Raw genomic sequence first — 144,179 nt, forward strand, 5'->3', positions numbered from 1 at the left:
GACAGCGGTTGGAACCAAAAATCTCAAATTTGGATTCATCAGACCAAATGTCAAATTTCCACCGGTCTAATGTCCATTGCTCGTGTTTCTTAGCCCAAGCAAGTCTCTTCACCTTTTGGTGTCCTTTAGTAGTGGTTTCTTTGCAGCAATTCGACCATGAAGGCCTGATTCACAGTCTTCTCTGGCTGCATTTTCTGAGGCTGGTAACTCTAAGGAATCTATCCTCTGCAGCAGGTCTTCCATTCCTGTGGCAGTCCTCATCATAGCACTTGATGTATTTTGCGACTGCACTGAACTTGATATTTTCCGTATTGACTGACCTTCATGTCTTAAAGTAATGATAGACTATAATTTTTCTTTGCTTATTTGAGCTGTTCTTGCCATAATTTGGACTTGGTCTTTTACCAAATAGGGCTGTCTTCTGTATACCACCCCTACCTTGTCCCAACACAACTGATTGGCTCAAATGCTTTAAGAAGGAAAGAAATTTAACAAGGCACACCTGTTAATTGAAATGCATTCCAGGTGACTAACTCATGAAGCTGGTTGAGAGAATGCCAAGAGTGTGAAAAGCTGTCATCAAGGCAAAGGGTGGCTACTTTGAAGAATCTAAAATATATTTTTATTTGTTTAGTATGCACAGCTGTCATCAAGGCAAAGGGTGGCTACTTTGAAGAATCTAAAATCTAAAACAAATATTTTGATTTGTTTATCACTTTTTTGGTTACTACATGATTCCATATGTGTTATTTCATAGTTTTGATGTGTTCACTATTATTCTATAATGTAGAAAATAGCACAAATAGAGAAAAACCCTGGAATGAGGTGTGTAGGTGAGTCCAAACTTTGGTTCTGTACTTTACACCCTTTCTGCCTCACCCTATGAAGAACCATCAACATATCTATTATCAGGTCTGGGTGTGCCTTTAACTTCCCTTCTTTCAGTGCAACCAGGCTGGCAGCAGAGTCTGAACACAAAATTACTCTTTTAGGCCCCACTTCTTCCACCCATCCCAATGTCCACACTAGTGCTAGCATTTCAGCAGAGAAGACTGAAACTCCATCAGACAGCCACCTCCCCTAGTATATCTGAAACAAATCCTGCTCTCCCACTGCCTGGATCCTTTGATCCATCTGTGAAGATACCCAAGTAAGGATCCCAGGCCCACCGCAGATGGGCCACAACCTCACGGAGACCAAATGCATTCCAGGTGACTACCTCATGAAGCTGGTTGAGAGAATGCCTAGTGTGCAAGGCTGTCATCAAGGCAAAGGGTGGTTACTTTGTAGAATCTCAAATATATTTGGGTTTGTTTAACACTTTTTTGGTTACTACATGATTCCATATGTGTTATTTCATAGTTTTGACGTCTATTATTCTACAATGTAGAAATTAGTAAAAATAAAGAAACACCCTTGAATGAGTAGGTGTGTCCAAACTTTTGACTAGTACAGTACACACACACGCACACACACACAAATACAGAGAGAGACACACAGACACACATACAGTTTTCTGTCGACAGGTTGGCATTTCACTGACATTTTCATTGGATAATGACGTGGAATCGCATCTGCCCTTTAAATATTTGAATCCCAGCTGCGATAGATGATGGTTATTTTAGCTTTCAGTGAAGTGCAACACTCGCTACTAGGGAATTCCTGCCAGAGTCGATCAGAGGTAGTGGTGTGTCCGTGTGTGAGAGTGTTCAGGAGAATGGACGAGGCTGAAGTGGAGACAGGTCAGCAGTAGGCTTTATTCACTGCATGGGAAAGATCTTGCAGCATGGGACATAGCTTCCAAAACAAACAACATAACTCACGCACCCCACCGTATCCCATGTACAGAACAGAAACAATTTGACCTGACTGCTTCTACGTGTCCTATATGGCCTTCACAAATACCGCTGTTGTCTGTGTTATCGTGTGTCTGTGTGTGTGTGTGTGTGTGTGTGTGTGTGTGTGTGTGTGTGTGTGTGTGTGTGTGTGTGTGTCTGTGTCTGTGTCTGTGTCTGTGTCTGTGTGTGTGTGTGTGTGTGTGTGTGTGTGTGTGTGTGTGTGTGTGTGTGTGTGTGTGTGTGTGTGTGTGTCTATGTGTGTGTGTGTGTGTGTGTGTGTGTGTGTGTGTGTGTGTGTGTGTGTGTCTGTCTATCGCGTCTATCGCGTTAGAAAAATATATAATTTCAGTCTACCAGTGTGAGCACTTATAAGGACAGGAGAGTTCCACACAGTCAAGTCAAGGCACAAACTTGAAGCGGCACAGCAGAGTACAACAGTGAACAGAACAGTATGACAACACAGAGAAAAGCACTGTACAGGACTACTGATGGTAGAGAAACCACCTGACTTCATAGAGAGGGGGGGAGCGAGAAAAACCAAGAGAGAGACATTAAAAACATAATTTAAACCTTAAATATTTACCAACACGTAAAACAGACTGACCAAGGTCCATTCACAGGGCCAGTGTTTCAGACTAACCAAGGTCCATCCACAGGGCCAGTGTTTCAGACTAACCAAGGTCCATCCACAGGGCCAGTGTTTCAGACTAACCAAGGTCCATCCACAGGGCCAGTGTTTCAGACTAACCAAGGTCCATCCACAGGGCCAGTGTAACAGACTAACCAAGGTCCATCCACAGGGCCAGTGTTTCAGACTAGCCAAGGTCCATACACAGGGCCAGTGTTTCAGACTAACCAAGGTCCATCCACAGGGCCAGTGTAACAGACTAACCAAGGTCCATCCACAGGGCCAGTGTAACAGACTAACCAAGGTCCATCCACAGGGCCAGTGTTTCAGACTAACCAAGGTCCATCCACAGGGCCAGTGTAACAGACTAACCAAGGTCCATCCACAGGGCCAGTGTTTCAGACTAACCAAGGTCCATCCATAGGGCCAGTGTGTCAGACTAACCAAGGTCCATCCACAGGGCCATTGTTTCAGACTAACCAAGGTCCATCCACAGGGCCAGTGTAACAGACTAACCAAGGTCCATCCACAGGGCCAGTGTAATAGACTAACCAAGATCCATCCACAGGGCCAGTGTAATAGGAACACAGTGTTTTAGTACAAAGTTTTTAAGCTACTCGTTGCATCATATCGTACTGTGTGTGTTATCATTGTTATCCAGTGTGTTAAATGGCTAATGAACTGCTTCCGATGTTATTAAACTGTACCCCGACATTTCAAATGCTCTGAGAGTGGTTTATTTCACAGGTGATGCATATTATTTGTTTCTCCATGTTTCTTTCAGAAAACAATGCATATATTTAGTGTAAAAATCCTCTGAAAATATTAGACTGCCATCCACACACCTTCAAGGTTATCTTCCTAGCATCTGGGAGCGTCTTACTTTTGTCATTATAAAAGCCTCCATTGTCTAAATAGCACACATGCCCTCCTATTCACCAGGAAAGCTTGTCAAAGATTTTATGAAGAAATCACTGTGAAAAACACATCTACTCAAGTATGTGGGTGTGGTGAAAATGTCTTGTTCCTGTACATAACATTAGACGCTTTAACCATTGTTTGTCCACTTCAGAAGATGTGTTTTCTCCCTACTCGTCTGGTCGCCTCATTTTCTATGTAAAAATCAATCAAATGATCACAGTGCTCTTTTCTTTAGCCCCCTCTCTCTTCTCCCCTGAGCGAGCTGCATGTGTTATGTTCTGGTAAATAAGTGCTTTCAAATCCAGCATGTAGTTAATAGTCAGAGCACATGTAGCACTGCATAGTGAAGGCTGTTTTACAGACCGAAAATTATAAATTTTACCAAAAATGACCATCACTTGTTTTGAATACAGTGCAATCTGTAGTTTCATTTCTGACCAAAAATTCAAGAAAAGGAAAACAAGTTTTGAGTGTATGCTTGGTTGTGCCGTCACACGGGACTGAAAGTAGACTGCACCTTTACTGGGTTGACTTCCTACTGTATGCTTGGTTGTGTTCCTGAGTATGAAGCATACAGTTAAATCTGGGATTTAGTTCATAGATTGAACCCAGACAGTTCACTTTCTAAGTGTACTTTACTGTTATCATTATTATTATTATAACATTGCCTCGTTATATTTCTCGTCAATAGTGCATTTGATATATTAACGTATTTCCTCTGTAATTCATTCATTCTAATAATTACAATCATTTCTCTCTAAAAATACATTTATATTTGAATAAGTGTACTGCTCTCTTGGTCTGGGTGTTCAGATCTTTGGTGTGCTCCACTGTTCTCTAAATGCAGGCTAACTTCTGCCAGGGCCTCAGAACGGCTATGACTGGTCTCAGTGAAGTACAACTGCTATTCTTGCATTCGTCAAACTTTTCACCTAAATCCAATTAAATGAGTTCACAGAGCCCTAAAACCTGACTGTTAAAAATCGAAGCGTCTTTCACAGAGTGGTTGGTCATTAATTCTACATCCAACAACAAGAGAGTTCGCAGGCATTATTATCTAACAAGATTGGACCGAAGAACAGGTGAGTATATTGACCTTTCAGTGACTCAGTCCACACAACAACAGTTGTAGTTCTACAGAGAATCTATTGTTATTGTTCAAGACACTTTGCAAGTTTTTTTTTTTTTTCATCTTGTCAGATTTTCTGCGTCAAAAGGAATCCATCTTGTATCCCGACCTCGGTTCTGCTCTGAAAGAAAACCTCACAGTCAAATGCTGCATCTCTGATTCCCCGCAGAGAGAATGTAGTCAGAACATGGTCCCTGCCATATCAGCAGTGGATAGAGGTGGCAGCAGTGTCTGTCCAGCAGTGTCACTGTCATTTGGCAGGCAAGGGAGGGGGGGGGGGGGGGGGGTAGACACAAAGGACTCATGTCCCAGGCCGGTGCACTCACAAAAACACATCATTATGTTAGTATATTAAGGAGGTATATAAAAAGGTCCATCCATGAGTTAACATCCTCATTTTAGCCTGGAGTAATTCCTGTTGCTGTGTGTGTGTGTGTGTGTGTGTGTGTGTGTGTGTGTGTGTGTGTGTGTGTGTGTGTGTGTGTGTGTGTGTGTGTGTGTGTGAGTGAGTATGTGTGCTAACTGGTCACACCATGTTGCCCTGTGTGCCAGTGGTTCCAGGCAGTAAAGGCACAGCCACTTCACTCTGCTCCACACTCTCTGTCTCCACCTCTGTCTCTACCACTGTCTCTCCCGGAGCACTCCTGTTGGCTACTGCCTCCATCTTCTTAGCCAGGTAGTCATCTAACTGGCTGCTCTTCTCCAGCCCTCCTTCCTCTAGCTCCTCCTCCAGCTGTACATAGGGGCTGTGTTTCAGGTGGTTGGGCAGGCAGGGCACCAGATGCACTTGTCCGTTGTCACCCAGCATGTTCACGCACGTGTAGAAGCCCTGGGTGGATGATGGGGGTGGGGCCTGCTGGTCCGGAGGCGGGACAGGGGTGGGATCCACCATCATGCTGTAGTCAGTGCCCGGGAAGACCAGAAGCTCTGACTGGTCGGGGTTTGCTGTTGGCCATTCCCACGGGGTCGGGAAGGCTTCCACTGGAGCCTGACAGTAAGGGGCGGGGACTGGGGTGTAAGAGGCGGGGACTGGGGTATAAGGGGCGTGGCTGGAGGTGGTCTGGACCAGTAGTTGGCTGTGGATGGCCATATCATAATCCTCCTTCCGGACTGCTAGGATCCCCAGGGGAGCCTGGAGAGACTGGTTGTTGTCCATGCTGACAGAGTCCCAGACCTCCTCCTCGCTGTAGCTTGGGGGCTTATAGCCATGGAAGGAGATGAAATGACGGTTGATCTCATCAAAGCCCCCTTTCTGAGAGAGAAGGAAGGAGGAGAAAGATGAAAAGGAGGGAGGAAAAAAGGAGAAAGGAAGGTGAGGGGATAGAGAAGATAGGAAGGGGAGGGGTTAGAGAAGATAGGAAGGGGAGGGGACAGAGAAGATAGGAAGGGGAGGAGACAGAGAAGATAGGAAGGGGAGGGGAAAGAGAAGATAGGAAGGGGAGGGGATAGAGAAGATAGGAAGGGAAGGGGATAGAGAAGATAGGAAGGGGAGGGGAAAGAGAAGATAGGAAGGGGAGGGGATAGAGAAGATAGGAAGGGAAGGGGATAGAGAAGATAGGAAGGGGAGGGGACAGAGAAGATAGGAAGGGGAGGGGACAGAGAAGATAGGAAGGGGAGGGGACAGAGAAGATAGGAAGGGGAGGGGATAGAGAAGATAGGAAGGGGAGGGGATAGAGAAGATAGGAAGGGGAGGGGATAGAGAAGATAGGAAGGGGAGGAGACAGAGAAGATAGGAAGGGGAGGGGACAGAGAAGATAGGAAGGGGAGGGGGTAGAGAAGATAGGAAGGGGAGGGGACAGTGAAGACAGGAAGGGGAGGGGTTAGAGAAGATAGGGGATAGGAAGGGGAGGGGTTAGAGAAGATAAGAAGGGGATTGATGGATAAAAAAACAAAAACAACTCAGTGAAGCTTGAGTGAACAGTGAGTTGTTATAAGTCACCAGGCTGGTGTGTGTGTGTCTGTCTGTCTGTCTGTCTGTCTGTCTGTCTGTCTGTCTGTCTGTCTGTGTGTGTGTGCGTGTGTGTGTGTCTGCGCGTGTGTGTGTGTGTGTCTGCGCGTGCGTGTGTGTGTGTGTGTCTGCGCGTGCGTGTGTGTGTGTGTGTGTGTGTGTGTGTGTGTGTGTGTGCGTGTGTGTGTGTGTGTGTGTGCATGAGTATGTGTGTGTGTGTATTTACCTTCAGAAGCAGGGGATTGATGCCTCTGATGCGTGGTTTGGGAATTGGAGGCAGAAGGAATGTTTTTATCCTACACCAAAGACAGGGATCAGAGAGAACCATCAATACACTTTCTACATTTATATTTAATGATATTACAGCCTATACAGCATGTGTCTGTAATATAGAAGGGTTTATATATCAATACAAGATCACTCCTGCACACATTTATCTCCTTTACATCCTTTATGTGATGAATAAAACACTGTATCTTAAGTCTTTGAAAAAAATCAAACATGCATTTGATGTTTACATAATTGTTTACATCGTTGTTTACGTGTGTGTGTTTCCCTACCTCTTGCCCTGTAGGATAATTCCAAAGCCGATGACTAGCAACAACATGACCCCAACACCGGTCACCAAAAGCAGAGCCAGCAGCTTATCTGTAAGGGACAAAGACAGCACACATCTAGATCATTCCGTATGCCATATTACTCCATTCCATATGCCATATTACTCCATTCCATATGGGTCATATAACAGTGCTTCAGATTAGGAGTTGACTGTGGGTAGGTGCAGACAGTAACTGAATCATCAGACAGTTAAGAGTCCCTACCGGGGGTAGATTTGACTGGGACACAGAGTAGGACAGGGGTGCTCCACTTGCTCCAGAGGCCGTTGTTGCGGGAACGGCATCTCACCCTGACAATGTACTCTCCTACCGGCAGATCCAGCAGCTCCAGACAAGGCTCTCTCAGCAAGCCCTTCACCTGCAGACACACAGGGGGCGATAGTGAGCTGTCAGTAGCAGTTACAGTACACATACATCATTTAGCAGATGCTCTTATCCAGAGCAATTTACAGTAGTGAGTACATACAATTTCATACATTTTTCATACGGGTCCCCCATGGGAATCAAACCCACAACCCTAGCGTTGCAAGCACCATGCTATACCAAATGAGCTACACGGGATAGAGGTGACAGAAGGTGATGAGTAGTGTGATACTGGTTAAAGTGACAGTTTAAAAATCCGATACTGTTGAAATAATATGGTACTGTTTAAAAAAAGATGTTTCACCGTTCAGCCAGACTAAACCATGAAGCCATAGAGAGCTGCTGCGTTTCTGTTTGTTTCTGTTCTTTCTCTTCTCTCATCTGACAAAGAGCCAGGATCATCGGTCGTAACGTGGGTAACAGACAAACTCCCGGTTTAACTGTGAAATAAGCACATCTTCCTCTTAAAGAATCAATCAAGGACATGACATGCTTCCCACGTCACAAGCTTAACACCCTCAAATGGAGTTGATAAACACTGCACCTACACCCCTCTCTCTCTCTCTCTTTCTCTCTCTCTCTCTCTCCCTCTCTCTCTCTCTACCTTCCAGTTGTTGGGCTCGGTGATGCGTCGGTACTGCAGCTCGAAGACCAGGGTGATCCAACCGTACTGGATGTGGGAGGGATTGGGGTAAACCCAGGACACCATGGCGGTGCGGCCAGCTTCCTCCTCCGTCTCGTTCAACAGGGTGTAGGTCAAGTTAACCGGAGCCTCTGTCTCCACTGCAGACAGACAGACAAGAAAACTGCATGGTGTGGGCTTGTTATGGTTGTATGCTTCACAGGGAGAGAAGAAGAGCTAGAACGTAAATAGAGAAACAATGAGATGGGAGGATGGTGAAAGGAAAAGACCTAGGCTGGCAGTCAGGGGGAGGGGAGAATACACAATGAACAGCAAACAGGATGTGGAGGGACAACAGAGACAATAAGCAACATGCTGAGGTAATGGAGAAGTAAGGGGGACAGAATGTGTCTGATGGGATCAGATGTGCCCTGCTGGGAGGGGACTAACTCCCATTGGACTGGGTTGAAATGAGGAAGAGCTGACGTCACATAAACAGGGAGAGGAGGTGTGGCCGACGCCAGACACACAGGAAGAGACATCGCAAATATCAGACACAACAGTGGGTTAACACAACAGTTGTAGGTTGAGCCGAAATAGCACCCTATTCCATATACTATAGTGTACTGAAATAGCACCCTATTCCATATACTATAGTGTACTGAAATAGCACCCTATTCCATATACTATAGTGTACTGAAATAGCACCCTATTCCATATACTATAGTGTCCTGAAATAGCACCCTATTCCATATAATATAGTGTACTGAAATAGCACCCTATTCCATATACTATAGTGTACTGAAATAGCACCCTATTCCATATACTATAGTGTACTGAAATAGCACCCTATTCCCCTCTGCGCCTGAGACCCCCATGCACCTCCATGGCCCAGTGTATCCTGTGCCTGCTCCACACACCAGGCTTCCAGTGCATCTCCCCAGTCCGGTGAGACCTGTTCCGGTTCCACGCACCAGGCCTCCAGTATGTCTCCCCAGCCTGGTAAGGCCTGTGGCAGCTCCACGCACCAGGCTTCCAGTACGTCTCCTCAGTCCGGTGAGACCTGTTCCGGCTCCACAAAGGAAGCCCTCAGTGATGATCCATGGCCCGAAGCCTCCAGTGATGATCCATGGCACGAAGCCTCCAGGGATAATCCGCAGTCCGGAGCCTCCAGCGACGGTCCCCAGGCCGGAGACTACAGAGGTTTCCCAGTCCGGGGTCGGCGACGAGGGTCCCCGCACCAGAGGCGCCACCAAAGTGGGGGGAACCAGAGATGGAGCGGGGTCTATGCCCTGACCACAGAGAGACATTTTATTTCTCTATTTGGTGAGGTCAGGGTGTGATGTGGGGTGGGCATTCTATGTTTTGTATTTCTTTGTGTTTGGCTGAGTGTGGTTCTGTCACGTTCTGACCTTTATTTCCTTTGTTTTGTCTTTATTTAGTATGGTCAGGGCGTGAGTTGGGGTGGGCAGTCTATGTGTGTTTTTCTATGTTTTTTCATTTCTATGTTTGGCCTGATATGGTTCTCAATCAGAGGCAGCTGTTTATCATTGTCCCTGATTGAGAACCATATTTAGGTAGCCTGGGTTTCAATGTTGGTTTGTGGGTGTTTGTTGCCACACGGTACTGTTTCGGTTTGGTTATTTCACGTATTAGTTTATTGTTTTTGTATTTCATAGTGTTCAGTGCTTTTCTTATTAAAATCGTCATGAACACTTACCACGGCGCATCTTGGTCCGATCCTTACTCCTCTTCAGACGAAGAGGAGGAAATCTGCCGTTACAGAAACACCCACTAACAGAGGACCAAGCGGCGTGGTAACGGGCAGCAGCAGCAGCAGCAGCAGGAGAGGCAACGATATCTGGACTATGTTACTAGTTGGGAGGAGATAGACAGGTGGTCGGTCGACCCAAGGAGAGTGCCGGAGCCCGCCTGGGATTCTCTGGAGCAGTGTGAGGAGGGATACCGGCGAATGGAGTCAGCACGGCGGCGCGGAAGGAAGCCCGAGACGCAGCCCCAAAAATGTCTTGGGGGGGCACACGGGGAATTTCTATGTTTGGCCTGATATGGTTCTCAATCAGACGAAGAGGAGGAAATCTGCCATTACAGGTTCCCAATCAGAGGCAGCTGTCGATCGTTGTCTCTGATTGGGAATCATACGTAGGTAGCCTTTTTCCCACCTATGTTGTGTGATCTTGTTTTTGTACAGCTATTGTAGCCTACGGAACAGTACGTTCGTTTTGGTTTCACGTTGTTGTTTTGTTGCTGGTTCTCATAACTTCTTCGATATAGGGGTTGCTCTTTTAATTTTTGGATGAAAAACGTTCCCGTTTTAAACAAGAGATTTTGTCCCGAAAATATGCTCGACTATGCATATAATTGACAGCTTTGGAAAGAAAACACTGATGTTTCCAAAACTGCAAAGATATTGTCTGTGAGTGCCACAGAACTGATGTTACAGAAAAAACCCAGATAAATATACAATCAGGAAGTGCTGCATTTTTTGAAACCGCCTCATGGCAATGACTCCTTATATGGCTGTGGAGGAGCTAGGAGTCAGCTTACCTTTTCCACGTTTTCCCCAAGGTGTCTGCAACATTGGGACATTTGTAGGCATATCATTGGAAGATTGACCCTAAGAGACTACATTTACCAGGTGGTCGCTTGGTGTCCTCCGTTGCAATTATTGCGTAATCTCCAGCTGCAAGTACTTTTCCGTTTGCTACTGAGGAGAAACCCAACTGCCACGAAGGATTTATCATCGAATAGATATGTGAAAAACACCTTGAGGATGATTCTAAACAACGTTTGCCATGTTTCTGTCGATATTATGGAGTTAATTTGGAAAAAAGTTTGGCGTTGTAGTGAATGAATTTTCGTTTTTTTTTCTTAGCCAAAAGTGATGAACATAACGGCGGGATTTCTCCTACACAAATAATATTTTTGGAAAAAATTAACATTTGCTATCTGAGAGTCTCCGCATTGAAAACATCCGAAGTTCTTCAAAGGTAAATTATTTTATTTGAATGCTTTTCTTGTTTTTGTGAAAATATTGCCTGCTGAATGCTAGGCTTAATGCTATGCTAGGCTATCAATACTCTTACACAAATGCTTGTGTAGCTTTGGTTGAAAAGCATATTTTGAAAATCTGAGATGACAGTGTTAACAAAAGGCTAAGCTTTTGTTTCAATATATTTATTTAATTTCATTTGCGATTTTCATGAATATAAAAACTTGCGTTATGCTAATGCGTTATAGTTGAAGTATTTTTCTGTCGATTTCTCAGCCAAGCAGGATGAACAAACGTGACGTTTTTCGCCTACAAAAATATTATTTTTGGAAAAAAGGAACATTTGCTATCTAACGGAGTCTCCTGAGTGAAAGCATCTGAAGTTCTTCAAAGGTAAATGATTTAATTTGGTTGCTTTTCTTATTTTTGTGAAAATGTTGCCTGCTGCCAGCACAGCCTAGAATAGCATTATGCCATGCTAAATTTACACAAATGCTTGTCTAGCGTTGGCTGTAACGCATATTTTGAAAATCTGAGATGACAGTGTTGTTAACAAAAGGCTAAGCTTGTGTTTGAATATATTTATTTAATTTCATTTGCGATTTTCATGAATAGGAAAGTTTGCGTTATGGTAATGTGCTTGAGGCTATGATTACGCTCCCGGATACGGGATTGCTGGTCGCTAGAGGTTAAATAAATATATGCTGACCACAAATTACGCTGCGCCTTGGTCTCCTTCAAACAACGCATGTTACAATCACCCTGTACCTATATCAGCCACGTCCAGACAGTGGTCCTTGGAGCTGAACACTCCGTGGGAGGTCCTGGCCATCACGTTCATGCAGTATATGGTCCAGATGGATGTGTGGCCACTGTCAAAGTGACAACTGTTGGGGCCGCCCGTTACATAGTCTGGACACTCACGCCTCGGGCCCTTTCTGTGACAAACAAGAAAGGAATGATATGGTCAATTCAATTCAATTGAATTGGATACATTGTTACTACACGATGTGATAGAATGAAAATACCTGCCTTTACTGAGAAAAAAAGACTTGAAATTAAAAACTAGTGTTAGAATATTTCAAGGTGTTTTTTAATGAATGCAGGATTTTATCCACTACCAATCCTGCAACAAGGAGAGTACAATGTGTGTATATATATATATATATATATATATATATATATATATATATATATATATATATACACACATTGTACTCTCCTTGTTGCAGGATATATATATATATATATATCGTACATGGTGTGTATATATACAGTATATAGTACATGGTGTGTGTATATATATATATATATATATATATACACTGCTCAAAAGGGAACACTAAAATAACACATCCTAGATCTGAATGAATGAAATATTCTTATTAAATACTTTTTTCTTTACATCGTTGAATGTGCTGACAACAAAATCACACAAAAATTATCAATGGAAATCAAATTTATCAACCCATGGAGGTCTGGATTTGGAGTGACACTCAAAATTAAAGTGGAAAACCACACTACAGGCTGATCCAACTTTGATGTAATGTCCTTAAAACAAGTCAAAATGAGGCTCAGTAGTGTGTGTGGCCTCCGCGTGCCTGTATGACCTCCCTACAACGCCTGGGCATGCTCCTGATGAGGTGGCGGATGGTCTCCTGAGGGATCTCCTCCCAGACCTGGACTAAAGCATCCGCCAACTCCTGGACAGTCTGTGGTGCAACGTGGCGTTGGTGGATGGAGCGAGACATGATGTCCCAGATGTGCTCAATTGGATTCAGGTCTGGGGAACGGGCGGGCCAGTCCATAGCATCATTGCCTTCCTCTTGCAGGAACTGCTGACACACTCCAGCCACGTGAGGTCTAGCATTGTCTTGCATTAGGAGGAACCCAGGGCCAACCGCACCAGCATATGGCATATGGTCTCACAAGGGGTCTGAGGATCTCATCTCGGTACCTAATGGCAGTCAGGCTACCTCTGGCGAGCACATGGAGGGCTGTGCGGCACCCCAAAGAAATGCCACCCCACACCATGACTGACCCACCGCCAAACCGGTCATGCTGGAGGATGTTGCAGGCAGCAGAACGTTCTCCACGGCGTCTCCAGACTCTGTCACGTCTGTCACGTGCTCAGTGTGAACCTGCTTTCATCTGTGAAGAGCACAGGGCACCAGTGGTGAATTTGCCAATCTTGGTGTTCTCTGGCAAATGCCAAACGTCCTGCACGGTGTTGGGCTGTAAGCACAACCCCCACCTGTGGACGTCGGGCCCTCATACCACCCTCATGGAGTCTGTTTCTGACCGTTTGAGCAGACACATGCACATTTGTGGCCTGCTGGAGGTCATTTTGCAGGGCTCTGGCAGTGCTTCTCCTGCTCCTCCTTGCACAAAGGCGGAGGTAGCGGTCCTGCTGCTGGGTTGTTGCCATCCTACGGCCTCCTCCACGTCTCCTGATGTACTGGCCTGTCTCCTGGTAGCGCCTCCATGCTCTGGACACTACGCTGACAGACACAGCAAACCTTCTTGCCACAGCTCGCATTGATGTGCCATCCTGGATGAGCTGCACTACCTGAGCCACTTGTGTGGGTTGTAGACTCCGTCTCATGCTACCACTAGAGTGAAAGCACCCCCAGCATTCAAAAGTGACCAAAACATCAGCCAGGAAGCATAGGAACTGAGAAGTGGTCTGTGGTCACCACCTGCAGAACCATTCCTTTATTGGGGGTGTCTTGCTAATTGCCTATAATTTCCACCTGTTGTCTATTCCATTTGCACAACAGCCTGTGAAATTTATTGTCAATAAGTGTTGCTTCCTAAGTGGACAGCTTGATTTCACAGAAGTGTGATTGACTTGGAGTTACATTGTGTTGTTTAAGTGTTCCCTTTATTTTTTTGAGCAGTGTATATACAGTATATAAAGCCTGGTGTGTGTATATATACAGTATATAAAGCCGGGGGTGTGTGTATATATACAGTATATAGTACCCGGTGTGTGTATATATACAGTATATAGTACCCGGTGTGTGTATATACAGTATATAGTACCTGGTGTGTGTGTATGTATATACAGTATATAGTACCTGGTGTGTGTGTATGTATATAGTACCTGGTGTGTGTATGTATACAGTATATAGTACCTGGTGTGTGTATGTATACAGTATATAGTACCTGGTGTGTGTATGTATACAGTATATAGTACCTGGTGTGTGTATATACAGTGCCTTTGGAAAGTATTCAGACCCCTTGTCTTTTTCCACATTTTGTTACGTTACACCCTTATTCTTAAATTGATTAAATAAAAATAATCCCTCAGGAATCTACACACAATACACCATAATCACACATTTTTGCACATTCATAAAAAACAAAACAGAAATACCTTATTTACATAAGTATTCAGACCCTTTGCTACGAGACTCGAAATTGAGCTCAGGTGTACCCTGTTTCCATTGATCGTCCTTGAGATGTTTCTACAACTTGGAGTCCACTTGTGAAAAATTCAATTGATTGGACATGATTTGGAAAGGCACACACCTGTCTATATAAGTTACCACAGTTGTCAGTGCATGTCAGAGCAAAAGCCATGATGTCTAAGGAGTTGTCTGTAGAGCTTCGAGACAGGATGCGTCGAGGCACAGATCTGGGGAAGGGTACCAAAACAGTTATGCAGCAATGAAGGTCCCCAAGAACACAGTGGCCTCCATCGTTCTGAAATGGAAGAAGTATGGAACCACAAAGACTTTTCCTAGAGGTGGCCGCCCAGCCAAACTGAGCAATCGGGGTAGAAGGGCCTTGGTCTGGGAGGTGACCAAGAACCCAATGGTTACTCTGAATGAGCTCCAGAGTTCCTCTGTGGAGATGGGAGAACCTTCCAGAAGGACAACCATCTCTGCAGCACTCCACCAATCAGGCCTTTATGGTAGAGTGGCCAGACGGAAGTCACTCCACAGTAAAAGGCACATGACAGCCAGCCTGGAATTTGCCAAAAGGCACCTAAAGCACTCTCAGACCATGAGAAACAAGATTCTCTGGTCTGATGAAACCAAGATTGAACTCTTTGGCCTGAATGCCATGCGTCACGTCTGGAGGAAACCTGGCATCACTCCTATGGTGAAGCATGGTGGTGGCAGCATCATGCTGCGGGGATGTTTTTCAGCGGCAGCAACTAGGAGACAAGTCAGGTTTGAGGGAAAGGTGAACAGAGCAAAGTACAGAGAGATCCTTGATGAAAACCTGCTCCAGAGCACTCAGGACCTCAAACCGGGACAAAGATTCACCTTCCAACAAGACACCGACCCTAAGTACAATGCAGGACTGGCTTTGGGGACAAGTCTCTGAATGTCCTTTAGAGGCCCAGCCAGATCCCGGACCTGACCCAGATCTAACATCTCTGGAGAGACCTGAAAATAGCTGTGTTTTCGCTTTGTCATTATGGGGTATTGTGTGTAGATTGAGCAGGATTTTTACAAATGTAATCCATTTTAGAATAAGACTGTAACTTAATAAAATGTGGATCAAGGGGTCTGAATACAAATGCATTGTACAGTAATAGTACGTACTCTAAGGAGTAGGTGAGGCTGTAGGTGATGTTGTCGCCACTCTCTGAGTTGTTGTCAAGGGGATGCCACCAGCAGGTGAAGACCTCCATGTTGGGCGAGCGGCAGTAGTAGATGTGGGGCCGGGTCGTCACGGCAACAGCACCTGGGGGATAAAACGAGAGGTTAATGACTCTAACCATCTCTATGGATATCTGCATTCACTGTCGGCTTTTTCTAACAGACTGATATATTTTTCTATGCACTGTTCTGGTGAATACACGGATCAACAATTTATAAACATGAAGAAATACATGCCAAAATCATTCAGCTATCAAAATAATCCATATTATAAAACATCAGCCTCTTAACATTTCACCGGGCCTCTCAGGTGCCCTGGTTGTCAGGGAAACTCAAATCCAGGTTCATGACATTTGGGTGAACGCTAAAAACTGTTAATCCGTTAACCAGGTTGGTCTTACGACTCTTTTTGAGAGCAGCAGCTGGTAGGAAACTGAACTGAACCCCAAATCAAACAGCAGGACCTCGTGAGAAGGATTACATCTCCAACAGTGACACTCAGGCTGACTGGAACAAACAGTTACTGTTTAAATCCATTTATTTCCCTGAAGAAGCACATTATGTAACTTACAGTGACGTGGACACTTATGATTTAAACATTGTATAGACAGTACCTTTTGCTTTAATGATTAACCCATGTTATGTTATGAGGCTATTACACCATGACAAGTTTTATAAGGCTAATAAACATGACCGTCTTGAATAAGGCTGTTCAATTGACAGTTAATGTTCTATGTATTTCCAATGTCAGGAAATACAGTATTTCTGAGGCAGTATGGTAGTGACAGACTGACTGTCACACACACGCACGCACGTAAATACACACACACACACACACACACACACACACACACACACACACACACACGCTCCCTGCGGTGGAGGTGCATCCAGGTAACATCTGTTGAGAGACTTATAATGAGGTGAGGTCACTAGAGAGAACAGGCCTTGACCTACCCATTGTCTAATGACTGACTGAGATTACTGGTCCACTGAGAAGTATTACTACATACTGTACTTCTTAATGGACCAGTAATCTCAGTCAGTCAGCAAATCACAAATCCTACCAGGAAAACAGGACCACTCTGGAAACTGGCCTTATAGACTACATGTGACAGGCATATATAACAGTACAGACACTGTGCTGTACTTTAGATAGATATGACATTGGCAGTTTCCTATTCATAGGCGCTTGGCAGTGTTTGAGGCACACGAACAGTGCATTCAGAAAGTATTCAGACCCCTTTTCCACATTTTGTTATGTTATAGCCTAATGCTTCAGATTAGGAGTTGACTGTAACTGAATCATCAGACAGTTAAGAGTCCCTACCGGGGGTAGATTTGACTGGGACACAGAGTAGGACAGGGGTGCTCCACTTGCTCCAGAGGCCGTTGTTCTGGGAACGGCATCTCACCCTGACAATGTACTCTCCTACCGGCAGATCCAGCAGCTCCAGACAAGGCTCTCTCAGCAAGCCCTTCACCTGCAGACACACAGGGGGTGATAGTGAGCTGTCAGTAGCAGTTACAGTACACATCCATCATTTAGCAGATGCTCTTATCCAGAGCAATTTACAGTAGTGAGTACATACATTTTCATACATTTTTCATACTGGTCCCCCATGGGAATCAAACCCACAACCCTGGCGTTGCAAGCACCATGCTATACCAAATGAGCTACACGGGATAGAGGTGACAGAAGGTGATGAGTAGTGTGATACTGGTTAAAGTGACAGTTTAAAAATCCGATACTGTTGAAATAATATGGTACTGTTTAAAAAAAGATGTTTCACCGTTCAGCCAGACTAAACCATGAAGCCATAGAGAGCTGCTGCGTTTCTGTTTGTTTCTGTTCTTTCTCTTCTCTCATCTGACAAAGAGCCAGGATCATCGGTCGTAACGTGGGTAACAGACAAACTCCTGGTTTAACTGTGAAATAAGCACATCTTCCTCTTAAAGAATCAATCAAGGACATGACATGCTTCCCACATCACAAGCTTAACACCCTCAAATGGTGTTGATAAACACTGCACCTACACCCCTCCCTCTCTCTCTGTCCCCCTCTACCCCTCTCTCTCTCTCTCTTTCCCCCGCTCTCTTTCCCCCCCACCTCTCTCTCTCTCGCTCTATTTCCCCCTCTCCATCTTGCGTGCTCTCTCTCTCTCTCTTTCCCCCTCTCTCTCGCTCTTTCCCCCGCTCTCTTTCCCCCCCCACCTCTCTCTCTCTCGCTCTATTTCCCCCTCTCCATCTTGCGTGCTCTCTCTCTCTCTCTCTCTCTCTCTCTCTACCTTCCAGTTGTTGGGCTCGGTGATGCGTCGGTACTGCAGCTCGAAGACCAGGGTGATCCAACCGTACTGGATGTGGGAGGGATTGGGGTAAACCCAGGACACCATGGCGGTGCGGCCAGCTTCCTCCTCCGTCTCGTTCAACAGGGTGTAGGTCAAGTTAACCGGAGCCTCTGTCTCCACTGCAGACAAACAGACAGACAAGAAAACTGCATGGTGTGGGCTTGTTATGGTTGTATGCTTCACAGGGAGAGAAGAAGAGCTAGAACGTAAATAGAGAAACAATGAGATAGGAGGATGGTGAAAGGAAAATACCTAGGCTGGCAGTCAGGGGGAGGGGAGAATACACAATGAACAGCAAACAGGATGTGGAGGGACAACAGAGACAACAAGCAACATGCTGAGGTAATGGTACGTGAATGGGGTTATCTTTTATAATGAACATGGAGAAAGGCCAGTTGGAAGGGGTTTCAGAGTAAGAAGGGGAAGCTTCATAGGTTCTGAATGACACATCTCTATTGTTACCGTGAGAAAAAGCCTAGAGCCTGGAGAGGAACCCTTCTATTTTCCTTCACATGCGTTACTATTCTCTGTGTATACGGAAGCACAATGTAGACATGAGTGGTGACTGTTTGCAATGTGCATAGAGTATTGAACATTCACATGCACGTGTACACAAACACACACACACACACACACACACACACACATCAGGGTGCTCTTTCCATCGACTTTGGGAGTGCACTCACTGATGGAGAAGTAAGAGGGACAGAATGGGTTGAAATGAGGAGGAGCAGACGTCACACAAACAGGGAGAGGAGGCGTGGCCGACGCCAGACACACAGGAAGAGACATCACAAATATCAGACACAACAGTGGGTTAACACAACAGTCATAGGTTGAGCCGAAATAGCACCCTATTCCATATACTATAGTGTACTGAAATAGAACCCTATTCCATATACTATAGTGTACTGAAATAGAACCCTATTCCATATAATATAGTGTACTGAAATAGCACCCTATTCCATATAATATAGTGTACTGAAATAGAACCCTATTCCATATAATATAGTGTACTGAAATACCACCCTATTCCATATAATATAGTGTACTGAAATAGAACCCTATTCCATATAATATAGTGTACTGAAATAGCACCCTATTCCATATACTATAGTGTACTGAAATAGAACCCTATTCCATATAATATAGTGTACTGAAATACCACCCTATTCCATATACTATAGTGTACTGAAATAGAACCCTATTCCATATAATATAGTGTACTGAAATAGCACCCTATTCCATATACTATAGTGTACTGAAATAGAACCCTATTCCATATACTATAGTGTACTGAAATAGAACCCTATTCCATATAATATAGTGTACTGAAATAGCACCCAATTCCCCTTAGGTTCTGGTCAAACGTAGCACACTATCTAGGGCAACTTGATTCAGCTACAGGGTGACTTTTGTTGGAGCTAATGGTTGGGGGGCTGGAAAATAATGATAATAATTTGTACACTGCAAATTGACCACAACTAAGCCCCAAAAGAGATCGTATTTGAAAAGAACAGTAATTTCATACCTTGATTACATTGAGACAACATCACATATTTCTATTTCTTTATTTGTGTAAATACTTGGGAGCAGATTTCCTAAATTAAACTCAATTTTAGCTGAATTGCTGCTGATTTGACAGTTTTCTTCTTTTGGGGTGGGGGGGCAAGAGAAATCACTAGCCAGATGGTTTTTGATCTCGGCAGCAGGATGCCGTTCCAGACTGAGTGGAGCCCCCAGGTGGTCCATATCAGGGGTTCCCAAACCGTTCCCCCATTCCAGCATTGGGGAACAGCCTGCCCCACCCCCCCCCCCCCCCCCCCCCCCTCCACATCTATTTCTATGGGCACAAGCTCTGTTCATGACAGAAACTGTTCACACCCTTCTTGTTGGTGGAGAGAATGTTGCAGGTTTCTGTAATTCTACACATTTTGTCATGGGGTGCAAAGAACATTTAGCAGTTTAAAGCTAATTGTATTGCAATTGTATTCATTTTGCCATGTCTAATGTGTATTCATGTTATATCTGAGTGACTAAAAACATACAACAATATCTATGGGCTAAAAAACATATAAATAAACTTGAGCTAACATGGGCTAGTTGAGCTGGACATTTCTGAATAGCTCTCTAAGTTATGTATTGACGAACATGATAAGAGGAACTGATGATGTACTACCCAAATTTGACCCAGTTTGGGAACCACTGGTCTATATCACCCTGTACCTATATCATCCCCATCCAGACAGTGGTCTATATCACCCTGTTCCTATATCAGCCACATCCAGACAGGGGTCTATATCACCCTGTACCTATATCAGCCACATCCAGACAGTGGTCAATATCACCCTGTACCTATATCAGCAACATCCAGACAGTGGTCTATATCACCCTGTACGTATATCAGCCACATCCAGACAGTGGTCTATATCACCTTGTACCTATATCATCCACATCCAGACAGTGGTCTATATCACCCTGTACCTATATCATCCACATCCAGACAGTAGACTATATCACCCTGTACCTATATCAGCCACATCCAGACAGTGAACTATATCACCCTGTACCTATATCAGCCACATCCAGACAGTGAACTATATCACCCTGTACCTATATCAGCCACACCCAGACAGTGATTTATATCACCCTGTACCTATATCATCCACATCCAGGCAGTGGTCTATATCACCCTGTACCTATATCAGCCACACCCAGACAGTGATTTATCTCTCCCTGTACCTATATCATCCACATCCGGACAGTGGTCTATATCTCCCTGTACCTATATCAGCCACGTCCAGACAGTGGTCCTTGGAGCTGAACACTCCGTGGGAGGTCCTGGCCATCACGTTCATGCAGTATGTGGTCCAGATGGATGTGTGGCCGCTGTCAAAGTGACAACTGTTGGGGCCGCCCGTTACATAGTCTGGACACTCACGCCTCGGCCCCTTTCTGTGACAAACAAGAAAGGAATGATATGGTCAATTAAATTCATCTCAACTAATTTATTTAAGTGAAGATGGTCTCTTAGAGTACATTGTTACTACACTACACTATATATATATATATATATATATATAGTATATCGTACATGGTGTGTATATATATATATACAGTATATAAAGCCTGGTGTGTGTATATACAGTATATAGTACCTGGTGTGTGTATATATACAGTATATAAAGCCTGGTGTGTGTATATATATATATAGTATATAGTACCTGGTGTGTGTATATATACAGTATATAAAGCCTGGTGTGTGTATATACAGTATATAGTACCTGGTGTGTGTATATATACAGTATATAAAGCCTGGTGTGTGTGTATATATATATATATATATATATAGTACCTGGTGTGTGTATATATACAGTATATAAAGCCTGGTGTGTATGTATACAGTATATAGTACCTGGTGTGTGTATATATACAGTATATAAAGCCTGGTGTGTGTATATACAGTATATAGTACCTGGTGTGTGTATATATACAGTATATAAAGCCTGGTGTGTGTATATATATATATGTATATATATATAGTATATAGTACCTGGTGTGTGTATATATACAGTATATAAAGCCTGGTGTGTATGTATACAGTATATAGTACCTGGTGTGTGTATATATACAGTATATAGTACCTGGTGTGTGTATATACAGTGCATTTGGAAAGTATTCAGAACCCTTGTCTTTTTCCACATTTTGTTACGTTACAGCCTTATTCTTAAATTGATTAGATAAAAATAACCCCTCAGGAATCTACACACAATACACCATAATCACAAATACTTGCACATTCATAAAAAACAAAACAGAAATACCTTATTTACATAAGTATTCAGACCCTTTGCTACGAGACTCGAAATTGAGCTCAGGTGTACCCTGTTTCCATTGATCGTCCTTGAGATGTTTCTACAACTTAATTGGAGTCCACTTGTGAAAAATTCAATTGATTGGACATGATTTGGAAAGGCGCACACCTGTCTATATAAGGTCCCACAGTTGCCAGTGCATGTCAGAGCAAAAGCCATGATGTCTAAGGAGTTGTCTGTAGAGCTTCGAGACAGGATGCGTCGAGGCACAGATCTGGGAAAGGGTACCAAAACAGTTATGCAGCAATGAAGGTCCCCAAGAACACAGTGGCCTCCATCGTTCTGAAATGGAAGAAGTATGGAACCACAAAGACTTTTCCTAGAGGTGACCGCCCAGCCAAACTGAGCAATCGGGGTTGAAGGGCCTTGGTCTGGGAGGTGACCAAGAACCCAATGGTTACTCTGAATGAGCTCCAGAGTTCCTCTGTGGAGATGGGAGAACCTTCCAGAAGGACAACCATCTCTGCAGCACTCCACCAATCAGGCCTTTATGGTAGAGTGGCCAGACGGAAGTCACTCCACAGTAAAAGGCACATGACAGCCAGCTTGGAATTTGCCAAAAGGCACCTAAAGCACTCTCAGACCATGAGAAACAAGATTCTCAGGTCTGATGAAACCAAGATTGAACTCTTTGGCCTGAATGCCATGCGTCACGTCTGGAGGAAACCTGGCATCACTCATATGGTGAAGCATGGTGGTGGCAGCATCATGCTGCAGGGATGTTTTTCAGCGGCAGCGACTGGGAGACAAGTCAGGTTTGAGGGAAAGGTGAACAGAGCAAAGTACAGAGAGATCCTTGACGAAAACCTGCTCCAGAGCACTCAGGACCTCAAACCGGGACAAAGATTCACCTTCCAACAAGACACCGACCCTAATTACAATGCAGGACTGGCTTTGGGGACAAGTCTCTGAATGTCCTTTAGAGGCCCAGCCAGATCCCGGACCTGACCCAGATCTAACATCTCTGGAGAGACCTGAAAGTAGCTGTGTTTTCACTTTGTCAATATGGAGTATTGTGTGTAGATTGAGCAGGATTTTTACAAATGTAATCCATTTTAGAATAAGGCTGTAACTTAATAAAATGTGGATCAAGGGGTCTGAATACAAATGCATTGTACAGTAATAGTACGTACTCTAAGGAGTAGGTGAGGCTGTAGGTGATGTTGTCGTCACTCTCTGAGTTGTTGTCAAGGGGATGCCACCAGCAGGTGAAGACCTCCATGTTGGGCGAGCGGCAGTAGTAGATGTGGGGCCGGGTCGTCACGGCAACAGCACCTGGGGGATAAAACGAGAGGTTAATGACTCTAACCATCTCTATGGATATCTGCATTCACTGTCGGCTTTTTCTAACAGACTGATATATTTTTCTATGCACTGTTCTGGTGAATACACGGATCAACAATTTATAAACATGAAGAAATACATGCCAAAATCATTCAGCTATCAAAATAATCCATATTATAAAACATCAGCCTCTTAACATTTCACCGGGCCTCTCAGGTGCCCTGGTTGTCAGGGAAACTCAAATCCAGGTTCATGACATTTGGGTGAACGCTAAAAACGGTTAATCCGTTAACCATTTGTCACGACTCCTACCGAAGGTGGCTCCCCTTCCTGTTCAGGGTGGCGCTCGGCGGTCATCGTCACCGGCCTACTAGCTGCCACTGATCATTTTCTCCCCCTCCTTGTCTGTTTATTAGTAACACCTGTGTTTAGTTAGGTTAATTAGTTGGGCTTTATTATCTAGCCGGCCCGCCTGCTGGGTGTGCGGGATTGTTTTATGTGTACTCGTGTACACGCCTGTAAGTCACGGTTGTTCGTGTACGTGTGTTATTCGGGACTGTTTGGTTCCCCTGTGTTTTGGGGCATTTGTTTGAGTGGCGTCGTTTCAAATGTGTGGTGATTAAAGAAGTAGCTCTACTCTGAACTCTCTGTTTCCTGCGTCTGACTTCTTCCTCCACTACACCCCGGCATTACACCATTATAGAAGCTCACAAAGGGTGAGGTGAGTTTGTCTGGATGGCGATGCGGGAACAACCCCATGTGATACAAACTAAGGAAGTTTGAACACAAGTGTTTTGTGAAGTTATTTTCTTCTTATGTCATTGAACTGGAAACAGAGATCTCATATGTTTGAAAACAAACAAAAGCATAGCACACACACTGAAGGGGGGGTCTAGTTGCACCAAAAACAAGTTGAAGCTAATATACAGGTTGGTCTTACGACTCTTGTTGAGAGCAGCAGCTGGTAGGAAACTGAACTGAACCCCAAATCAAACAGCAGGACCTCGTGAGAAGGATTACATCTCCAACAGTGACACTCAGGCTGACTGGAACAAACAGTTACTGTTTAAATCCATTTATTTCCCTGAAGAAGAACATTATGTAACTTACAGTGACGTGGACACTTATGATTTAAACATTGTATAGACAGTACCTTTTGCTTTAATGATTAACCCATGTTATGTTATGAGGCTATTACACCATGACAAGTTTTATAAGGCTAATAAACGTGACCGTCTTGAATAAGGCTGTTCAATTGACAGTTAATGTTCTATGTATTTCCAATGTCAGGAAATACAGTATTTCTGAGGCAGTATGGTAGTGACAGACTGACTGTCACACACACGCACGCATGTAAATACACACACACACACACACACACACACACACACACACACGCTCCCTGCGGTGGAGGTGCATCCAGGTAACATCTGTTGAGAGACTTATAATGAGGTGAGGTCACTAGAGAGAACAGGCCTTGACCTACCCATTGTCTAATGACTGACTGAGATTACTGGTCCACTGAGAAGTATTACTACATACTGTACTTCTTAATGGACCAGTAATCTCAGTCAGTCAGCAAATCACAAATCCTACCAGGAAAACAGGACCACTCTGGAAACTGGCCTTATAGACTACATGTGACAGGCATATATAACAGTACAGACACTGTGCTGTACTTTAGATAGATATGACATTGGCAGTTTCCTATTCATAGGCGCTTGGCAGTGTTTGAGGCACACGAACAGTGCATTCAGAAAGTATTCAGACCCCTTTTCCACATTTTGTTATGTTATAGCCTAATGCTTCAGATTAGGAGTTGACTGTAACTGAACCATCAGACAGTTAAGAGTCCCTACCGGGGGTAGATTTGACTGGGACACAGAGTAGGACAGGGGTGCTCCACTTGCTCCAGAGGCCGTTGTTGCGGGAACGGCATCTCACCCTGACAATGTACTCTCCTACCGGCAGATCCAGCAGCTCCAGACAAGGCTCTCTCAGCAAGCCCTTCACCTGCAGACACACAGGGGGTGATAGTGAGCTGTCAGTAGCAGTTACAGTACACATCCATCATTTAGCAGATGCTCTTATCCAGAGCAATTTACAGTAGTGAGTACATACATTTTCATACATTTTTCATACTGGTCCCCCATGGGAATCAAACCCACAACCCTAGCGTTGCAAGCACCATGCTATACCAAATGAGCTACACGGGATAGAGGTGACAGAAGGTGATGAGTAGTGTGATACTGGTTAAAGTGCCAGTTTAAAAATCCGATACTGTTGAAATAATATGGTACTGTTTAAAAAAAGATGTTTCACCGTTCAGCCAGACTAAACCATGAAGCCATAGAGAGCTGCTGCGTTTCTGTTTGTTTCTGTTCTTTCTCTTCTCTCATCTGACAAAGAGGCAGGATCATCGGTCGTAACGTGGGTAACAGACAAACTCCCGGTTTAACTGTGAAATAAGCACATCTTCCTCTTAAAGAATCAATCAAGGACATGACATGCTTCCCACATCACACGCTTAACACCCTCAAATGGTGTTGATAAACACTGCACCTACACCCCTCCCTCTCTCTCCTTCCCCCGCTCTCTTTCCCCCTCTTCCTCTCTCTCTCTCTTTCCCCCGCTCTTTCCCCCTCTACCTCTCTCTCTTTCCCCTGCTCTCTTTCCCCCTCTACCTCTCTCTCTCTCATTCCCCCGCTCTCTTTAGCCCTCTACCTCTCTCTCTCTCTCATTCCCCCGCTCTCTTTCCCCCTCTACCTCTCTCTCTCTCTCTCATTCCCCCGCTCTCTTTAGCCCTCTACCTCTCTCTCTTTCCCCCGCTCTCTTTCCCCCTCTGACTCTCTCTCTCTCTCCCCCGCTCTCTTTCCCCCTCTACCTCTCTCTCCCTCTCCACCGCTCTCTTTCCCCCTCTCTCTTCCCCTCTCTCTCTTTCCCCCCTCTCTCTCTCTTTCCCCCTCTCTCTCTTTCCCCCTCTCTCTCTGTCCCCCTCTCTCTCTCTCTCTCTTTCTCTCTCTCTCTCTCTCTCCCTCTCTCTCTCTCTACCTTCCAGTTGTTGGGCTCGGCGATGAGTCGGTACTGCAGCTCGAAGACCAGGGTGATCCAACCGTACTGGATGTGGGAGGGATTGGGGTAAACCCAGGACACCATGGCGGTGCGGCCAGCTTCCTCCTCCGTCTCGTTCAACAGGGTGTAGGTCAAGTTAACCGGAGCCTCTGTCTCCACTGCAGACAGACAGACAGACAAGAAAACTGCATGGTGTGGGCTTGTTATGGTTGTATGCTTCACAGGGAGAGAAGAAGAGCTAGAACGTAAATAGAGAAACAATGAGATAGGAGGATGGTGAAAGGAAAAGACCTAGGCTGGCAGTCAGGGGGAGGGGAGAATACACAATGAACAGCAAACAGGATGTGGAGGGACAACAGAGACAATAAGCAACATGCTGAGGTAATGGTACGTGAATGGGGTTATCTTTTATAATGAACATGGAGAAAGGCCAGTTGGAAGGGGTTTCAGAGTAAGAAGGGGAAGCTTCATAGGTTCTGAATGACACATCTCTATTGTTACGGGGAGAAAAAGCCTAGAGCCTGGAGAGGACCCTTCTATTTTCCTTCACATGCGTTACTATTCTCTGTGTATACGGAAGCACAATGTAGATATGAGTGGTGACTGTTTGCAATGTGCATAGAGTATTGAACATTCACATGCACGTGTACACAAACACACACACACACACACACACACAAATCAGGGTGCTCTTTCCATCGGCTTTGGGAGTGCACTCACTGATGGAGAAGTAAGAGGGACAGAATGGGTTGAAATGAGGAGGAGCAGACGTCACACAAACAGGGAGAGGAGGCGTGGCCGACGCCAGACACACAGGAAGAGACATCACAAATATCAGACACAACAGTGGGTTAACACAACAGTCATAGGTTGAGCCGAAATAGCACCCTATTCCATATACTATAGTGTACTGAAATAGCACCCTATTCCATATTCTATAGTGTACTGAAATAGCACCCTATTCCATATTCTATAGTGTACTGAAATAGCACCCTATTCCATATACTATAGTGTACTGAAATAGAACCCTATTCCATATAATATAGTGTACTGAAATAGCACCCTATTCCATATACTATAGTGTACTGAAATAGCACCCTATTCCCCTTAGGTTCTGGTCAAACGTAGCACACTATCTAGGGCAACTTGATTCAGCTACAGGGTGACTTTTGTTGGAGCTAATGGTTGGGGGGCTGGAAAATAATGATAATAATTTGTACACTGCAAATTGACCACAACTAAGCCCCAAAAGAGATCGTATTTGAAAAGAATAGTAATTTCATACCTTGATTACATTGAGACAACATCACATATTTCTATTTCTTTATTTGTGTAAATACTTGGGAGCAGATTTCCTAAATTAAACTCAATTTTAGCTGAATTGCTGCTGATTTGACAGTTTTCTTCTTTTGGGGTGGGGGGGCAAGAGAAATCACTAGCCAGATGGTTTTTGATCTCGGCAGCAGGATGCCGTTCCAGACTGAGTGGAGCCCCCAGGTGACCCATATCAGGGGTTCCCAAACCGTTCCCCCATTCCAGCATTGGGGAACAGCCTGCACTGCAATATCACCCTGTATCATACCTATATCAGCCATATCCAGATAGGGGTCTACATCACCTTGTACCTATATCATTCACATCCAGACAGTGCTCAATATCACCCTGTACCTGTATCAGCAACATCCAGACAGTGGTCTAAATCACCCTGTACATATATCCTCCACATCCAGACAGTGGTCTATATGACCCTGTACCTAAATCATCCCCATCCAGACAGTGGTCTTTATCACCCTGTACCTAAATCATCCACATCCAGACAGTGGACTACATCACCCTGTACCTATATCAGCCACATCCAGACAGTGGCCTATATCACCCTGTACCTATATCATCCACATCCAGACAGTGGTCTATATCACCCTGTACCTATATCACCCTGTACCTATATCATCCACATCCAGACAGTGGCCTATATCACCCTGTACCTGTATCAGCAACATCCAGACAGTGGACTATATCACCCTGTACCTATATCATCCACATCCAGACAGTGGTCTATATCACCCTGTACCTATATCAGCCACATCCAGACAGTGAACTACATCACCCTGTACCTATATCATCAGCCACACCCAGACAGTGATTTATATCTCCCTGTACCTATATCAGCCACTTCCAGACAGTGGTCCTTGGAGCTGAACACTCCGTGGGAGGTCCTGGCCATCACGTTCATGCAGTATATGGTCCAGATGGATGTGTGGCCGCTGTCAAAGTGACAACTGTTGGGGCCGCCCGTTACATAGTCTGGACACTCACGCCTCGGGCCCTTTCTGTAACAAACAACAAAGGAATGATATGGTCAATTCAATTCAACTCAACTAATTTATTTTAATGAAGACGGACTCTTCGGTTACATTGTTACTACACGATGTGATAGAATGAAAATACCTACATTTACTGTGGAAAAAGCCTTGAAATTAAAAATGAATCTTGGAGTATTTCAAGGCGTTTTTTTAACGAATGCAGGATTTTATCCTCTACCACCTGTTGATATAAGGTCGAGCTTCGAGACAGGATTGCGTCGAGGCACAGATCTGGGGAAGGGTACCAAAACATTTATGCAGCAATGAAGGTCCGCAAGAACACAGTGGCCTCCATCGTTCTGAAATGGAAGAAGTATGGAACCACAAAGACCTTTTCTAGAGCTGACCGCCCAGCCAAACTGAGCAATCGGGGTAGAAGGGCCTTGGTCTGGGAGGTGACCAAGAACCCAATGGTTACTCTGAATGAGCTCCAGAGTTCCTCTGTGGAGATGGGAGAACCTTCCAGAAGGACAACCATCTCTGCAGCACTCCACCAATCAGGCCTTTATGGTAGAGTGGACAGACAGAAGTCACTCCACAGTAAAAGGCACATGACAGCCTGCTTGGAGTTTGCCAAAAGGCACCTAAAGGACTCTCAGACCATAAGAAACTAGATTCTCTGGTCTGATGAAACCAAGATTGAACTCTTTGGCCTGAATGCCATGCGTCACGTCTGGAGGAAACCTGGCATCACTCCTACGGTGAAGCATGGTGGTGGCAGCATCATGCTGCGGGGATGTTTTTCAGCGGCAGCGACTGGGAGACAAGTCAGGATTGAGGGAAAGATGAACAGAGCAAAGTACAGAGAGATCCTTGACGAAAACCTGCTCCAGATCACTCAGGACCTCAAACTGGGGTAAAGGTTCACCTTCCAACAAGACAACGACCCTAAGCACAACGCAGGAGTGGCTTTGGGGACAAGTCTCTGAATGTCCTTTAGAGGCCCAGCCAGATCCCGGACCTGACCTAGATCTAACATCTCTGGAGAGACCTGAAAGTAGCTGTGTTTTCACTTTGTCAATATGGGGTATTGTGCGTAGATTGAGCAGGATTTTTACAAATGTAATCCATTTTAGAATAAGGCTGTAACTTAATAAAATGTGGATCAAGGGGTCTGAATACAAATGCATTGTACAGTAATAGTACGTACTCTAAGGAGTAGGTGAGGCTGTAGGTGATGTTGTCATCACTCTCTGAGTTGTTGTCAAGGGGATGCCACCAGCAGGTGAAGACCTCTATGTTGGGCGAGCGGCAGTAGTAGATGTGGGGCCGGGTCGTCACGGCAACAGCACCTGGGGGATAAAACGAGAGGTTAATGACTCTAACCATCTCTATGGATATCTGCATTCACTGTCGGCTTTTTCTAACAGACTGATATATTTTTCTATGCACTGTTCTGGTGAATACACGGATCAACAATTTATAAACATGAAGAAATACATGCCAAAATCATTCAGCTATCAAAATAATCCATATTATAAAACATCAGCCTCTTAACATTTCACCGGGCCTCTCAGGTGCCCTGGTTGTCAGGGAAACTCAAATCCAGGTTCATGACATTTGGGTGAACGCTAAAAACGGTTAATCCGTTAACCAGGTTGGTCTTACGACTCTTTTTGAGAGCAGCAGCTGGTAGGAAACTGAACTGAACCCCAAATCAAACAGCAGGACCTCGTGAGAAGGATTACATCTCCAACAGTGACACTCAGGCTGACTGGAACAAACAGTTACTGTTTAAATCCATTTATTTCCCTGAAGAAGCACATTATGTAACTTACAGTGACGTGGACACTTATGATTTAAACATTGTATAGACAGTACCTTTTGCTTTAATGATTAACCCATGTTATGTTTGTTACGGTGAGTGAATGAGGACCCAAAAGCGAACTAACTTAAACAGAGCTTCTTTAATAACCAAACATAGGTAGGCTCAGATAGACCGGCAGATTCCGACAGGACAGGACAAGGTTACAGCAAACATGACGATAGTCTGGTTCAGGCATGAAACACAACAAACAATAATCCGACAAGGACAGGAACAAAAACAGAGAGAGATATAGGGACCTAATCAGAGGGAAAAAGGGAACAGGTGGGAAACGGGGTGAATGGGTAGTTAGGAGGAGACAAGGCACAGCTGGGGGAAAGAGGGGGAGAAAAGGTAACCTAACAACGACCAGCAGAGGGAGACAGGGTGAAGGGAAAGGACAGAAACACACAACATGACAATACATGACAGTACCCCCCCCACTCACCGAGCGCCTCCTGGCGCACTCGAGGAGGAAACCTGGCGGCAACGGAGGAAATCCTCGATCAGCGCACGGTCCAGCACGTCCCGAGAGGGAACCCAACTCCTCTCCTCAGGACCGTACCCCTCCCAATCAACGAGGTACTGGTGACCACGGCCCCGAGGACGCATGTCCAAAATCCTGCGGACCCTGTAGATGGGTGCGCCCTCGACAAGGATGGGGGGGGGGGGAAGACGAGCGGGGGCGCGAAGAACGGGCTTAATACAGGAGACATGGAAGACCGGGTGGACGCGACGAAGGTATCGCGGAAGAAGAAGTCGAACTGCGACAGGATTAATGACCCGAGAAATACGGAACGGACCAATGAACCGCGGGGTCAACTTGCGAGAAGCCGTCTTAAGGGGAAGGTTCTGAGTGGAGAGCCAAACTCTCTGACCGCGACAATATCTAGGACTCTTAGTTCTACGCTTATTAGCAGCCCTCACAGTCTGCGTCCTATAACGGCAAAGTGCAGACCTGACCCTCTTCCAGGTGCGCTCGCAACGTTGGACAAAAGCCTGAGCGGAGGGGACGCTGGACTCGGCGAACTGAGATGAGAACAGCGGAGGCTGGTACCCGAGGCTACTCTGAAAAGGAGATAGCCCGGTCGCAGACGAAGGAAGCGAGTTGTGGGCGTATTCTGCCCAGGGGAGCTGTTCTGACCAAGACGCAGGGTTGCGAAAAGAAAGACTGCGTAAGATGCGACCAATAGTCTGATTGGCCCGTTCTGCTTGACCGTTAGACTGGGGGTGAAAGCCGGAAGAGAGACTGACGGAAGCCCCAATCAAACGGCAAAACTCCCTCCAAAATTGAGACGTGAATTGCGGACCTCTGTCCGAAACGACGTCTGACGGAAGGCCATGAATTCTGAAAACATTCTCGATGATGATTTGTGCCGTCTCTTTAGCAGAAGGAAGCTTAGCAAGGGGAATGAAATGAGCCGCCTTAGAGAACCTATCGACAACCGTAAGAATAACAGTCTTCCCCGCTGACGAAGGCAGTCCGGTGACAAAATCTAAGGCGATGTGAGACCACGGTCGAGAGGGAATAGGAAGCGGCCTGAGACGGCCGGCAGGAGGGGAGTTACCGGACTTAGTCTGCGCGCAGACCGAACAAGCAGCCACGAAACGACGCGTGTCATGCTCCCGGGTGGGCCACCAAAAACGCTGGCGAATGGAAGCAAGCGTACCCCGAACGCCAGGGTGGCCGGCTAACTTGGCAGAGTGAGCCCACTGAAGAACGGCCAGACGAGTAGGAACGGGAACGAAAAGAAGGTTCCTAGGACAAGCGCGCGGCGACGGAGTGTGAGTGAGCGCTTGCTTTACCTGCCTCTCAATTCCCCAGACAGTCAACCCGACAACACGCCCCTCAGGGAGAATCCCCTCGGGGTCAGTGGAGGCTACTGAAGAACTGAAGAGACGAGATAAAGCATCAGGCTTGGTGTTCTTAGAGCCCGGACGATAAGAAATCACGAACTCGAAACGAGCGAAAAACAGCGCCCAACGCGCCTGACGCGCATTAAGTCGTTTGGCAGAACGGATGTACTCAAGGTTCCTATGGTCAGTCCAAACGACAAAAGGAACGGTCGCCCCCTCCAACCACTGTCGCCATTCGCCTAGGGCTAACCGGATGGCGAGCAGTTCGCGGTTTCCCACATCATAGTTACGTTCCGACGGCGACAGGCGATGAGAAAAATACGCGCATGGGTGGACCTTGTCGTCAGAGAGGGAGCGCTGAGAAAGAATGGCTCCCACGCCCACCTCTGACGCGTCAACCTCGACAACGAACTGTCTAGAGACGTCAGGTGTAACAAGGATAGGAGCGGATGTAAAACGATTCTTGAGGAGATCAAAAGCTCCCTGGGCGGAAACGGACCACTTAAAGCACGTCTTGACAGAAGTAAGGGCTGTGAGAGGAGCTGCCACCTGACCGAAATTACGGATGAAACGACGATAGAAGTTCGCGAAGCCGAGAAAGCGCTGCAGCTCGACGCGTGACTTAGGGGCGGGCCAATCAATGACAGCTTGGACCTTAGCGGGATCCATCTTAATGCCTTCAGCGGAAATAACAGAACCGAGAAATGTGACGGAGGAGGCATGAAAAGTGCACTTCTCAGCCTTCACAAAAAGACAATTCTCTAAAAGGCGCTGGAGGACACGTCGAACGTGCTGAACATGAATCTGGAGTGACGGTGAAAAAATCAGGATATCGTCAAGGTAAACGAAAACAAAGATGTTCAGCATGTCTCTCAGGACATCATTGACTAATGCCTGAAAGACAGCTGGAGCGTTAGCGAGGCCGAAAGGAAGAACCCGGTATTCAAAGTGCCCTAACGGAGTGTTAAACGCCGTCTTCCACTCATCCCCCTCCCTGATGCGCACGAGATGGTAAGCGTTACGAAGGTCCAACTTAGTGAAAAACCTGGCTCCCTGCAGGATCTCGAAGGCTGAAGACATAAGAGGAAGCGGATAACGATTCTTAACTGTTATGTCATTCAGCCCTCGATAATCTATGCAGGGGCGCAGAGACCCGTCCTTCTTCTTGACAAAAAAAAACCCCGCTCCGGCGGGAGAGGAGGAGGGGACTATGGTACCGGCGTCAAGAGCTACAGACAAATAATCCTCGAGAGCCTTACGTTCGGGAGCCGACAGAGAGTATAGTCTACCCCGGGGGGGAGTGGTTCCCGGAAGGAGATCAATACTACAATCATACGACCGGTGTGGAGGAAGAGAGGTGGCCCTGGACCGACTGAACACCGTGCGCAGATCGTGATATTCCTCCGGCACCCCTGTCAAATCACCAGGCTCCTCCTGTGAAGAAGAGACAGAGGAAACAGGAGGGATAGCAGACATTAAACATTTCACATGACAAGAGACGTTCCAGGAGAGGATAGAATTACTAGACCAATTAATGGAAGGATTATGACAAACTAGCCAGGGATGGCCCAAAACAACAGGTGTAAAAGGTGAACGAAAAATCAAAAAAGAAATGGTTTCGCTATGATTACCAGAAACAGTGAGGGTTAAAGGTAGCGTCTCACGCTGAATCCTGGGGAGAGGACTACCATCCAGGGCGAACAAGGCCGTGGACTCCCTTAACTGTCTGAGAGGAATGTCATGTTCCCGAGCCCAGGTCTCGTCCATAAAACAGCCCTCCGCCCCAGAGTCTATTAAGGCACTGCAGGAAGCTGACGAACCGGTCCAGCGTAGATGGACCGACAAGGTAGTGCAGGATCTTGAAGGAGAGACAGGAGTAGTAGCGCTCACCAGTAGCCCTCCGCTTACTGATGAGCTCTGGCTTTTACTGGACATGAAGTGACAAAATGACCAGCAGAACCGCAATAGAGACAGAGGCGGTTGGTGATTCTCCGTTCCCTCTCCTTAGTCGAGACGCGGATACCTCCCAGCTGCATAGGCTCAGCTCCCGAGCCGGCAGAGGAAGATGGTAGTGATGCGGAGAGGGGGGCAACGGAGAACGCGAGCTCCTTTCCACGAGCTCGGTGACGAAGATCAACCCGTCGCTCAATGCGAATAGCGAGTTCAATCAAGGAATCCACGCTGGAAGGAACCTCCCGGGAGAGAATCTCATCCTTTACCTCTGCGCGGAGACCCTCCAGAAGACGAGCGAGCAAAGCCGGCTCGTTCCAGCCACTGGAGGCAGCAAGAGTGCGAAACTCAATAGAGTAGTCTGTTATGGATCGATTGCCTTGACATAGGGAAGACAGGGCCCTGGAAGCCTCCTCCCCAAAAACAGATCGATCAAAAACCCGTATCATCTCCTCCTTAAAGTCCTGATACTGGTTAGTACACTCAGCCCTTGCCTCCCAGATTGCCGTGCCCCACTCACGAGCCCGTCCAGTAAGGAGAGATATGACGTAGGCGACACGAGCAGTGCTCCTGGCGTAAGTGTTGGGCTGGAGAGAAAACACAATATCACACTGGGTGAGGAACGAGCGGCATTCAGTGGGCTCCCCAGAGTAACACGGCGGGTTATTGATTCTGGGCTCCGGAGATTCGAAAGCCCTGGAAGTGGCCGGTGGATCGAGGCGGAGATGGTGAACCTGTTCTGTGAGGTTGGAGACTTGGGTGGCCAGGGTCTCAACGGCATGTCGAGCAGCAGACAATTCCTGCTCGTGTCTGCCTAGCATCGCTCCCTGGATCTCGACGGCTGAGTGGAGAGGATCCGAAGTCGCTGGGTCCATTCTTGGTCGGATTCTTCTGTTACGGTGAGTGAATGAGGACCCAAAAGCGAACTAACTTAAACAGAGCTTCTTTAATAACCAAACATAGGTAGGCTCAGATAGACCGGCAGATTCCGACAGGACAGGACAAGGTTACAGCAAACATGACGATAGTCTGGTTCAGGCATGAAACACAACAAACAAGAATCCGACAAGGACAGGAACAAAAACAGAGAGAGATATAGGGACCTAATCAGAGGGAAAAAGGGAACAGGTGGGAAACGGGGTGAATGGGTAGTTAGGAGGAGACAAGGCACAGCTGGGGGAAAGAGGGGGAGAAAAGGTAACCTAACAACGAACAGCAGAGGGAGACAGGGTGAAGGGAAAGGACAGAAACACACAACATGACAATACATGACAATGTTATGAGGCTATTACACCATGACAAGTTTTATAAGGCTAATAAACATGACCGTCTTGAATAAGGCTGTTCAATTGACAGTTAATGTTCTATGTATTTCCAATGTCAGGAAATACAGTATTTCTGAGGCAGTATGGTAGTGACAGACTGACTGTCACACACACGCACGCACGTAAATACACACACACACACACACACACACACACACACACACACACACACACACGCTCCCTGCGGTGGAGGTGCATCCAGGTAACATCTGTTGAGAGACTTATAATGAGGTGAGGTCACTAGAGAGAACAGGCCTTGACCTACCCATTGTCTAATGACTGACTGAGATTACTGGTCCACTGAGAAGTATTACTACATACTGTACTTCTTAATGGACCAGTAATCTCAGTCAGTCAGCAAATCACAAATCCTACCAGGAAAACAGGACCACTCTGGAAACTGGCCTTATAGACTACATGTGACAGGCATATATTGTTATGGTGCGTGAATGAGGACCCAAAAGCGAATTAACAAACAGAGTACTTTAATGACGAACATACGTGGGCTCAGATGGACAGGTAGATTCCGACAGGACAGGACAAGGTTGCAGCACACACGATGATAGTCTGGTTCAGGCATGAGACACACAAACAAACAAACAAGAATCCGACAAGGACAGGAGCAGAAACAGAGACAGATATAGGGACCTAATCAGAGGGAAAAAGGGAACAGGTGGGGAACGGGGTGACGAGGTAGTTAGGAGGAGACAGGGCACAGCTGGGGAAAAGAGGGGGAGAAAAGGTAACATAACAACGACCAGCAGAGGGAGACAGGGTGAAGGGAAAGGACAGAGACAAGACAACATGACAGTACATGACAGTACCCCCCCACTCACCGAGCGCCTCCTGGCGCACTCGAGGAGGAAACCTGGCGGCAACGGAGGAAATCATCAATCAGCGCACGGTCCAGCACGTCCCGAGAGGGAACCCAACTCCTCTCCTCAGGACCGTACCCCTCCCAGTCAACTAGGTACTGATGACCACGGCCCCGAGGACGCATGTCCAAGATTTTACGGACCCTGTAGATAGGTGCGCCCTCGACAAGGATGGGGGGGGGGGGGGGAAGACGAGCGGGGGCGCGAAGAGCGGGCTTAACACAGGAGACATGGAAGACCGGGTGGACGCGACGAAGATATCGCGGAAGAAGAAGTCGCACTGCGACAGGATTAATGACCTGAGAGATACGGAATGGACCAATGAACCGCGGGGTCAACTTGCGAGAAGCCGTCTTAAGGGGAAGGTTCTGAGTGGAGAGCCAAACTCTCTGACCGCGACAATATCTAGGGCTCTTCGTTCTACGCTTATTAGCAGCTCTCACAGTCTGCGCCCTATAACGGCAAAGTGCAGACCTGACCCTCTTCCAGGTGCGCTCGCAACGTTGGACAAAAGCCTGAGCGGAGGGGACGCTGGACTCGGCGAACTGAGATGAGAACAACGGAGGCTGGTACCCGAGGCTACTCTGAAAAGGAGATAGCCCGGTCGCAGACGAAGGAAGCGAGTTGTGGGCGTATTCTGCCCAGGGGAGCTGTTCTGACCAAGACGCAGGGTTGCGAAAAGAAAGACTGCGTAAGATGCGACCAATAGTCTGATTGGCCCGTTCTGCTTGACCGTTAGACTGGGGGTGAAAGCCGGAAGAGAGACTGACGGAAGCCCCAATCAAACGGCAAAACTCCCTCCAAAATTGAGACGTGAATTGCGGACCTCTGTCCGAAACGACGTCTGACGGAAGGCCATGAATTCTGAAAACATTCTCGATGATGATTTGTGCCGTCTCTTTAGCAGAAGGAAGCTTAGCAAGGGGAATGAAATGAGCCGCCTTAGAGAACCTATCGACAACCGTAAGAATAACAGTCTTCCCCGCTGACGAAGGCAGTCCGGTGACAAAATCTAAGGCGATGTGAGACCACGGTCGAGAGGGAATAGGAAGCGGCCTGAGACGGCCGGCAGGAGGAGAGTTACCGGACTTAGTCTGCGCGCAGACCGAACAAGCAGCCACGAAACGACGCGTGTCATGCTCCCGGGTGGGCCACCAGAAACGCTGGCGAATGGAAGCAAGCGTACCCCGAACGCCAGGGTGGCCGGCTAACTTGGCAGAGTGAGCCCACTGAAGAACGGCCAGACGAGTAGGAACGGGAACGAAAAGAAGGTTCCTAGGACAAGCGCGCGGCGACGGAGTTTGAGTGAGTGCTTGCTTTACCTGCCTCTCAATTCCCCAGACAGTCAACCCGACAACACGCCCCTCAGGGAGAATCCCCTCGGGATCAGTGGAGGCTACTGAAGAACTGAAGAGACGAGACAAAGCATCAGGCTTGGTGTTCTTAGAGCCCGGACGATAAGAAATCACGAACTCGAAACGAGCGAAAAACAGCGCCCAACGCGCCTGACGCGCATTAAGTCGTTTGGCAGAACGGATGTACTCAAGGTTCCTATGGTCAGTCCAAACGACAAAAGGAACGGTCGCCCCCTCCAACCACTGTCGCCATTCGCCTAGGGCTAACCGGATGGCGAGCAGTTCGCGGTTACCCACATCATAGTTACGTTCCGACGGCGACAGGCGATGAGAAAAATACGCGCATGGGTGGACCTTGTCGTCAGAGAGGGAGCGCTGAGAAAGGATGGCTCCCACTCCCACCTCTGACGCGTCAACCTCGACAACGAACTGTCTAGAGACGTCAGGTGTAACAAGGATAGGAGCGGATGTAAAACGATTCTTGAGGAGATCAAAAGCTCCCTGGGCGGAAACGGACCACTTAAAGCACGTCTTGACAGAAGTAAGGGCTGTGAGAGGAGCTGCCACCTGACCGAAATTACGGATGAAACGACGATAGAAGTTCGCGAAGCCGAGAAAGCGCTGCAGCTCGACGCGTGACTTAGGGACGGGCCAATCAATGACAGCTTGGACCTTAGCGGGATCCATCTTAATGCCTTCAGCGGAAATAACAGAACCGAGAAATGTGACGGAGGAGGCATGAAAAGTGCACTTCTCAGCCTTCACGAAAAGACAATTCTCTAAAAGGCGCTGGAGGACACGTCGAACGTGCTGAACATGAACCTGGAGTGACGGTGAAAAAATCAGGATATCGTCAAGGTAAACGAAAACAAAGATGTTCAGCATGTCTCTCAGGACATCATTGACTAATGCCTGAAAGACAGCTGGAGCGTTAGCGAGGCCGAAAGGAAGAACCCGGTATTCAAAGTGCCCTAACGGAGTGTTAAACGCCGTCTTCCACTCGTCCCCCTCCCTGATGCGCACGAGATGGTAAGCGTTACGAAGGTCCAACTTAGTGAAAAACCTGGCTCCCTGCAGGATCTCGAAGGCTGAAGACATAAGAGGAAGCGGATAACGATTCTTCACTGTTATGTCATTCAGCCCTCGATAATCTATGCAGGGGCGCAGAGACCCGTCCTTCTTCTTGACAAAAAAAAACCCCGCTCCGGCGGGAGAGGAGGAGGGGACTATGGTACCGGCGTCAAGAGCTACAGACAAATAATCTTCGAGAGCCTTACGTTCGGGAGCCGACAGAGAGTATAGTCTACCCCGGGGGGGGGTGGTTCCCGGAAGGAGATCAATACTACAATCATACGACCGGTGTGGAGGAAGAGAGGTGGCCCTGGACCGACTGAACACCGTGCGCAGATCGTGATATTCCTCCGGCACCCCTGTCAAATCACCAGGCTCCTCCTGTGAAGAAGAGACAGAGGAAACAGGAGGGATAGCAGACATTAAACATTTCACATGACAAGAGACGTTCCAGGAGAGGATAGAATTACTAGACCAATTAATGGAAGGATTATGACAAACTAGCCAGGGATGGCCCAAAACAACAGGTGTAAAAGGTGAACGAAAAATTAAAAAAGAAATGGTTTCACTATGATTACCAGAAACAGTGAGGGTTAAAGGTAGCGTCTCACGCTGAATCCTGGGGAGAGGACTACCATCCAGGGCGAACAAGGCTGTGGACTCCCTTAACTGTCTGAGAGGAATGTCATGTTCCCGAGCCCAGGTCTCGTCCATAAAACAGCCCTCCGCCCCAGAGTCTATTAAGGCACTGCAGGAAGCTGACGAACCGGTCCAGCGTAGATGGACCGACAAGGTAGTGCAGGATCTTGAAGGAGAGACAGGAGTAGTAGCGCTCACCAGTAGCCCTCCGCTTACTGACGAGCTCTGGCCTTTTACTGGACATGAAGTGGCAAAATGACCAGCGGAACCGCAATAGAGACAGAGGCGGTTGGTGATTCTCCGTTCCCTCTCCTTAGTCGAGATGCGGATACCTCCCAGCCGCATGGTCTCAGCACCCGAGCCGGCAGAGGAAGATGGTAGTGATGCGGAGAGGGAGGCGACGGAGAGCGCGAGCTCCTTTCCACGAGCTCGGTGACGAAGATCAACCCGTCGCTCAATGCGAATAGCGAGTTCAATCAAGGAATCCACGCTGGAAGGAACCTCCCGGGAGAGAATCTCATCCTTTACCTCTGCGCGGAAACCCTCCAGAAGACGAGCGAGCAAGGCCGGCTCGTTCCAGCCACTGGAGACAGCAAGAGTGTGAAACTCAATAGAGTAGTCTGTTATGGATCGATTGCCTTGACATAGGGAAGACAGGGCCCTGGAAGCCTCCTCCCCAAAAACAGATCGATCAAAAACCCGTATCATCTCCTCCTTAAAGTCTTGATACTGGTTAATACACTCAGCCCTTGCCTCCCAGATTGCCGTGCCCCACTCACGAGCCCGTCCAATAAGGAGAGATATGACGTAGGCGACACGAGCAGTGCTCCTGGAGTAAGTGTTGGGCTGGAGAGAAAACACAATATCACACTGGGTGAGGAACGAGCGGCATTCAGTGGGCTCCCCAGAGTAACACGGCGGGTTATTGATTCTGGGCTCCGGAGATTCGAAAGCCCTGGAAGTGGCCGGTGGATCGAGGCGGAGATGGTGAACCTGTTCTGTGAGGTTGGAGACTTGGGTGGCCAGGGTCTCAACGGCATGTCGAGCAGCAGACAATTCCTGCTTGTGTCTGCCTAGCATCGCTCCCTGGATCTCGACGGCTGAGTGGAGAGGATCCGAAGTCGCTGGGTCCATTCTTGGTCGGATTCTTCTGTTATGGTGCGTGAATGAGGACCCAAAAGCGAATTAACAAACAGAGTACTTTAATGACGAACATACGTGGGCTCAGATGGACAGGTAGATTCCGACAGGACAGGACAAGGTTGCAGCACACACGATGATAGTCTGGTTCAGGCATGAGACACACAAACAAACAAACAAGAATCCGACAAGGACAGGAGCAGAAACAGAGACAGATATAGGGACCTAATCAGAGGGAAAAAGGGAACAGGTGGGGAACGGGGTGACGAGGTAGTTAGGAGGAGACAGGGCACAGCTGGGGAAAAGAGGGGGAGAAAAGGTAACATAACAACGACCAGCAGAGGGAGACAGGGTGAAGGGAAAGGACAGAGACAATACAACATGACAGTACATGACATATATAACAGTACAGACACTGTGCTGTACTTTAGATAGATATGACATTGGCAGTTTCCTATTCATAGGCGCTTGGCAGTGTTTGAGGCACACGAACAGTGCATTCAGAAAGTATTCAGACCCCTTTTCCACATTTTGTTATGTTATAGCCTAATGCTTCAGATTAGGAGTTGACTGTAACTGAATCATCAGACAGTTAAGAGTCCCTACCGGGGGTAGATTTGACTGGGACACAGAGTAGGACAGGGGTGCTCCACTTGCTCCAGAGGCCGTTGTTGCGGGAACGGCATCTCACCCTGACAATGTACTCTCCTACCGGCAGATCCAGCAGCTCCAGACAAGGCTTTCTCAGCAAGCCCTTCACCTGCAGACACACAGGGGGTGATAGTGAGCTGTCAGTAGCAGTTACAGTACACATCCATCATTTAGCAGATGCTCTTATCCAGAGCAATTTACAGTAGTGAGTACATACATTTTCATACATTTTTCATACTGGTCCCCCATGGGAATCAAACCCACAACCCTGGCGTTGCAAGCACCATGCTATACCAAATGAGCTACACGGGATAGAGGTGACAGAAGGTGATGAGTAGTGTGATACTGGTTAAAGTGACAGTTTAAAAATCCGATACTGTTGAAATAATATGGTACTGTTTAAAAAAAGATGTTTCACCGTTCAGCCAGACTAAACCATGAAGCCATAGAGAGCTGCTGCGTTTCTGTTTGTTTCTGTTCTTTCTCTTCTCTCATCTGACAAAGAGGCAGGATCATCGGTCGTAACGTGGGTAACAGACAAACTCCCGGTTTAACTGTGAAATAAGCACATCTTCCTCTTAAAGAATCAATCAAGGACATGACATGCTTCCCACATCACACGCTTAACACCCTCAAATGGTGTTGATAAACACTGCACCTACACCCCTCCCTCTCTCTCTGTCCCCCTCTACCCCTCTCTCTCTCTCTCTTTCCCCCGCTCTCTTTCCCCCCCACCTCTCTCTCTCTCTCTTTCCCCTGCTGTCTTTCCCCCTCTACCTCTCTCTCTCTCTCTCTCTCTCCTTCCCCCGCTCTCTTTCCCCCTCTTCCTCTCTCTCTCCCTCTTTCCCCCGCTGTCTTTCCCCCTCTACCTCTCTCTCTCTCTCTCTCTCTCTCTCTTTCCCCTGCTCTCTTTCCCCCTCTACCTCTCTCTCTCTTTCCCCTGCTCTCTTTCCCCCTCTACTTCTCTCTCTCTCATTCCCCCGCTCTCTTTAGCCCTCTACCTCTCTCTCTCATTCCCCCGCTCTCTTTCCCCCTCTACCTCTCTCTCTCTCTCATTCCCCGCTCTCTTTCCCCCTCTACCTCTCTCTCATTCCACCGCTCTCTCTCTCATTCCACTGCTCTCTTTCCCCCTCTACCTCTCTCTCTTTCCCCCTCTACCTCTCTCTCTCTCTTTCCCCCTCTAGCTCTCTCTCTCTCTTTCCCCCGCTCTCTTTAGCCCTCTACCCCTCTCTCTCTCTTTCCCCCTCTCTCTCTCTTTCCCCCCCTCTCTCTCTTTCTCCATCTCTCTCTTTCTACCTCTCTCTCTCTCTCTTTCTACCTCTCTCTCTCTCTCTCTCTCTCTCTCTTTCTACCTCTCCCCCTCTCTCTCTCTTTCTACCTCTCCCTCTCTCTTTCCCCCTCTCTCTCTCTCTCTCTCTTTCCCCTTCTCTCTCTCTCTCTCTCTCTTTCCCATCTCTCTCTCTCTCTCTCTTTCCCCCTCTCTCTCTCTCTTTCCCCCCCTCTCTCTCTCTTCCCCCCCCCCTCTCTCTCTCTCTTTCCTCCTCTCTCTCTCTTTCCCCCTCTCTCTCCCTCTCTCTCTTTCTCCCTCTCTCTCTTTCCCCCTCTCTCTCTCTCTCTCTTTCCCCATCTCTCTCTCTCTTTCCCCCCCTCTCTCTCTCTCTCTTTCTCCCTCTCTCTCTCTCTTTCTCCCTCTCTCTCTCTCTTTCTCTCTCTCTCTCTTTCCTCCTCTCTCTCTCTTTCCCCCTCTCTCTCTTTCCCCCTCTCTCTCTCTCTTTCCCCCCCTCTCTCTCCCTCTTTCCCTCTCTCTCTCTCTCTCTCTCTCTCTCTCTCTCTCTCTCTCTCGTCGGAGTGCATGCTGGGAGTGAGTCGTCAAGCAGGGATGTGGGAAAGAGAGAGGGGGAAAGAGAGAGGGAGAGGTAGAAAGAGAGAGAGGGGGAGAGGTAGAAAGAGAGAGAGAGAGAGAGGTAGAAAGGGAGAGAGAGAGAGAGAGAGAGAGAGGTAGAAAGAGAGAGAGAGAGAGAGAGAGGTAGAAAGAGAGAGAGAGAGAGGTAGAAAGAGAGAGAGGGAGAAAGAGAGAGAGAGAGAGAGAGAGAGGGGGGGAAAAAGAGAGAGAGAGGGGGAAAGAGAGAGAGAGAGAGAGAGGGAGAGAGAGAGAGAGAGAGGGGGAAAGAGAGAGAGAGAGAGGGGGGGGGGGAGAGAGAGAGAGGGAGAGGTAGAAAGAGATGTTCTTTGTCAGGAATGTTATATGCCATTGCTATAGAGCCACTACTAAATAGCATTAGAAGTCGCATTGCAGGGGTGTACTTTTCAGAGGATATTCCTCCTATTCGTCTCTCAGCCTATGCTGATGATGTAGTTGTGTTAGTGAAAAATCAAGCGGAGGTGGATAGCTTGAGTCTAATGGTTGATCGTTTTAGGGGAATATCCTCTGCAAAGGTAAATTGGGAAAAGAGTTGTGCTTTACAGATTGGAGAATGGTCTGGAGGGATAATGGCTTTGCCAGGGGGGCTAGAATGGTGTAAGGGAGGTTTTAAGTATCTTGGAGTGTACCTATGAGATGAGGGGACAATGGAAAAAAATTGGAGTGGGGTGGTTGAAATGGTGGAAGGGAGGATGAGGAGATGGCGTAAGGTTACTATCTCGTATGTCATATACGAGCGCACTATTATAGTTAACAATGTGATTGCCTCTGCACTGTGGCATCGGTTGTCAGTTTTAGAACCACCATCTGGCCTTCTGGCTAAGATACAGGCAATTATTGTGGATTTCTTTTGGGATAAGTATCACTGGGTTCCACAAAGTGTTTTGTATTTGTCAAAAGAGGAGGGGGGACAAGGTCTTGTACATCTTGCTAGTAGGGCTGCTGCTTTCCGGTTTCAGTTTATTCAAAGGTTGCTTTATGGACCGGAAAATGTGGTGTGGAGAGGGGTGGCAGGTCTTGTATTACAGCGGGTTGGAGGATTAGGTTTAAAGAAGGCTTTATTTCTGGTTGATAGTAGCCAGATTTCTAGGGAGGGAGTACCTCCGTTTTATAGAGGCCTTCTCAGAGTGTGGAGCATAATGAAGGTGTCCAGACGAACTTCAGCGGAGTCAGTGCATTGGCTGTATGGGGCAGGACTGGATTGTACAACTGCAGCTGTTTCACATTTCTCCAAGATTCTGGTGAAGGGGAAAATCATAACCTTAAAACAGTTAATGGCCATGGCTGGGCCCGCCTAAATGGATGGAAGACGGGTGGCAGAACATTTGGGGATGAGGTCGGAAAGGATTGTCGGACAAATGCTGGGGAGCTGCAGGAAGGCTCTGTCAGCGGAAGAATGGGGAATGCTTAGTAGCCACAAGAAGAAGGTACAAGATGAAGACGTCTCATTTCCAAGACTAGGGATTACACCAAATATCCCAGAGTCAGAAAGAAAGGCGTTATTGCTGGATTTGAGAGGGTTGGAGGAGGTGGGTTTGGATGAGTTGAATGGGAAGGACTTGTATAGGGGGTGTGTCAAGGTGTTGAATAAAGATACATTGAAAAATAGAAAAGACACTCCATGGAGGGTAAAATTGGGCATTGATGACAAGGTAAAGCCAGCATGGAGAGCACTGTACAAGCCACCGTTACAAAAGGGTACTGGTGATATGCAATGGAGGGTTTTACATGGCATCATTGTAGTTAATGCTTTTGTATCTGTTATTAACTCAGATGTTAGAGATGGATGTCCTTTTTGTAATATAAGAGAAACCATTTTTCACTGCTTTATGGAGTGTGAGAGGATAAAACCTCTATTGGAAATGCTGGAATCTTTGTTTAAAGCTGTAGGGGAGTTTTTCAATAACACTGTTTTTATTTTGGGGTTTCAATATAGTAAACAACAGAAAAGAAAATGTCAAATGTTAAATTTTATTTTGGGACAAGCTAAGATGTCAATTTTTCTGAGTAGGAAACATAAGATAGAAACGGGATATGGTAAGATGTGTTTTTAAAGGATTAGTGAAAGCAAGAATAAAAGTAGATTTTGAGTTCTTTTCAGCTGTAAAAGATCTCCTATTATTTGAGGAGAAGTGGGCCTACGAAGGAGCGCTTTGTTTTGTAGAGGAGGGGAAATTATTTTTTGCTGATGAAATAAGTTGAATGTATATGTTATGTATTTATTTTTGTTTAGGAATTACATTTGTTGTTTCATTTCTGAAAAGGCAGTGTGTCATTATTTATGTTAACAATTGAGAAAAAAAATAAAGGTTTTATAAAAAAATTTTTTTTTAAAAACTCTCTCTCTCTCTCTACCTTCCAGTTGTTGGGCTCGGCGATGCGTCGGTACTGCAGCTCGAAGACCAGGATGATCCAACCGTACTGGATGTGGGAGGGATTGGGGTAAACCCAGGACACCATGGCGGTGCGGCCAGCTTCCTCCTCCGTCTCGTTCAACAGGGTGTAGGTCAAGTTAACCGGAGCCTCTGTCTCCACTGCAGACAGACAGACAGACAAGAAAACTGCATGGTGTGGGCTTGTTATGGTTGTATGCTTCACAGGGAGAGAAGAAGAGCTAGAACGTAAATAGAGAAACAATGAGATAGGAGGATGGTGAAAGGAAAATACCTAGGCTGGCAGTCAGGGGGAGGGGAGAATACACAATGAACAGCAAACAGGATGTGGAGGGACAACAGAGACAATAAGCAACATGCTGAGGTAATGGTACGTGAATGGGGTTATCTTTTATAATGAACATGGAGAAAGGCCAGTTGGAAGGGGTTTCAGAGTAAGAAGGGGAAGCTGGATAGGTTCTGAATGACACATCTCTATTGTTACCGTGAGAAAAAGCCTAGAGCCTGGAGAGGAACCCTTCTATTTTCCTTCACATGCGTTACTATTCTCTGTGTATACGGAAGCACAATGTAGACATGAGTGGTGACTGTTTGCAATGTGCATAGAGTATTGAACATTCACATGCACGTGTACACAAACACACACACACACACACACACAAATCAGGGTGCTCTTTCCATCGACTTTGGGAGTGCACTCACTGATGGAGAAGTAAGAGGGACAGAATGGGTTGAAATGAGGAGGAGCAGACGTCACACAAACAGGGAGAGGAGGCGTGGCCGACGCCAGACACACAGGAAGAGACATCACAAATATCAGACACAACAGTGGGTTAACACAACAGTCATAGGTTGAGCCGAAATAGCACCCTATTCCATATACTATAGTGTACTGAAATAGCACCCTATTCCATATACTATAGTGTACTGAAATAGCACCCAATTCCATATAATATAGTGTACTGAAATAGCACCCTATTCCATATAATATAGTGTACTGAAATAGAACCCTATTCCATATAATATAGTGTACTGAAATAGCACCCAATTCCATATAATATAGTGTACTGAAATAGCACCCTATTCCATATAATATAGTGTACTGAAATAGAACCCTATTCCATATAATATAGTGTACTGAAATAGCACCCTATTCCATATACTATAGTGTACTGAAATAGCACCCTATTCCATATACTATAGTGTACTGAAATAGCACCCAATTCCATATAATATAGTGTACTGAAATAGCACCCTATTCCATATACTATAGTGTACTGAAATAGAACCCTATTCCATATAATATAGTGTACTGAAATAGCACCCTATTCCATATACTATAGTGTACTGAAATAGCACCCAATTCCCCTTAGGTTCTGGTCAAACGTAGCACACTATCTAGGGCAACTTGATTCAGCTACAGGGTGACTTTTGTTGGAGCTAATGGTTGGGGGGCTGGAAAATAATGATAATAATTTGTACACTGCAAATTGACCACAACTAAGCCCCAAAAGAGATCGTATTTGAAAAGAATAGTAATTTCATACCTTGATTACATTGAGACAACATCACATATTTCTATTTCTTTATTTGTGTAAATACTTGGGAGCAGATTTCCTAAATTAAACTCAATTTTAGCTGAATTGCTGCTGATTTGACAGTTTTCTTCTTTTGGGGTGGGGGGGCAAGAGAAATCACTAGCCAGATGGTTTTTGATCTCGGCAGCAGGATGCCGTTCCAGACTGAGTGGAGCCCCCAGGTGGTCCATATCAGGGGTTCCCAAACCGTTCCCCCATTCCAGCATTGGGGAACAGCCTGCCCCACCCCCCCCCCCCCCCCCCCCCCTCCACATCTATTTCTATGGGCACAAGCTCTGTTCATGACAGAAACTGTTCACACCCTTCTTGTTGGTGGAGAGAATGTTGCAGGTTTCTGTAATTCTACACATTTTGTCATGGGGTGCAAAGAACATTTAGCAGTTTAAAGCTAATTGTATTGCAATTGTATTCATTTTGCCATGTCTAATGTGTATTCATGTTATATCTGAGTGACTAAAAACATACAACAATATCTATGGGCTAAAAAACATATAAATAAACTTGAGCTAACATGGGCTAGTTGAGCTGGACATTTCTGAATAGCTCTCTAAGTTATGTATTGACGAACATGATAAGAGGAACTGATGATGTACTACCCAAATTTGACCCAGTTTGGGAACCACTGGTCTATATCACCCTGTACCTATATCATCCCCATCCAGACAGTGGTCTATATCACCCTGTTCCTATATCAGCCACATCCAGACAGTGGTCTATATCACCCTGTACCTATATCATCCACATCCAGACAGGGGTCTATATCACCCTGTACCTATATCAGCCACATCCAGACAGTGAACTATATCACCCTGTACCTATATCATCCACATCCAGACAGTGAACTATATAACCCTGTACCTATATCATCAGCCACACCCAGACAGTGAACTGTATCTCCCTGTACCTATATCATCAGCCACACCCAGACAGTGAACTATATCACCCTGTACCTATATCATCAGCCACACCCAGACAGTGATTTATATCTCCCTGTACCTATATCATCAGCCACACCCAGACAGTGATTTATATCTCCCTGTACCTATATCAGCCACTTCCAGACAGTGGTCCTTGGAGCTGAACACTCCGTGGGAGGTCCTGGCCATCACGTTCATGCAGTATGTGGTCCAGATGGATGTGTGGCCGCTGTCAAAGTGACAACTGTTGGGGCCGCCCGTTACATAGTCTGGACACTCACGCCTCGGCCCCTTTCTGTAACAAACAACAAAGGAATGATATGGTCAATTCAATTCAACTCAACTAATTTATTTTAATGAAGACGGACTCTTCGGTTACATTGTTACTACACGATGTGATAGAATGAAAATACCTACATTTACTGTGGAAAAAGCCTTGAAATTAAAAATGAATCTTGGAGTATTTCAAGGCGTTTTTTAACGAATGCAGGATTTTATCCTCTACCACCTGTTGATATAAGGTCGAGCTTCGAGACAGGATTGCGTCGAGGCACAGATCTGGGGAAGGGTACCAAAACATTTATGCAGCAATGAAGGTCCCCAAGAACACAGTGGCCTCCATCGTTCTGAAATGGAAGAAGTATGGAACCACAAAGACCTTTTCTAGAGCTGACCGCCCAGCCAAACTGAGCAATCGGGGGAGAAGGGCCTTGGTCTGGGAGGTGACCAAGAACCCAATGGTTACTCTGAATGAGTTCCAGAGTTCCTCTGTGGAGATGGGAGAACCTTCCAGAAGGACAACCATCTCTGCAGCACTCCACCAATCAGGCCTTTATGGTAGAGTGGACAGACGGAAGTCACTCCACAGTAAAAGGCACATGACAGCCTGCTTGGAGTTTGCCAAAAGGCACCTAAAGGACTCTCAGACCATAAGAAACTAGATTCTCTGGTCTGATGAAACCAAGATTGAACTCTTTGGCCTGAATGCCATGCGTCACGTCTGGAGGAAACCTGGCATCACTCCTACGGTGAAGCATGGTGGTGGCAGCATCATGCTGCGGGGATGTTTTTCAGCGGCAGCGACTGGGAGACAAGTCAGGATTGAGGGAAAGATGAACAGAGCAAAGTACAGAGAGATCCTTGACGAAAACCTGCTCCAGAGCACTCAGGACCTCAAACCGGGGCAAAGGTTCACCTTCCAACAAGACAACGACCCTAAGCACAATGCAGGAGTGGCTTTGGGGATAAATCTCTGAATGTCCTTTAGAGGCCCAGCCAGATCCCGGACCTGACCCAGATCTAACATCTCTGGAGAGACCTGAAAGTAGCTGTGTTTTCACTTTGTCAATATGGGGTATTGTGCGTAGATTGAGCAGGATTTTTACAAATGTAATCCATTTTAGAATAAGGCTGTAACTTAATAAAATGTGGATCAAGGGGTCTGAATACAAATGCATTGTACAGTAATAGTACGTACTCTAAGGAGTAGGTGAGGCTGTAGGTGATGTTGTCGTCACTCTCTGAGTTGTTGTCAAGGGGATGCCACCAGCAGGTGAAGACCTCCATGTTGGGCGAGCGGCAGTAGTAGATGTGGGGCCGGGTCGTCACGGCAACAGCACCTGGGGGATAAAACGAGAGGTTAATGACTCTAACAGTCTCTATGGATATCTGCATTCACTGTCGGCTTTTTCTAACAGACTGATATATTTTTCTATGCACTTTTTTAGTGAATTTTTTAAAATTTTTATTTCACCTTTATTTAACCAGGTAGGCCAGTTGAGAACAAGTTCTCATTTGCAACTGCGACCTGGCCAAGATAAAGCGTAGCAATTCAACACATACAACAACACAGAGTTACAGATGGAATAAACAAAACATTCAGTCAATAATACAGTAGAACAAAATAAAACAAAAAGTCTGTATACAGTGAGTGCAAATGAGGTAAGTTAAGGAAATAAATAGGCCATGGTGGCGAAGTAATTACAATATAGCAATTAAACACTGGAATGGTAGATCGGCAGAAGATGAATGTGCAGGTAGAGATACTGGGGTGCAAAGGAGCAAAATAAATAAATAAATAAATACCAGTATGGGGATGAGGTAGGTAGAAAGATGGGCTGTTTACAGATAGGCTAAGTACAGGTGCAGTGATCTGTAAACTGCTCTGACAGCTGGTGCTTAAAGCTAGTGAGGGAGATGTGAGTCTCCAGTTTCAGAGATTTTGCAATTCGTTCCAGTCATGGGCAGCAGAGAACTGGAAGGAAAGATGACCAAAGGAGGAATTGGCTTTGGGGGTGACCAGTGAGATATACCTGCTGGAGCGCGTGCTACGAGTGGGTGCTGCTATGGTGACCAGTGAGCTGAGATAAGGCGGGGCTTTACCTAGCAGAGACTTGTAGATAACCTGTAGCCAGTGGGTTTGGCGACGAGTATGAAGCGAGGGCCAACCAACGAGAGAGTACAGGTCGCAATGGTTGGTAGTGTATGGGGCTTTGGTGACAAAACGGATGGCACTGTGATAGACTGCATCCAGTTTGTTGAGTAGAGTGTTGGAGGCTATTTTATAGATGACATCACCGAAGTCGAGGATCGGTAGGATGGTCAGTTTTACGAGAGTATGTTTGGCAGCATGAGTGAAGGATGCTTTGTTGCGATATAGGAAGCCGATTCTAGATTTAATTTGGATTGGAGATGCTTAATGTTGGTCTGGAAGGAGAGTTTACAGTCTAACCAGACACTCAGGTATTTGTAGTTGTCCACGTATTCTAAGTCAGAGCCGTCCAGAGTAGTGATGCTGGACGGGCGAGCAGGTGCGGGCAGCGATCGATTGAAAAGCATGCATTTAGTTTTACTTGCGTTTAAGAGCAGTTGGAGGCCACGGAAGGAGAGTTGTATGGCATTGAAGCTCGTCTGGAGGTTAGTTAACACAGTGTCCAAGGAGGGGCCAGAAGTATACAGAATGGTGTCGTCTGCGTAGAGGTAGATCAGAGAATCACCAGCAGCAAGAGCAACATCATTGATGTATACAGAAAAGAGAGTCGGCCCGAGAATTGAACCCTATGGCACACCCATAGAGACTGTCAGAGGTCCAGACAACAGGCCCTCCGATTTGACACACTGAACTCTATCAGAGAAGTAGTTGGTAAACCAGGCGAGGCTATCATTTGAGAAACCAAGTCTGTCGAGTCTGCCAATAAGAATGTTGTGATTGACAGAGTCGAAAGCCTTGGCCAGGTCGATGAATACGGCTGCACAGTAATGTCTCTTATCGATGGCGGTTATGATGTCGTTCAGAACCTTGAGCTTGGCTGAGGTGCATCAATGACCAGCTCTGAAACCAGATTGCATAGCGGAGAAGGTATGCTGGGATTCGAAATGGTCAGTTATCTGTTTGTTAACTTGGCTTTCGAAGACCTTAGAAAGACAGGGTAGGATAGATATAGGTCTGTAGCAGTTTGGGTCTAGAGTGTCACCCCCTTTGAAGAGGGGGATGACCGCGGCAGCTTTCCAATCTTTGGGAATCTCAGACGATACGAAAGAGAGGTTGAATAGGCTAGTAATAGGGGTTGCAACAATTTCGGCAGATCATTTTAGAAAGAGAGCGTCCAGATTGTCTAGCCCGGCTGATTTGTAGGGGTCCAGATTTTGCAGCTCTTTCAGAACATCGGCTATCTGGATTTGGGTAAAGGAGAAATGGTGGTGGCTTTGGCGGGGTGCTGTGGAGGGTGCCGGGCAGTTGACCTGGGTAGGGTTAGCCATGTGGAAAGCATGGCCAGCCGTAGAGAAATGCTTATTGAAATTCTCAATTATAGTGGATTTATCGGTGGTGACAGCCTAGCCTCAGAGCAGTGGGCAGCTGGGAGGAGGTGCTCTTATTCTCCATGGACTTTACAGTGTCCCAGAACGTTTTTGAGTTAGTACTACAGGATCCATATTTCTGTTTGAAAAAGCTTGCCTTAACTTTTCTAACTGCCTGTGTATATTTGTTCCTAACTTCCCTGAAAAGTTGCATATCACGGGGGCTATTCGATGCAAATGCAGAACGCCACAGGATGTTTTTGTGCTGGTCAAGGGCAGACAGGTCTGGCGTGAACCAAGGACTACATCTATTCCTAGTTCTAAAATTTTTGAGAGGGGCATGCTTATTTAAAATGGTGGGGAAGGCACTTTTAAAGAATAGCCAGGCATCATCTACTGATGGGATGAGGTCAATGTCATTCCAGGATACACCGGCCAGGTCGATTAGAAAGGCCTGCTCGCAGAAGTGTTTCAGGGAGCGTTTGACGGTGATGAGGGGTGGTCGTTTGGTCGCAGACCCATTACGGATGCAGGCAATGAGGCAGTGATCGCTGAGATCTTGATTGAAAACAGCAGAGGTGTTTTTGGAGGGCGAATTAGTTAGGATGACATCTATGAGGGTGCCCGTGTTTACTGATTTGGGGTTGTACCTGGTAGGTTCATTGATAATTTGTGTGAGATTGAGGGCATCAAGCTTAGTTTGAATACACGGCTCAACAATTTATAAACATGAAGAAATACATGCCAAAATCATTCAGCTATCAAAATAATCCATATTATAAAACATCAGCCTCTTAACATTTCACCGGGCCTCTCAGGTGCCCTGGTTGTCAGGGAAACTCAAATCCAGGTTCATGACATTTGGGTGAACGCTAAAAACGGTTAAACCGTTAACCAGTATAGAAGCTCACAAAGGGTGAGGTGAGTTTGTCTGGATGGCGATGCGGGAACAACCCCATGTGATACAAACTAAGGAAGTTTGAACACAAGTGTTTTGTGAAGTTATTTTCTTCTTATGTCATTGAACTCGAAACAGAGATCTCATATGTTTGAAAACAAACAAAAGCATAGCACACACACTGAAGGGGGGGTCTAGTTGCACCAAAAACAAGTTGAAGCTAATATACAGGTTGGTCTTACGACTCTTGTTGAGAGCAGCAGCTGGTAGGAAACTGAACTGAACCCCAAATCAAACAGCAGGACCTCGTGAGAAGGATTACATCTCCAACAGTGACACTCAGGCTGACTGGAACAAACAGTTACTGTTTAAATCCATTTATTTCCCTGAAGAAGAACATTATGTAACTTACAGTGACGTGGACACTTATGATTTAAACATTGTATAGACAGTACCTTTTGCTTTAATGATTAACCCATGTTATGTTATGAGGCTATTACACCATGACAAGTTTTATAAGGCTAATAAACATGACCGTCTTGAATAAGGCTGTTCAATTGACAGTTAATGTTCTATGTATTTCCCATGTCAGGAAATACAGTATTTCTGAGGCAGTATGGTAGTGACAGACTGACTGTCACACACACGCACGCACGTAAATACACACACACACACACACACACACACACACACACACACACACACACACACACACACACACACACACACACACATACACACACACACACACAAACACAGGTCACTAGAGAGAACAGGCCTTGACCTACCCATTGTCTAATGACTGACTGAGATTACTGGTCCACTGAGAAGTATTACTACATACTGTACTTCTTAATGGACCAGTAATCTCAGTCAGTCAGCAAATTAAACAAAAGCAAAGAACCTTGTCAATGGATTTTTTCTGAATCACAAATCCTACCAGGAAAACAGGACCACTCTGGAAACTGGCCTTATAGACTACATGTGACAGGCATATACAGTGCCTTGCGAAAGTATTCGGCCCCCTTGAACTTTGCGACCTTTTGCCACATTTCAGGCTTCAAACATAAAGATATAAAACTGTATTTTTTTGTGAAGAATCAACAACAAGTGGGACACAATCATGAAGTGGAACGACATTTATTGGATATCTCAAAAATTTTTAACAAATCAAAAACTGAAAAATTGGGCGTGCAAAATTATTCAGCCCCCTTAAGTTAATACTTTGTAGCGCCACCTTTTGCTGCGATTTCAGCTGTAAGTCGCTTGGGGTATGTCTCTATCAGTTTTGCACATCGAGAGACTGACATTTTTTCCCATTCCTCCTTGCAAAACAACTCGAGCTTAGTGAGGTTGGATGGAGAGCATTTGTGAACAGCAGTTTTCAGTTCTTTCCACAGATTCTCGATTGGATTCAGGTCTGGACTTTGACTTGGCCATTCTAACACCTGGATATGTTTATTTTTGAACCATTCCATTGTAGATTTTGCTTTATGTTTTGGATCATTGTCTTGTTGGAAGACAAATCTCCGTCCCAGTCTCAGGTCTTTTGCAGACTCCATCAGGTTTTCTTCCAGAATGGTCCTGTATTTGGCTCCATCCATCTTCCCATCAATCTTAACCATCTTCCCTGTCCCTGCTGAAGAAAAGCAGGCCCAAACCATGATGCTGCCACCACCATGGTTGACAGTGGGGATGGTGTGTTCAGGGTGATGAGCTGTGTTGCTTTTACGCCAAACATAACGTTTTGCATTGTTGGCAAAAAGTTAACTTTTGGTTTCATCTGACCAGAGCACCTTCTTCCACATGTTTGGTGTGTCTCCCAGGTGGCTTGTGGCAAACTTTAAACGACACTTTTTATGGATATCTTTAAGAAATGGCTTTCTTCTTGCCACTCTTCCATAAAGGCCAGATTTGTGCAATATACTGATTGTTGTCCTATGGACAGAGTCTCCCACCTCAGCTGTAGATCTCTGCAGTTCATCCAGAGTGATCATGGGCCTCTTGGCTGCATCTCTGATCAGTCTTCTCCTTGTATGAGCTGAAAGTTTAGAGGGACGGCCAGGTCTTGGTAGATTTGCAGTGGTCTGATACTCCTTCCAATTCAATATTATCGCTTGCACAGTGCTCCTTGGGATGTTTAAAGCTTGGGAAATCTTTTTGTATCCAAATCCGGCTTTAAACTTCTTCACAACAGTATCTCGGACCTGCCTGGTGTGTTCCTTGTTCTTCATGATGCTCTCTGCGCTTTTAACGGACCTCTGAGACTATCACAGTGCAGGTGCATTTATACGGAGACTTGATTACACACAGGTGGATTGTATTTATCATCATTAGTCATTTAGGTCAACATTGGATCATTCAGAGATCCTCACTGAACTTCTGGAGAGAGTTTGCTGCACTGAAAGTAAAGGGGCTGAATAATTTTGCACGCCCAATTTTTCAGTTTTTGATTTGTTAAAAAAGTTTGAAATATCCAATAAATGTCGTTCCACTTCATGATTGTGTCCCACTTGTTGTTGATTCTTCACAAAAAAATACAGTTTTATATCTTTATGTTTGAAGCCTGAAATGTGGCAAAAGGTCGCAAAGTTCAAGGGGGCCGAATACTTTCGCAAGGCACTGTATAACAGTACATACACTGTGCTGTACTTTAGATAGATATGACATTGGCAGTTTCCTATTCATAGGCGCTTCGCAGTGTTTGAGGCACACGAACAGTGCATTCAGAAAGTATTCAGACCCCTTCCCCTTTTTCCACATTTTGTTATGTTATAGCCTTATTCTAAAATAATTAAATAAATATAAATCTTCACAATACCCCACAACAGAAACCGAAAAACAGCTTTTTAGATTTTTTTTCTAATTTATAAAAAATTAAAAACTGAAATATCTTACTTACTTATCTTCTAAGTATGAATTTGAGGCATATAATGAGTTATTCATGACAACAACGAACAAGATGAAAACAGGGTCTATATACCAAGTCAACATACTGTACATACTGGTATGTCAACCAGTGGGTCAATATACCAAGTCAACATACATACTGGTGTGTCAACCAGAGGGTCAATATACTGGTGGGAGGAGCGATAGGAGGACGGTCTCATTGATGACGTGGATGTCAGGTTGGATTAAATGTGGAAGACACATTTCAGTTAAATGCATTCAGTTGTACAACTGACTATGTATCCCTCTTTCCAGTTCCTTTCATTGTAATGGCTGCAATGGAATACATGGAACTTTGACTCTATTACAATGAGCCCATCCTCCTATAGCTCCTCCCACCATCCTCCTAGGATGTCAAAATACAGTAGAGCTATATGCCAGTGTTTGTGGGTAGGGTCTCATTGTCTGAGCGAGATTAGCTGTCTGTAGGTGACGTGTGTGTGCATGTGGGTGTGTGCAATATCTTACTAAACGTATTACTAAACGTATTAGACTATGAACGACCAGCTGAGAGCTCCACTACATATTAGACTATGAACAACCAGCTGAGAGCTCCACTACATATTAGACTTTGAACAACCAGCTGAGAACTTACCTCCTCTATATATTAGACTATGAACGACCAGCTGAGAGCTTACCTCCGCTACATATTAAACTATGAACGACCAGCTGAGAGCTTACCTCCTCTACATTTAGACTATGAACAACCAGCTGAGAGCTTACCTCCGCTATGTATTAGACTATGAACAACCAGCTGAGAGCTTACCTCCGCTACGTATTAGACTATGAACAACCAGCTGAGAGCTGACCTCCTCTATATATTAAACTATGAACAACCAGCTGAGAGCTTACCTCCGCTATGTATTAGACTATGAACAACCAGCTGAGAGCTTACCTCCGCTATGTATTAGACTATGAACGACCAGCTGAGAGCTTACCTCCTCTATATATTAAACTATGAACAACCAGCTGAGAGCTTACCTCCTCTATATATTAAACTATGAACAACCAGCTGAGAGCTGACCTCCTCTATATATTAAACTATGAACAACCAGCTGAGAGCTTACCTCCGCTATGTATTAGACTATGAACAACCAGCTGAGAGCTTACCTCCGCTATGTATTAGACTATGAACAACCAGCTGAGAGCTTACCTCCGCTACGTATTAGACTATGAACAACCAGCTGAGAGCTGACCTCCTCTATATATTAAACTATGAACAACCAGCTGAGAGCTGACCTCCGCTACATATTAGACTATGAACAACCAGCTGAGAGCTGACCTCCTCTATATATTAAACTATGAACAACCAGCTGAGAGCTTACCTCCGCTATGTATTAGACTATGAACAACCAGCTGAGAGCTGACCTCCGCTACATATTAGACTATGAACAACCAGCTGAGAGCTGACCTCCTCTATATATTAAACTATGAACAACCAGCTGAGAGCTGACCTCCGCTACATATTAAACTATGAACAACCAGCTGAGAGCTTACCTCCGCTATGTATTAGACTATGAACAACCAGCTGAGAGCTGACCTCCGCTACATATTAGACTATGAACAACCAGCTGAGAGCTGACCTCCTCTATATATTAAACTATGAACAACCAGCTGAGAGCTGACCTCCGCTACATATTAGACTATGAACAACCAGCTGAGAGCTGACCTCCTCTATATATTAAACTATGAACAACCAGCTGAGAGCTGACCTCCGCTACATATTAGACTATGAACAACCAGCTGAGAGCTTACCTCCGCTATGTATTAGACTATGAACGACTAGCTTACTACAGTAAGCGACTAGCTTACCACTGTATTAGTGCTATGACTGTGGTCATAGAGGGGCTGTGCTGTGAGAGCTTACCTCCACTGCATTAGCACTATTAGGTGCAGTAGTCATAACACTAGTTAGAGATGGTCAGTGCTTAATTGAGTAGGATACAGAATACCTTAGACAAATTAGATGGGTCCAGTCAGAGTAAGGTCCCTGTTCATGTGACCTGTTCACCAGATAAGCATCACTGACTTCAGTAGTAGTGTTGCAACATAGGCAACCCATCATAATACTTACTGTAACTACAATATATACAGCAGGCAACCCATCATAATACTTACTGTAACTACAATATATACTGTAGGCAACCCATCATAATACTTACTGTAACTACAACATATACTGTAGGCAACCCATCATAATACTTACTGTAACTACAATATATACAGCAGGCAACCCATCATAATACTTACTGTAACTACAACATATACAGTAGGCAACCCATCATAATACTTACTGTAACTACAATATATACAGCAGGCAACCCATCATAATACTTACTGTAACTACAATATATACAGCAGGCAACCCATCATAATACTTACTGTAACTACAATATATACAGCAGGCAACCCATCATAATACTTACTGTAACTACAATATATACAGCAGGCAACCCATCATAATACTTACTGTAACTACAATATATACAGCAGGCAACCCATCATAATACTTACTGTAACTACAATATATACAGCAGGCAACCCATCATAATACTTACTGTAACTACAATATATACAGCAGGCAACCCATCATGATACTTACTGTAACTACAATATATACAGCAGGCAACCCATCATAATACTTACTGTAACTACAATATATACAGCAGGCAACCCATCATAATACTTACTGTAACTACAATATATACAGTAGGCAACCCATCATGATACTTACTGTAACTACAATATATACAGCAGGCAACCCATCATAATACTTACTGTAACTACAATATATACAGCAGGCAACCCATCATAATACTTACTGTAACTACAATATATACAGTAGGCAACCCATCATAATACTTACTGTAACTACAATATATACAGTAGGCAACCCATCATAATACTTACTGTAACTACAACATATACTGTAGGCAACCAATCATAATACTTACTGTAACTACAATATATACAGCAGGCAACCCATCATAATACTTACTGTAACTACAATATATACAGCAGGCAACCCATCATAATACTTACTGTAACTACAATATATACAGCAGGCAACCCATCATAATACTTACTGTAACTACAACATATACAGCAGGCAACCCATCAACATACTTACTGTAACTACAATATATACAGCAGGCAACCCATCATAATACTTACTGTAACTACAATATATACAGTAGGCAACCCATCATGATACTTACTGTAACTACAATATATACAGCAGGCAACCCATCATAATACTTACTGTAACTACAATATATACAGTAGGCAACCCATCATGATACTTACTGTAACTACAATATATACAGCAGGCAACCCATCATAATACTTACTGTAACTACAATATATACAGCAGGCAACCCATCATGATACTTACTGTAACTACAATATATACAGCAGGCAACCCATCATGATACTTACTGTAACTACAATATATACAGCAGGCAACCCATCATAATACTTACTGTAACTACACCATATACTGTAGGCAACCAATCATGATACTTACTGTAACTACACCATATACTGTAGGCAACCAATCATGATACTTACTGTAACTACACCATATACAGCAGGCAACCCATCATAATACTTACTGTAACGACACCATATACTGTAGGCAACCCATCATAATACTTACTGTAACTACAACATATACAGTAGGCAACCCATCATAATACCTACTGTAACTACAACATATACCGTAGGCAACCCATCATAATATTTACTGTAACTACAACATATACAGTAGGCAACCCATCATGATACTTACTGTAACTACACCATATACTGTAGGTAACCCATCATGGTACTTACTGTAACTACACCATATACTGTAGGCAACCCATCATAATACTTACTGTAACTACACCATATACAGTAGGCAACCCATCATGATACTTACTGTAACTACACCATATACCGTAGGCAACCCATCATAATACTTACTGTAACTACAACATATAGTAGGCAACCCATCATGATACTTACTGTAACTACAACATATACAGTGGGGCAAAAAAGTATTTAGTCAGCCACCAATTGTGCAAGTTCTCCCACTTAAAAAGATGAAAGAGGCCTGTAATTTTCATCATAGGTACACTTCAACTATGACAGACAAATAAAATAGGTATTTGGTCAATAGCCTTTGTTGGCAATGACAGAGGTCAAACGTTTTCTGTAAGTCTTCACAAGGTTTTCACACGCTTTTGCTGGTATATTGGCCCATTCCTCCATGCAGATATCCTCTAGAGCAGTGATGTTTTGGGGCTGTTGCTGGACAACACAGACTTTCAACTCCCTCCAAAGATTTTCTATGGGGTTGAGATCTGGAGACTGGCTAGGCCACTCCAGGACCTTGAAATGCTTCATACGAAGCCACTCCTTCGTTGCCCGGGTCATTGTCCTGCAGAATGCTGTTGTTGCCATGCTGGTTAAGTGTGCCTTGAATTCTAAATAAACCACTGACAGTGTCAAAAGCAAAGCACCCCCACACCATCACACCTCCTCCTCCTCCTCCTCTAAGGCTCATTGTTCGTGTTTCTTGGCCAAAGCAAGTCTCTTCTTCTCACTGGTGTCCTTTAGTAGTCGTTTCTTTGCAGCAATTCGACCATAAAGGCCTGATTCAAGCCGTCTCCTCTGAACAGTTGATGTTGTGATGTGTCTGTTACTTGAACTCTGTGAAGTATTTATTTGGGCTGCAAACTGAGGTGCAGGTAACTCTAATGAACTTATCCTCTGCAGCAGAGGTAACTCTGGGTCTTCCTTTCCTGTGGCGGTCTTCATGAGAGACAGTTTCATCAAAGCGGTTTTTGCAACTGCACTTGGGGTGGCAGGTAGCCTAGTGGTTAGAACGTTGGGCCAGTAACCAAAAGGTTGCTAGATCAAATCCCCGAGCTGACAAGGTAAAAATCTGTTGTTCTGCCCCTGAACAAGGCAATTGCTAGGCTGTCATTGTAAATAATAATTTGTTCTTAACTGATAGGTTTAAAAAAGGAAACTTTACAGTTCTTGAAACTTTCCACATTGACTGACCTTCATTTCTCTTTGCTTATTTGAGCTGATTGGCTCCAACGCATTAAGAAGGAAAGAAATTCCACTCCTTCAAGACTGTTGGAAAAGCATTCCTCATGAAGCTGGTTGACAGAATGCCAAGAGTGTGCAAAGCTACTTTGAAGAATCTAAAATACATATATTCGTTTCACACTTTTTTGGTTACTACATGATTCCATGTGTTATTTCATGTCTTCACGTCTTCATGTCTTCACTATTATTCTACAATGTAGGAAATAGTCAAAATAAAGAACAGCCCTTGAATGAGTAGGGGTGTCCAAACTTTGTACATACATACATACATACATACATACATACATACATACATACATACATACATACATATATAAAGTAAGTCTTAAGATTGGTTTCTTGACTGCATAATGTTTTATCCAAAGTGCAACAAAAACACTAGCATTTTTAGCACCGGCAAATTGAATATCAATTGAATATTCATCTTACTAAATGAAGCACACTGAAAATGTCACTAATTTGTTCCCCTCTGTCCTTGATCAAGCTTCTGTTCAGTCAAAAGGGAATGTATTGTACTGTACTGTCCTGTACTGGCCACATTGTCCATGATGAGTCTCCCACTGTGAGTTCTGAAGAGCTGCAGGGTACACAGACCAGACAGTGTAGGACGTAGTAGAATAGACTTCATGTCCTTCTCTCCACCATATTCTCCCTGAATGAGTTTACATGCAGACACATTATCTGACGATGATAAACTCATGTAAGGGGAAGATGGTGGAAATAGTCTAATACACCGTTACCTTAGCTCAACAACTGCTGCCTTACTTTAACAACTAGCAGGCTAAGCAGATGGCTTAACCAGGAACAAACTGGTACCTCGGCAGCTCAGCTAAGTATATGATTATTCAGTCGCTTCCATAAACCGATATCAAGGTTTAACCAGACCAGCTGTCTTCCCCCCTCTGTAGAGGCAGCATTGCTATGTCCGTGGAGGCCGGCAGGCAGGTAGGCCTGATACATAATTCACAACTCATGTTCTGTTTTATTCACTGAACAAGCAGCGAAGAGCAGGGTATCACACAAATGACAAGCTGACAACCAGGTTCCACAATGAGAGGATTGCTGCCTGCCCCACATCTGTTACTCAGACTGGAGGGGGAACGAGACAACAGAATTAGGAGCACTGCCTACTTTTGTTTCAGTTAAATGTTTTCCACAGGAAGGATGAAAATGCTGTATAATAAACACAATTGACTGAATAAGGAAATCTCTTCAGTCCTGGTCGACAAGGGTGTTGACTGAGGAGGCATTTTTACATCCTAGAATAAACACAATTCATTATAAATGTAACTAGTTATCTAGTTATCTATTGATTTATCAGCAAGCCCGTGATTAGTTTAATCAAGTGGTGATACACTGACTGTAACTAAAACCTGGGTACCACCTGGACTGAAGAACACTGTTGTAAAGTATTCCACACTACAAAAGAACAAACAACATCGGAAGTCCCTGGACCGTTTCTAAAGAGAGAGCCACCAGCAAGGCATTTGGTCTTAAGTATGACAGTGGCTGATTCAATGGGGCACACTGGGCTCTCTGTGTCCACTTCTGAGAATTTAGACATTTTTCTCTTGAATTGAACGCTGCTCAACAAACAACAAATGGGTGCCATACAGACTGAACCCATGGAACGACAGGAATTACCTCCTTTGCCCAAACAAAGTGGAACGGGTGGCACCAGAAATAGAATCCAATGTCAATTGGACCGCAATGTTGCGACTACTGCACAGAGAGACACAGATACAGCCAAAGAGATACACAGAGACACCCACAGAGATACACAGAGACACCTACAGAGATACACAGAGATACACAACGACACCCACAGAGACACCCACAGAGAGACACAGATACAGCCAAAGAGATACACAGAGACACCCACAGAGATACACAGAGACACCCACAGAGATACACACAGAGATACACAACGACACCCACAGAGACACCCACAGAGATACACAGAGAGACGGAAAGAGATACACAGAGGCACCCACAGAGATACACAAAGACACCCACAGAGATACACAAAGACATCCACAGAGACACCCACAGAGATACACAGAGACACCCACAGAGATACACAGAGTTACACAGAGATACATAGAGACACCGACAGAGATACACAGAGACACCCACAGAGATACACAGAGACACCCACAGAGATACACAGAGATTCACAGACACCCACAGAGATACACAGAGACACACAGAGACACCCACAGAGATACACAGAGTTACACAGAGATACATAGAGACACTGACAGAGATACACAGAGACACCCACAGAGATACACAGAGACACCCACAGAGATACACAGAGATTCACAGACACCCACAGAGATACACAGAGACACCCACAGAGAAGCACAGAGATACATAGACACACTGACAGAGATACACTGAGACACCCACAGAGACACACAGAGACACCCAAAGAGATACACAGTGACACCCACAGAGATACAAACAGACACCCAAAGAGATACATAGAGACACCCAAAGAGATACACAGAGATACACAGAGATACACAGAGGCACCCACAGAGATACACAGAGATACACAGAGACACCCAAAAAGATACACAGAGATACTCAGAGACACCCAAAGAGATACACAGAGACACCCAAAGAGATACACAGAGACACCCAAAGAGATACACAGACAGAGACACCCAAAGAGATACACAGAGGCACCCACAGAGATACACAGAGATACACAGAGACACCCAAAAAGATACACAGAGATACTCAGAGACACCCAAAGAGATACACAGAGACACCCAAAGAGATACACAGAGACACCCAAAGAGATACACACACAAAGACACCCAAAGAGATACACAGAGACACCCACAGAGATACACAGAGATTCACAGACACCCACAGAGACATCCACAGAGACTCCCACAGAGACTCCCACAGAGATACACAGACACCCACAGAGATACACAGACACCCACAGAGATTCACAGAGATGCACAGAGACACCCACAGAGATACACAGAGGCACCCACAGAGACAGTCTATCTAGTGGACTTTGAGATCAGGGTGTAGTGGGCTGTGTGACTCACCGTCTCTGTGGTCATTGTCTGGCTGTAGAAGGTTCTGGGTCAGGGCACTGCATGCTACCCCGGGCAGGACAAGGACCAGCAGCCACAGCATCACACAGCTGTTCTCCAACGATCTGCCAACACACACGCACGCACGCACACACACACACACAGGCTACAGTTACACATCTGACTGTGGGCCTACTGTGAACATCTGGGTTCATACCCTGATTCAAATCCCCCTGGGGACAGATGGACCTGTGTGTGTGTGGGTGTGTGTGTTCCTGTGCCTGTGTATAATTCCCTGGGTCAAGTCTGACAAGCCCAAGCCAGTGCCTCTCATCTCAAGACTATTCATGATGTTAGACTGGGAGTTAAATAGAGCTAGAGAGTAGTAGCATATTTTACTAATCAAGATTAGTGTACATTTATTCAGTTATAGAAGCCCCTTGGAAAAGACCACAGAGCTCACTTAGTCATGTAGGACCGGCCAGCCACAAAGCCATCATTGTCCAATGTTAGCGCCGAGGGACTAATTATTTAATTTGGCTGTCTGGTTATCAGCGGTAAGAAAATATAAACACGGTGAATAAAAGCAAAGTAAATGTATTTGTAATATTACTCAAAGGTTCTCATTCTAATTTCCTAAACTTTCACTTTAAGGACAGTTTTTGTGATTCTGAGGTGATTTCAGTGTTCCTAGTTTACTGTTTCAGTTGGTGGTGGACTGTTGGGGGTTGTTTGAGGCTGTTTGGAGGGTCATCTGGTGACACAGCAGTCAGAACATGGTGACACGTGTTCCGACAAAGCCCAGTAAAGTGTGAGCATTTGAGCCCTAGATCAACCTAGATCAACCCTTTTAGAACTATACTCTAAAGACAAATACTGCACCAAAAAGCTTAACAGCTTAAAACGGACATCAAGAAAGATAAGAGTTTGCTCCAATCAACTCCCACTGGTCCCTTTGTCATCAGTCATTGGGGATAATCTGATTTTTGATCTGTGGCTGAAGCAAGTCACCTGCCTTTCCTTCTCTAACCCCAGGCCCTGCCCCCGCCTCTAACCCCAGCCCCTGCCCCCGGCCTCTAACCCCAGCCCCTGCCCCCGGCCTCTATCCCCAGCCCCTGGCCTCTAACCCCAGCCCCTGCCCTTTCCCCCTCCTTCCCAAGCTGCCCCTTCCTTTTCCCCCTCCTTCCCAAGCTGCCCCTTCCTTCTCCCACATCCTTCACCAAGCAGCCCCTTCCTTTTCCCCCTCCTTCCCAAGCTGCCCCTTCCTTCTCCCCCTCCTTCCCAAGCTGCCCCTTCCTTTTCCCCCTCCTTCCCAAGCTGCCCCTTCCTTTTCCCCCTCCTTCCCAAGCTGCCCCTTCCTTCTCCCCCTCCTTCCCAAGCTGCCCCTTCCTTTTCCCCCTCCTTCCCAAGCTGCCCCTTCTTTTTCCCACTCCTTCCCAAGCAGCCCCTTCCTTTTCCCCCTCCCTCCCAAGCAGCCCCTTCCTTTTCCCCCTCCTCCCCAAGCAGCCCCTTCCTTCTCCCCCCCCCCCCCAAGCAGCCCCTTCCTTTTCCCCCTCCTCCCCAAGCAGCCCCTTCCTTCTCCCCCCCCCCCCAAGCAGCCCCTTCCTTTCCCCCCTCCTTCCCAAGCTGCAGCCTCACAGCTTGGGCTGCCCTAGGGAGATGGAGGATAAGAAAGGATCGGCTGTCTCTCAATCTCTCAATTCATTCAAAGGGCTTTACTGGCATGGGAAACATATGTTTACATAATAGATAATAAACAAAAGTCAAATAAACAATAAAAAAAAGAACGGTAAACATTACACTCACAAAGGTTCCAAAATAATAAAGACATTTCATATGTCATATTATGTCTATACACAGTGTTGTAACGATGTGCAAATAGTTCAAGTATAAAAGGGAAAATAAATAAACATAAACATGGTGTTGTATTTACAATGGTGTTTGTTCTTCACTGGTTGCTGTCACGCCCGGATCTGTTTCACCTGTTCCTGTGATTGTCTCCACCCCCTCCAGGTGTGGCTTGTTTTCGCCAGTGTATTTATCCCTGTGTTTCCTGTCTCTCTGCCAGTTCGTCTTGTATGTTTCCATGTCAACCAGCATTTTTCCCTTCTCCTGCTTTTTGCTATTCTCCTTTTTCTAGTCCTCCCAGTTTTGACCCTTGCCTGTTTCTGGACTTTGTACCCGCCTGCCTGACCATTCTGCCTGCCTTGACCACGAGCCTGTCTGCCACTCTGTACCTCCTGGACTCTGATCTGGTTTAGACCTTTTGCCTGTCCATGACCATTCTCTTGCCTACCCCTTTGGATTAATAAACATTTTAAGACTCCAACCATCTGCCTCCTGTGTCTTTATTTGGGTCTCGCCTTGTGCCTTGATAGTTGCCCTTTTCTTGTGGCAAGAGGTCACACATCTTGCTGCTGTGATGGCACACTGTGGTATTTCACCCAATAGATATGGGAATTTATCAAAATTGTAATTGTTTTCAAATTCTTTGTGGGTCTGTGTAATCTGAGGGAAATATGGTCTCTCTATCTGGTCACCCTGTAACACCTTATGAGTGACAGCGACCTACAGCTAGTGTTCAGCCAACCACAGGGATGCACAATAACCCACTACCCTGAAAGGGGAATCCTTTTCAAGTGAACCTGTTCATGCCCTCCTCTCCGCCGTGTGCTATGGGCTCTCCATGTCTTTTTGGTCAACTGATCAACCGACCACCTGACCACCTGACCACCTGACTCAACAGACCACCTGACCACCTGACTCAACAGACCAATTAGTAAAGACAACAGTTACACTGTAAAAAAAATCCTGTGTCTGAATATTACTGTGCGTTATGACTGATTTATAAATATGTCTACTCATTGGCCACAAAGCCAATGGTCGGTTGAGTTGAACCTTGGAACAGTTGGATTTCATTAAAAAAGCATAGCTCTACCAGACACCAGTGTACTTACTGTATTGTTACTGTATATATGAGTAACTCCACTTGACTGTGGTCCGGAGGGAGGCGCTCACATGAGGTTTGCATGGTGAAGTAGGTTAAAATGATGAACTATGTAGGGACTTAATGTCTGAGACGGCAGAACAGCATCCCAGACAACTGTCACAGGAACAGAACTAGCTCCTTGACCCTGTGCTATACACTGAGGGTACAAAACATTAGGAACACCTTCCTAATATTGATTTGCACCCCCTTTTGCGCTCAGAACAGCCTCAATTTGTCAGAGCATGGACTCTACAAGGTGTTGAAAGCGGTCCACAGGGATGCTTTTGACTCTAATCCTTCCCACTGTTGTGTCAGATTGGCTGGATGTCCTTTGTGTGGTGGACCATTCTTGATACAAACGGGAAACTGTTCAGTGTTAAAAACCCAGCAGCGTGGCAGATCTTGACACACTCAAACCGGCGCGCCTGGCACCTACTACCATTCCCCATTCAAAAGACACATATGTTTTGTCTTGTCCATTCCCCTCTGAATGGCACATGCACAATCCATATCTCAATTGTCTTAAGGCTTAAAAATCCTCCCCTTCATCTACACTGATTGAAGTGGATTTAACAAGTGACATCAATAAGGGATCATAGATTTCACCTGGATTCACCTGGTCAGTCTGTCATGGTGTTCCATGAGACGTGTGAAACGTGTGAAACAGGACAAATAAAAGCGCTCACCTATTTATTTTGTATAATTGTTTATTCAAATTCTTTGCGGTAGGGAAGTTCCACAATTTCCTAGAGAGACTGGGTGAACTTTTCTGAGATTGGGTAACCTTTCCAATAGTTGCTTAGCTACTGCAAGTGTTTCAGTCTCCAGCCATCGATCATCGTCATCATATCTGCTAGCCTGCTTTCATGTCTGCCAGAGATTTCCACAGCAAGAAACATGAGCATTCTTCAACTGAATGGTTCACGCCTGATGCCCTCAATTGCCCTTCGTGCCCACTCCCATACCCTATAATTCTGTATTTCTTTCTGACTGTAATGTGTATACAGGTAGGCCAGAAAAGCTACATCACTGATTGGAAGATGAGTGGCAACCCTGATTAGAAGCACCTGCTGCTCATCGGTTGCTCACTTGTGTTCCCTGCAAATGTGGTTCTCAACTCAAATAAAATTGTACCTACACACTGAAGAAGGCTGCAGAGCCAAAACGTCTGCGTACGCTATCCCAGATGCAGTGAAAATAATACCGAAAAGAAAAGGAAAATGAAGTAAGATTTATGAGAGATATTTTTGCGTGCAGACACATTACACCTTTTGTTTGTCATTCTTCAACTTATGAAATTAGTTTTATTTGATCCGCTCAAAATCAGTCTGATGTTGGCTAGCGGTCCTTACCGCCGGTCCTTACCGCTAGCAGTCCAACTGGTGTTGGTTAGCAGTCCTTACCGCCGGTCCTTACCGCTAGCAGTCCAACTGATGTTGGCTAGCGGTCCTTACCGCCGGTCCTTACCGCTAGCAGTCCAACTGATGTTGGCTAGCGGTCCTTACCGCCGGTCCTTACCGCTAGCAGTCCAACTGGTGTTGGTTAGCAGTCCTTACCGCCGGTCCTTACCGCTAGCAGTCCAACTGATGTTGGCTAGCGGTCCTTACCGCCGGTTCTTACCGCTAGCAGTCCAACTGATGTTGGCTAGCGGTCCTTACCGCCAGTTCTTACCGCTAGCAGTCCAACTGATGTTGGCTAGCGGTCCTTACCGCCGGTTCTTACCGCTAGCAGTCCAACTGATGTTGGCTAGCGGTCCTTACCGCCGGTCCTTACCGCTAGCAGTCCAACTGATGTTGGCTAGCGGTCCTTACCGCCGGTCCTTACCGCCGGTCCTTACCGCTAGCAGTCCAACTGATGTTGGCTAGCAGTCCTTACCGCCGGTCCTTACCGCCGGTCCTTACCACTAGCAGTCCAACTGATGTTGGCTAGCGGTCCTTACCGCCGGTCCTTACCGCCAGTCCTTACCGCTAGCAGTCCTTACCACCGGTCCTTACCACTAGCAGTCCAACTGATATTGGCTAGCGGTCCTTACCGCCGGTCCTTACCGCTAGCAGTCCAACTGATGTTGGCTAGCGGTCCTTACCGCCGGTCCTTACCGCTAGCAGTCCAACTGATGTTGGCTAGCGGTCCTTACCGCCGGTCCTTACCGCTAGCAGTCCAACTGATGTTGGCTAGCGGTCCTTACCGCCGGTCCTTACCGCTAGCAGTCCAACTGATGTTGGCTAGCGGTCCTTACCGCCGGTCCTTACCGCTAGCAGTCCAACTGATGTTGGCTAGCGGTCCTTACCGCCGGTCCTTACAGCTAGCAGTCCAACTGATGTTGGTTAGCAGTCCTTACCGCCGGTCCTTACCGCCAGTCCTTACCGCTAGCAGTCCTTACCTTCGGTCCTTACCGCCAGTCCTTACCGCTAGCTGTCCAACTGATGTTGGCTAGCGGTCCTTACCGCCGGTCCTTACCGCTAGCAGTCCAACTGATGTTGGCTAGCGGTCCTTACCGCCGGTTCTTACCGCTAGCAGTCCAACTGATGTTGGCTAGCGGTCCTTACCGCCGGTCCTTACCGCTAGCAGTCCAACTGATGTTGGCTAGCGGTCCTTACCGCCGGTTCTTACCGCTAGCAGTCCAACTGATGTTGGCTAGCGGTCCTTACCGCCAGTTCTTACCGCTAGCAGTCCAACTGATGTTGGCTAGCGGTCCTTACCGCCGGTTCTTACCGCTAGCAGTCCAACTGATGTTGGCTAGCGGTCCTTACCGCCGGTCCTTACCGCTAGCAGTCCAACTGATGTTGGCTAGCGGTCCTTACCGCCGGTCCTTACCGCTAGCAGTCCAACTGATGTTGGCTAGCAGTCCTTACCGCCGGTCCTTACCGCCGGTCCTTACCACTAGCAGTCCAACTGATGTTGGCTAGCGGTCCTTACCGCCGGTCCTTACCGCCAGTCCTTACCGCTAGCAGTCCTTACCACCGGTCCTTACCACTAGCAGTCCAACTGATATTGGCTAGCGGTCCTTACCGCCGGTCCTTACCGCTAGCAGTCCAACTGATGTTGGCTAGCGGTCCTTACCGCCGGTCCTTACCGCTAGCAGTCCAACTGATGTTGGCTAGCGGTCCTTACCGCCGGTCCTTACCGCTAGCAGTCCAACTGATGTTGGCTAGCGGTCCTTACCGCCGGTCCTTACCGCTAGCAGTCCAACTGATGTTGGCTAGCGGTCCTTACCGCCAGTCCTTACCGCTAGCAGTCCAACTGATGTTGGCTAGCGGTCCTTACCGCCGGTCCTTACAGCTAGCAGTCCAACTGATGTTGGTTAGCAGTCCTTACCGCCGGTCCTTACCGCCAGTCCTTACCGCTAGCAGTCCTTACCTTCGGTCCTTACCGCCAGTCCTTACCGCTAGCTGTCCAACTGATGTTGGCTAGCGGTCCTTACCGCCGGTCCTTACCGCTAGCAGTCCAACTGATGTTGGCTAGCGGTCCTTACCGCCGGTTCTTACCGCTAGCAGTCCAACTGATGTTGGCTAGCGGTCCTTACCGCCGGTCCTTACCGCTAGCAGTCCAACTGATGTTGGCTAGCGGTCCTTACCGCCGGTTCTTACCGCTAGCAGTCCAACTGATGTTGGCTAGCGGTCCTTACCGCCGGTTCTTACCGCTAGCAGTCCAACTGATGTTGGCTAGTGGTCCTTACCACCGGTCCTTACCGCTAGCAGTCCAACTGATGTTGGCTAGCGGTCCTTACCGCCGGTTCTTACCGCTAGCAGTCCAACTGATGTTGGCTAGCGGTCCTTACCACCGGTCCTTACCGCTAGCAGTCCAACTGATGTTGGCTAGCGGTCCTTACCGCTAGCACTAGCAGTCCAACTGATGTTGGCTAGCGGTCCTTACCGCCGGTTCTTACCGCTAGCAGTCCAACTGATGTTGGCTAGCGGTCCTTACCGCCGGTTCTTACCGCTAGCAGTCCAACTGATGTTGGCTAGTGGTCCTTACCGCTAGCAGTCCAACTGATGTTGGCTAGTGGTCCTTACCGCCGGTCCTTACCGCTAGCAGTCCAACTGATGTTGGCTAGCGGTCCTTACCGCCGGTCCTTACAGCTAGCAGTCCAACTGATGTTGGTTAGCAGTCCTTACCGCCGGTCCTTACCGCCAGTCCTTACCGCTAGCCGTCCTTACCTTCGGTCCTTACCGCCAGTCCTTACCGCTAGCTGTCCAACTGATGTTGGCTAGCGGTCCTTACCGCCGGTCCTTACCGCTAGCAGTCCAACTGATGTTGGCTAGCGGTCCTTACCGCCAGTCCTTACCGCCAGCAGTCCAACTGATGTTGGCTAGCGGTCCTTACCGCCAGTCCTTACCGCTAGCAGTCCAACTGATGTTGGCTAGCGGTCCTTACCGCCGGTCCTTACAGCTAGCAGTCCAACTGATGTTGGTTAGCAGTCCTTACCGCCGGTCCTTACCGCCAGTCCTTACCGCTAGCAGTCCTTACCTTCGGTCCTTACCGCCAGTCCTTACCGCTAGCTGTCCAACTGATGTTGGCTAGCGGTCCTTACCGCCGGTCCTTACCGCTAGCAGTCCAACTGATGTTGGCTAGCGGTCCTTACCGCCAGTCCTTACCGCCAGCAGTCCAACTGATGTTGGCTAGCGGTCCTAACCGCCGGTCCTTACCGCTAGCAGTCCAACTGATGTTGGCTAGCGGTCCTTACCGCCGGTCCTTACTGCCAGCAGTCCAACTGGTGTTGGCTAGCGGTCCTTACCGCCAGTCCTTACCGCCAGCAGTCCAACTGATGTTGGCTAGCGGTCCTTACCGCCGGTCCTTACCGCTAGCAGTCCAACTGATGTTGGCTAGCGGTCCTTACCGCTAGCACTAGCAGTCCAACTGATGTTGGCTAGCGGTCCTTACCGCCGGTTCTTACCGCTAGCAGTCCAACTGATGTTGGCTAGCGGTCCTTACCGCCGGTTCTTACCGCTAGCAGTCCAACTGATGTTGGCTGGTGGTCCTTACCGCTAGCAGTCCAACTGATGTTGGCTAGTGGTCCTTACCGCCGGTCCTTACCGCTAGCAGTCCAACTGATGTTGGCTAGCGGTCCTTACCGCCGGTCCTTACAGCTAGCAGTCCAACTGATGTTGGTTAGCAGTCCTTACCGCCGGTCCTTACCGCCAGTCCTTACCGCTAGCAGTCCTTACCTTCGGTCCTTACCGCCAGTCCTTACCGCTAGCTGTCCAACTGATGTTGGCTAGCGGTCCTTACCGCCGGTCCTTACCGCTAGCAGTCCAACTGATGTTGGCTAGCGGTCCTTACCGCCGGTCCTTACTGCCAGCAGTCCAACTGGTGTTGGCTAGCGGTCCTTACCGCCAGTCCTTACCGCCAGCAGTCCAACTGATGTTGGCTAGCGGTCCTTACCGCCGGTCCTTACCGCTAGCAGTCCAACTGATGTTGGCTAGCGGTCCTTACCGCCGGTCCTTACCGCTAGCAGTCCAACTGATGTTGGCTAGCGGTCCTTACCGCTAGCACTAGCAGTCCAACTGATGTTGGCTAGCGGTCCTTACCGCCGGTTCTTAACGCTAGCAGTCCAACTGATGTTGGCTAGCGGTCCTTACCGCCGGTCCTTACCGCTAGCAGTCCAACTGATGTTGGCTAGCGGTCCTTACCGCTAGCACTAGCAGTCCAACTGATGTTGGCTAGCGGTCCTTACCGCCGGTTCTTACCGCTAGCAGTCCAACTGATGTTGGCTAGCGGTCCTTACCGCCGGTTCTTACCGCTAGCAGTCCAACTGATGTTGGCTAGTGGTCCTTACCGCTAGCAGTCCAACTGATGTTGGCTAGCGGTCCTTACCGCCGGTCCTTACCGCTAGCAGTCCAACTTATGTTGGCTAGTGGTCCTTACCACCGGTCCTTACCGCTAGCAGTCCAACTGATGTTGGCTAGCGGTCCTTACCGCCGGTTCTTACCGCTAGCAGTCCAACTGATGTTGGCTAGCGGTCCTTACCACCGGTCCTTACCGCTAGCAGTCCAACTGATGTTGGCTAGCGGTCCTTACCGCCGGTTCTTACCGCTAGCAGTCCAACTGATGTTGGCTAGCGGTCCTTACCGCTAGCACTAGCGGTCCAAATGATGTTGGCTAGCGGTCCTTACCGCCGGTTCTTACCGCTAGCAGTCCAACTGATGTTGGCTAGCGGTCCTTACCGCCGGTTCTTACCGCTAGCAGTCCAACTGATGTTGGCTAGTGGTCCTTACCGCCGGTCCTTACCGCTAGCAGTCCAACTGATGTTGGCTAGCGGTCCTTACCGCCGGTCCTTACAGCTAGCAGTCCAACTGATGTTGGTTAGCAGTCCTTACCGCCGGTCCTTACCGCCAGTCCTTACCGCTAGCCGTCCTTACCTTCGGTCCTTACCGCCAGTCCTTACCGCTAGCTGTCCAACTGATGTTGGCTAGCGGTCCTTACCGCCGGTCCTTACCGCTAGCAGTCCAACTGATGTTGGCTAGCGGTCCTTACCGCCGGTTCTTACCGCTAGCAGTCCAACTGATGTTGGCTAGCGGTCCTTACCGCTAGCAGTCCAACTGATGTTGGCTAGCGGTCCTTACCGCTAGCACTAGCAGTCCAACTGATGTTGGCTAGCGGTCCTTACCGCCGGTTCTTACCGCTAGCAGTCCAACTGATGTTGGCTAGCGGTCCTTACCGCCGGTTCTTACCGCTAGCAGTCCAACTGATGTTGGCTAGTGGTCCTTACCGCTAGCAGTCCAACTGATGTTGGCTAGTGGTCCTTACCGCCGGTCCTTACCGCTAGCAGTCCAACTGATGTTGGCTAGCGGTCCTTACCGCCGGTCCTTACCGCTAGCAGTCCAACTGATGTTGGCTAGCGGTCCTTACCACCGGTCCTTACCGCTAGCAGTCCAACTGATGTTGGCTAGCGGTCCTTACCGCCGGTTCTTACCGCTAGCAGTCCAACTGATGTTGGCTAGCGGTCCTTACCGCTAGCACTAGCAGTCCAACTAATGTTGGCTAGCGGTCCTTACCGCCGGTTCTTACCGCTAGCAGTCCAACTGATGTTGGCTAGCGGTCCTTACCGCCGGTCCTTACCGCTAGCAGTCCAACTGATGTTGGCTAGCGGTCCTTACCGCCGGTCCTTACAGCTAGCAGTCCAACTGATGTTGGTTAGCAGTCCTTACCGCCGGTCCTTACCGCCAGTCCTTACCGCTAGCAGTCCTTACCTTCGGTCCTTACCGCCAGTCCTTACCGCTAGCTGTCCAACTGATGTTGGCTAGCGGTCCTTACCGCCGGTCCTTACCGCTAGCAGTCCAACTGATGTTGGCTAGCGGTCCTTACCGCCGGTCCTTACTGCCAGCAGTCCAACTGGTGTTGGCTAGCGGTCCTTACCGCCGGTCCTTACAGCTAGCAGTCCAACTGATGTTGGTTAGCAGTCCTTACCGCCGGTCCTTACCGCCAGTCCTTACCGCTAGCAGTCCTTACCTTCGGTCCTTACCGCCAGTCCTTACCGCTAGCTGTCCAACTGATGTTGGCTAGCGGTCCTTACCGCCGGTCCTTACCGCTAGCAGTCCAACTGATGTTGGCTAGCGGTCCTTACCGCCGGTCCTTACTGCCAGCAGTCCAACTGGTGTTGGCTAGCGGTCCTTACCGCCAGTCCTTACCGCCAGCAGTCCAACTGATGTTGGCTAGCGGTCCTTACCGCCGGTCCTTACCGCTAGCAGTCCAACTGATGTTGGCTAGCGGTCCTTACCGCCGGTCCTTACCGCTAGCAGTCCAACTGATGTTGGCTAGCGGTCCTTACCGCTAGCACTAGCAGTCCAACTGATGTTGGCTAGCGGTCCTTACCGCCGGTTCTTAACGCTAGCAGTCCAACTGATGTTGGCTAGCGGTCCTTACCGCCGGTCCTTACCGCTAGCAGTCCAACTGATGTTGGCTAGCGGTCCTTACCGCTAGCACTAGCAGTCCAACTGATGTTGGCTAGCGGTCCTTACCGCCGGTTCTTACCGCTAGCAGTCCAACTGATGTTGGCTAGCGGTCCTTACCGCCGGTTCTTACCGCTAGCAGTCCAACTGATGTTGGCTAGTGGTCCTTACCGCTAGCAGTCCAACTGATGTTGGCGAGCGGTCCTTACCGCCGGTCCTTACCGCTAGCAGTCCAACTTATGTTGGCTAGCGGTCCTTACCACCGGTCCTTACCGCTAGCAGTCCAACTGATGTTGGCTAGCGGTCCTTACCGCCGGTTCTTACCGCTAGCAGTCCAACTGATGTTGGCTAGCGGTCCTTACCACCGGTCCTTACCGCTAGCAGTCCAACTGATGTTGGCTAGCGGTCCTTACCGCCGGTTCTTACCGCTAGCAGTCCAACTGATGTTGGCTAGCGGTCCTTACCGCTAGCACTAGCGGTCCAAATGATGTTGGCTAGCGGTCCTTACCGCCGGTTCTTACCGCTAGCAGTCCAACTGATGTTGGCTAGCGGTCCTTACCGCCGGTTCTTACCGCTAGCAGTCCAACTGATGTTGGCTAGTGGTCCTTACCGCCGGTCCTTACCGCTAGCAGTCCAACTGATGTTGGCTAGCGGTCCTTACCGCCGGTCCTTACAGCTAGCAGTCCAACTGATGTTGGTTAGCAGTCCTTACCGCCGGTCCTTACCGCCAGTCCTTACCGCTAGCCGTCCTTACCTTCGGTCCTTACCGCCAGTCCTTACCGCTAGCTGTCCAACTGATGTTGGCTAGCGGTCCTTACCGCCGGTCCTTACCGCTAGCAGTCCAACTGATGTTGGCTAGCGGTCCTTACCGCCGGTTCTTACCGCTAGCAGTCCAACTGATGTTGGCTAGCGGTCCTTACCGCTAGCACTAGCAGTCCAACTGATGTTGGCTAGCGGTCCTTACCGCCGGTTCTTACCACTAGCAGTCCAACTGATGTTGGCTAGCGGTCCTTACCGCCGGTTCTTACCGCTAGCAGTCCAACTGATGTTGGCTAGTGGTCCTTACCGCTAGCAGTCCAACTGATGTTGGCTAGTGGTCCTTACCGCCGGTCCTTACCGCTAGCAGTCCAACTGATGTTGGCTAGCGGTCCTTACCGCCGGTCCTTACCGCTAGCAGTCCAACTGATGTTGGCTAGCGGTCCTTACCACCGGTCCTTACCGCTAGCAGTCCAACTGATGTTGGCTAGCGGTCCTTACCGCCGGTTCTTACCGCTAGCAGTCCAACTGATGTTGGCTAGCGGTCCTTACCGCTAGCACTAGCAGTCCAACTAATGTTGGCTAGCGGTCCTTACCGCCGGTTCTTACCGCTAGCAGTCCAACTGATGTTGGCTAGCGGTCCTTACCGCCGGTTCTTACCGCTAGCAGTCCAACTGATGTTGGCTAGTGGTCCTTACCGCTAGCAGTCCAACTGATGTTGGCTAGTGGTCCTTACCGCCGGTCCTTACCGCTAGCAGTCCAACTGATGTTGGCTAGCGGTCCTTACCGCCGGTCCTTACAGCTAGCAGTCCAACTGATGTTGGTTAGCAGTCCTTACCGCCGGTCCTTACCGCCAGTCCTTACCGCTAGCCGTCCTTACCTTCGGTCCTTACCGCCAGTCCTTACCGCTAGCTGTCCAACTGATGTTGGCTAGCGGTCCTTACCGCCGGTCTTAACCGCTAGCAGTCCAACTGATGTTGGCTAGCGGTCCTTACCGCCGGTTCTTACCGCTAGCAGTCCAACTGATGTTGGCTAGCGGTCCTTACCGCTAGCAGTCCAACTGATGTTGGCTAGCGGTCCTTACCGCTAGCACTAGCAGTCCAACTGATGTTGGCTAGCGGTCCTTACCACCGGTTCTTACCGCTAGCAGTCCAACTGATGTTGGCTAGCGGTCCTTACCGCCGGTTCTTACCGCTAGCAGTCCAACTGATGTTGGCTAGTGGTCCTTACCGCTAGCAGTCCAACTGATGTTGGCTAGTGGTCCTTACCGCCGGTCCTTACCGCTAGCAGTCCAACTGATGTTGGCTAGCGGTCCTTACCGCCGGTCCTTACCGCTAGCAGTCCAACTGATGTTGGCTAGCGGTCCTTACCGCCGGTTCTTACCGCTAGCAGTCCAACTGATGTTGGCTAGCGGTCCTTACCGCCGGTTCTTACCGCTAGCAGTCCAACTGATGTTGGCTAGCGGTCCTTACCGCCGGTCCTTACCGCTAGCAGTCCAACTGATGTTGGCTAGCGGTCCTTACCGCCGGGTCTTACCGCTAGCAGTCCAACTGATGTTGGCTAGCGGTCCTTACCGCCGGTTATTACCGCTAGCAGTCCAACTGATGTTGGCTAGCGGTCCTTACCGCCGGTCCTTACCGCTAGCAGTCCAACTGATGTTGGCTAGTGGTCCTTACCACCGGTCCTTACCGCTAGCAGTCCAACTGATGTTGGCTAGCGGTCCTTACCGCCGGTGCTTACCGCTAGCAGTCCAACTGATTTTGGCTAGCGGTCCTTACCGCCGGTCCTTACAGCTAGCAGTCCAACTGATGTTGGTTAGCAGTCCTTACCGCCGGTCCTTACCGCCAGTCCTTACCGCTAGCCGTCCTTACCTTCGGTCCTTACCGCCAGTCCTTACCGCTAGCTGTCCAACTGATGTTGGCTAGCGGTCCTTACCGCCGGTCCTTACCGCTAGCAGTCCAACATGTTGGCTAGCGGTCCTTACCGCCAGTCCTTACCGCCAGCAGTCCAACTGATGTTGGCTAGCGGTCCTTACCGCCAGTCCTTACCGCTAGCAGTCCAACTGATGTTGGCTAGCGGTCCTTACCGCCGGTCCTTACCGCTAGCAGTCCAACTGATGTTGGTTAGCAGTCCTTACCGCCGGTCCTTACCGCCAGTCCTTACCGCTAGCAGTCCTTACCTTCGGTCCTTACCGCCAGTCCTTACCGCTAGCTGTCCAACTGATGTTGGCTAGCGGTCCTTACCGCCGGTCCTTACCGCTAGCAGTCCAACTGATGTTGGCTAGCGGTCCTTACCGCCAGTCCTTACCGCCAGCAGTCCAACTGATGTTGGCTAGTGGTCCTTACCGCCGGTCCTTACCGCTAGCAGTCCAACTGATGTTGGCTAGCGGTCCTTACCGCCGGTCCTTACTGCCAGCAGTCCAACTGGTGTTGGCTAGCGGTCCTTACCGCCAGTCCTTACCGCCAGCAGTCCAACTGATGTTGGCTAGCGGTCCTTACCGCCGGTCCTTACCGCTAGCAGTCCAACTGATGTTGGCTAGCGGTCCTTACTGCCGGTCCTTACCGCTAGCAGTCCAACTGATGTTGGCTAGCGGTCCTTACCGCTAGCACTAGCAGTCCAACTGATGTTGGCTAGCGGTCCTTACCGCCGGTTCTTACCGCTAGCAGTCCAACTGATGTTGGCTAGCGGTCCTTACCGCCGGTCCTTACCGCTAGCAGTCCAACTGATGTTGGCTAGCGGTCCTTACCGCTAGCACTAGCAGTCCAACTGATGTTGGCTAGCGGTCCTTACCGCCAGTCCTTACCGCTAGCAGTCCAACTGATGTTGGCTAGCGGTCCTTACCGCCGGTCCTTACCGCTAGCAGTCCAACTGATGTTGGTTAGCAGTCCTTACCGCCGGTCCTTACCGCCAGTCCTTACCGCTAGCAGTCCTTACCTTCGGTCCTTACCGCCAGTCCTTACCGCTAGCTGTCCAACTGATGTTGGCTAGCGGTCCTTACCGCCGGTCCTTACCGCTAGCAGTCCAACTGATGTTGGCTAGCGGTCCTTACCGCCAGTCCTTACCGCCAGCAGTCCAACTGATGTTGGCTAGTGGTCCTTACCGCCGGTCCTTACCGCTAGCAGTCCAACTGATGTTGGCTAGCGGTCCTTACCGCCGGTCCTTACTGCCAGCAGTCCAACTGGTGTTGGCTAGCGGTCCTTACCGCCAGTCCTTACCGCCAGCAGTCCAACTGATGTTGGCTAGCGGTCCTTACCGCCGGTCCTTACCGCTAGCAGTCCAACTGATGTTGGCTAGCGGTCCTTACTGCCGGTCCTTACCGCTAGCAGTCCAACTGATGTTGGCTAGCGGTCCTTACCGCTAGCACTAGCAGTCCAACTGATGTTGGCTAGCGGTCCTTACCGCCGGTTCTTACCGCTAGCAGTCCAACTGATGTTGGCTAGCGGTCCTTACCGCCGGTCCTTACCGCTAGCAGTCCAACTGATGTTGGCTAGCGGTCCTTACCGCTAGCACTAGCAGTCCAACTGATGTTGGCTAGCGGTCCTTACCGCCGGTTCTTACCGCTAGCAGTCCAACTGATGTTGGCTAGCGGTCCTTACCGCCGGTTCTTACCGCTAGCAGTCCAACTGATGTTGGCTAGTGGTCCTTACCGCTAGCAGTCCAACTGATGTTGGCTAGTGGTCCTTACCGCCGGTCCTTACCGCTAGCAGTCCAACTGATGTTGGCTAGCGGTCCTTACCGCCGGTCCTTACCGCTAGCAGTCCAACTGATGTTGGCTAGCGGTCCTTACCGCCGGTTCTTACCGCTAGCAGTCCAACTGATGTTGGCTAGCGGTCCTTACCGCCGGTTCTTACCGCTAGCAGTCCAACTGATGTTGGCTAGCGGTCCTTACCGCCGGTCCTTACCGCTAGCAGTCCAACTGATGTTGGCTAGCGGTCCTTACCGCCGGTTCTTACCGCTAGCAGTCCAACTGATGTTGGCTAGCGGTCCTTACCGCCGGTTCTTACCGCTAGCAGTCCAACTGATGTTGGCTAGCGGTCCTTACCGCCGGTCCTTACCGCTAGCAGTCCAACTGATGTTGGCTAGTGGTCCTTACCGCCGGTTCTTACCGCTAGCAGTCCAACTGATGTTGGCTAGCGGTCCTTACCGCTAGCACTAGCAGTCCAACTGATGTTGGCTAGCGGTCCTTACCGCCGGTTCTTACCGCTAGCAGTCCAACTGATGTTGGCTAGCGGTCCTTACCGCCGGTTCTTACCGCTAGCAGTCCAACTGATGTTGGCTAGTGGTCCTTACCGCTAGCAGTCCAACTGATGTTGGCTAGTGGTCCTTACCGCCGGTCCTTACCGCTAGCAGTCCAACTGATGTTGGCTAGTGGTCCTTACCGCTAGCAGTCCAACTGATGTTGGCTAGCGGTCCTTACCGCCGGTCCTTACCGCTAGCAGTCCAACTGATGTTGGCTAGCGGTCCTTACTGCCGGTCCTTACCGCTAGCAGTCCAACTGATGTTGGCTAGCGGTCCTTACCGCTAGCACTAGCAGTCCAACTGATGTTGGCTAGCGGTCCTTACCGCCGGTTCTTACCGCTAGCAGTCCAACTGATGTTGGCTAGCGGTCCTTACCGCCGGTCCTTACCGCTAGCAGTCCAACTGATGTTGGCTAGCGGTCCTTACCGCTAGCACTAGCAGTCCAACTGATGTTGGCTAGCGGTCCTTACCGCCGGTTCTTACCGCTAGCAGTCCAACTGATGTTGGCTAGCGGTCCTTACCGCCGGTTCTTACCGCTAGCAGTCCAACTGATGTTGGCTAGTGGTCCTTACCGCTAGCAGTCCAACTGATGTTGGCTAGTGGTCCTTACCGCCGGTCCTTACCGCTAGCAGTCCAACTGATGTTGGCTAGCGGTCCTTACCGCCGGTCCTTACCGCTAGCAGTCCAACTGATGTTGGCTAGCGGTCCTTACCGCCGGTTCTTACCGCTAGCAGTCCAACTGATGTTGGCTAGCGGTCCTTACCGCCGGTTCTTACCGCTAGCAGTCCAACTGATGTTGGCTAGCGGTCCTTACCGCCGGTCCTTACCGCTAGCAGTCCAACTGATGTTGGCTAGCGGTCCTTACCGCCGGTTCTTACCGCTAGCAGTCCAACTGATGTTGGCTAGCGGTCCTTACCGCCGGTTCTTACCGCTAGCAGTCCAACTGATGTTGGCTAGCGGTCCTTACCGCCGGTCCTTACCGCTAGCAGTCCAACTGATGTTGGCTAGTGGTCCTTACCGCCGGTTCTTACCGCTAGCAGTCCAACTGATGTTGGCTAGCGGTCCTTACCGCTAGCACTAGCAGTCCAACTGATGTTGGCTAGCGGTCCTTACCGCCGGTTCTTACCGCTAGCAGTCCAACTGATGTTGGCTAGCGGTCCTTACCGCCGGTTCTTACCGCTAGCAGTCCAACTGATGTTGGCTAGTGGTCCTTACCGCTAGCAGTCCAACTGATGTTGGCTAGTGGTCCTTACCGCCGGTCCTTACCGCTAGCAGTCCAACTGATGTTGGCTAGCGGTCCTTACCGCCGGTCCTTACAGCTAGCAGTCCAACTGATGTTGGTTAGCAGTCCTTACCGCCGGTCCTTACCGCCAGTCCTTACCGCTAGCCGTCCTTACCTTCGGTCCTTACCGCCAGTCCTTACCGCTAGCTGTCCAACTGATGTTGGCTAGCGGTCCTTACCGCCGGTCCTTACCGCTAGCAGTCCAACTGATGTTGGCTAGCGGTCCTTACCGCCAGTCCTTACCGCCAGCAGTCCAACTGATGTTGGCTAGCGGTCCTTACCGCCGGTCCTTACCGCTAGCAGTCCAACTGATGTTGGCTAGCGGTCCTTACCGCCGGTCCTTACTGCCAGCAGTCCAACTGGTGTTGGCTAGCGGTCGTTACCGCCAGTCCTTACCGCCAGCAGTCCAACTGATGTTGGCTAGCGGTCCTTACCGCCGGTCCTTACCGCTAGCAGTCCAACTGATGTTGGCTAGCGGTCCTTACCGCCGGTCCTTACCGCTAGCAGTCCAACTGATGTTGGCTAGCGGTCCTTACCGCTAGCACTAGCAGTCCAACTGATGTTGGCTAGCGGTCCTTACCGCCGGTTCTTACCGCTAGCAGTCCAACTGATGTTGGCTAGCGGTCCTTACCGCCGGTCCTTACCGCTAGCAGTCCAACTGATGTTGGCTAGCGGTCCTTACCGCTAGCACTAGCAGTCCAACTGATGTTGGCTAGCGGTCCTTACCGCCGGTTCTTACCGCTAGCAGTCCAACTGATGTTGGCTAGCGGTCCTTACCGCCGGTTCTTACCGCTAGCAGTCCAACTGATGTTGGCTAGTGGTCCTTACCGCTAGCAGTCCAACTGATGTTGGCTAGTGGTCCTTACCGCCGGTCCTTACCGCTAGCAGTCCAACTGATGTTGGCTAGCGGTCCTTACCGCCGGTCCTTACCGCTAGCAGTCCAACTGATGTTGGCTAGCGGTCCTTACCGCCGGTTCTTACCGCTAGCAGTCCAACTGATGTTGGCTAGCGGTCCTTACCGCCGGTTCTTACCGCTAGCAGTCCAACTGATGTTGGCTAGCGGTCCTTACCGCCGGTCCTTACCGCTAGCAGTCCAACTGATGTTGGCTAGCGGTCCTTACCGCCGGTTCTTACCGCTAGCAGTCCAACTGATGTTGGCTAGCGGTCCTTACCGCCGGTTCTTACCGCTAGCAGTCCAACTGATGTTGGCTAGCGGTCCTTACCGCCGGTTCTTACCGCTAGCAGTCCAACTGATGTTGGCTAGCGGTCCTTACCACCGGTCCTTACCGCTAGCAGTCCAACTGATGTTGGCTAGCGGTCCTTACCGCCGGTTCTTACCGCTAGCAGTCCAACTGATGTTGGCTAGCGGTCCTTACCGCCGGTCCTTACCGCTAGCAGTCCAACTGATGTTGGCTGTTTGCCGTTTAACCGTGACATTTTGGAATGTTCAACTGAAATTGTAACTAAGTAACATGTTTGCTGCAAATAGAACACTTCAGGGAACACTGGAACTCTGCCAACATTCCATTAGAGCTCTTTGTCCTCAGACAAATCTCTGATGACATTTTGACCTAATAAAACTCTTTCAATGGCCCTCGCCTGAAGACTCCTCAAAATAGCCTCCTACTCAGAAACCTTTAATCTCTTTTTAGAACCCAGGTAGACAGTCTAGTGATGCAGTACTGTGACCCAAATACGGATCCTAAGGCATAGGGTCATGGCCCAGTGTAAAGTGTCCAAGCCAATACACTACATATGTGCAACTGACATTGACATTTTGCTGTGCCATCACATAGGATGCTTAGTACACAGTGTATGTTCGGCCCCCTGGGTTGAAGTCAATTCCATCTTAACTTCTCATCCCCAGTTAACTCTACAAACGGCAGTTGAGGACAGTAATGAAAGACGCCTCATAGAGAATGATTGGCCATTGCCACTGCACTTTAAAACTCACTGGTAAACAGACTTAGCCTTATTCATCATGTCATTCAGCCTCTCTGAATAAGATAGAAGGAGTTGATATTGCCCACAGAGTATTATTTGCCTCTCTTTCACCAGAAGAGTTACTGGACTGTAAAGCTGCTCCACTTTGATGGAACATCTTGGTTTTTTTCATGTCCAGCAGCAAAAAAAAAGAAGAGAAGTGGTCACCTTGGTACCAAGAGAAGGCTCTCCATGGTTACAAATGTAACTCTCTCTTGTGCAGCAACAACAGGGAGCCAACGTGTTCTCTTTTAGAGGTTTTGGCACATGGCTTATCTGATCTGGACAAAAGGCGGGTCACACAATTACACCTGGAGATTAAATCAATTTAACAGATGATTTTCCATGGACTTGGAAACAACTAATCCCCTGTTCTACTTTCTCTCACTTACATAACAAACCAACATATTTTTTCTGAGATTAGTGAGGACTTTCAGATCCAGGGAATGTAATAATAAAGCTGTAGGCTAGCTGGGAATATGGGATATAGGGACAATATGGGATATAGGGACGATATGGGATATAGGACAATATGGGATATAGGGACAATATGGGATATAGGACAATATGGGATATAGGGACAATATGGGATATAGGGACAATATGGGATATAGGGACAATATGGGATATAGAGACAATATGGGATATAGGACAATATGGGATATAGGGACAATATGGGATATAGGGACAATATGGGATATGGGGACAATATGGGATATAGGACAATATGGGATATAGGACAATATGGGATATAGGGACAATATGGGATATAGGGACAATATGGGATATAGGGACAATATGGGATATAGGGACAATATGGGATATAGGACAATATGGGATATAGGGACAATATGGGATATAGGGACAATATGGGATATAGGGACAATATGGGATATAGGGACAATATGGGATATAGGGACAATATGGGATATAGGACAATATGGGATATAGGACAATATGGGATATAGGGACAATATGGGATATAGGACAATATGGGATATAGGACAATATGGGATATAGGACAATATGGGATATAGGACAATATGGGATATAGGGACAATATGGGATATAGGACAATATGGGATATAGGGACAATATGGGATATAGGACAATATGGGATATAGGACAATATGGGATATAGGACAATATGGGATATAGGACAATATGGGATATAGGACAATATGGGATATAGGGACAATATGGGATATAGGACAATATGGGATATAGGGACAATATGGGATATGGGGACAATATGGGATATAGGACAATATGGGATATAGGACAATATGGGATATAGGGACAATATGGGATATAGGACAATATGGGATAATATTCTAAAATCACAACCTTGAGGTTGGAGAAATCACAGACCTGTCATTACTATAATGATGGTCCTTGAGGTTGGAGAAATCACAGACCTGTCATTACTATAATGATGGTCCATGAAGTTGGAGAAATCACAGACCTGTCATTACTATAATGCATCTGACACGGAAAGCTGCTCAACGTCTTGCACTCGTTTAACCTCTAATCCAAAATAAAGATGCACACACAAACACAGACACAGTCTCTCGTGACAGGCTCGTCTCTCGTGACAGGCTCATCTCTCGTGACAGGCTGTTAGCATAGCTGGCCAGTGTTTACGTGAGATTTGGCTCTGGGTTCTGACACACACGCTACAAAATTATAGCCTGCTAATGTCTACTGTTTTGAATGTGTATTTTGCTGCAAGGACTTTTTTTGGTGAAAAGTATCAACTATATACATCAATATACGGTGCATTCGGAAAGTATTCAGACCCCTTCCCTTTTTCAACATTTTGTTACGTTACAGCCTTATTCCAAAGTGGAATTTATAAAACATTTTCCTCATCAATCTACACACAATACCCCAAATGACAAAGCGAAAACAGGTTTTTAGAAATGTTTGCAAATCTATTAAACATATAAAACAGAAATACCATTTATACATAAGTATTCAGACCCTTTGCTATGAGCCTCAAAAATGAGCTCAGGTGCATCCTGTTTCCATGAATAATTCTTGAGATGTTTCTACAACTTGATTGATTGCTGACCCCTATCTGCACCTCTTTCCTCTTAAATTGCTCCCCAGGTACTAGGGCTGCCGAGTTTGAGGGGCGGACAGTCAGTTGGGGGACACGGGGCTACTACTAGGAGCCGGGACTGGTATCCTTTTTTTTGTTTTTGGGGAAATTTGAATTGTTTTGAATATGTTGGAGGATGTTGGGTTGAGGGTGGGACCCTCATTTTAAGGAGGGGGGTGTCACGGCTCCACCTGTGCATTGCAGGGGCGGTTCCTCCTGCAGGCAGAGGAGGGTCGTTAGTGATTGGAGTCACCTGGGATCAGAGTATTTAAACTGTCACTAATCACTTCTCTCTCTCTCTCTCTCTCTCCGCTCCTCCAGGTATGAACCTGTTTGGTTTGTTCTTTTGTAGTTTTGCATAGTTTTCACTCAGTCATTCACACACACAGATTCACGCATCCATGCACTTTACATACACCTTACATTATGATACTTCCACACCTCATTCCCTTTTCTTAGTTTAAAGTTAATAGTTTTGTTTACAATAAAGAAGATTTTTTAATTGGCCTATACCTGTTGTTCGCGTCCCCTCATTTTTGCCACAAGCTATGAGCCGGCCTGTGACACTAGTGAAAAGCCAACTGTCCCGGTTGATATATTATCTAATAGATATTTGAAAAACACCTTGAGGATTGATTATAAAAAATGTTTGCCATGTTTCTGTCAAAATTATGGATATAATTTGGAATTTTTGTCTGCGTTGTCGTGACCGCTATTTCGGTGGATTCCTGGGCATAACGCACTAAACTAACGGAGGTATTTGGATATAAAAAATATCTTTATGGAACAAAAGGAACATTTGCTGTCTAACTGGGAGTCTCGTGAATGAAAACATCCGAAGATCGTCAAAGGTAAACGGTTAATTTGATTGCTTTTCGTGACCAAGCTTCCTGATGCTAAGTGTACATAATCCTATGCTAGGCTATCGATAAACTTACACAAACGCTTGTATTGCTTTCACTGTAAAGCATAATTTCAAAATCTGAGACGACAGGGTGATTAACAAAAGGCTAAGCTGTGTTTCACTATATTTCACTTGTGATTTCATGGATATTAATATTTTTTAGTAATATTTTTAGACTGTTGCGCTATGCTATTCAGCGGTTGCTGATGACAAATATACCAGATCCGGGATGGGTAGTTCTAAGAGGTTTTAAACAAGGTTGGAATGTGAAAATGAAATGGGGTATCAGTCTATTCGGTGACACCCACATTACACAACTGTGAAAAGTTTACGCAAATATTAGCGTTGTAGCTCTTATCGCAGGACTGTGACTGTGTGAAATCACATACCCAGTCAGCCTATTGTATGTATTGACATTCATATTGCACTGTACAGCTTTACCTAAGGATTGGGGATCAATGAAATGGGGTATCAGTCTACTCAATAGCCAGAGTTGTCAGACTCCAAAACATTCACGCAGTATTGTTTTTCCTCTGGAATAGTGTTCAATACACGTAGGTTGATAATAAATGTGGCTCAATTCACAGTTAAGAGAGCTAATGTTCTCTGGGTGTCACTGAGTGTCTGGGTGTCACTGAGTAGACTGATACTCCATGTCATTGATCCACAATCCATAGGTAAGGCTGTACAGTGAAATAAGTATGCCCCCAATGCAATTCTAATGTATAATACTTCCAGTGTGGTTTTAACAGATTTTTGTCAAATTAACTAATTATTGTATTTTGTTGATTTTATATAACAACATTCCAACCTCGTTTAGCATCTAATCCATTATGGAATAATTCTACTATTTGTATTAATTTGCATCACTGTCAATGACATACTTTTATTTTGAAGGCTAACCGAAAAGTCCACTATTGTGGCTAATCCTTATTGTGGCTAGCTTCACATAGATGGGTCCGCCCACTATTAATCAAATAAGAACTGTCTTATAAATTAGGGTTATTTTAGATGATGACACCTAGCTATATAGTTAGCTAGCTAACTATAGCTACTGAAACAGATGATGTCATTTTGCTATGTTTTTGGGGAAGAACATTGTTTGCATCCATGAGCTAGCTAGCTTTTTTTTATGACCAGCACTGTAGGTGCGCAAGACAACTTTACCAGCATCATAGCATATGTATCAATGAATCGTTGTGACATATGAAATATGAGTGATAGTGTAATCAATGTGTAATAACTACGTAAGAAATGAATGAACGCGCTAAATTATTATGTGATGTGCAGTCATATTCAGGTCCTGATTGGTCAACAAGCTTATTTGGCAAGTCAAATAGTGTTATTTGACTCATCAAATAGTGTTATTGACACGCAAAGACCCAAAAGGTGTTCCATAGAAATCCTGGTTGAGAATGAAATGACTGAACAAATGAACAACGAAACAGCACAGCAAGTAAGTGAAAGAAATAGGTTTTGATTATGTTTTACATGTAATGGGGACATACATAAATGCCAACAAAATAACTTTTTGGTCAGTGTGTGTATGTAACCTTTATTTAACTAGGCAAGTCAGTTAAGAACAAATTCTTATGGCGGCCTACCCCGGCCAAACCTGGACGACGCTGGGCCAATTGTGCGCCGCCCCATGGGACTCCCAATCACGGCCGGATGTGATACAGCTTGGATTCGAACCAGGGACTGTAGTGACGCCTCTTGCACTGAGATGCAGTGCCTTAGACCGCTACGTCCATGTGTGTGTGTGTTAACTATTTAACTGTACTAGAATGCTTAAAAGGCCCCTAAAATGTTAAATATCGGTTATCGGTATCGGGGTTTTTTTGGCAAGGAAAATATCAGCCAAAAATGTAATATCGGTGCATCACTAGTACTGAGTAAAGGGTAAGAATACTTATGTAAATGTGACATTTCTGTTTTCTATTTTTAATCAATTTGCTAAAATTTATAATAACCAGTTTTGCTTTGTCATGATGGGGTATTGTGTTATGATTGATGAGGGGTGGGGGGGAACTATTGTCCCCCATACATACGTCTGTAAGGTCCCTCAGTTAAGTATTGAATTTCAAGCACAGATTCAACTACAAAGACCAGGGAGCTTTTAGAAAGCCTCATAAAGAAGGGCAGTGATTGGTAGATGGGTAACAATAACAAATCAGACTTTGAATATCTCTTTAATCATGGTCGAGTTAATAATTATGCTGTGGATGATGTATTAAACCACCGTCCTTCTGAACTGAGATGCAGCACAGGAATGAAACTGATCAGGGATGTTACCATGAGGCCATTGGTGATTTTAAAACAGTTACAGAGTTGAATGGATGTGATGGGAGAAAACTGAGGATGGATTAACAACATTGTAGTGACTCCACGATAATTACTTAAATGACAGTGAAAATAATACAAATATACAGAAACAAATATTCCAAGTAAGGCATCTTGTATGCAACAAGGCACTAAAGTAATACTGCAAACAAACTAAAAATGCTGCAAAGGAATACACTTTTTGGCCTGAATGCAAATCCTTATGTTTGGGGCAAATCCAACACAAAACATCAAAACATTTCAGGATAAAAATAAACAGGATGGAGCTAAGTACAGGCAAAATCCTAAAGAAAAACCTGATTCAGTCTGATTTACACCAGACACAGAATTCACCTTTCAGCAAGACAATAACCTACAACACAAAGCCAAATCTACACTGGAGTTGCTTATTAAAGAAGACTGTAAATGTTACTGCGTGGCCAAGTTACAGTTTTGACTTAAATCTGTTTAAAAAAAACGTACTTTTGCAAAGCACTGTGGTTCTATTTTGTTTATAATAACCGTGCTGTCTGTCTGTCTCCCTGTGTTTCTGTTTCTGGAAGGCCAGGGATTTACACAACGTGCTGACAGCTGAGGGAATGTCCTTGGAGCCTGGCTGCACGTGACACTAAAGCTCTTGTAAAGTCCCTCTCCCTTTCTCTCCTTTCTCCCTCTCTTTTTTCACATGTTTATCTCACACTCTGTCCATGATAAGGCCCCCGCTCAAAGTCCCCCTGCACATGCCTTCAGAACTCGGTGAACTCTGAACTCGGTGACCTCTGAACTGCAGCGTATTTGGTGTTTTATAAGCGATGATGTAATGTGTTCAGATGACTGGAGAGGAGTAACACGATCATCTAAGATAAATGTGTGAAAACAGACATACCACCTAGTGGAACAGGGCCATCGGCCAAATACTGGGAAAGAAGAGTGGGACCCGTTGTATTAGGGGTTGGGTGAGGCAAGAGCAACAGAATGTCTAGTAATCTGATCATTGGCAAATGAGTGATGGAGTAGATGTTCTATTGGGCTTTTGATACAATCATTTAAGGTCTCCCTTGTAAAAGACTAGCCTCACTTCAATGGGACTTCCTGGATAAAGAAATAAAAAGCCAATAATGGTTATAAATACTAGCATGGCCAGAGGCTACCTGCCAATCACCTCAGATACAGACAGTATCATCATATCATTATTATCTCTGTCATATTATTATTATCATCTCACACTGTTCTTTTGTTATTGTAAATTAGTATCAAGTTCAAGACACTTGACCCTCTGGGCTCTTTAGTCATCCTAAACCTGTTATGATGACTAGGCCGGTCTTACATGTGCATATGGGTTGAAGTGAGGTCCTCTATGTGTACTGATGCACCACCTGGAGCACACTGTAATTCTGTCTCTCTGGCCTCTAGGTAAGTGATACGAGTACATTGCTACTTCTATGTACAATCTCAAACGTAGTTTGTGGATCTATTTTCAAACTACTGGCTCAGTAAAGGTGCCCTATGGGTAGGAGGGAGTTCTATAGGTAGTCATTATGATAATATTATGATAATACCTGGCTGACAGATAAACCGTCCATATTGTACTCAGTTCACACATGCAGTATGTATCAGAGACACTGAGAAGGCGGAGGAGAGGGGATCAGAACCCATGACAACGCCAGAGCCTAGCACTGACACACACACACACACACACACACACACACACACACACACACACACACACACACACACACACACACACACACACACACACACACACACACAATGTGTTAGCTGTAGTCATGCCGACATATCTAATGAAGCAGAACTTTTCTGTTAGCTGCTCCCCATGGGGCCGGTTATGGCAGCCTCTAGTTCATCAATATTCTATTCTCCCATTTAGTATTCTTCTCTGCTAATCATTTTTCTCCATGGATTTTGACTATTTCATAAGGGTCATTCTTTATGTAAGTTTCTATCATTATTATTATTTAACACATTTTTTATTATTTGTTCAATTATTTGTTATTTTAACATTATGTTTACCCATGTGTGTCCCCTTTAACATTTTTATCAGCCATACTGAATTCAAACTAGAGGTCGACCGATTAATCGGAATGGCCGATTAATTAGGGCCGATTTCAAGTTTTCATAACAATTTTTGGACACCGATTTGGCAGATTTAAAAAAACATTTTTTTTACACCTTTATTTATTCTGTATTTAACTAGGCAAGTCAGTTAAGAAAAAATTCTTATTTTCAATGACGGCCTAGGAATGGTGGGTTAACTGCCTCGTACAGGGGCAGAACGACAGATTTTTACCTTGTCAGCTCGGGGGATTCAATCTTGCAACCTTACAGTTAACTAGTACAACGCTCTAACCACCTGCCTCTCATTGCACTCCACGAGGAGACTGCCTGTTACGCGAATGCAGTAAGCCAAGGTAAGTTGCTAGCTAGCATTAAACTTATCTTATAAAAAACAATCAATCAATCACAATCACTAGTTAACTACACATGGTTGATGATATTACTAGTTTATCTAGCCTGTCCTGCGTTGCATATAATCAATGCGGTGCGTATCGTTGCTCCAATGTGTACCTAACCATAAACATCAATGCCTTTCTTAAAATCAATACACAGAAGTATATATTTTTAAACCTGCATATTTAGCTAAAAGAAATCCAGGTTAGCAGTATGAAATTGTGTCACTTCTCTTGCGTTCATTGCACGCAGAGTCAGTGTATATGCAACAGTTTGGGCTGCCTAATTTGCTAGAATTTTACGTAATTATGATATAACACTGAAGGTTGTGCAATGTAACAGGAATATTTAGACTTATGGATGCCACCCGTTAGATGAAATACGGAACGGTTCCGTATTTCACTGAAAGAATAAACGTTTTGTTTTCGAGATGATAGTTTCCGGATTCGGCCATATTAATGACCTAAGGCTCGTATTTCTGTGTGTTATCGTGTTATAACTAAGTCTATGACTTGATAGAGCAGTCTGACTGAGCAATGGTAGGCACCAGCAGGCTCGTAAACATTCATTCACACAGCACTTTCGTGCGTTTGCCAGCAGTTGTTTATGACTTCAAGCCTATCAACTCCCGAGATTAGGCTGGTGTAACTGATGTGAAATGGCTAGCTAGTTAGCGGGGTGCGCGCTAATAACGTTTCAAAAGTCACTCGCTCTGAGACTTGGAGTGGTTGTTCCCCTTGCTCTGCAAGGGCCGTGGCTTTTGTGGAGCGATGGGTAACGATGCTTCGAGGGTGGCTGTTGTCGTTGTGTTCCTGGTTCGAGCCCAGGTAGGAGCGAGGAGAGGGACGGAAGCTTTACTGTTACATTGGCAATACTAAAGTGCCTATAAGAACATCCAGTAGTCAAAGGTTAATGAAATACAAATGGTATAGAGATAAATAGTCCTATAATTCCTATAATAACTACAACCTAAAACTTCTTACCTGGGAATACTGAAGACTCATGTTAAAAGGAACCACCAGTTTTCATATAATCTCATGTTCTGAGCAAGGAACTTAAACGTTAGCTTTCTTACATGGCACATATTGCACTTTTACTTTCTTCTCCAACACTTTGTTTTTGCATTATTTAAACCAAATTGAACATGTTTAATTATTTATTTGAGGCTAAATAGATTTTACTGATGTATTATATTAAGTTAAAATAAGTGTTCATTCAGTATTGTTGTAATTGTCATTATTACAAATAAATAAATAAAATTGGGCGATTAATCGGTATCGGCATAATTTTATCCTCCAATTATCGGTATCGGCGTTGAAAAATCATTATTCGGTCGACCTCTAATTCAAACTAATTAAAAATTGGATTATTAAAACAGTGTGGGGCTGAAGATGCATCAGGCATACCAGCTGAATCAAAGTGTTAACCGGAAAACATGGAGACTTTCCTATAGCTGTAATGGACCAAGTCATACTGAACAACTGTGAGATGGTCGGTTTTGCTGACTTTTTAAAAGGTAAATTAATGACTATTAAATTATGCTGATACCAATCTAAAATATCATTTCTCCATCCAGAAATAATCCAAGTCACATATTGGTCCATTTGATCAGAAAGGTGTGCTATTTAGCAATAAGCATTATCACCTGTAGCCCAACTGATGCAGCATATTGTCAATAAAGAAATAGACTGAACCATAGGGTTGATAAAGAAATAGGCTGAAGCATAGGGTTGATAAAGAAATAGACTGAAGCATACCGTCAATAAAGAAATAGACTGAAGCATAGGGTTGATAAAGAAATAGACTGAAGCATAGGGTTGATAAAGAAATAGACTGAAGCATACCGTCAATAAAGAAATAGGCTGAAGCATACCGTCAATAAAGAAATAGACTGAAGCATACCGTCAATAAAGAAATAGACTGAAGCATAGGGTTGATAAAGAAATAGACTGAAGCATACCGTCAATAAAGAAATAGACTGAACCATAGGGTTGATAAAGAAATAGACTGAAGCATAGGGTTGATAAAGAAATAGACTGAACCATAGGGTCAATAAAGAAATAGACTGAAGCATAGGGTTGATAAAGAAATAGACTGAACCATAGGGTTGATAAAGAAATAGACTGAACCATAGTGTTGATAAAGAAATAGACTGAACCATAGGGTTGATAAAGAAATAGACTGAACCATACTGTCAATAAAGAAATAGACTGAAGCATAGGGTTGATAAAGAAATAGACTGAACCATAGGGTTGATAAAGAAATAGGCTGAAGCATAGGGTTGATAAAGAAATAGACTGAAGCATAGTGTCAATAAAGAAATAGACTGAACCATAGTGTTGATAAAGAAATAGACTGAACCATAGGGTTGATAAAGAAATAGACTGAAGGATACCGTCAATAAAGAAATAGACTGAACCATAGGGTTGATAAAGAAATAGACTGAACCATAGGGTTGATAAAGAAATAGACTGAACCATAGGGTTGATAAAGAAATAGAATGAAGCATAGGGTTGATAAAGAAATAGACTGAACCATACCGTCAATAAAGAAATAGACTGAACCATAGTGTCAATAAAGAAATAGACTGAAGCATAGGGTTGATAAAGAAATAGACTGAAGCATAGGGTTGATAAAGAAATAGACTGAAGCATAGGGTTGATAAAGAAATAGACTGAAGCATAGGGTTGATAAAGAAATAGACTGAAGCATAGGGTTGATAAAGAAATAGACTGAAGCATAGGGTTGATAAAGAAATAGACTGAACCATAGGGTTGATAAAGAAATAGGCTGAAGCATAGTGTCAATAAATAAATAGACTGAACCATAGGGTCAATAAAGAAATAGACTGAACCATAGGGTTGATAAAGAAATAGACTGAACCATAGTGTCAATAAATAAATAGACTGAACCATAGGGTTGATAAAGAAATAGACTGAACCATAGGGTTGATAAAGAAATAGACTGAACCATAGGGTTGCCTATCTGCATTTACACTATTAGGCTAATCATGACCTAGATCACAAACTCTAAACAATATCTTGCTTAAAGTTAGCAATATATTGATGACTTCAATGTCACAAAAAACTCTGTTTTAAACACTATAATGTAGTGTTACACTTAACCCCAGTCTTCCCTACAGTATGTGCTCATGGTGAATCGTGGAGCCTAAATCATGTTGCCTCTAAAAGCTCTGGTGCAGCTTGCTCAGTTCCCTCATAGATGTAGGTGTGATACTCCACTTTTAACAATGGCCATTAAAACTGCTTTCAAATGTGTTTTCCAGGCGGGCCCCGGCACAATTTAACCCTTGACCTTAAATCCCCTGGTACCCAACTGATATCAGGGCTGACCAATCAGAGATCTGGGTGCCTTGCGTTCTGCTGTTACCATAGCAACACCCTCCATAGCTGGGTTCAGAAGAGCGGGGGGAGGGGGGCGGGGGATTTACAGTGGCTCTGTTGAGCTCTGTCAATATAGATGGAAGCCAAATCGATATGGTACGAAGGGATTTCACAGCTCACTGAGGCATGTGGATCAGCCAGCAAGCAGCCAGTGCCCAGTACACATACCGGTCTGGGTCAGAGAGCTGCACTGAACCATTAAACACACACGCATGCACGCACGCACGCACGCACCACAGGTTGCATATACACACTGATAGCTAGGCACACACTCAAACTAATGCTAAAGCCCAACAAAAAAAGGCCTATGGGCACACATGTAAAGGATGTGAAACGGCTAGCTTAGTTAGCGTGGGCGCTAAATAGTGTTTCAATCAGTGACGTCACTTGCTCTGAGACCTAGAAGTAGTAGTTCCCCTTGCTCTGCAAGGGCCGCGGCTTTTGTGGAGCGATGGGTAACGATGCTTCGAGGGTGACTGTTGATGTGTGCAGAAGGTCCCTGGTTCGCGCCCGGGTATGGGCGAGGGGACGGTTTAAATTTGTACTGTTACATTGATGCTGTTGACCCGGATTACTGGTTGCTGCGGAAAAAAGAGGAAGGTCAAAAGGGGGGTGAGTGTAACGGATGTGAAACGGCTAGCTTAGTTAGCGTGGGCGCTAAATAGTGTTTCAATCAGTGACGTCACTTGCTCTGAGACCTAGAAGTAGTAGTTCCCCTTGCTCTGCAAGGGCCGCGGCTTTTGTGGAGCGATGGGTAACGATGCTTCGAGGGTGACTGTTGATGTGTGCAGAAGGTCCCTGGTTCGCGCCCGGGTATGGGCGAGGGGACGGTCTAAAGTTATACTGTTACACACACACACACCAAAGCACACACTCCGTGCAGAGCAGATAAAGACTAACACAGTGCGCTGTGATTAACCAGAGAAGCACTGCAGTCTTCTGCCATTAATTAGACACCTACTAATTCATTCAGAGCCACACACTGCTTCACAAAGGAACTACTGAGATAAACACACCTCCATGGCCACCCAGCAGCCTGGCATAACTCATATGTAAACAACAACAATAAAGAAATACAAGATTGTTATCCCTCCTCTGGTTATTGACATTTTATTTGTAAATGTCAGAAATTCGGGAAGCAACAACCATTCTTCCACACGACCAAGGAGAGGAATCAGCTCAGCTGTCAGTCTTGATCAAATCCCCAAAAAGCCCATGTTTAGTTCCTTGTTAAATCTTATTCCTGAAATTCATACTGAAAAACACAAGGCTAAAAGAGTAAAAGGCTTGACTCCATTACCATGTAAATACTAAGCAGAATAATTACAAATACAAATGGCATTACAATGTTTGTTACTATACTGCAGGGTTCCCCAACTAGCACGGTTTTATTTGGCCCCCCCTAGTTTTCTGAGCAAAAATAAAATTATTATTATTATTTTTTAAATGTACATTGTCATTGTTGGACATAAAAGACTTAAAAAACACCAGGAAATCAGCTTCAATTGATTTTAATTTTGGAAATCTGTTCCCAAGTATTCCCACGCATAATAAAGAGGCATGATTGTATAGAAATGTAAGCAAGGTTTGAAATATTATATCTGTTTGGGATTCTTGCAGTCAATTTCCAGTCTACAATTGATCTATAATGATGTTCTGGCTCTCCGACCATCCGCTCAAGAAAGAAATCGTCCCGCGGCTCAATCTAGTTGATGATCCCTGCTATACTGCTATAAATGCTTGACTCCATTACCATGTAAATACTAAGCAGAATAAATACAAATACAAATGTCATTATAATGTTGATACTATAGTATACTGTGTACACAGGTACCGTATTTATAAGATCAGTTATCATTGTTTCCTCCTTGGCACTTAATTGACCAATCAATGTCACAGGTTGGCTGGAGAATGCACATACATCCAATCAATCAGCACCCAATCAATCCAATCAAATAAGCTCCTATCTGGACAGCAATTGGCTATTTCAATGCTTCAGATGGTACAGAACGGAGTAGGCCGACCACATACAGACCTGATGCCTGTTATCACTCCTGCATTACACCTGATAAGTCCAGCCAATGCATTAGTTAAATTAAGAACCAATGCTATCAGGCATTCACTTTCATGTCAGCCACACAGATTTTCTTTCAGCCATCAAACCTATGAGGTGTTGTACTGACTCAAACAATGTTTGAAGGGAAAATGGCAAGTTCAATTTACAGTGGCTCTGAAGAGATTTGTCAATAGAATTTCAATCAATCAAACTATTGATTGATTGATTGATCAATTGATTGATACAGAAAGTTGCTCCTTTGGAAGGTCAACAAGTGTTTTACAGTCCAGATAAGTCTGTGACCTAAACATATGGTCCAACGGTAATCCCAAGACACCCTCAAAGCCTTTACACGATCACACACATGCAGGAGAAGGAGTATGTTAGCGGCCTTGTAACTACAATGTAATGTTAGTGTCTGTGCATTAGTTTTAGTATTCATATGTAGACTCTTTTTTGACCATGTGACCTGACTAGAAAAAGTGTGTGTGTATGTGTGTGTGTACGAGTATACTGTGTATCCTCTGTATATATATGTGTACGTGTGTACTGTGTATCCTCTGTATATATATGTGTATGTGTATATTGTGTACGTGTATATATGTACAGTATGTTTAAACATGCATATTCACACTTTTACTCTCCCATTTTGCTCATGCAAAAACAATCAGTGATCAAAACCCCCACATCATTGTAACTAGAGGAGACAGCAGCACATCATCAGAAGCCAGTTCCAAATATTACAATTGACGATTGCGTGATGTGCAACACATTTTCCCACTGTTTACTTACACACATTGGTTGAATGATCATTTCCTCCTCGGTCCTCACTGACAGAGAAAGAGTCAGGACATCAGCCTCATCAGTAGACCAGTAGCTATTCTTCACACACTTCAGGTCTGTTTGGATCTGGCAAAAGGACTCTGTCATGGCCGACTCTTTCGCTTGAGATGCGTTTTCTCAGACCAGAAGGTCTGGAGAGGTACATTACACGCAGCTATCTTTGGCCTTCTCCTGACTGCCGTTGCTGATCCACAGCTGGTGAGGTTTAGCACACAAGTGTGTGTGTCTACGTACTAGCACAGAGCTCTGGATTGCCCCATTCTCTGTCCGCCTGGTTCCTGAGAAACCACAGCCCATAGCACGGTGACAGCCCCCCCGGGCAGTGTACTAACACAGGCAGGCAGACAGAGGCACGAAGGCATTCGATCGGCATAACAGAGGCACTTGGGGTTACTGATGCTGACAGAGTAGGCCTCCTTATCAAGTAGGTAGATAGATCGACACACATACACTAGCATTCCGATGCACATATTTTTTGTCCAATTAAATATGTATATTCACACACACGGAAGGACGGACAAATGCATACACACACACACCCACACATGCATACACGCACACACAAACATGATCTCTACTCACTCAATACATAAACCTATTTTATTTTTCTCATTATGTTACTGAATCAGTTATGTATTAACAGATGTAAGGCTTCTTCATCACAATCACCCTTTGTGATTAAACAGACACCCTTATCATATGCTAAATGTTTAATTAACAGAATATGATATGGAGATAAGTATTCATATAACCTTGAAGGTGTAGTGTGATTCAATAGTCAATGTGTCAACAAGATGAATGTTTGACCCAGAGTTCCATAGTTCCAGCTTGTATAAGACATATGCTGATGATCGTACACATGATCACTCCAGTCAACCTGGCCCATTGTGAACTGGTTACTGATACGCTTCATGGGACTGTGAATACATGCTTGACAAAGAGATGGCAGTCATCCCTGAAAAGAATTACAAATAAGAAGCAAGCACATTTATTTCCCTCTTAGTTATTGAGAAATTGTACATTTTTGTTGTAACCTTCTTTCATATCAAGTTGCAGCAATAGGTATGTTTTAAAGGTGATTTGAAAAGTGGTTCTCTGGCAAAGACGCTCTCTGTCCTCCAGAATGGGAGAAGAGGTATATTGAGAGGTATACTGCATATTGTGAATTTTTGCTTGTTTGTTTGTTATTTTTATGTTATTTATTTCAGGCTGTGTTTTTTATTCATGTTATTGCCAATTGAGACAGAGAAGTTGCAGATTGCACCTCTAAATTGTGTTCAGGTGATTCCTTTCTTTATAAAATGCTATTTAAGTATTAGAAAAAGCAACTTTTCTGCCATGTTAAGGAAGTGTTGTTGCATTTTAGCATGACCCAACTACAACTCCTTGACATAATGGTGTGGTGCTGAAGTCTGGCTGAGCTGAGGAGCTGGTATATACAGCTGGGTAGGCTGTAGTTTGAGTTTATTATGTTTTTATTGTCACATACTGGCGCCAGGAAGGCAATTTAAGGATTTTGGGCACTGGCCAACCAGGTTAGTAAAATGACATTTCTACTAGCCCAGGTGACATTCTCTGTAGCCAAGGGTCCAAAAGCCCAGTCTGAAAAGCACTGGCTATGGACTAGCTTCATTTCCATCCCTGGTCGGCGGTGTTGCTGCTTATCAATTTGGATGGACCCAAATGTTGTTTCTTGAAGAGAAGAGACCTTTAGATTTCCACACAAAATCTATTACAAATTAATTTACATTAACTCTGCCTTATTAAATCACATATTGTAGCCTACCAATAAACATTCAATTAACATCAGTGCTTCATACCAGAGCATTGCATCTCATAATGAATATTGATGGAATTTGGTTTGGCAGCTTTCAGATTGGATACTAATTTAATTTAAATAGCTATGCTCCAGCTCGTGATGCCTTTCCAAATGTTTTCACATGCAAATTCACATTTTCACATTTTTAAACCGCATTCTGCATCAAATATAGGCTAGCCTACCATACAACTTTGTTAATTTATAAGCTGCCTGCAATGGAATGTAGTAGGCTAGGCTACTATTGGTGTTAGGCTATTGCATGCGTTAGACAAATGCAGAGAACTAATCAATCCATTGCAACAATGTAGCCAATACAATGCACAGTCAGTAATAGTAACTCCACACAGATAAAACAAAACAGAAAATAAGAATAGGCTAGACTACAGCAATGAAAACAAAAACAATGGATTTAAAAGTGACACCCGGATGTGGGAATTTACCTGAGAAATAACATGAATGTTCCCTCTCTCCTTCGGAATCTCCCTGGTCCCAAACTCTGAGCGACTGTCTGCTTCTCACGCGGATTTTGCTCAGTGATTATTATCAAAGAGACCTTCGAGGAAATCTTCGGGTAGTTAGACAGAAGACCATGTGTAGTCACCCGCTTCACACGCTCATGTAATTGTGCCTTGAAGGTGAAGTCCTAAAGATATGTATTCTTCAAATAATAACGAGTCACAGTGACATGCCAAAATATGTAACGCATACGCCAAACTCCTCAAACCATCGGTGTCTGTACGCGGTCAACCGTTGTTCGCTATGTTCGTGTCTTGCCTTGCTTCATTTGCACGTTATCCCTCTGCAGCCAGCGCACGGGTTGGCGGTTGGTTGGCGCGCGCCTCACGGATTATTGCCCGGCCCCCTCGTGTTTTCCAATACCTTGACACATTGTTATGGCTTTCTCCCTTTACATTTACGAGTGACCTGCGGCCAAATTATTAGTCTGCACATAATTACAAATCTGTGCAATTGGAGTCAAGTAAACGTGTCTGCTGCTGATTGCAAATTGACACACATGGTCTTGGCAATATGACAGCTCCCCACACACTCACTCAGTAAAATATGACTGAAGGCAGTTCACTTACTGTAGCCTAATAATAATTTTACATGGATTGAAATTTTTGTTAGCATACTTTATGGCTCGCAAGCATGACAGGTCAACGTTAGCCTGTATTTAGGTTAGGTATCTATAGATGGTTTGTGTGTGTGTCCCATCTCCTATGTACTATATTATAAACTGGGTGGTTTGAGCCCTGAATGCTGATTGACTGACAGTCATGATATATCAGACCTATACCACGGGTATAAAAAAACATAAATTTTTACAGCTCTAGTTACGTTGGTAACCAGTTAATCATAGCAGTAAGGCACCTCGGCGGTTTGTGATATACGGCCAATATACCACGGCTAACTAAGTGCTGTGTCCAGGAACTCCGCATTGCGTTGTGCATAAGAGCAGCCCTTAGCCATGGTATGTTGGACATATACCACACCTTCTCGGGCCTTATTGCTTAAATACACACACACACACACACACACACACACACACACACACACACACACACACACACACACACACACACACACACACACACACACACACACACACACACACACACACACACACAGGTCCCTACACAATCCCAACACTGTGAACAGTTTAATAAACAAACCGTGGTCTTTCTCAGAGTTGAATCCTCACTCTCTCAGTGTGGGAGCCTCTGACGGTGTCTGTGTGGACTGGAGTGTGCTGCTAGCTGGCCTTGCTGGGACCGGAGCTGAAACAAGAGAGAAGTTTTATCCTAATTACATTTAACTGCCTGGTGTAATCTGCTTTATCTGTTTCAACCAGAGACAAGGGTCTAATTGTGTCCCCCGCAGACGGTGGCAGGGTGGGGGCCGCTCCCTACCAGCCAGCAGCCTGACCCATGACCAGAGAGAATCAGCCAGAGTCAGGAGACTCTCCTCAGGGATACAGGCTTTTTATGAGCCTCCCATTCCTCTGACTTACATCTAGACATGTGTTAAAGCACATGTGGTTATGATAAAGCCATCGGTGTGGGGTTATGATAGGTTAGGGTAGGCAGATTCTGTTCCTACTGCTGCAGGGGGACAGATACTGTATCCATACTGTAGCATATATAGCCTACCAAGCTTTAAACTTTAAACCCAGCACTGAAATGTTGGGGTCCAACTTTACGCCCTGAACGTTTTTTTCTAGGGACCATACTGTACACAGATCAGAAATAAAATGGGTCAGTGTGTGTGTGTGTGTGTATCCCTTTCCAGCAGCACTAAACAACACGGGCTTTATCAAACCAGTAGGTTCTAACAGGCAATCAAAATCCCTCTAAAAACCAGAGAACATGTCAACCCATGATCCCTAATACAGGGAGATACTGTGGCCATGTCAACCCATGATCCCTACTACAGGGAGATACTGTGGCCATGTCAACCCATGATTCCTACTACAGGGAGATAATGTGGCCATGTCAACCCATGATCCCTACTACAGGGAGATACTGTGGCCATGTCAAGTCACACACTACCTATACTACATATGGCCATAAAACAAACAATTTCCTTAAAGATAGACTCAGCAAAATGACGTTGCCACGAGCAGCACCGCAGATGTTGAGATGAGTGAGAACGAGCAGCACCACAGATGTTGAGATGAGTGAGAACGAGCAGCACCACAGATGTTGAGATGAGTGAGAACGAGCAGCACCACAGATGTTGAGATGAGTGAGAACGAGCAGCACCACAGATGTTGAGATGAGTGAGAACGAGCAGCACCACAGATGTTGAGATGAGTGAGAACGAGCAGCACCACAGATGTTGAGATGAGTGAGAACGAGCAGCACCACAGATGTTGAGATGAGTGAGAACGAGCAGCACCACAGATGTTGAGATGAGTGAGATACAGGACTTCACTCTCACACAGTCACACACGGTGTCTGCGACTGCTTCACGCTGCTAGAGTGTGGTAGGTACGAGACCAAAACAGCAGAGAAGTTTAGCCTCACGCTTCAACGCTCTTAGTTGTTGCGGAAATTGACCCACTATGCTGTTTACTTTGTGTACCATATCGCTCAGTCTACCTCGAATAGACTGTCTGATCACAAGACACATATGAATACACTCTAGAGCGCTCTCCTGTGAAATTCCACCATGGCATGGGTACAGAGAGACAGAGCAGGGTACACAGACAGGTGCTTAGTATACAGACGCATGGCATACTGTAGCTAAGGCCTATTCTATACATCAACGACCGGGGATTGCAGGGAGTGCCAATCAGTTCTGATTCTGAGGGGAGCAGGTGTTTCAAATTGACTAAAACATGATGGAATGTCATGGTTCATCTTTTCAGGGAGTTGACAGGGAAGTGAAACCTAATGAATAGCTGTCTCCCTGGATGTCTCCGCGTTGTCTGGACATGTGACCACATGCTGCACAGGACATAGGCTACCACAACTGCAACTTCAGTTGTAAAGCGCTTTTCAAACGTATGATACACACAGTGCACCATACCTGAAATACCATGATGTCGTCGCTAACACACTCACACACACTCCCTGCAGAGCAGATGAGACTAATTCAATATGCTGACACATGATTAACCAGAGAAGCACTGCAGTCCTCTGCCATTAGACACCTACTAATTAATGCAGAGCCACACACTGCTTCACAAAGGATCTGCTGAGATAAACATACACCTCCACGACCAGACAGCAGCCTGGCAGATCGATATCACACACACACACACTGTGGTGAAGTCCTTTGTATTGGACTTACATGTTGGAAGGCAGGCGAGGACAAGGACACCCTTACCCAATCAATTTAGATCATGTCAATCTTTATATAACACCTTTTGTAATTAATCAGAATCTCAATTCATGAGAAAATGTTATTGCCATGCAACAAGTAGTTGCAAGGAATTTGTCTTGGTGTTACTGTCCACACATTATATAAACATCAACATCTATACAACACAATACAGACAGGTTTTGTATTTTGTACAGATCGGTATTGAGATGGTTGATATTGTAATCCTCACCTGACTCTGTGGTCAGCAAAAGGGTTGGATAGAAGTGTTTTGGGTATAGAAATATTGTTCCCTGACCCTTTTTTCCAGGACCATTGCTATGGCAATCAGTTTGATTCCCAAGGTGCTGTTGAAGCAGAGGTCATCTAGTCATTATAGATGTGAAGTATTCATCCCCCATCAGTCCAACCAGTTGAGTTTCTACTGAATGGGTGCTTCAGAGCTCAGGTCTGGTGATAATGGGGAGTTGCAGGTGGATTTCTTCTTGGTCAAACACCCTGAGGCTGAGTGCTCTCTCTCCCACACAAACACCCTGAGGCTGAGTGCTTTCTCTCCCACACAAACACCCTGAGGCTGAGTGCTCTCTCTCCCACACAAACACCCTGAGGCTGAGTGCTCTCTCTCCCACACAAACACCCTGAGTGTTATGGTGAGTGAATGAGGACCCAAAAGCGAACTAACTTAAACAGAGCTTCTTTAATAACCAAACATAGGTAGGCTCAGATAGACCGGCAGATTCCGACAGGACAGGACAAGGTTACAGCAAACATGACGATAGTCTGGCTCAGGCATGAAACACAACAAACAAGAATCCGACAAGGACAGGAACAGAAACAGAGAGAGATATAGGGACCTAATCAGAGGGAAAAAGGGAACAGGTGGGAAACGGGGTGAATGGGTAGTTAGAGGAGACAAGGAACAGCTGGGGGAAAGCGGGGGAGAAAAGGTAACCTAACAACGACCAGCAGAGGGAGACAGGGTGAAGGGAAAGGACAGAGACAAGACACAACATGACAGTACATGACAGTACCCCCCCACTCACCGAGCGCCTCCTGGCGCACTCGAGGAGGAAACCTGGCGGCAACGGAGGAAATCCTCGATCAGCGCACGGTCCAGCACGTCCCGAGAGGGAACCCAACTCCTCTCCTCAGGACCGTACCCCTCCCAATCTACGAGGTACTGGTGACCACGGCCCCGAGGACGCATGTCCAAAATTCTACGGACCCTGTAGATGGGTGCGCCCTCGACAAGGATGGGGGGGGGGGGGGAAGACGAGCGGGGGCGCGAAGGACGGGCTTGATGCAGGAGACATGGAAGACCGGGTGGACGCGACGAAGGTATCGCGGAAGAAGAAGTCGAACTGCGACAGGATTAATGACCCGAGAAATACGGAACGGACCAATGAACCGCGGGGTCAACTTGCGAGAAACCGTCTTAAGGGGAAGGTTCTGAGTGGAGAGCCAAACTCTCTGACCGCGACAATATCTAGGACTCTTAGTTCTACGCTTATTAGCAGCCCTCACAGTCTGCGTCCTATAACGGCAAAGTGCAGACCTGACCCTCTTCCAGGTGCGCTCGCAACGTTGGACAAAAGCCTGAGCGGAGGGGACGCTGGACTCGGCGAACTGAGATGAGAACAGCGGAGGCTGGTACCCGAGGCTACTCTGAAAAGGAGATAGCCCGGTCGCAGACGAAGGAAGCGAGTTGTGGGCGTATTCTGCCCAGGGGAGCTGTTCTGACCAAGACGCAGGGTTACGAAAAGAAAGACTGCGTAAGATGCGACCAATAGTCTGATTGGCCCGTTCTGCTTGACCGTTAGACTGGGGGTGAAAGCCGGAAGAGAGACTGACGGAAGCCCCAATCAAACGGCAAAACTCCCTCCAAAATTGAGACGTGAATTGCGGACCTCTGTCCGAAACGACGTCTGACGGAAGGCCATGAATTCTGAAAACATTCTCGATGATGATTTGTGCCGTCTCTTTAGCAGAAGGAAGCTTAGCAAGGGGAATGAAATGAGCCGCCTTAGAGAACCTATCGACAACCGTAAGAATAACAGTCTTCCCCGCTGACGAAGGCAGTCCGGTGACAAAATCTAAGGCGATGTGAGACCACGGTCGAGAGGGAATAGGAAGCGGCCTGAGACGGCCGGCAGGAGGAGAGTTACCGGACTTAGTCTGCGCGCAGACCGAACAAGCAGCCACGAAACGACGCGTGTCATGCTCCCGGGTGGGCCACCAAAAACGCTGGCGAATGGAAGCAAGCGTACCCCGAACGCCAGGGTGGCCGGCTAACTTGGCAGAGTGAGCCCACTGAAGAACGGCCAGACGAGTAGGAACGGGAACGAAAAGAAGGTTCCTAGGACAAGCGCGCGGCGACGGAGTGTGAGTGAGCGCTTGTTTTACCTGCCTCTCAATTCCCCAGACAGTCAACCCGACAACACGCCCCTCAGGGAGAATCCCCTCGGGGTCAGTGGAGGCTACTGAAGAACTGAAGAGACGAGACAAAGCATCAGGCTTGGTGTTCTTAGAGCCCGGACGATAAGAAATCACGAACTCGAAACGAGCGAAAAACAGCGCCCAACGCGCCTGACGCGCATTAAGTCGTTTGGCAGAACGGATGTACTCAAGGTTCCTATGGTCAGTCCAAACGACAAAAGGAACGGTCGCCCCCTCCAACCACTGTCGCCATTCGCCTAGGGCTAACCGGATGGCGAGCAGTTCGCGGTTACCCACATCATAGTTACGTTCCGACGGCGACAGGCGATGAGAAAAATACGCGCATGGGTGGACCTTGTCGTCAGAGAGGGAGCGCTGAGAAAGGATGGCTCCCACGCCCACCTCTGACGCGTCAACCTCGACAACGAACTGTCTAGAGACGTCAGGTGTAACAAGGATAGGAGCGGATGTAAAACGATTCTTGAGGAGATCAAAAGCTCCCTGGGCGGAAACGGACCACTTAAAGCACGTCTTGACAGAAGTAAGGGCTGTGAGAGGAGCTGCCACCTGACCGAAATTACGGATGAAACGACGATAGAAGTTCGCGAAGCCGAGAAAGCGCTGCAGCTCGACGCGTGACTTAGGGACGGGCCAATCAATGACAGCTTGGACCTTAGCGGGATCCATCTTAATGCCTTCAGCGGAAATAACAGAACCGAGAAATGTGACGGAGGAGGCATGAAAAGTGCACTTCTCAGCCTTCACAAAAAGACAATTCTCTAAAAGGCGCTGGAGGACACGTCGAACGTGCTGAACATGAATCTGGAGTGACGGTGAAAAAAATCAGGATATCGTCAAGGTAAACGAAAACAAAGATGTTCAGCATGTCTCTCAAGACATCATTGACTAATGCCTGAAAGACAGCTGGAGCGTTAGCGAGGCCGAAAGGAAGAACCCGGTATTCAAAGTGCCCTAACGGAGTGTTAAACGCCGTCTTCCACTCGTCCCCCTCCCTGATGCGCACGAGATGGTAAGCGTTACGAAGGTCCAACTTAGTGAAAAACCTGGCTCCCTGCAGGATCTCGAAGGCTGAAGACATAAGAGGAAGCGGATAACGATTCTTCACTGTTATGTCATTCAGCCCTCGATAATCTATGCAGGGGCGCAGAGACCCGTCCTTCTTCTTGACAAAAAAAAACCCCGCTCCGGCGGGAGAGGAGGAGGGGACTATGTTACCGGCGTCAAGAGCTACAGACAAATAATCTTCGAGAGCCTTACGTTCGGGAGCCGACAGAGAGTATAGTCTACCCCGGGGGGGGGGGGGTGGTTCCCGGAAGGAGATCAATACTACAATCATACGACCGGTGTGGAGGAAGAGAGGTGGCCCTGGACCGACTGAACACTGTGCGCAGATCGTGATATTCCTCCGGCACCCCTGTCAAATCACCAGGCTCCTCCTGTGAAGAAGAGACAGAGGAAACAGGAGGGATAGCAGACATTAAACATTTCACATGACAAGAGACGTTCCAGGAGAGGATAGAATTACTAGACCAATTAATGGAAGGATTATGACAAACTAGCCAGGGATGGCCCAAAACAACAGGTGTAAAAGGTGAACGAAAAATTAAAAAAGAAATGGTTTCACTATGATTACCAGAAACAGTGAGGGTTAAAGGTAGCGTCTCACGCTGAATCCTGGGGAGAGGACTACCATCCAGGGCGAACAAGGCCGTGGGCTCCTTTAACTGTCTGAGAGGAATGTCATGTTCCCGAGCCCAGGTCTCGTCCATAAAACAGCCCTCCGCCCCAGAGTCTATTAAGGCACTGCAGGAAGCTGACGAACCGGTCCAGCGTAGATGGACCGACAAGGTAGTGCAGGATCTTGAAGGAGAGACAGGAGTAGTAGCGCTCACCAGTAGGCCTCCGCTTACTGACGAGCTCTGGCCTTTTACTGGACATGAAGTGACAAAATGACCAGCGGAACCGCAATAGAGACAGAGGCGGTTGGTGATTCTCCGTTCCCTCTCCTTAGTCGAGATGCGGATACCTCCCAGCTGCATGGGCTCAGCACCCGAGCCGGCAGAGGAAGATGGTAGTGATGCGGAGAGGGAGGCGATGGAGAGCGCGAGCTCCTTTCCACGAGCTCGGTGACGAAGATCAACCCGTCGCTCAATGCGAATAGCGAGTTCAATCAAGGAATCCACGCTGGAAGGAACCTCCCGGGAGAGAATCTCATCCTTTACCTCTGCGCGGAAACCCTCCAGAAGACGAGCGAGCAAGGCCGGCTCGTTCCAGCCACTGGAGACAGCAAGAGTGCGAAACTCAATAGAGTAGTCTGTTATGGATCGATTGCCTTGACATAGGGAAGACAGGGCCCTGGAAGCCTCCTCCCCAAAAACAGATCGATCAAAAACCCGTATCATCTCCTCCTTAAAGTCTTGATACTGGTTAGTACACTCAGCCCTTGCCTCCCAGATTGCCGTGCCCCACTCACGAGCCCGTCCAATAAGGAGAGATATGACGTAGGCGACACGAGCAGTGCTCCTGGAGTAAGTGTTGGGCTGGAGAGAAAACACAATATCACACTGGGTGAGGAACGAGCGGCATTCAGTGGGCTCCCCAGAGTAACACGGCGGGTTATTGATTCTGGGCTCCGGAGATTCGAAAGCCCTGGAAGTGGCCGGTGGATCGAGGCGGAGATGGTGAACCTGTTCTGTGAGGTTGGAGACTTGGGTGGCCAGGGTCTCAACGGCATGTCGAGCAGCAGACACTTCCTGCTCGTGTCTGCCTAGCATCGCTCCCTGGATCCCGACGGCTGAGTGGAGAGGATCCGAAGTCGCTGGGTCCATTCTTGGTCGGATTCTTCTGTTATGGTGAGTGAATGAGGACCCAAAAGCGAACTAACTTAAACAGAGCTTCTTTAATAACCAAACATAGGTAGGCTCAGATAGACCGGCAGATTCCGACAGGACAGGACAAGGTTACAGCAAACATGACGATAGTCTGGCTCAGGCATGAAACACAACAAACAAGAATCCGACAAGGACAGGAACAGAAACAGAGAGAGATATAGGGACCTAATCAGAGGGAAAAAGGGAACAGGTGGGAAACGGGGTGAATGGGTAGTTAGAGGAGACAAGGAACAGCTGGGGGAAAGCGGGGGAGAAAAGGTAACCTAACAACGACCAGCAGAGGGAGACAGGGTGAAGGGAAAGGACAGAGACAAGACACAACATGACAGTACATGACACTGAGGCTGAGTGCTCTCTCTCCCACACAAACACCCTGAGGCTGAGTGCTTTCTCTCCCACACAAACACCCTGAGGTTGAGTGCTCTTTCTCCCACACAAACACCCTGAGGCTGAGTGCTCTCTCTCCCACACAAACACCCTGAGGCTGAGTGCTCTCATCTCCCACACAAACACCCTGAGGCTGAGTGCTCTCTCTCCCACACAAAGTAGCCCAAATCAATGAGGGAATAGTCCTACATTTCAGCGCTGGGTTTAAAGTTTAAAGCTTGGTAGGTTATATATGCTACAGTATAGATACAGTATCTGTCCCCCTGCAGCAGTAGGAACAGAATCTGCCTACCCTAACCTATCATAACCCCACACCGATGCCTTTATCATAACCACATGTGCTTTAACACATGTCTAGATGTAAGTCAGAGGAATGGGAGGCTCATAAAAAGCCTGTATCCCTGGGGAGAGTCTCCTGACTCTGGCTGATTCTCTCTGGTCATGGGTCAGGCTGCTGGCTGGTAGGGAGCGGCCCCCACCCTGCCACCGTCTGCGGGGGACACAATTAGACCCTTGTCTCTGGTTGAAACAGATAAAGCAGATTACACCAGGCAGTTAAATGTAATTAGGATAAAACTTCTCTCTTGTTTCAGCTCCGGTCCCAGCAAGGCCAGCTAGCAGCACACTCCAGTCCACACAGACGCCGTCAGAGGCTCCCACACTGAGAGAGTGAGGATTCAACTCTGAGAAAGACCACGGTTTGTTTATCAAACTGTTCACAGTGTTGGGATTGTGTAGGGACCTGTGTGTGTGTGTGTGCGTGCGTGCGTGCGTGCGTGCGTGCGTGTGTGCGTGCGTGCGTGCGTGCGTGCGTGTGTGTGTGTGTGTGTGTGTGTGTGAATTGTAATCAAACAAAAATTTGACCAGCTAGGGACATTTAGTTAGTCCCCACAAGGTCAAATACTATATCTGGCAGGTTTAGGGTTAAGGTTAGAATTAGTGTTAGGGTTAGAATTACGTTAATGGTTAGGGTTAGGAGCTAGGGTTAGTTTTAGGGTTAGGTTTAGGGTTAGGAGCTAGGGTTAGGTTTAGGGTTAGGGTTAAAGTTAGGTTTTGGGTTTAAGGTTAGGATTAAGGTTAGGGTAAGAGTACGGATTACGGTTAGGTTAAGGGTTAGGGGAAGTAGGATTTTGAATGGGACTGAATTATGTGTCCTCACAAGGTTAGTTTATGGATGCGTTTGTGGATGAATTGAATTTTCCACTCAATCAGTATGGTTTTCTCAGTACGTGATCATGAAGAGATTATCACATTAGGTTACATTATGTTACATACTTTACATAATTTCACAGAGGAATTTGGCTGTTTTGTCTGGAAATAAGATTGGAAGCATTTTGGACAAACTTGTACGATATGTGTGTTTGGGGCTATAGTTCAAAGGTTAGAAAGTCTTTGTGTTTAGGTTAAAAAACATAATTGACACAGTATGGGAAAGCACAGACAATAAGAAATGTGGAAAATTGAATTTTCTTGTCATGTACTGTCATGTTGTGTCTTGTCTCTGTCCTTTCCCTTCACCCTGTCTCCCTCTGCTGGTCGTTGTTAGGTTACCTTTTCTCCCCCTCTTTCCCCCAGCTGTGCCTTGTCTCCTCCTAACCACCTCGTCACCCCTTTTCCCACCTGTTCCCTTTTTCCCTCTGATTAGGTCCCTATATCTCTCTCTGTTTCTGCTCCTGTCCTTGTCGGATTCTTGTTTGTTGTGTTTCATGCCTGAACCAGACTGTCGTCATGTTTGCTGTAACCTTGTCTTGTCCTGTCGGAATCTGCCGGTCCGTCTGAGCCTACCTATGTTTGGTAATTAAAGAAGCTCTGTTTAAGTTAATTCGCTTTTGGGTCCTCATTCACGTACCGTAACAGAAGAATCCGACCAAGAATGGACCCAGCGACTTCGGATCCTCTCCACTCAGCCGTCGGGATCCAGGGAGCGATGCTAGGCAGACACGAGCAGGAATTGTCTGCTGCTCGACATGCCGTTGAGACCCTGGCCACCCAAGTCTCCAACCTCACAGAACAGGTTCACCATCTCCGCCTCGATCCACCGGCCACTTCCAGGGCTTTCGAATCTCCGGAGCCCAGAATCAATAACCCGCCGTGTTACTCTGGGGAGCCCACTGAATGCCGCTCGTTCCTCACCCAGTGTGATATTGTGTTTTCTCTCCAGCCCTACACTTTCTCCAGGAGCACTGCTCGTGTCGCCTACGTCATATCTCTCCTTATTGGACGGGCTCGTGAGTGGGGCACGGCAATCTGGGAGGCAAGGGCTGAGTGTACTAACCAGTATCAGGACTTTAAGGAGGAGATGATACGGGTTTTTGATCGATCTGTTTTTGGGGAGGAGGCTTCCAGGGCCCTGTCTTCCCTATGTCAAGGTAATCGATCCATAACAGACTACTCTATTGAGTTTCGCACTCTTGCTGCCTCCAGTGGCTGGAACGAGCCGGCTTTGCTCGCTCGTTTTCTGGAGGGTCTCCGCGCAGAGGTAAAGGATGAGATTCTCTCCCGGGAGGTTCCTTCCAGCGTGGATTCCTTGATTGAACTCGCTATTCGCATTGAGCGACGGGTTGATCTTCGTCACCGAGCTCGTGGAAAGGAGCTCGCGTTCTCCGTTGCCCCCCTCTCCGCATCACTACCATCTTCCTCTGCCGGCTCGGGTGCTGAGCCCATGCAGCTGGGAGGTATCCGCATCTCGACTAAGGAGAGGGAACGGAGAATCACCAACCGCCTCTGTCTCTATTGCGGTTCCGCTGGTCATTTTGTCACTTCATGTCCAGTAAAAGGCCAGAGCTCATCAGTAAGCGGAGGGCTACTGGTGAGCGCTACTACTCCTGTCTCTCCTTCAAGATCCTGCACTACCTTGTCGGTCCATCTACGCTGGACCGGTTCGTCAGCTTCCTGCAGTGCCTTAATAGACTCTGGGGCGGAGGGCTGTTTTATGGACGAGACCTGGGCTCGGGAACATGACATTCCTCTCAGACAGTTAAAGGAGCCCACGGCCTTGTTCGCCCTGGATGGTAGTCCTCTCCCCAGGATTCAGCGTGAGACGCTACCTGTAACCCTCACTGTTTCTGGTAATCATAGTGAAACCATTTCTTTTTAAATTTTTCGTTCACCTTTTACACCTGTTGTTTTGGGCCATCCCTGGCTAGTTTGTCATAATCCTTCCATTAATTGGTCTAGTAATTCTATCCTCTCCTGGAACGTCTCTTGTCATGTGAAATGTTTAATGTCTGCTATCCCTCCTGTTTCCTCTGTCTCTTCTTCACAGGAGGAGCCTGGTGATTTGACAGGGGTGCCGGAGGAATATCACGATCTGCGCACGGTGTTCAGTCGGTCCAGGGCCACCTCTCTTCCTCCACACCGGTCGTATGATTGTAGTATTGATCTCCTTCCGGGAACCACCCCCCCCCCGGGGTAGACTATACTCTCTGTCGGCTCCCGAACGTAAGGCTCTCGAAGATTATTTGTCTGTAGCTCTTGACGCCGGTACCATAGTCCCCTCCTCCTCTCCCGCCGGAGCGGGGTTTTTTTTTGTCAAGAAGAAGGACGGGTCTCTGCGCCCCTGCATAGATTATCGAGGGCTGAATGACATAACAGTGAAGAATCGTTATCCGCTTCCTCTTATGTCTTCAGCCTTCGAGATCCTGCAGGGAGCCAGGTTTTTCACTAAGTTGGACCTTCGTAACGCTTACCATCTCGTGCGCATCAGGGAGGGGGACGAGTGGAAGACGGCGTTTAACACTCCGTTAGGGCACTTTGAATACCGGGTTCTTCCTTTCGGCCTCGCTAACGCTCCAGCTGTCTTTCAGGCATTAGTCAATGATGTCCTGAGAGACATGCTGAACATCTTTGTTTTCGTTTACCTTGACGATATCCTGATTTTTTCACCGTCACTCCAGATTCATGTTCAGCACGTTCGACGTGTCCTCCAGCGCCTTTTAGAGAATTGTCTTTTTGTGAAGGCTGAGAAGTGCACTTTTCATGCCTCCTCCGTCACATTTCTCGGTTCTGTTATTTCCGCTGAAGGCATTAAGATGGATCCCGCTAAGGTCCAAGCTGTCATTGATTGGCCCGTCCCTAAGTCACGCGTCGAGCTGCAGCGCTTTCTCGGCTTCGCGAACTTCTATCGTCGTTTCATCCGTAATTTCGGTCAGGTGGCAGCTCCTCTCACAGCCCTTACTTCTGTCAAGACGTGCTTTAAGTGGTCCGTTTCCGCCCAGGGAGCTTTTGATCTCCTCAAGAATCGTTTTACATCCGCTCCTATCCTTGTTACACCTGACGTCTCTAGACAGTTCGTTGTCGAGGTTGACGCGTCAGAGGTGGGCGTGGGAGCCATTCTTTCTCAGCGCTCCCTCTCTGACGACAAGGTCCACCCATGCGCGTATTTTTCTCATCGCCTGTCGCCGTCGGAACGTAACTATGATGTGGGTAACCGCGAACTGCTCGCCATCCGGTTAGCCCTAGGCGAATGGCGACAGTGGTTGGAGGGGGCGACCGTTCCTTTTGTCGTTTGGACTGACCATAGGAACCTTGAGTACATCCGTTCTGCCAAACGACTTAATGCGCGTCAGGCGCGTTGGGCGCTGTTTTTCGCTCGTTTCGAGTTCGTGATTTCTTATCGTCCGGGCTCTAAGAACACCAAGCCTGATGCTTTGTCTCGTCTCTTCAGTTCTTCAGTAGCCTCCACTGACCCCGAGGGGATTCTCCCTGAGGGGCGTGTTGTCGGGTTGACTGTCTGGGGAATTGAGAGGCAGGTAAAGCAAGCGCTCACTCACACTCCGTCGCCGCGCGCTTGTCCTAGGAACCTTCTTTTCGTTCCCGTTCCTACTCGTCTGGCCGTTCTTCAGTGGGCTCACTCTGCCAAGTTAGCCGGCCACCCTGGCGTTCGGGGTACGCTTGCTTCCATTCGCCAGCGTTTTTGGTGGCCCACCCGGGAGCATGACACGCGTCGTTTCGTGGCTGCTTGTTCGGTCTGCGCGCAGACTAAGTCCGGTAACTCTCCTCCTGCCGGCCGTCTCAGGCCGCTTCCTATTCCCTCTCGACCGTGGTCTCACATCGCCTTAGATTTTGTCACCGGACTGCCTTCGTCAGCGGGGAAGACTGTTATTCTTACGGTTGTCGATAGGTTCTCTAAGGCGGCTCATTTCATTCCCCTTGCTAAGCTTCCTTCTGCTAAAGAGACGGCACAAATCATCATCGAGAATGTTTTCAGAATTCATGGCCTTCCGTCAGACGTCGTTTCGGACAGAGGTCCGCAATTCACGTCTCAATTTTGGAGGGAGTTTTGCCGTTTGATTGGGGCTTCCGTCAGTCTCTCTTCCGGCTTTCACCCCCAGTCTAACGGTCAAGCAGAACGGGCCAATCAGACTATTGGTCGCATCTTACGCAGTCTTTCTTTTCGCAACCCTGCGTCTTGGTCAGAACAGCTCCCCTGGGCAGAATACGCCCACAACTCGCTTCCTTCGTCTGCGACCGGGCTATCTCCTTTTCAGAGTAGCCTCGGGTACCAGCCTCCGCTGTTCTCATCTCAGTTCGCCGAGTCCAGCGTCCCCTCCGCTCAGGCTTTTGTCCAACGTTGCGAGCGCACCTGGAAGAGGGTCAGGTCTGCACTTTGCCGTTATAGGACGCAGACTGTGAGGGCTGCTAATAAGCGTAGAACTAAGAGTCCTAGATATTGTCGCGGTCAGAGAGTTTGGCTCTCCACTCAGAACCTTCCCCTTAAGACGGCTTCTCGCAAGTTGACCCCGCGGTTCATTGGTCCGTTCCGTATTTCTCGGGTCATTAATCCTGTCGCAGTTCGACTTCTTCTTCCGCGATACCTTCGTCGCGTCCACCCGGTCTTCCATGTCTCCTGCATCAAGCCCGTCCTTCGCGCCCCCGCTCGTCTTCCCCCCCCCCCCCCATCCTTGTCGAGGGCGCACCCATCTACAGGGTCCGTAGAATTTTGGACATGCGTCCTCGGGGCCGTGGTCACCAGTACCTCGTAGATTGGGAGGGGTACGGTCCTGAGGAGAGGAGTTGGGTTCCCTCTCGGGACGTGCTGGACCGTGCGCTGATCGAGGATTTCCTCCGTTGCCGCCAGGTTTCCTCCTCGAGTGCGCCAGGAGGCGCTCGGTGAGTGGGGGGGTACTGTCATGTACTGTCATGTTGTGTCTTGTCTCTGTCCTTTCCCTTCACCCTGTCTCCCTCTGCTGGTCGTTGTTAGGTTACCTTTTCTCCCCCTCTTTCCCCCAGCTGTGCCTTGTCTCCTCCTAACCACCTCGTCACCCCTTTTCCCACCTGTTCCCTTTTTCCCTCTGATTAGGTCCCTATATCTCTCTCTGTTTCTGCTCCTGTCCTTGTCGGATTCTTGTTTGTTGTGTTTCATGCCTGAACCAGACTGTCGTCATGTTTGCTGTAACCTTGTCTTGTCCTGTCGGAATCTGCCGGTCCGTCTGAGCCTACCTATGTTTGGTAATTAAAGAAGCTCTGTTTAAGTTAATTCGCTTTTGGGTCCTCATTCACGCACCGTAACATTTCTACTCAATCAGTATAGTTTTACTCAGGACATGATTATCAAGAGATAATCACATTGTTACATTATGTCACATACTTTATATAATTTAATAGAGGCTGGTTGGAAACATTTTGGACAAACATTTTGGACAAACTTATACAATATGTACAGTACTGTAGTTGTCAAAAGTTTGTACACACCTACTCATTCCAGGGTTTTTCTATATTTTGACTATTTTCTACATTGTAGAATAAAAGTGAAGACATCAAAACTATGAAATAACACTTATGGAATTGTCGTGTCTTTACTATCATTAACTGAAGTTAAAGATTCTCTGTAATTAGTTATTACACGATTAGACTGATTAATCATGTAACCGTAATTACTAGGAAGTAATGTCGAAATGAGGCTCAGTAGTGTGTGTGGCCTCCACGTGCCTGTATGACCTCCCTACAACGCCTGGGCATGCTCCTGATGAGGTGGCGGATGGTCTCCTGAGGGATCTCCTCCCAGACCTGGACTAAAGCATCCGCCAACTCCTGGACAGTCTGTGGTGCAACGTGGCGTTGGTGGATGGAGCGAGACATGATGTCCCAGATGTGCTCAATTGGATTCAGGTCTGAGGAATGGGCGGGCCAGTCCATAGCATCAATGCCTTCCTCTTGCAGGAACTGCTAACACACTCCAGCCACATGAGGTCTAGCATTGTCTTGCATTAGGAGGAACCCAGGGCCAACCACACCAGCATATGGTCTCACAAGGGGTCTGAGGATCTCATCTCGGTACCTAATGGCAGTCAGGCTACCTCTGGCGAGCACATGGAGGGCTGTGCGGCCCCCCAAAGAAATGCCACCCCACACCATGCCTGATCCACCGCCAAACCGGTCATGATGGAGGATGTTGCAGGCAGCAGAACGTTCTCCACTGCGTCTCCAGACTCTGTCACATCTGTCACATGTGCTCAGTGTGAACCTGCTTTCATCTGTGAAGAGCACAGGGCACCAGTGGCGAATTTGCCAATCTTGGTGTTCTCTGGCAAATGCCAAACGTCCTGCACGGTGTTGGGCTGTAAGCACAACCCCCACCTGTGGACATCGGGCCCTCATTACCACCCTCATGGAGTCTGTTTCTGACCGTTTGAGCAGACACATGCACATTTGTGGCCTGCTGGAGGTCATTTTGCAGGGCTCTGGCAGTGCTCCTCCTTCTCATCCTTTCACAAAGGCGGAGGTAGCGGTCCTGCTGCTGGGTTGTTGCCCTCCTATGGCCTCCTCCACGTCTCCTGATGTACTGGTTTGTATCCTGGTAGCGCCTCCATGCTCTGGACACTACGCTGACAGACACAGCAAACCTTCTTGCCATATCTCGCATTGATGTGCCATCCTGGATGGGCTGCACTTCCTGAGCCAGTTGTGTGGGTTGTAGACTCCGTCTCATGCTACCACTAGAGTGAAAGCACCGCCAGCATTCAAAAGTGACCAAAACATCAGCCAGGAAGCATAGGAACTGAGAAGTGGTCTGTGGTCCCACCTGTAGAACCACTCCTTTATTGGGGGTGTCTTGCTAAATGCCTATAATTTCCACCTGTTGTCTATTCCATTTGCACAACAGCATGTGAAATTTATTGTCACTCAGTGTTGCTTCCTAAGTGGACAGTTTGATTTCACAGAAGTGTGATTGACTTGGAGTTACATTGTGTTGTTTAATTGTTCCCTTTATTTTTTTGAGCAGTGTATATATTTACGCTCAGTGTGTCGTCTTGATCGCTGGTGAAAAGTTAATTTTGTTTGTAGAATTGTCCGTCTCTCTCCCTCTCTCTCTCGGTTGTGGTTAGAGGGGATTGTTCAGGTTGACATTCGTTATAGAATAGATGTTTCGGCGGTTGTCGTTCTTCGCGTTCAATGATACCGAATTCCTAGCTGCAGACTAGTAATTAATATCAAAGACTTGTTCTTATTCTGTCGGTATCGATAGTCTAAGAGTTTAACCACGTGGTATGGTCTACAACCTTTGTTCTCCTAATGGAGAAAAACATGGTCTGCAACCTTTAGCCATCTCGTAATTGAGGTAAGCTCGGTCTGCTGATCAAAAATCAGTGTGGTTTTTATTGGGAATGGCAGAAAAGGGCTGTCCCAGGATGTCTGACCCTAACTGGGCTCAGGGGCGGTCCTCTGATTTAGTTCAAAAACAGTCCAAAATCACATTGTAAAATTGTGTTTTACACCGTCTCCCATGAGCTTTCCCAAGTTGTGACAAACGGACCAGTTCGTAGCTGGATTCTTCACCGATCTTTTATACTTTCTCCGGAACATGAAATTTGTTCGTACCTCAAGTTCTGTGAGGTGGAAGGATTTCCTTTGTTCTCCATGAAAATCTACTCTCTCTCTACTGTGTGGCCATGTGGCAGGGTCTTCTCAGGAATTTACAATGTCTCTCTGACCACAGCAACCTAGTTGAAGGAGGCAAGGGGGAGGCAGCGAGAGGGGGATGGGCTTGCTATACCCAAAGAGGCCAACGTCATGACACCCCCCCCCCCCCCCCCCCCCCCGGTGGTTTGGATCTTGTTTGTCCTGCAAGTTACAAATCAACATAGAATCATGAACACGTGATGTCCTGTTTGTAGATCATCGTTGCAGTCCCCTCTGGTGGTTGAACTTGGTAGGCTTCTCTGAGAGCGGAGCAGTCCACCACAAGAATGGGCCGTGGGTGTCTGGATTTGGGGTTGCCGTTCCCGACCCATAGTCTGGTCGTCGTCCAGACTGGAAGATCTGGGCAGTAACTTAGGCAGATGTTAACAACGCACACACACTCATGAAATATATATAATTACATTCATTCCCCAATGAGCGGCATTGTGGCACTAAGTGATAGTTGTATGGGGACTTTGTTTATGGCTCTATCACTTCCTAAGTGTCAAAGGAACTGAACCGAAAAGGAATGAAAGCATAAACAAAAGATATAAAAAATATAGTTCTCACACAAAAATCATCTAATTGGACTGTATTCTATATACGTCCAATGTTCTGGCAAAATGACTATCATGGCATTGTCTCTAGTGCCATATCTAGGGTTTTCGTACTTGGTGTGTTGCTTAGGCACTATCCTAAGTTGATAACTATATGATAAGTTTACAGCTGTAAGGCACTAGTTTTGGGCAGTCTACAGGGATGACCTATGGACTTCTGGGAGGAAACTGGTGAGTGCTGTAGAGTCAAAGGCCTAGAAGTAAATGTTCAACTTTACAAAGGCTGGTATTTTGCTTGGACCCTTAAGTGATCCTAGCATAAATCCTAATTGGATGTTCCGTTGTGCATGTGTGTTTATGCTTACACAAGCGCGCATGTCACGGGAAGAAAAGCAAGTATCCTGGCAGATTACTATTTGTTCAGAATGAGTCTGACGTAGTCAGGTAATTTTCAGGTCAATGCCTGGAGGTCAGTCAGAATTGGTGTCAAGGGAGTCTGTAGTAGTTTTTTACTACAAGTCACTATGACTTCCACTATTGTAGTGGTGATAGGTATGAAGTCTATTTCATAGCTATGTTATCCACAGAGGAGCTAACCTCACGACGAAAGTACTCTAAGTATTAGACCAGTCGTACGTGGTGTGATCGTGGTTAATGATTCTAATAATTTTCCTCCTGAATGGAGGATTCTATTTATTAGTGACATGTGTGTTGTCGTGACGTTGTATTAGTTCATGTGACGACTGTTGTTCATCGAATTATTAAAGTTTCTAATTGTGTGATTAACTAAATCAAGCAATTATTAACTCATTAACCTGGGGCACCATGGGAAAACTAGCTTTTATTGAGTTTCTATTTCCCAAATTAACTCAAAGAATATCCGAATATGGATTTTACAACAGCCGCAAATTAACCAGTTGCCTCTACCAATCTCGTTCTGAACGTCGTATAGCCCGTGAATCGGCACGGACCCGGGTCTCACCAATGAGTTCGTACCACACCAATCTAAGTTGAATATTTATTTACTAAAAAGCTAAAATGATGATAAAAGATACACATAGACAGAACACATTATAGGCTATTGATTAAAACTTAGTATAACAGGCCAACACACTATGGCGCGTGTTACACAAAAGGGGGGTTTCAAGGAGAGAGAGAAAAAAGAAAGTACACGAGAGAAATGTACATTTGGGTGATTTTGTCAGCTATGCTATTCTAACCCTAGCCTTGCCCCAAACTGCCACTCTTATGGGTCAGAATATAATGATGTAATTACGTGGGGATGATCTCCGAGGATTCTGTGCGTGGACAGTCCAGGCGGCTCGATGACGCACTACTCCGGCGCACCTCTCTGACCATCCTCCCGATGTCAGTGTCCATTTGGCTTAGGAGTCTGTTCCCTCACCCTTTGCTCTGGAAGGCGTCTTCTGAGGACAGACAGCTCTGTTGCTCAGAGCTCACAGCATAGGAATGAAACCCTTTAGATACCATGATTCGATGGGAGATGGAGGCTAGGTGGTTCGACTTGAATTCACCCGCTTAGACACAGCTACTCATCCGTAGCTTGGGTAGAAAAGGATTTCTTTGTCTTCAAACTTGCGTTGCGTTCTGGGTTCGTTGACTTTTTAGACCTTGCTGCAGCTTGGGTCACGTAGTCTTCCTGTATATTCTATACTCACAGGTTTTATACCCTTGGGTCAGAAGTGGGCAAAACCGCCTTTAGGGCAATTCTCTGGGCGTACCAAGTTAATGAGGCAAGGTCTAGATTTTATTCAAATCCAATTTTAGACAACTAATTTAACATTTAATCTTCCCCAAAACATTCTCTTTGATTTGGATATTTTCCATACAATGTACAATGTATAAACATCAAACATATACTAGGAAGGCTCTTCACATTACAATGTTTTCGTAATAACGTCATCTATTAACCTTTAATAACAAACCAAAAATGACATATTTCCAAATTCAATCTATCGTCATGACCACCATTGTGGCTGACGGAAACCATTGTTCCAAAGTCCCTTTATTTCATGTTTAATGTTATGCGGCTGGTTCTCCATAGTAACAGGACAAAGGAATTTGTCTGTGGCCTGAGATTTACCAGAGGCGTGAGGGGTCATAAAACCCCCCACATCTTCAGACCCCTAGATCTCTCCTCCTCTGTTGGGGTTGAGAGATAATCTGTAGGGTTGTGGTCTCCTGTAACCTGACCTGATCAGGACAGTCATGACAGTGTTAACCATTGGAAGAGTGCACTGGAGATTCCCTTCCACGTGTTGCACTCTGAGTGACTCCTATGTCGCTATTGTCAAGGGTAATTTGATTGGTTAGGTCTCTAACCTTCTTACTGATTGTAGCTAGACTGACTGTCGCTGGTATTGTTACTGGTGCTCAAAGGGACCAGTTGTCCTACTGATTTATTCTGAAATATTATACTACCGGAACACATGATTGGAGCATTTTACTAGTTGTATTGAAGTTGAACCTACACATGGCAAGGAATGATTATTGTTGCCATTTGTTTTGGAGGTGGACAAGTCCACTGGACTTCCTTTACGACCAGTGTGGTACACCTCAGTACTATCTTAGATGTGTTCTAAGATAATCCCTGTCCAGGGGCCTGTCTTCTCCTCACTGTTATCATAGGGGAGTTTACAACTAGATTTGATTTATGCTCTTGCGGCCTCGTACGGTGTTGTCCTGTGTCTCGACCCCTCCACCGGCCTCGAGGAGGCTCATCATGGGTCTGGGCTACTATTCCCCCCTTTGTGTCCCCGGACCCCCCCCCCACCAGCAGGTGGTGTTGGTGTCCGAGGCGCAAACGAGAAGGTCGGACCCTATGTACGAGTTGTCAGCGGCCGCGTTGTTATGAGAATGGCTGTAACCTTTCAACCAAATCTCCTGGTGTTTGTGCTTCAAAACGCTCAGTGGCTGTAGAGGCATGTCAGTCACTACCGCGTCCGCGTGTGGCAACCTCTTCAGTACCTGCGAACTGAGACGAGGACATCGGTCTGTGATATCGCAAAGTGTTTCACCAGAGTCATCGGGTCAGTTGCTGGACTGATGCCATTAGTGTCATTGTAAGAGGTGACAGTCCCCAACAAAGCGGAAGGTGTATCATCGGATGCAGAGTATACTCTGTGTATCAATGTTTTTCTTGCTGAGACGGCTGCAGTGCTTGCGGAAGTGTCCGAAGGGCAAGAGGAGTTCATCTCAACTACCGTTTTGCACGACTGCATGGAGGAGGGAAGTTGCGTATTCACAGAGACAGCTGTCTCGAAATCATGAAAAGAATGGTCAATAAAGTTGGCTGATGGAATGTGTTGAGATATCGTAACATCTCCTTGGATCGGATTCTGCCCCAAGAGGTTTCTAAACGTCTTTTTCCAAAGTGGTGCTTTCGACAGATACCCCCTGTGAATGACTGCGTTGCAGCTAGCGTTAGGGGAAGACAGTGTGGTCAGTGGAGGAGGCATGGTGGCCTGTGACCATACCTGGTTGGTTTTCCAACCCGTCAGTGGTAGTAACCGATCCATCAAGTCTGCTCCTAGTAGCAGGGTTACTGTTTCGAGGCTGGTAACATGCACAGGGTGAACGAGCGATACGTCCTTGAAGTGTAGTTTCAGCATGACTCTCAACGTGAGAGACGAGGTAGTCTGAGTGACCCCTCGAACTGTAGTGTCGCATCGTTCCACTTTTAACCAACGTTTAGTTGGCTTCAAAGCCCTTTTGAGATCATCAAACAATGTTTGAGATATGAGTGAAATTGTCGCACCCGAATCAATTAGCGCATGAGGAGTTAAGCAGTCCACCAGGACTGTTTCCAGGTATGGCCGTTTAAATTCGTGGTTAGTGGACATATTCACCACAAAATGGAGTGGTCGTTCGCAACGACGTGATGTGACATTTCTGTTCAAGGTGGAAGCAGATTGACTTTTCCGATTATGAGTGCGCTTGGCTTCAACGAAGCGTTTGACCTTTTTCTTCGCAACCTTTGTATCAGAGTCTATAGACAAAGCCCGGGGGATTGTTTCTTGATCAAGCAGGCCCTGGATTGGGTCTTGTATGAGAGCGGGAGAAATTAGAACTTTAACGTCCTTGCTATGGGTGTTAATTCCTGCGGACCTGGTGTCCGGTAATTCCCCGTCTAGTCCTTGTGACTTATCTTTTACCCTTTTCTCAAATTGTTCTCGCTTTAGTTCTTCCCGTAGTGGAACTTCTGGAGAACATTGGTCTATGTTTTGATCGTCGTTCACCCCTTTGTTACCCTTGTGCTCTGACACTTTTTGTGGGTTGGGTGCAGGAACGTAGCGAACAGGTCGATTGTAGTGGTAGTCATGTTGATGGCAACGTATTTTACAGTTATTTCGACCACGGAGGTTATTGGAATCATGGTTTCATGGTAGAAACTGTTGTTGTGCGTCATCTCTCAACGCTCCAATACCTGATAATGCACCCTCTAACTGGAGTGAGTGCTCCTGGTCAAACTTCAAAACCGAGTGGTCAGGGCTCTTAGCGTTGCGAGCTTTTGATGCCTCAAAAGCTGTGCTTGCAAGCTCTCGGAGTTGTAAGATAGACAAGCCAACGTGAGCTGCAGGGCCCAAGTAGGTAATGAAGGTAGGATACATGTTCGACAGGAACATTTGTTTAAAAGGTAACAGGTCTTCCATGCCTGTTTCAGTGAGTAGGCCAAAGTAAGCTGAACAAAGCCTATGATAGTAAGCTTGTGGGTGTTCGTTCCGAGCTTGTTTTACGGTGTTAGCCAGTGAGCTGTCATGTGTGCGAGTCGCAGAACCACTGAATTCTACTTTCAAAGCTGTGGCAAGTTTAGCATAGTCATTTAGCACGTGTTGCTGTTGTAGACAAATGAACCTTGTCACGTGTCTATTCGATGTTCGCTTCAACAGGTAAACCCTGTCAGAACCCGTAGCGTTCGGGTAGCCATCCTACGCGTCCTCTATGTCAGCTAGGAACTTCTCAGTATCATTTGGCTGACCTGGAATGGGATCAAAGGTGGGGAAATTCTTGATGGGTTTGTCAAGGTATTCCGCGCCAAGCGGGCGGAGAGGGTTGGCTTCATCCTGTGGAGAGATTAGAGCCGAAAGGCCAAGAGGAGAAGCCAAGCCTTGTTGTTGTTGGCCAAGAGGCACAATATTACTCAGTGCCGAATGGCCAAGAGGAGAAGACTGAGGGACACATGAGGGAGGCAAGGTCTGAAACCTATCGTCTTTATTCCTGTGAGTACAGGGCTCCTGTTGCTTGGATTGGTAGTCACGCTGTAGAGCGTGACCATTCTGGACTTCCTCCAGATGGTACCTAAGGGTGGTATTCTGCTGCATTGCAGAGTCCACTTGAGCGCTTAGAGTACTGCTCCTTTCGGTCTCAAACTTATCTGTCATGGTTTGCAGATAGAGGTCTTGAGTACGGAGAGAGAGATTTAGTGATAAGATTTCCTCTGCTTGCTTAGAAATCAATATTTCCATCTTCATCACCTGAGTTCTCTCATCATTCATTTGGTCAGCTACTTCAATGAGTTCTGCTGATTTGTCATCCAACTTTGTCATTGTGTTCATTAACTGATCGTCTTTGGTCTGCAGAGTTTTTGAGTAGAGCCGTGTTACTTTGAGTAACGTTCAACAAAACTGCATGCATGTTATCAAGTTGAGCGCTCCTGTTTGTAGATAACTCTTCAGATTTATCTAGTTTGGCGTGAGCATCATCATATGTAGTTTTGGCTAAATCGAGTTGTTCCTGTAGCATATGATTTTGTTCCTGTAGAAGACAATTTTGTTGAAGAGCTTGTGCTTGTTCATCGTCATGCGTTTTTGCAATTACATTTAATTGTTCAGTTTTCAAGCGCAGTTTCATAGCTAGCAGAATTTTTCCCTTTTCTGCATTTGTCATTGGTTTCCCTGTTCTCTCCACCTGTTCCTCTATGTCTACCCTTACGTGCTCGTGCTTCAGCTGTGCACTGCGGTATTGGACAGATGCCAATCTCGGGTGGCAAGACATCAGGGCTAGACTGGAGAAAATCTTTACAAGGCCTGTGACCGATGGTTGATTTTGGAAAGCGTTGTTGTCTGCTTTTCCACTAATGGCACAATTAGGGTTGGTATCGCTGCTGACGTCAGAGATCAATCCATTTGCGGGTGTAGGTTCACTAATTAGCGGGCGAGTGGGGCCTACCCCCTCTGATAGCTTGCACATTATTAGAACATGTTGAAAGGAAAAATGCTTTTCCTAATTTTCCAAAGTTTGGTTTTGGAATATATTGGGAGCTGCAAAGACGTTGGAGCTGCAAAGACGTTGGAAGTTGGACGTGAATGATTTTGCAAAAGCAAATTGAATTAATCAATGATAATGATTAATCATACCTGGATAGGCTATCTGGGTATTAAACTTTAAATTCACCTGGGAAGTTGGTTCATCTAGGTTACTATTGCAAAGCTTAAGGTGTCTCATTAAATTGGAAGAACCTAGAAAGGTATGTCCGACAATTTAAATAAATAAATGGAATGAGACCCAAGCAATTGAGATTGCTGGATTATTTTAACGTGATCCACGTTTGGATTTCCAACACTTCTTTTAAGAGATGTACTTGCGATTCTTCACCACCAGTGATGCTGAATGCTGAAATCAAACTGAAGTACAAAGGGCGGGACTTCCGTCACGCAAGGCGGAGGAATTTAAACAGAACACAGGAAGTGAAAAATGTTCCCTCTCTGTTAGCTTAGCCTCTCGTGCCAGCTATATCATGTTCTAAGCACGAAATAGGGTCCTCTCACCATGGAAAGGGTGGGTTTACTAGTGTCGTCTCACATTAACCCATTCGGCATACTTTGCTAGCATTATGTTGACCAGAGCGACACGGTACATAATACGGGTATGCTTGTAGTCAGTCCACACTGGTGTAGTGCGGTAGGCGGACAGAAATACTGCGGCTCGAACGTGGAAGATCTATCCTCTAATTTCTAACCTTTCTGGCTCTAGAAGTTAATATTGACAGACAGAAATAGTACCGTTTGGCCTAACGGACTAAATCTGGAATTTATCACTCATTGCTCTTACGCTAAAGAATACTACTGGAGGCGCACTGTAGCCTCTTCAAATGGGAAAACACATACAACCAATTTGAATGTATACAACGCAGTCTGTCCGTACACTTCTGTTTGCACAATTGATATATAGAATTCCACAACAAAGTCTAATTCTATATTAGATTCCTCACAGGGGGCACCATAAATGTTGTGTCTTTACTATTATTAACTGAAGACTGATAGTTTTTATCAAAAATTCTCTGTAATTAGTTATTACGAGATTAGACTGATTAATCATGTAACCGTAATTACTAGGAAGTCGGGGCACCAAGGAAAAATATTCAGATTACAAAGCTATCTTTTCCTAAAATAACTTTTCAGATATTTTATCTGATCAATTATTCTTCGAATTAATGAGTTATTTACTTTACCTCACATTAGTCTCAATACAAACTTTGTAAATTGTTGGTTATCTGCACGAACCCAGTCTTCACTATGAGTCCTCCATACATCAATTGTCTTAAATTATTTATTTATTACTAACTAAGTAATTCACAGAAATGCATAAACAAACAAACAAACAAGGTAAATGTGGTTACATGAAATGATAAGAGAATGTGCCCTAGTGGGCTAAACAAGAAAGATTTCAACAGCCAACATCTCAGATTTTTCTGAAATCGTTTCTGTTAGAAACAGATAAGATTAGCATTACTGAAACATTATTTTGTTGAAAGATTATTTTAACTCTGATAAATATAGCTAATTGATAGCACCTAAATTGTTCATTTAAATGTATAGGATTCATATAATATTCAATAAATATAGTACCCAATATCATCATCACAACCATTTCAGAACAAATTAATAGTAAGTTGGTGAGTGCTTATATTTGTCCAATTTACAAGAGCGCTTTACATGCATGCGTGAATAGGAAATGTGTTCTTTACATATCCCAACTCTACCTGAGAGGTCACAGCCTGGGTTTGCCATTATCAACAGTGATCATGGAGCAATTACCTGCCTTGCTCAAGGGTACATTGACAGATTTTTCATCTTGTTGGCTTGGGGATTTGAACTAGCAACCTCTTGGTTAATGGCCCAGTACTCTAACCGCAAGGCCACACACTAGGCTCACATAGCGAGGATTGTTACATTATTATGGTGTGTGAACACGATAATCATCTCCTACAGTTCCGTGATTCTGCGAGCTATCCACACTGCAGCTATTATGGTCTGTAGGTAAGATATTGAAACCCACACATTCAGCACCACTAGTCATGAGATCCCTGCAGACTCCAATTAACCAATGACGCAAGGCATTCGTCTAAAGACATGTGACTCAAATGAGATATAGAGCGTTTTGCTCAATGATTCATGGGGCCTATCCAAGACATCCAGCTCTTTTGGTCCTGTGCGAGATGGGAATGCAGCCAAGCGAGAGACAAGGCCGGCTAATGAGGGAGCGGATGTCCTGTCCTGTCCTCTAGGCTATATTTTTCCCTTTTTAAGCTGCGAATAGCATTTCAGCTTGGTTAACGATATATACTATACCTCCAGTAGGTGAAAGACACTGTCTGGTTGTACAAGAGGCTTTCAAAACAAAGCAGGGAGAGGTGGGGGAGTGTGCAGAGTAAAAAAAAAAGAAGTATTTCATTGAGAGATTGGCGTCCTTTCATAGTCATCAAAAACAGGTTTTCCTGTGAAAACAATACATAATATATTGCAGTACATACCTGCTTGGTTGTACACAAGGCTTCCACCACATAGAGGGGTGGGGGAGGGGGGAATGCAGGTTCAGCAATCTTTAATAAAAAACATTTTCCATTTCATGTATTATAGCGCAATATTCTTTAATACATAGGAGAGATTAGTACTCTGTCATGGTCATTAAAAACAGGTGGATTTATTTTCACTGTATATAGTGTAACGATTCTCGTCCTCGTCTGATGAGGAATATGAAGGATCGGACCAAAATGCAGCGTGGTACGTGTTCATATTTCCTTTAATTAACTGAACACTAAATACAAAAGAACAAGAGAATACATGAAAACAGAAACAGTCCCGTAACACTGAAACGGAAAACAACTACACACAACCCATAGTGGGAAAACAGGCTGCCTAAGTATGGTTCTCAATCAGAGACAACGATTGACAGCTGCCTCTGATTGGGAACCATACCAGGCCAAACACCTAGAAATATAACCCACAGAACCAAAACATAGAATGCCCACCCCAACTCACGCCCTGACCAAACTAAAATATAGACATAAATAAGGAACTAAGGTCAGGACGTGACATAAACATTTCAATATATGGTGTACTCCTGTTGTAGTCTTTCATGTGACAAATAAACTTTGATTTGATTTAAATTGATTCATTGTAGGAGTACTCCCATCAAAATATGGTGGGTATTTCATATGTAAAAAACAATCAGATATAGGAGTTCTCTCATCAAAATCATTAATGTGAAAACATAAGATGTACAAGATGTATATACTGGTGCTCCCCTGTCTGCCCTGGGGAGCCCTTCTGACCGCAGGATGCTCCAGAGGGGAGCTGCTGCTTTAGGACTAACACCATGCACCATTTTAATGGACATCATTCCAGGGCTCATCATACAAAAAAAACACAAAAAAACAGGTAGCAAATTCTCTCTCCAATTGCTCCAACAAGGAATTGAATCAACGCAGGGATTTAGAGTGATTACTTCAAGTGCCCAACACGGAGTCGCTAAGGTTACACAGTGGCTAGTGCTTACTGCTGGACGGGAATAAGTGTGGAATAGAGCGTCTGTAAAGAAAGGTGTGGGGATACAGAGCATAGCCTAGAGTATACCCCAAAATAGAAGCTTAGATGGAGAAACAAATGAATGCTGTGTTTTAGACATGATGAGCAATGGAAGGTGTACAATGACTAATGTGTCTGGTACAGTTATGCAACTTTCTCCATTGACATTGGGAGGAACAGACACCAGCTTACATGTATGTGCTTGCAAAACAGTTTCAATTTTCAGAATGGCTTTGGCTGCTTTTCTATGCAAGTCTCTTATTACGCAATGTGTCCAGAACAGACACTTTATATGATACATGACACCGGAGAATGTAATTAGGGAAAGATTCAAACATAGTCCAGCAATGATTGGACTGGTTTAGCAAGTACTTGGAAACACAGGTGGCTGGTGGCACCTTAATTGAGGAGGACAGGCTTATAGTAATGTCTGCAATGGAATTAATGGAATGGTATCAATCACATGGTCTCTATCTGTTCTAATCCCATTCCATTAATTCCATTCCAGACTATATTATGAGCCGCCCTCCCCTCACCAGCCTCCTGTGCTCGAAACGCACTATGACTATAGAGAACACATCCTGTAGTGTGCAGGCTACTAGGCTTCCTGTTCATCATCTCACTCTCTCACCTGTGGAGAATCTTCACACCTGAGGCTGACATAGGTTCGGTTACAGATGAAAGCAAGTAGGGGATAGATCTAATGCATTCTGATTCATTAGGGAGTAAACTCCCTATCCTCCCCCTCTTTCTCTCTCTCTCCTCCGCTCTTTCTCTCTCGTTCCTCCCCTCTTTCACTCTCTCTTCCTCATAAAATGCCTGATGTGTTGCCTTCACTCTCTCCATCTCTCTCTTTAAGATGGTGCCTGCCCTCGTAATGCTTGAGAAGGATGGAGTCTTTGCTGTCGAAGGTCACACACACTTCCCAAGGGCAGCAGCAGGGACTTGCTCAGGGACACAGAGATCATAGTTACAAACCAAGAAGTCATATGTTGGATCATCAGATTCTATTGGCCATGTAGGGCCTGTGGTGCTGTTTGGGGATAGTGGAAGCCCTCTAAAAATAGACTGCCATAATAATTAAATCTATGTTCAACCCTGGTTTGTTTCTGTACAGAAAGTACTCTTCTCTCTCTCTCCACCTCTCCCAGTCTCCTCCTCTCTCTCTTTCTCCCCCTCTCTCTGCCCTGTAGCGGCTGTCAGAATGGATAAAATTCTCTCACATCAGGAAGATGTTCTGGAGTGAGAGAGGGAGTGAGAGAGGAGAGAGAGTAGAGAGAGAGGAAAGAGGGAGTAGAGAGATAGGAGAGAGGGAGGAGAGAGGGAAGAGAGAGAGGAGAAAGAGGAGAAAGAGAGGGAGTAAGGAGAGAGGAGAGAAGGAGTAGAGAGAGAGGAGACAAGGAGGAGAGAGGGAGTAAGGAGAGAAGAGAGAGGGAGTAAGGAGGCCAGATGAAAGTAAGCTCTGGGGATTCAGGTCTTTTCATTTCAGTCAGATCGTTTCAGTTCTGTACACAAACCGTGGTAGTGGTAGAGATGAGAGTGTGGGGTAAATGTGTGTGTTTACATTGTGTATATTGTCTAAGGGATGAAGAATCAAGGGGCAAAATGCACAGCTTCAAAAGTTCACCATTGCACGTATCACCAGATTTTGTGACTTTTCATCACATTTGGTACAATCCTGACCTGTCTTGTATTACTCTGTGGCACTGTGTGATAGGTCAGTGACCCAGTACTAGTGGATGCACAACAGAAACACAAACCAACATTGTTGAGTGTAATGAGCCAACATTAAAATAGAAAGCTCTGACAAACAAAACTTGACCAGAGGTTAGGGAGGCACCGGAGTGGGACTTGATCAAGGCTCATGGGTACTGAGAGCAGTTCATGGGGTTATGAAGAGGCACAGGGGTGAAATACAACATTACAGAGAACAGAACGCAGGCTTTAGACTGGAGAAGGGTAACATTTGGGATGGAGCCGGAGGCAGCCTTTTAGCCATGCCAGGCTGATTGCTGGGTTGATGATTGCAGTCTGTAGAGTGGCTTCAGGTCAATTGGTTTGGAGCAATCGACAGATCTGAAACAGTGGAGGGCAAAGTCCTCTGTAATGGTGATTGCAGAGTAGCCTCAGGAGGAATGGCTAGTTCAGAGAAACCGGAGGTAGACGGTGGTAAAGGACATGCCTGGTGCCACCGTCCAGGTTCCTGTCATGTGTAGAGGCCTGGAGGTGCTGAAGGGAGAACTTCAGGGTGTGTTTCTCTGAACAGCGGGTACTACTAATACTAATGAGTCCTCAGGATAATAGTCATCATGCGCTAGAATGTTGCAGGGGCTCCAAACTGTCCACTTAGGAAGCAACACTGATTGACAATAAATTTCACCTGCTGTTGTACAAATGGAATAGACAACAGGTGGAAATTATAGGCATTTAGCAAGACACCCCCAATAAAGGAGTGGTTCTGCAGGTGGTGACCACAGACCACTTCTCAGTTCCTATGCTTCCTGGCTGATGTTTTGGTCACTTTTGAATGCTGGCGGTGCTTTCACTCTAGTGGTAGCATGAGACGGAGTCTACAACCCACACAAGTGGCTCAGGTAATGCAGCTCATCCAGGATGGCACATCAATGCGAGCTGTGGCAAGAAGTTTTGGCGTGTCTGTCTGTTGAGCTTACAGCCCAACACCGTGCAGGACGTTTGGCATTTGCCAGAGAACACCAAGATTGGCAAATTCGCCACTGGCGCCCTGTGCTCTTCACAGATGAAAGCAGGTTCACACTGAGCACATGTGACAGATGTGACAGAGTCTGGAGACGCAGTGGAGAACGTTCTGCTGCCTGCAACATCCTCCAGCATGACCGGTTTGGCGGTGGGTCAGTCATGGTGTGGGGTGGCATTTCTTTGGGGGGCTGCACAGCCCTCCATGTGCTCGCCAGAGGTAGCCTGACTGCCATTAGGTACCGAGATGAGATCCTCAGACCCCTTGTGAGACCATATGCTGGTGCAGTTGGCCCTGGGTTCCTCCTAATGCAAGACAATGCTAGATCTCATGTGGCTGGAGTGTGTCAGCAGTTCCTGCAAGAGGAAGGCATTGATGCTATGGACTGGCCCGCCCGTTCCCCAGACCTGAATCCAATTGAGCACATCTGGGACATCATGTCTCGCTCCATCCACTAATGCCACGTTGCACCACAGACTGTCCAGGAGTTGGCGGATGCTTTAGTCCAGGTCTGGGAGGAGATCCCTCAGGAGACCATCCGCCACCTCATCAGGAGCATGCCCAGGCGTTGTAGGAAGGTCATACAGGCACGTGGAGGCCACACACACTACTGAGCCTCATTTTGACTTGTTTTAAGAACATTACATCAAAGTTGGATCAGCCTGTAGTGTGGTTTTCCACTTTAATTTTGAGTGTGACTCCAAATCCAGACCTCCATGGGTTGATAAATTTGATTTCCATTGATACTTTTTGTGATTTTGTTGTCAGCACATTCAACTATGTAAAGAAAAGTATTTAATAAGAGCATTTCATTCATTCAGATCTAGGATGTGTTATTTTAGTGTTCCCTTTATTTTTTTGAGCAGCGTATATAATATATATGAGACAATATGAGAAGAAACACTCGATACGTCTTCTAATCATGCATGCAGAGAGGAGTTTCCCCCGTGTTAATTAATTAACGTGCCAAGGAGACCATTACATTCCAGTGCATCAAAGACATCAGCCAGTCATTAGTGACTGGACATGAAATATTTACAGGCCCTGTTCTGTCAGTCAGCTAAGATACATTAGCAGGATCTTTCTTAGGAGCTGAGCAGAGTTAATATTCATGACAATGAGAAACGTGAACATAACGAGGAAGGAGAGTTATGCGTCAAGTCAACTTTATTACTCTACCTCCATAAAATAAATTAAGAGCCAGATAATTCAGCACCAAACATTAATGAAATTGTAACTGTATAACTTTCCTAGGGGAACATTAGGTCCAGTCATTTAGATTACATTTACATGTCAGCTTTTAGAGTTTAAGACCAAGGTTACAGCGTAGGTTGAATAAAGCTCCTCTTCAATCATTACAGCTTGTATGCAGAACGTAATGAATACTCAGGGAGAAAAAGGTGTAGATTCACACGCAGAGTGCGGCAGGTGTTAATTTCGCCTTCACAGAAGGCAAGAATCGTTTTCACTAGGGCTGAAGGCTATAACTGGTTCTCACAAACGAGCTAGGAAACGAGCTAGGAAAAGGCTTAGTGGAGTCAAAACGAACAATATCTCACAAATGCACAAACAGAAAGAACTGAACTAAATAAGGAGCTGATGAGACCAAGTGAAAATTGAACACAGGTGAAATCAATTAACAAAAATGTAAGACAGGGCTACGTTCCAGAACACAAAGAAACAGGGCTACGTTCCAGAACACAAAGAAACAGGGCTACGTTCAAGAACCCAATGAAACAGAACATAAGGTTGACTGAGAAAATAAATACAGAACCTTACACAGAATAAACCTGTGATTACTGTACACATGATGGATTTCAACACCCTTGGAATGTAATATCTCATACCAGACTGACGTCACTTCTCAAAAATAGCCTTATCTTTTCGACTGGGTATTGAGTTAAACTGAGGCAAATTAAAAACAAGGGTGACCTTTTACTGGGTGTCAGGAGCCAATAAGGACTTGGAACCACAGAGCTGTTGCATTAATATAGATTAGAGCTGCAACACATTCATGCATGACCACCTGATCACTTCAAAGGCTGTAGTCTCTGCTGTAGTCTATACTGTAGTCTATACTGTAGTCTCTGCTGTAGTCTATACTGTAGTCTCTGCTGTAGTCTATACTGTAGTCTCTGCTGTAGTCTATACTGTAGTCTATACTGTAGTCTATACTGTAGTCTCTGCTGTAGTCTATACTGTAGTCTCTGCTGTAGTCTATACTGTAGTCTCTGCTGTAGTCTACACTGTAGTCTCTGCTGTAGTCTACACTGTAGTCTCTGCTGTAGTCTATACTGTAGTCTCTGCTGTAGTCTATACTGTAGTCTCTGCTGTAGTCACTGCTGTAGTCTATACTGTAGTCTCTGCTGTAGTCTCTGCTGTAGTCTATACTGTAGTCTCTGCTGTAGTCTCTGCTGTAGTCTATACTGTAGTCTCTGCTGTAGTCACTGCTGTAGTCTATACTGTAGTCTATACTGTAGTCTATACTGTAGTCTATACTGTAGTCTCTGCTGTACTCTATATTGTAGTCTCTGCTGTAGTCACTGCTGTAGTCTATACTGTAGTCTATACTGTAGTCTATACTGTAGTCTCTGCTGTAGTCTCTGCTGTAGTCTATACTGTAGTCTCTGCTGTAGTCACTGCTGTAGTCTATACTGTAGTCTATACTGTAGTCTATACTGTAGTCTATACTGTAGTCTATACTGTAGTCTCTGCTGTAGTCTATACTGTAGTCTCTGCTGTACTCTATACTGTAGTCTCTGCTGTAGTCACTGCTGTAGTCTATACTGTAGTCTATACTGTAGTCTCTGCTGTAGTCACTGCTGTAGTCTATACTGTAGTCTATACTGTAGTCTCTGCTGTAGTCTCTGCTGTAGTCTATACTGTAGTCTATGCTGTAGTCTATACTGTAGTCTCTGCTGTAGTCTATACTGTAGTCTCTGCTGTAGTCACTGCTGTAGTCTCTACTGTAGTGACTGCTGTAGTCTATACTGTAGTCTATGCTGTAGTCGCTGCTGTAGTTGCTGCTGTAGTCTCTACTGTAGTCTCTGCTGTAGTCTATACTGTAGTCTCTGCTGTAGTCTATACTGTAGTCTCTGCTGTAGTCTATACTGTAGTCTATACTGTAGTCTATACTGTAGTCTCTGCTGTAATCACTGCTGTAGTCTCTACTGTAGTCACTGCTGTAGTCTCTGCTGTAGTCTCTGCTGTAGTCTATACTGTAGTCTATGCTGTAGTCGCTGCTGTAGTTGCTGCTGTAGTCGCTGCTGTAGTCTATACTGTAGTCTATACTGTAGTCTCTGCTGTAGTCTCTGCTGTAGTCGCTGCTGTAGTCTATATGTAGTCTCTGCTGTAGTCTATACTGTAGTCTCTGCTGTAGTCTATACTGTAGTCTATACTGTAGTCTATACTGTAGTCTCTGCTGTAGTCACTGCTGTAGTCTCTACTGTAGTCACTGCTGTAGTCTCTGCTGTAGTCTCTGCTGTAGTCTATACTGTAGTCTATGCTGTAGTCGCTGCTGTAGTTGCTGCTGTAGTCGCTGCTGTAGTCTATACTGTAGTCTATACTGTAGTCTCTGCTGTAGTCGCTGCTGTAGTCTATATGTAGTCTCTGCTGTAGTCTATACTGTAGTCTATACTGTAGTCTATACTGTAGTCTCTGCTGTAGTCTATACTGTAGTATCTGCTGTAGTCTATACTGTAGTCTCTGCTGTAGTCCATACTGTAGTCTCTGCTGTAGTCTATACTGTAGTCTCTGCGGTAGTCTATACTGTAGTCTCTGCTGTAGTCTATACTGTAGTCTCTGCTGTAGTCTATACTGTAGTCTCTGCTGTAGTCACTGCTGTAGTCTATACTGTAGTCTATACTGTAGTCTATACTGTAGTCTCTGCTGTAGTCTATACTGTAGTCTCTGCTGTAGTATATACTGTAGTCTCTGCTGTAGTCACTGCTGTAGTCTATACTGTAGTCTAAACTGTAGACTCTGCTGTAGTCTATACTGTAGTCTCTGCTGTAGTCACTGCTGTAGTCTATACTGTAGTCTATACTGTAGTCTCTGCTGTAGTCTCTGCTGTAATCTATACTGTAGTCTCTGCTGTAGTCTATAATGTAATCTCTTCTGTAGTCTATACTGTAGTCTCTGCTGTAGTCACTGCTGTAGTCACTGCTGTAGTCTCTGCTGTAGTCTCTGCTGTAGTCTCTGCTGTAGTCAATACTGTAGTCTATGCTGTAGTTGCTGCTGTAGTTGCTGCTGTAGTCTCTACTGTAGTCTCTGCTGTAGTCTATACTGTAGTCTCTGCTGTAGTCTATACTTTAGTCTCTGCTGTAGTCACTGCTGTAGTCTCTACTGTAGTCACTGCTGTAGTCTCTGCTGTAGTCTATACTGTAGTCTATGCTGTAGTCGCTGCTGTAGTTGCTGCTGTAGTTGCTGCTGTAGTCTATACTGTAGTCTATACTGTAGTCTCTGCTGTAGTCTCTGCTTTAGTCGCTGCTGTAGTCTATACTGTAGTCTCTGCTGTAGTCTATACTGTAGTCGCTGCTATAGTTGCTGCTGTAGTCTATACTGCAGTCTATACTGTAGTCTCTGCTGTAGTCACTGCTGTAGTCTCTGCTGTAGTCTCTGCTGTAGTCTATACTGTAGTCTATGCTGTAGTCGCTGCTGTAGTTGCTGCTGTAGTCGCTGCTGTAGTCGCTACTGTAGTCTATACTGTAGTCTCTGCTGTAGTCTCTGCTGTAGTCACTGCTGTAGTCGCTGCTGTAGTCTCTGCTGTAGTCTCTACTGTAGTCTCTACTGTAGTCACTGCTGTAGTCTCTGCTGTAGTCTCTACTGTAGTCTCTACTGTAGTCACTGCAGTAGTCTCTACTGTAGTCTCTGCTGTAGTCTCTATTGTAGTCTCTACTGTAGTCACTGCTGTAGTCTCTGCTGTAGTCTCTGCTGTAGTCTATACTGTAGTCTATGCTGTAGTCGCTGCTGTAGTTGCTGCTGTAGTGCATGCTGTAGTCTATACTGTAGTCTATACTGTTGTCTCTGCTGTAGTCGCTGCTGTAGTCTATACTGTATTCTCTGCTGTAGTCTATACTGTAGTCGCTGCTGTAGTCGCTGCTGTAGTCTATACTGCAGTCTCTGCTGCGGTCTCTGCTGTAGTCTCTGCTGTAGTCTCTGCTGTATTCTATACTGTAGTCTATACTGTAGTCTATACTGTAGTCTCTGCTGTAGTCTCTGCTGTAGTCTATACTGTAGTCTATACTGTAGTCTATTCTGTAGTCTCTGCTGTAGTCTCTGCTGTAGTCTCTGCTGTGGTCTATACTGTAGTCTCTGCTGTAGTCTATACTGTAGTCTCTGCTGTAGTCTCTGCTGTAGTCTCTGCTGTAGTCTATACTGTAGTCTCTGCTGTAGTCTATTCTGAAGTCTATACTGAAGTCTCTGCTGTAGTCTCTGCTGTAGTCTCTGCTGTAGTCTATACTGTAGTCTCTGCTGTGGTCTATACTGTAGTCTCTGCTGTGGTCTCTGCTGTAGTCTCTGCTGTAGTCTATACTGTAGTCTCTGCTGTAGTCGCTGCTGTAGTCTCTGCTGTGGTCTCTGCTGTGGTCTCTGCTGTGGTCTCTGCTGTAATCTATACTGTAGTCTCTGCTGTAGTCTCTGCTGTAGTCTATACTGTGGTCTCTGCTGTGGTCTCTGCTGTAGTCTCTGCTGTAGTCTATACTGTAGTCTATACTGTAGTCTATACTGTAGTCTCTGCTGTAGTCTCTGCTGTAGTCTATACTGTAGTCTATACTGTAGTCTATACTGTAGTCTAATCTGAAGTCTCTGCTGTAGTCTCTGCTGTAGTCTCTGCTGTAGTCTATACTGTAGTCTCTGCTGTGGTCTATACTGTAGTCTCTGCTGTGGTCTCTGCTGTAGTCTATACTGTAGTCTCTGCTGTAGTCTCTGCTGTAGTCTCTACTGTAGTCTATACTGTAGTCTATTCTGAAGTCTATACTGAAGTCTCTGCTGTAGTCTCTGCTGTAGTCTCTGCTGTGGTCTATACTGTAGTCTCTGCTGTGGTCTCTGCTGTAGTCTCTGCTGTAGTCTATACTGTAGTCTCTGCTGTAGTCACTGCTGTAGTCTCTGCTGTGGTCTCTGCTGTGGTCTCTGCTGTGGTCTCTGCTGTAATCTATACTGTAGTCTCTGATGTAGTCTATACTGTAGTCTCTGATGTAGTCTCTGCTGTAGTCTATACTGTGGTCTCTGCTGTGGTCTCTGCTGTAGTCTCTACTCTGGCTTTGGTCATACAGCGAGTGTGTCTGAAATGGCAACCTATTCCCTGTAGTATGTTTGACTAGAGGCGTGTGGGCCTTCGTAGTGCACTATAAAGCAGATTAGGGGGCATTTGGGACACAAGCAGGGATTGAAACAGCATTAATGACATAGAGAAGAACCAGAGTGTTGTTATGGTAGGTGACCCATGCTACATATATATAATGTTGATGATGTGCTGCTTTACCTCTGTCTATATGCACGCTGACATCCTGTATGACTGCTTTACCTCTGTCTACATGACGTCCTGTGTGACTGCTCTACCTCTGTCTACATGACGTCCTGTGTGACTGCTCTACCTCTGTCTACATGACGTCCTGTTACCTAGTAAAACACATGGATATAAAAGCCCTGTAGGCTTATACCAATGGAAAGAAATCAGTCACATATGGGCACATTACATCGCATAGTGTGAGATTTTTTGGGAGAAATTATTGAGACATTTCCAGTACTTTCTTCTCATAAATATCCCCCTGCCCCTTCCCATATTCTGTGGCTCATATCTTCAGACGGCGCTAGGAAACGCTAAATAACTCATTGAATTCAGTGCAACTGTGCCCACGCCTGGCCCCAACATGTCTACATATTGAAAACCAGCTGATTAGCATGCCTTCTACAGTATCTCTAGTACTCCTCATCACCTTGATCAAAACAGCCAGCTTACTACAGCAGGGCCCCACTTATGACCAATCAGAATCCACTTCCACCAATCAGAGCACATCAGAAACCAATTAGGACAGAGCACAGAGCACTTAATGTTAATTTGCTAAATGAATGCCTCCATGTTGTAGACTGAAGATAAGTCATTTAGCATTGATTGGGAAACTGACATTTGTACCCTCTTTAATCCAATTTAACTCAGAGAGTACAAGCCCTATTTGATTAAATCCAGTAACTGGGTTACTGAGATAAAGTTAGGAAATGTTTAATGCAGGACTGCACATAGTGAGCCAGAACCTAGTGGGTTACAGTTAAACTGATAATTGGACTCGTGACACATGGACATAAACACACAATCTCACACACATCACAGGGGTCAAGGGAAAAGAGCACAGAGTAATCTCTAGCTTTGGAAGTTGTCAGGTCAGACTGACTGGAAGGGAGGTGGAGAGAGGGAGACATTAGTCTCATGTTGCTACAGATGGGATGGCCTTTCTGCAGAGGGTAGATAAGCCTCGTTCACCTGAAAGTGGCAGACACAACAGCAGCTGGAGGCCTAGATGATATGGCTCATAGACAGATGGAGCGTTGTCATAAAACGGCTACAACTGAGCCGTCTATACAGGGAGAGACAAACAGCGTTCAGCTGCAGAACTTTAGTGTATTGCTATAGTAGCATGGTTTAGAATGGGTGAGAGAGATAGTGTGTGTGTGTGTGGCCTAAGAGGAGACAGCAGCAGTGTTGTTACACATCATGAACACACGTTACCATGGCAAAACATGTGAAGCAATCACAGGGCAGGATTAGTTTGACCTCTAAAACATACAGTGCCTTGCGAAGGTATTCGGCCACCTTGAACTTTGCGACCTTTTGCCACATTTCAGGCTTCAAACATAAAGATATAAAACTGTATTTTTTTGTGAAGAATCAACAACAAGTGGGACACAATCATGAAGTGGACCGACATTTATTGGATATTTCAAACTTTTTCAACAAATCAAAAACTGAAAAATTGGGCGTGCAAAATTATTCAGCCCCTTTACTTTCAGTGCAGCAAACTCTCTCCAGAAGTTCAGTGAGGATCTCTGAATGATCCAATGTTGACCTAAATGACTAATGATGATAAATACAATCCACCTGTGTGTAATCAAGACTCCGTATAAATGCACCTGCACTGTGATAGTCTCAGAGGTCCGTTAAAAGCGCAGAGAGCATCATGAAGAACAAGGAACACACCAGGCAGGTCCGAGATACTGTTGTGAAGAAGTTTAAAGCCGGATTTGGATACAAAAAGATTTCCCAAGCTTTAAACATCCCAAGGAGCACTGTGCAAGCGATAATATTGAAATGGAAGGAGTATCAGACCACTGCAAATCTACCAAGACCTGGCCGTCCCTCTAAACTTTCAGCTCATACAAGGAGAAGACTGATCAGAGATGCAGCCAAGAGGCCCATGATCACTCTGGATGAACTGCAGAGATCTACAGCTGAGGTGGGAGACTCTGTCCATAGGACAACAATCAGTCGTACATTGCACAAATCTGGCCTTTATGGAAGAGTGGCAAGAAGAAAGCAATTTCTTAAAGATATCCATAAAAAGTGTTGTTTAAAGTTTGCCACAAGCCACCTGGGAGACACACCAAACATGTGGAAGAAGGTGCTCTGGTCAGATGAAACCAAATTTGAACTTTTTGGCAACAATGCAAAACGTTATGTTTGGCGTAAAAGCAACACACCATCCCCACTGTCAAACATGGTGGTGGCAGCATCATGGTTTGGGCCTGCTTTTCTTCAGCAGGGACAGGGAAGATGGTTAAAATTGATGGGAAGATGGATGGAGCCAAATACAGGACCATTCTGGAAGAAACCCTGATGGAGTCTGCAAAAGACCTGAGACTGGGACGGAGATTTGTCTTCAAACAAGACAATGATCCAAAACATAAAGCAAAATCTACAATGGAATGGTTCAAAAATAAACATATCCAGGTGTTAGAATGGCCAAGTCAAAGTCCAGACCTGAATCCAATCGAGAATCTGTGAAAAGAACTGCAAACTGCTGTTCACAAATGCTCTCCATCCAACCTCACTGAGCTCGAGCTGTTTTGCAAGGAGGAATGGGAAAAAATTTCAGTCTCTCGATGTGCAAAACTGATAGAGACATACCCCAAGCGATTTACGGCTGTAATCGCAGCAAAAGGTGGCGCTACAAAGTATTAACTTAAGGGGGCTGAATAATTTTGCACGCCCAATTTTTCAGTTTTTGATTTGTTAAAGTTTGAAATATCCAATAAATGTCATTCCACTTCATGATTGTGTCCCACTTGTTGTTGATTCTTCACAAAAAAATACAGTTTTATATCTTTGTTTGAAGCCTGAAATGTGGCAAAAGGTCGCAAAGTTCAAGGGGGCTGAATACTTTCGCAAGGCACTGTACCTGCATTATGTATAGGCTCTGGGCAGTATATGTCCTTTAGATAGAATGGAGAGTTGAACGTGTTTCAGCCACATGGCCCTTCTCAAGACAATCTCTCCCATTCAGACCACAGGAGGCTGGTGTCACCTTACAGATTCTTTTCAATTGCTAACAAGCAATCGGTCAATACTGAATACTGAATACTGAAACAAAGCCATTTGCTTCAAATGCCTGTATTTTTCTATATCTTTGCATATAGTAATTTACTTGTAAAAAATGAAAAGTTGAAACAAAAAACAAATTCCTAAAATTCCAGTGCTGCAATAAAACCATCAACATGTATAGTATAATCACTCATAGTGTACAGTACTGTGAGGGTTCTAGTTCTCATCAACATGTATAGTATAAATCACTCATACTGTACAGTACTGTGAGGGTTCTAGTTCTCATCAACATGCATAGTATAAATCACTCACTGTACAGTACTGTGAGGGTTCTAGTTCTCATCTACATGTATAGTATAAATCACTCATACTGTACAGTACTGTGAGGGTTCTAGTTCTCATCAATATGTATAGTATAAATCACTCATACTGTACAGTACTGTGAGGGTTCTAGTTCTCATCAATATGTATAGTATAAATCCCTCATACTGTACAGTACTGAGGGTTCTAGTTCTCATCAACATGTATAGTATAAATCACTCATACTGTACAGTACTGTGAGGGTTATAGTTCTCATCAACATGTATAGTATAATCACTCATACTGTACAGTACTGTGAGGGTTCTAGTTCTCATCTACATGTATAGTATAAATCACTCATACTGTACAGTACTGTGAGGGTTCTAGTTCTCATCAACATGTATAGTATAAATCACTCATACTGTACAGTACTGAGGGTTCTAGTTCTCATCAACATGTATAGTATAAATCACTCATACTGTACAGTACTGTGAGGGTTCTAGTTCTCATCAACATGTATAGTATAATCACTCATACTGTACAGTACTGTGAGGGTTCTAGTTCTCATCTACATGTATAGTATAAATCACTCATACTGTACAGTACTGTGAGGGTTATAGTTCTCATCAACATGTATAGTATAATCACTCATACTGTACAGTACTGTGAGGGTTCTAGTTCTCATCAATATGTATAGTATAATCACTCATACTGTACAGTACAGTGAGGGTTCTAGTTCTCATCAACATGTATAGTATAATCACTCATACTGTACAGTACTGTGAGGGTTCTAGTTCTCATCAACATGTATAGTATAAATCACTCATAGTGTACAGTACTGTGAGGGTTCTAGTTCTCATCAACATGTATAGTATAAATCACTCATACTGTACAGTACTGTGAGGGTTCTAGTTCTCATCAACATGTATAGTATAAATCACTCATACTGTACAGTACTGAGGGTTCTAGTTCTCATCAACATGTATAGTATAAATCACTCATACTGTACAGTACTGTGAGGGTTCTAGTTCTCATCAACATGTATAGTATAATCACTCATACTGTACAGTACTGTGAGGGTTCTAGTTCTCATCTACATGTATAGTATAAATCACTCATACTGTACAGTACTGTGAGGGTTATAGTTCTCATCAACATGTATAGTATAATCACTCATACTGTACAGTACTGTGAGGGTTCTAGTTCTCATCAATATGTATAGTATAATCACTCATACTGTACAGTACAGTGAGGGTTCTAGTTCTCATCAACATGTATAGTATAATCACTCATACTGTACAGTACTGTGAGGGTTCTAGTTCTCATCAACATGTAATGTTTAATTCAACCCTGGCAGTCTTCAGGAGAAGTGTCTCCACACCCTGGCAGTCTCAGGAGAAATGTCGCCACACCCTGGCAGTCTTCAGGAGAAGTGTCTCCACACCCTGCATTCATGGCATCCAGTAAGGACATCTGGTCATATCGATGGTGGTCATAAACCTTCCACCTCCACACAGAGAAAAAGTATGGAGGCAGGAATAGTACTGACATCCTGGGATGTGCAGCAAACCAGTCTGTGACTGCAGCAGAGTGGTGGAATGACACATTATCCCACAGAACGAAGGTAGGGGAGTTTCTTGCCCTTCTCTCCTCCGCTGGCACAAGTCGATTATGCAGGTCATCCAGAAAATAAATTAGCCTCTCTGTTGTATGGGCCAATTAATGGTTTGTGTAACCGCAAACCATCATTGGACAGTGCAGCACACATTGTGATGTTAGCTCCTCTCTTGCCGGTGACATACACAGTTGCTCTCTGTCCAATCACATTTCTTCCCCTGCGGCGTGTTTTTGCCAGGTTGAATCCAGCTTCATCCACAAAGATGAATGTGTGTGCAGTTTGCCTGGCTTCCATCTCCATTACTCTCTAAAATACAGTAAATCCACAGTTTTACAGTACTTTACATTATGCATAGCTGTGTATGTACCTGTTTGGTTATTGAACAGACTTCTTACCTGAACATATTGATACCGGTGTTCTTTCACACGTTCATCGTTTCACTCAAAGTGTACAGTGCTTCATCCTTATTTTATGTTTCTCTGGGACTCTAGCAATTGTCGTTGTGCTGACCGTATTCACATTCCCAAAAGTGGTATTATCTGCCAGCACTCTGTCCCGAATTTCCCGCAGTTTTATTGTATTGTTGCCAATTACCATGTCAACAATGGCAATTTCCTGCGCATCTGATAACATTCTGCCTCTCCCTCCTGTGGGAGGCAACCTTTGTATCCTACTGAAAAACACAAAATAATCAATATATTTCAAAATGTTAAAATATTGTACTGCACTGTAATATGTAGTTCAATTATCATTGAAGGATGCACATCTCACCTGTTGTTTTGCCTGGAAATGTGTACTATTGATGCAAAGGTTGCACCCTTAAACCGGCCTCTCTCAAAGAGAGACCATGGTTTACAACATGGTCAATAATTGTGGCTCTTATCTCATCAGAGACCCCCGCGCTTGTTCTTCCTCTCCTTTGTCCTCCACACATTCTCCTTCTCCCTGACACTCTTCTTTCCCCACCAACCTGTCTTCTTTGATCCATGTTTCCAAATGAAATCATTCCCAAGCCGTCCTCTTTTGTCTGTTTGGTAACGAGACTAAAAACAAGATACTTGGGTCGGCTTTCAGCTGAAATTGCAATCAGCTGGGTTTGGAATTATAAAATATTCTGCTGAGATTTTCTATATGCTATATGCAAAGCATTTGCCATCATTCTGTTTTGAATGTGTTTTTAACAGTGTGTTTGCATTTGAAAACATGTGCTGCAAATATATAGTTTTGCAGGTGGTGGAGTATGAATGAGAAAAGAGTTCATGGATTTCAGAGAATGTGGTCATTTGTAACGATGTGCGCTGAGAGTCAGGAAGCAAGTTCAGGGAGTGAGTGTTTTAATAAATAAACACAACATAATCCAAAACAAGAAACACGAACAACACACAGACATGACACAGAGACAGAAACAATAACGCCTGGGGAAGGAACCAAAAGGACTGACATATAGGGAAGGTAATCAGGGAAGTGACGGAGTCCAGGTGAGTCTGATGACACGCAGGTGCGCATAACGATGGTGACAGGTGTGCGCCATACCGAGCAGCCTGGTGACCGAGGCCGGAGAGGGAGCACACATGACATCATTGAATGCATTTTGTGTGAAAGCAATGAAAAATGATTTACAGTTTGGTCCACATACATTTCTGTTTCGTGTGTGAAAAGTTTTGACAATGCATGTTAGCAATTGAAAAAATGTTTAATTGGGGAGGACCGGCTCGTGGTAATGGCTGGAGCGGAATCGGTGGAATAGTATCAAATACATCAAACAAACCAGGTGTTTGATGCCATTCCATTTGCTCTGATGCCATTATTATGAGCCGTCCTCCCCCCAGCTGCCTCCGCTGATTCAGAGGCTGTATTGTTTTGTTGGGCATGCGTACAAAGTCAAATACTAGTGCTTTCACGTCATAGTCTTCATAATGTTGCGCTACAGCTGGACTGAATGCTATCGCTTTGGCAGACTAGTATAAGAATACAGTCAGGTAACAACTCATAGAAGTGGGGTTACTGTAAATTAGTCTAATGACAGTCTGTTAAGTGACTCACAGTGTGACTGGCTCCAACTACATTGAGGTTTCAAAGGCAAAGAGATGATGATGAATGATTTTCTGTCCGTCCTCCATTTCCCTTTCATCAATCTGTAGAATCACATTAAGTCAATGTACTATATCTTAC

General features: G+C 46.0%; 1 protein-coding gene across 3 annotated transcripts; it reads right to left on the bottom strand.

Moving 5' to 3' along the window:
- Positions 1 to 1,733: 1,733 nt before the first annotated feature.
- LOC110513917 (uncharacterized) lies at positions 1,734 to 100,972 on the bottom strand. Of its 3 annotated transcripts, none has more exons than XM_036951305.2 (21): positions 100,670 to 100,972; positions 63,950 to 64,062; positions 49,608 to 49,749; positions 48,256 to 48,425; positions 45,578 to 45,756; positions 41,257 to 41,410; positions 29,785 to 29,926; positions 28,432 to 28,601; positions 26,251 to 26,429; positions 25,059 to 25,212; positions 23,049 to 23,190; positions 20,826 to 20,995; positions 17,981 to 18,159; positions 17,023 to 17,176; positions 15,636 to 15,777; positions 11,845 to 12,014; positions 8,049 to 8,227; positions 7,286 to 7,439; positions 7,025 to 7,112; positions 6,691 to 6,760; positions 1,734 to 5,768 (listed from the first exon to the last, which is right to left on the bottom strand). In XM_036951305.2, the coding sequence occupies exons 2-21, from the start codon at positions 64,038 to 64,040 to the stop codon at positions 5,043 to 5,045; spliced, it is 3,555 nt and encodes a 1,184-aa protein (XP_036807200.1). In that variant the 5' UTR covers positions 64,041 to 64,062; positions 100,670 to 100,972; the 3' UTR covers positions 1,734 to 5,042. The 3 variants fall into 3 exon arrangements, with proteins under 3 accessions (XP_036807200.1, XP_036807198.1, XP_090063820.1); XM_036951303.2 differs by lacking the exon at positions 100,670 to 100,972 and adding an exon at positions 99,437 to 100,474; XM_090207694.1 differs by lacking the exon at positions 100,670 to 100,972 and adding an exon at positions 97,127 to 97,424.
- Positions 100,973 to 144,179: the final 43,207 nt, after the last annotated feature.

The sequence above is a fragment of the Oncorhynchus mykiss genome, chromosome 18 (assembly GCF_057628025.1).
Source record: "Oncorhynchus mykiss isolate SJ-2025 chromosome 18, ASM5762802v1, whole genome shotgun sequence".
In the NCBI taxonomy this organism is placed as follows: Eukaryota; Metazoa; Chordata; class Actinopteri; order Salmoniformes; family Salmonidae; genus Oncorhynchus; species Oncorhynchus mykiss.

Bases quoted from the DNA above. Each gene is read 5' to 3' on its own strand.
- LOC110513917 (XM_036951303.2), bottom strand. The intron at 26,430-28,431 runs GTACAGGGAGAT...GTCTGTCTGCAG, and splicing joins TCTGGAAGTGGCTGATATAG to TGGAGACAGAGGCTCCGGTT. The intron at 7,113-7,285 runs GTAGGGACTCTT...TGTCCCTTACAG, and splicing joins CCCAGTCAAATCTACCCCCG to ATAAGCTGCTGGCTCTGCTT.